The sequence below is a fragment of the Ranitomeya imitator genome, chromosome 5, assembly GCF_032444005.1.
Source record: "Ranitomeya imitator isolate aRanImi1 chromosome 5, aRanImi1.pri, whole genome shotgun sequence".
Lineage (NCBI taxonomy): Eukaryota > Metazoa > Chordata > Amphibia > Anura > Dendrobatidae > Ranitomeya > Ranitomeya imitator.
This window is the reverse complement of record NC_091286.1, coordinates 22,225,069-22,369,247: the sequence shown is the minus strand read 5'-3', so window position 1 is coordinate 22,369,247 and position 144,179 is coordinate 22,225,069. Positions and strand designations below refer to the sequence as shown.

General features: G+C 43.3%; 1 protein-coding gene across 1 annotated transcript; it reads right to left on the bottom strand.

Moving 5' to 3' along the window:
- Positions 1–41,997: 41,997 nt before the first annotated feature.
- Positions 41,998–136,754, bottom strand: ITPKB (inositol-trisphosphate 3-kinase B). The gene is made up of 8 exons (XM_069768398.1): positions 135,962–136,754; positions 125,341–126,649; positions 65,263–65,362; positions 64,190–64,403; positions 57,643–57,847; positions 51,122–51,223; positions 50,637–50,708; positions 41,998–43,267 (listed from the first exon to the last, which is right to left on the bottom strand). Exons 2-8 carry the CDS (start codon positions 126,481–126,483, stop codon positions 43,052–43,054), a joined length of 2,052 nt encoding a protein of 683 aa, XP_069624499.1. The 5' UTR covers positions 126,484–126,649; positions 135,962–136,754; the 3' UTR covers positions 41,998–43,051.
- Positions 136,755–144,179: the final 7,425 nt, after the last annotated feature.

Below are 144,179 nucleotides of genomic sequence, written 5' to 3'. Positions count from 1 at the left end.
CAGGGTTTCGGTTTAGTTTTAAGCCGCTCACTCCTTCTGGGAAATATCTCCTCAGCTCTGCATCTCAATAGTAGGCACAGTAACAGTGGAGGAGGAAGAAGCAGCAGTGGCGTTTGATTGGGCGACTGATGTCTGCTGGTCCGCATTTTCGCGCAGTGGGATTCCAAAACTAAAGCATGTTGATTGCGCATGTGAAGGTTCATACTTCTCGCCTAAAGTAAAATGCAGGAAACATTTTCTTAAATATATAGCAGGGTTTCGGTTTAGTTTTAAGCCGCTCACTCCTTCTGGGAAATATCTCCTCAGCTCTGCATCTGAATAGTAGGCACAGTAACAGTGGAGGAGGAAGAAGCAGCAGTGGCGTTTGATTGGGCGACTGATGTCTGCTGGTCCGCATTTTCGCGCAGTGGGATTCCAAAACTAAAGCATGTTGATTGCGCATGTGAAGGTTCATACTTCTCGCCTAAAGTAAAATGCAGGAAACATTTTCTTAAATAAATAGCAGGGTTTCGGTTTAGTTTTAAACCGCTCACTCCTTCTGGGAAATATCTCCTCAGCTCTGCATCTCAATAGTAGGCACAGTAACAGTGGAGGAGGAAGAAGCAGCAGTGGCGTTTGATTGGGCGACTGATGTCTGCTGGTCCGCATTTTCACGCAGTGGGATTCCAAAACTAAAGCATGTTGATTGCGCATGTGAAGGTTCATACTTCTCGCCTAAAGTAAAATGCAGTAAACATTTTCTTAAATATATAGCAGGGTTTCGGTTTAGTTTTAAGCCGCTCACTCCTTCTGGGAAATATCTCCTCAGCTCTGCATCTCAATAGTAGGCACAGTAACAGTGGAGGAGGAAGAAGCAGCAGTGGCGTTTGATTGGGCGACTGATGTCTGCTGGTCCGCATTTTCGCGCAGTGGGATTCCAAAACTAAAGCATGTTGATTGCGCATGTGAAGGTTCATACTTCTCGCCTAAAGTAAAATGCAGGGAACATTTTCTTAAATATATAGCAGGGTTTCGGTTTAGTTTTAAGCCGCTCACTCCTTCTGGGAAATATCTCCTCAGCTCTGCATCTCAATAGTAGGCACAGTAACAGTGGAGGAGGAAGAAGCAGCAGTGGCGTTTGGGTGACTGATGTCTGCTGGTCCGCATTTTCGCGCAGTGGGATTCCAAAACTAAAGCATGTTGATTGCGCATGTGAAGGTTCATACTTCTCGCCTAAAGTAAAATGCAGGAAACATTTTCTTAAATATATAGCAGGGTTTCGGTTTAGTTTTAAGCCGCTCACTCCTTCTGGGAAATATCTCCTCAGCTCTGCATCTCAATAGTAGGCACAGTAACAGTGGAGGAGGAAAAAGCAGCAGTGGCGTTTGATTGGGCGACTGATGTCTGCTGGTCCGCATTTTCGCGCAGTGGGATTCCAAAACTAAAGCATGTTGATTGCGCATGTGAAGGTTCATACTTCTCGCCTAAAGTAAAATGCAGGAAACATTTTCTTAAATATATAGCAGGGTTTCGGTTTAGTTTTAAGCCGCTCACTCCTTCTGGGAAATATCTCCTCAGCTCTGCATCTCAATAGTAGGCACAGTAACAGTGGAGGAGGAAAAAGCAGCAGTGGCGTTTGATTGGGCGACTGATGTCTGCTGGTCCGCATTTTCGCGCAGTGGGATTCCAAAACTAAAGCATGTTGATTGCGCATGTGAAGGTTCATACTTCTCGCCTAAAGTAAAATGCAGGAAACATTTTCTTAAATATATAGCAGGGTTTCGGTTTAGTTTTAAGCCGCTCACTCCTTCTGGGAAATATCTCCTCAGCTCTGCATCTCAATAGTAGGCACAGTAACAGTGGAGGAGGAAGAAGCAGCAGTGGCGTTTGATTGGGCGACTGATGTCTGCTGGTCCGCATTTTCGCGCAGTGGGATTCCAAAACTAAAGCATGTTGATTGCGCATGTGAAGGTTCATACTTCTCGCCTAAAGTAAAATGCAGGAAACATTTTCTTAAATATATAGCAGGGTTTCGGTTTAGTTTTAAGCCGCTCACTCCTTCTGGGAAATATCTCCAGCTCTGCATCTCAATAGTAGGCACAGTAACAGTGGAGGAGGAAGAAGCAGCAGTGGCGTTTGATTGGGCGATTGATGTCTGCTGGTCCGCATTTTCGCGCAGTGGGATTCCAAAACTAAAGCATGTTGATTGCGCATGTGAAGGTTCATACTTCTCGCCTAAAGTAAAATGCAGGAAACATTTTCTTAAATATATAGCAGGGTTTCGGTTTAGTTTTAAGCCGCTCACTCCTTCTGGGAAATATCTCCTCAGCTCTGCATCTGAATAGTAGGCACAGTAACAGTGGAGGAGGAAGAAGCAGCAGTGGCGTTTGATTGGGCGACTGATGTCTGCTGGTCCGCATTTTCGCGCAGTGGGATTCCAAAACTAAAGCATGTTGATTGCGCATGTGAAGGTTCATACTTCTCGCCTAAAGTAAAATGCAGGAAACATTTTCTTAAATAAATAGCAGGGTTTCGGTTTAGTTTTAAACCGCTCACTCCTTCTGGGAAATATCTCCTCAGCTCTGCATCTCAATAGTAGGCACAGTAACAGTGGAGGAGGAAGAAGCAGCAGTGGCGTTTGATTGGGCGACTGATGTCTGCTGGTCCGCATTTTCACGCAGTGGGATTCCAAAACTAAAGCATGTTGATTGCGCATGTGAAGGTTCATACTTCTCGCCTAAAGTAAAATGCAGTAAACATTTTCTTAAATATATAGCAGGGTTTCGGTTTAGTTTTAAGCCGCTCACTCCTTCTGGGAAATATCTCCTCAGCTCTGCATCTCAATAGTAGGCACAGTAACAGTGGAGGAGGAAGAAGCAGCAGTGGCGTTTGATTGGGCGACTGATGTCTGCTGGTCCGCATTTTCGCGCAGTGGGATTCCAAAACTAAAGCATGTTGATTGCGCATGTGAAGGTTCATACTTCTCGCCTAAAGTAAAATGCAGGGAACATTTTCTTAAATATATAGCAGGGTTTCGGTTTAGTTTTAAGCCGCTCACTCCTTCTGGGAAATATCTCCTCAGCTCTGCATCTCAATAGTAGGCACAGTGACAGTGGAGGAGGAAGAAGCAGCAGTGGCGTTTGGGTGACTGATGTCTGCTGGTCCGCATTTTCGCGCAGTGGGATTCCAAAACTAAAGCATGTTGATTGCGCATGTGAAGGTTCATACTTCTCGCCTAAAGTAAAATGCAGGAAACATTTTCTTAAATATATAGCAGGGTTTCGGTTTAGTTTTAAGCCGCTCACTCCTTCTGGGAAATATCTCCTCAGCTCTGCATCTGAATAGTAGGCACAGTAACAGTGGAGGAGGAAGAAGCAGCAGTGGCGTTTGATTGGGCGACTGATGTCCGCTGGTCCGCATTTTCGCGCAGTGGGATTCCAAAACTAAAGCATGTTGATTGCGCATGTGAATGTTCATACTTCTCGCCTAAAGTAAAATGCAGGAAACATTTTCTTAAATATATAGCAGGGTTTCGGTTTAGTTTTAAGCCGCTCACTCCTTCTGGGAAATATCTCCTCAGCTCTGCATCTCAATAGTAGGCACAGTAACAGTGGAGGAGGAAGAAGCAGCAGTGGCGTTTGATTGGGCGACTGATGTCTGCTGGTCCGCATTTTCGCGCAGTGGGATTCCAAAACTAAAGCATGTTGATTGCGCATGTGAAGGTTCATACTTCTCGCCTAAAGTAAAATGCAGGAAACATTTTCTTAAATATATAGCAGGGTTTCGGTTTAGTTTTAAGCCGCTCACTCCTTCTGGGAAATATCTCCTCAGCTCTGCATCTGAATAGTAGGCACAGTAACAGTGGAGGAGGAAGAAGCAGCAGTGGCGTTTGATTGGGCGACTGATGTCTGCTGGTCCGCATTTTCGCGCAGTGGGATTCCAAAACTAAAGCATGTTGATTGCGCATGTGAAGGTTCATACTTCTCGCCTAAAGTAAAATGCAGGAAACATTTTCTTAAATAAATAGCAGGGTTTCGGTTTAGTTTTAAACCGCTCACTCCTTCTGGGAAATATCTCCTCAGCTCTGCATCTCAATAGTAGGCACAGTAACAGTGGAGGAGGAAGAAGCAGCAGTGGCGTTTGATTGGGCGACTGATGTCTGCTGGTCCGCATTTTCACGCAGTGGGATTCCAAAACTAAAGCATGTTGATTGCGCATGTGAAGGTTCATACTTCTCGCCTAAAGTAAAATGCAGTAAACATTTTCTTAAATATATAGCAGGGTTTCGGTTTAGTTTTAAGCCGCTCACTCCTTCTGGGAAATATCTCCTCAGCTCTGCATCTCAATAGTAGGCACAGTAACAGTGTAGGAGGAAGAAGCAGCAGTGGCGTTTGATTGGGCGACTGATGTCTGCTGGTCCGCATTTTCGCGCAGTGGGATTCCAAAACTAAAGCATGTTGATTGCGCATGTGAAGGTTCATACTTCTCGCCTAAAGTAAAATGCAGGAAACATTTTCTTAAATATATAGCAGGGTTTCGGTTTAGTTTTAAGCCGCTCACTCCTTCTGGGAAATATCTCCTCAGCTCTGCATCTGAATAGTAGGCACAGTAACAGTGGAGGAGGAAGAAGCAGCAGTGGCGTTTGATTGGGCGACTGATGTCCGCTGGTCCGCATTTTCGCGCAGTGGGATTCCAAAACTAAAGCATGTTGATTGCGCATGTGAAGGTTCATACTTCTCGCCTAAAGTAAAATGCAGGAAACATTTTCTTAAATATATAGCAGGGTTTCGGTTTAGTTTTAATCCGCTCACTCCTTCTGGGAAATATCTCCTCAGCTCTGCATCTCAATAGTAGGCACAGTAACAGTGGAGGAGGAAGAAGCAGCAGTGGCGTTTGATTGGGCGACTGATGTCTGCTGGTCCGCATTTTCGCGCAGTGGGATTCCAAAACTAAAGCATGTTGATTGCGCATGTGAAGGTTCATACTTCTCGCCTAAAGTAAAATGCAGGAAACATTTTCTTAAATATATAGCAGGGTTTCGGTTTAGTTTTAAGCCGCTCACTCCTTCTGGGAAATATCTCCTCAGCTCTGCATCTGAATAGTAGGCACAGTAACAGTGGAGGAGGAAGAAGCAGCAGTGGCGTTTGATTGGGCGACTGATGTCTGCTGGTCCGCATTTTCGCGCAGCGGGATTCCAAAACTAAAGCATGTTGATTGCGCATGTGAAGGTTCATACTTCTCGCCTAAAGTAAAATGCAGGAAACATTTTCTTAAATATATAGCAGGGTTTCGGTTTAGTTTTAAACCGCTCACTCCTTCTGGGAAATATCTCCTCAGCTCTGCATCTCAATAGTAGGCACAGTAACAGTGGAGGAGGAAGAAGCAGCAGTGGCGTTTGATTGGGCGACTGATGTCTGCTGGTCCGCATTTTCACGCAGTGGGATTCCAAAACTAAAGCATGTTGATTGCGCATGTGAAGGTTCATACTTCTCGCCTAAAGTAAAATGCAGTAAACATTTTCTTAAATATATAGCAGGGTTTCGGTTTAGTTTTAAGCCGCTCACTCCTTCTGGGAAATATCTCCTCAGCTCTGCATCTCAATAGTAGGCACAGTAACAGTGGAGGAGGAAGAAGCAGCAGTGGCGTTTGATTGGGCGACTGATGTCTGCTGGTCCGCATTTTCGCGCAGTGGGATTCCAAAACTAAAGCATGTTGATTGCGCATGTGAAGGTTCATACTTCTCGCCTAAAGTAAAATGCAGGGAACATTTTCTTAAATATATAGCAGGGTTTCGGTTTAGTTTTAAGCCGCTCACTCCTTCTGGGAAATATCTCCTCAGCTCTGCATCTCAATAGTAGGCACAGTAACAGTGGAGGAGGAAGAAGCAGCAGTGGCGTTTGGGCGACTGATGTCTGCTGGTCCGCATTTTCGCGCAGTGGGATTCCAAAACTAAAGCATGTTGATTGCGCATGTGAAGGTTCATACTTCTCGCCTAAAGTAAAATGCAGGAAACATTTTCTTAAATATATAGCAGGGTTTCGGTTTAGTTTTAAGCCGCTCACTCCTTCTGGGAAATATCTCCTCAGCTCTGCATCTGAATAGTAGGCACAGTAACAGTGGAGGAGGAAGAAGCAGCAGTGGCGTTTGATTGGGCGACTGATGTCCGCTGGTCCGCATTTTCGCGCAGTGGGATTCCAAAACTAAAGCATGTTGATTGCGCATGTGAAGGTTCATACTTCTCGCCTAAAGTAAAATGCAGGAAACATTTTCTTAAATATATAGCAGGGTTTCGGTTTAGTTTTAAGCCGCTCACTCCTTCTGGGAAATATCTCCTCAGCTCTGCATCTCAATAGTAGGCACAGTAACAGTGGAGGAGGAAGAAGCAGCAGTGGCGTTTGATTGGGCGACTGATGTCTACTGGTCCGCATTTTCACGCAGTGGGATTCGAAAACTAAAGCATGTTGATTGCGCATGTGAAGGTTCATACTTCTCGCCTAAAGTAAAATGCAGGAAGCATTTTCTTAAATATATAGCAGGGTTTCGGTTTAGTTTTAAGCCGCTCACTCCTTCTGGGAAATATCTCCTCAGCTCTGCATCTCAAAAGTAGGCAGAGTAACAGTGGAGGAGGAAGAAGCAGCAGTGGCGTTTGATTGGGCGACTGATGTCTGCTGGTCCGCATTTTCGCGCAGTGGGATTCCAAAACTAAAGCATGTTGATTGCGCATGTGAAGGTTCATACTTCTCGCCTAAAGTAAAATGCAGGAAACATTTTCTTAAATATATAGCAGGGTTTCGGTTTAGTTTTAAGCCGCTCACTCCTTCTGGGAAATATCTCCTCAGCTCTGCATCTCAATAGTAGGCACAGTAACAGTGGAGGAGGAAGAAGCAGCAGTGGCGTTTGATTGGGCGACTGATGTCTGCTGGTCCGCATTTTCGCGCAGTGGGATTCCAAAACTAAAGCATGTTGATTGCGCATGTGAAGGTTCATACTTCTCGCCTAAAGTAAAATGCAGGAAACATTTTCTTAAATATATAGCAGGGTTTCGGTTAGTTTTAAGCCGCTCACTCCTTCTGGGAAATATCTCCTCAGCTCTGCATCTCAATAGTAGGCACAGTAACAGTGGAGGAGGAAGAAGCAGCAGTGTCGTTTGATTGGGCGACTGATGTCCGCTGGTCCGCATTTTCGCGCAGTGGGATTCCAAAACTAAAGCATGTTGATTGCGCATGTGAAGGTTCATACTTCTCGACTAAAGTAAAATGCAGGAAACATTTTCTTAAATATATAGCAGGGTTTCCGTTTAGTTTTAAGCCGCTCACTCCTTCTGGGAAATATCTCCTCAGCTCTGCATCTGAATAGTAGGAACAGTAACAGTGGAGGAGAAAGAAGCAGCAGTGGCGTTTGATTGGGCGACTGATGTCTGCTGGTCCGCATTTTCGCGCAGTGGGATTCCAAAACTAAAGCATGTTGATTGCGCATGTGAAGGTTCATACTTCTCGCCTAAAGTAAAATGCAGGAAACATTTTCTTAAATATATAGCAGGGTTTCGGTTTAGTTTTAAGCCGCTCACTCCTTCTGGGAAATATCTCCTCAGCTCTGCATCTCAATAGTAGGCACAGTAACAGTGGAGGAGGAAGAAGCAGCAGTGGCGTTTGATTGGGCGACTGATGTCTGCTGGTCCGCATTTTCGCGCAGTGGGATTCCAAAACTAAAGCATGTTGATTGCGCATGTGAAGGTTCATACTTCTCGCCTAAAGTAAAATGCAGGAAACATTTTCTTAAATATATAGCAGGGTTTCGGTTTAGTTTTAAGCCGCTCACTCCTTCTGGGAAATATCTCCAGCTCTGCATCTCAATAGTAGGCACAGTAACAGTGGAGGAGGAAGAAGCAGCAGTGGCGTTTGATTGGGCGATTGATGTCTGCTGGTCCGCATTTTCGCGCAGTGGGATTCCAAAACTAAAGCATGTTGATTGCGCATGTGAAGGTTCATACTTCTCGCCTAAAGTAAAATGCAGGAAACATTTTCTTAAATATATAGCAGGGTTTCGGTTTAGTTTTAAGCCGCTCACTCCTTCTGGGAAATATCTCCTCAGCTCTGCATCTCAATAGTAGGCACAGTAACAGTGGAGGAGGAAGAAGCAGCAGTGGCGTTTGATTGGGCGACTGATGTCTGCTGGTCCGCATTTTCGCGCAGTGGGATTCCAAAACTAAAGCATGTTGATTGCGCATGTGAAGGTTCATACTTCTCGCCTAAAGTAAAATGCAGGAAACATTTTCTTAAATATATAGCAGGGTTTCGGTTTAGTTTTAAGCCGCTCACTCCTTCTGGGAAATATCTCCTCAGCTCTGCATCTCAATAGTAGGCACAGTAACAGTGGAGGAGGAAGAAGCAGCAGTGGCGTTTGATTGGGCGACTGATGTCTGCTGGTCCGCATTTTCGCGCAGTGGGATTCCAAAACTAAAGCATGTTGATTGCGCATGTGAAGGTTCATACTTCTCGCCTAAAGTAAAATGCAGGAAACATTTTCTTAAATATATAGCAGGGTTTCGGTTTAGTTTTAAGCCGCTCACTCCTTCTGGGAAATATCTCCTCAGCTCTGCATCTCAATAGTAGGCACAGTAACAGTGGAGGAGGAAGAAGCAGCAGTGGCGTTTGATTGGGCGACTGATGTCTGCTGGTCCGCATTTTCGCGCAGTGGGATTCCAAAACTAAAGCATGTTGATTGCGCATGTGAAGGTTCATACTTCTCGCCTAAAGTAAAATGCAGGGAACATTTTCTTAAATATATAGCAGGATTTCGGTTTAGTTTTAAGCCGCTCACTCCTTCTGGGAAATATCTCCTCAGCTCTGCATCTCAATAGTAGGCACAGTAACAGTGGAGGAGGAAGAAGCAGCAGTGGCGTTTGGGCGACTGATGTCTGCTGGTCCGCATTTTCGCGCAGTGGGATTCCAAAACTAAAGCATGTTGATTGCGCATGTGAAGGTTCATACTTCTCGCCTAAAGTAAAATGCAGGAAACATTTTCTTAAATATATAGCAGGGTTTCGGTTTAGTTTTAAGCCGCTCACTCCTTCTGGGAAATATCTCCTCAGCTCTGCATCTCAATAGTAGGCACAGTAACAGTGGAGGAGGAAGAAGCAGCAGTGGCGTTTGATTGGGCGACTGATGTCCGCTGGTCCGCATTTTCGCGCAGTGGGATTCCAAAACTAAAGCATGTTGATTGCGCATGTGAAGGTTCATACTTCTCGCCTAAAGTAAAATGCAGGAAACATTTTCTTAAATATATAGCAGGGTTTCGGTTTAGTTTTAAGCCGCTCACTCCTTCTGGGAAATATCTCCTCAGCTCTGCATCTCAATAGTAGGAACAGTAACAGTGGAGGAGGAAGAAGCAGCAGTGGCGTTTGATTGGGCGACTGATGTCTGCTGGTCCGCATTTTCGCGCAGTGGGATTCCAAAACTAAAGCATGTTGATTGCGCATGTGAAGGTTCATACTTCTCGCCTAAAGTAAAATGCAGGAAACATTTTCTTAAATATATAGCAGGGTTTCGGTTTAGTTTTAAGCCGCTCACTCCTTCTGGGAAATATCTCCTCAGCTCTGCATCTGAATAGTAGGCACAGTAACAGTGGAGGAGGAAGAAGCAGCAGTGGCGTTTGATTGGGCGACTGATGTCTGCTGGTCCGCATTTTCGCGCAGTGGGATTCCAAAACTAAAGCATGTTGATTGCGCATGTGAAGGTTCATACTTCTCGCCTAAAGTAAAATGCAGGAAACATTTTCTTAAATATATAGCAGGGTTTCGGTTTAGTTTTAAACCGCTCACTCCTTCTGGGAAATATCTCCTCAGCTCTGCATCTCAATAGTAGGCACAGTAACAGTGGAGGAGGAAGAAGCAGCAGTGGCGTTTGATTGGGCGACTGATGTCTGCTGGTCCGCATTTTCACGCAGTGGGATTCCAAAACTAAAGCATGTTGATTGCGCATGTGAAGGTTCATACTTCTCGCCTAAAGTAAAATGCAGTAAACATTTTCTTAAATATATAGCAGGGTTTCGGTTTAGTTTTAAGCCGCTCACTCCTTCTGGGAAATATCTCCTCAGCTCTGCATCTCAATAGTAGGCACAGTAACAGTGGAGGAGGAAGAAGCAGCAGTGGCGTTTGATTGGGCGACTGATGTCTGCTGGTCCGCATTTTGGCGCAGTGGGATTCCAAAACTAAAGCATGTTGATTGCGCATGTGAAGGTTCATACTTCTCGCCTAAAGTAAAATGCAGGGAACATTTTCTTAAATATATAGCAGGGTTTCGGTTTAGTTTTAAGCCGCTCACTCCTTCTGGGAAATATCTCCTCAGCTCTGCATCTCAATAGTAGGCACAGTAACAGTGGAGGAGGAAGAAGCAGCAGTGGCGTTTGGGCGACTGATGTCTGCTGGTCCGCATTTTCGCGCAGTGGGATTCCAAAACTAAAGCATGTTGATTGCGCATGTGAAGGTTCATACTTCTCGCCTAAAGTAAAATGCAGGAAACATTTTCTTAAATATATAGCAGGGTTTCGGTTTAGTTTTAAGCCGCTCACTCCTTCTGGGAAATATCTCCTCAGCTCTGCATCTGAATAGTAGGCACAGTAACAGTGGAGGAGGAAGAAGCAGCAGTGGCGTTTGATTGGGCGACTGATGTCCGCTGGTCCGCATTTTCGCGCAGTGGGATTCCAAAACTAAAGCATGTTGATTGCGCATGTGAAGGTTCATACTTCTCGCCTAAAGTAAAATGCAGGAAACATTTTCTTAAATATATAGCAGGGTTTCGGTTTAGTTTTAAGCCGCTCACTCCTTCTGGGAAATATCTCCTCAGCTCTGCATCTCAATAGTAGGCACAGTAACAGTGGAGGAGGAAGAAGCAGCAGTGGCGTTTGATTGGGCGACTGATGTCTACTGGTCCGCATTTTCACGCAGTGGGATTCGAAAACTAAAGCATGTTGATTGCGCATGTGAAGGTTCATACTTCTCGCCTAAAGTAAAATGCAGGAAGCATTTTCTTAAATATATAGCAGGGTTTCGGTTTAGTTTTAAGCCGCTCACTCCTTCTGGGAAATATCTCCTCAGCTCTGCATCTCAATAGTAGGCACAGTAACAGTGGAGGAGGAAGAAGCAGCAGTGGCGTTTGATTGGGCGACTGATGTCTGCTGGTCCGCATTTTCGCGCAGTGGGATTCCAAAACTAAAGCATGTTGATTGCGCATGTGAAGGTTCATACTTCTCGCCTAAAGTAAAATGCAGGGAACATTTTCTTAAATATATAGCAGGGTTTCGGTTTAGTTTTAAGCCGCTCACTCCTTCTGGGAAATATCTCCTCAGCTCTGCATCTCAATAGTAGGCACAGTAACAGTGGAGGAGGAAGAAGCAGCAGTGGCGTTTGGGCGACTGATGTCTGCTGGTCCGCATTTTCGCGCAGTGGGATTCCAAAACTAAAGCATGTTGATTGCGCATGTGAAGGTTCATACTTCTCGCCTAAAGTAAAATGCAGGAAACATTTTCTTAAATATATAGCAGGGTTTCGGTTTAGTTTTAAGCCGCTCACTCCTTCTGGGAAATATCTCCTCAGCTCTGCATCTGAATAGTAGGCACAGTAACAGTGGAGGAGGAAGAAGCAGCAGTGGCGTTTGATTGGGCGACTGATGTCCGCTGGTCCGCATTTTCGCGCAGTGGGATTCCAAAACTAAAGCATGTTGATTGCGCATGTGAAGGTTCATACTTCTCGCCTAAAGTAAAATGCAGGAAACATTTTCTTAAATATATAGCAGGGTTTCGGTTTAGTTTTAAGCCGCTCACTCCTTCTGGGAAATATCTCCTCAGCTCTGCATCTCAATAGTAGGCACAGTAACAGTGGAGGAGGAAGAAGCAGCAGTGGCGTTTGATTGGGCGACTGATGTCTACTGGTCCGCATTTTCACGCAGTGGGATTCGAAAACTAAAGCATGTTGATTGCGCATGTGAAGGTTCATACTTCTCGCCTAAAGTAAAATGCAGGAAGCATTTTCTTAAATATATAGCAGGGTTTCGGTTTAGTTTTAAGCCGCTCACTCCTTCTGGGAAATATCTCCTCAGCTCTGCATCTGAATAGTAGGAACAGTAACAGTGGAGGAGAAAGAAGCAGCAGTGGCGTTTGATTGGGCGACTGATGTCTGCTGGTCCGCATTTTCGCGCAGTGGGATTCCAAAACTAAAGCATGTTGATTGCGCATGTGAAGGTTCATACTTCTCGCCTAAAGTAAAATGCAGGAAACATTTTCTTAAATATATAGCAGGGTTTCGGTTTAATTTTAAGCCGCTCACTCCTTCTGGGAAATATCTCCTCAGCTCTGCATCTCAATAGTAGGCACAGTAACAGTGGAGGAGGAAGAAGCAGCAGTGGCGTTTGATTGGGCGACTGATGTCTGCTGGTCCGCATTTTCGCGCAATGGGATTCCAAAACTAAAGCATGTTGATTACGCATGTGAAGGTTCATACTTCTCGCCTAAAGTAAAATGCAGGAAGCATTTTCTTAAATATATAGCAGGGTTTCGGTTTAGTTTTAAGCCGCTCACTCCTTCTGGGAAATATCTCCTCAGCTCTGCATCGCAATAGTAGGCACAGTAACAGTGGAGGAGGAAGAAGCAACAGTGGCGTTTGATTGGGCGACTGATGTCTGCTGGTCCGCATTTTCACGCAGTGGGATTCAAAAACTAAAGCATGTTGATTGCGCATGTGAAGGTTCATACTTCTTGCCTAAAGTAAAATGCAGGAAACATTTTCTTAAATATATAGCAGGGTTTCGGTTTAGTTTTAAGCCGCTCACTCCTTCTGGGAAATATCTCCTCAGCTCTGCATCTCAATAGTAGGCACAGTAACAGTGGAGGAGGAAGAAGCAGCAGTGGCGTTTGATTGGGCGACTGATGTCTGCTGGTCCGCATTTTCGCGCAGTGGGATTCCAAAACTAAAGCATGTTGATTGCGCATGTGAAGGTTCATACTTCTCGCCTAAAGTAAAATGCAGGAAACATTTTCTTAAATATATAGCAGGGTTTCGGTTTAGTTTTAAGCCGCTCACTCCTTCTGGGAAATATTTCCTCAGCTCTGCATCTGAATAGTAGGCACAATAACAGTGGAGGAGGAAGAAGCAGCAGTGGCGTTTGATTGGGCGACTGATGTCTGCTGGTCCGCATTTTCGCGCAGTGGGATTCCAAAACTAAAGCATGTTGATTGCGCATGTGAAGGTTCATACTTCTCGCCTAAAGTAAAATGCAGGAAACATTTTCATAAATATAAAGCAGGGTTTCGGTTTAGTTTTAAGCCGCTCACTCCTTCTGGGAAATATCTCCTCAGCTCTGCATCTCAATAGTAGGCACAGTAACAGTGGAGGAGGAAGAAGCAGCAGTGGCGTTTGATTGGGCGACTGATGTCTGCTGGTCCGCATTTTCGCGCAGTGGGATTCCAAAACTAAAGCATGTTGATTGCGCATGTGAAGGTTCATACTTCTCGCCTAAAGTAAAATGCAGGAAACATTTTCTTAAATATATAGCAGGGTTTCGGTTTAGTTTTAAGCCGCTCACTCCTTCTGGGAAATATCTCCTCAGCTCTACATCTCAATAGTAGGCACAGTAACAGTGGAGGAGGAAGAAGCAGCAGTGGCGTTTGATTGGGCGACTGATGTCTGCTGGTCCGCATTTTCGCGCAGTGGGATTCCAAAACTAAAGCATGTTGATTGCGCATGTGAAGGTTCATACTTCTCGCCTAAAGTAAAATGCAGGAAACATTTTCTTAAATATATAGCAGGGTTTCGGTTTAGTTTTAAGCCGCTCACTCCTTCTGGGAAATATCTCCTCAGCTCTGCATCTCAATAGTAGGCACAGTAACAGTGGAGGAGGAAGAAGCAGCAGTGGCGTTTGATTGGGCGATTGATGTCTGCTGGTCCGCATTTTCGCGCAGTGGGATTCCAAAACTAAAGCATGTTGATTGAGCATGTGAAGGTTCATACTTCTCGCCTAAAGTAAAATGCAGGAAACAATTTCTTAAATATATAGCAGGGTTTAGGTTTAGTTTTAAGCCGCTCACTCCTTCTGGGAAATATCTCCTCAGCTCTGCATCTCAATAGTAGGCACAGTAACAGTGGAGGAGGAAGAAGCAGCAGTGGCGTTTGATTGGGCGACTGATGTCTGCTGGTCCGCAGTTTCACACAGTGGGATTCCAAAACTAAAGCATGTTGATTGCGCATGTGAAGGTTCATACTTCTCGCCTAAAGTAAAATGCAGGAAACATTTTCTTAAATATATAGCAGGGTTTCGGTTTAGTTTTAAGCCACTCACTCCTTCTGGGAAATATCTCCTCAGCTCTGCATCTCAATAGTAGGCACAGTAACAGTGGAGGAGGAAGCAGCAGTGGCGTTTGATTGGGCGACTGATGTCTGCTGGTCCGCATTTTCGCGCAGTGGGATTCCAAAACTAAAGCATGTTGATTGCGCATGTGAAGGTTCATACTTCTCGCCTAAAGTAAAATGCAGGAAACATTTTCTTAAATATATAGCAGGGTTTCGGTTTAGTTTTAAGCCGCTCACTCCTTCTGGGAAATATCTCCTCAGCTCTGCATCTCAATAGTAGGCACAGTAACAGTGGAGGAGGAAGAAGCAGCAGTGGCGTTTGATTGGGCGACTGATGTCTGCTGGTCCGCATTTTCGCACAGTGGGATTCCAAAACTAAAGCATGTTGATTGCGCATGTGAAGGTTCATACTTCTCGCCTAAAGTATAATGCAGGAAACATTTTCTTAAATATATAGCAGGGTTTCGGTTTAGTTTTAAGCCGCTCACTCCTTCTGCGAAATATCTCCTCAGCTCTGCATCTCAATAGTAGGCACAGTAACAGTGGAGGAGGAAGAAGCAGCAGTGGCGTTTGATTGGGCGACTGATGTCTGCTGGTCCGCATTTTCGCGCAGTGGGATTCCAAAACTAAAGCATGTTGATTGCGCATGTGAAGGTTCATACTTCTCGCCTAAAGTAAAATGCAGGAAACATTTTCTTAAATATATAGCAGGGTTTCGGTTTAGTTTTAAGCCGCTCACTCCTTCTGGGAAATATCTCCTCAGCTCTGCATCACAATAGTAGGCACAGTAACAGTGGAGGAGGAAGAAGCAGCAGTGGCGTTTGATTGGGCGACTGATGTCTGCTGGTCCGCATTTTCGCGCAGTGGGATTCCAAAACTAAAGCATGTTGATTGCGCATGTGAAGGTTCATACTTCTCGCCTAAAGTAAAATGCAGGAAACATTTTCTTAAATATATAGCAGGGTTTCGGTTTAGTTTTAAGCCGCTCACTCCTTCTGGGAAATATCTCCAGCTCTGCATCTCAATAGTAGGCACAGTAACAGTGGAGGAGGAAGAAGCAGCAGTGGCGTTTGATTGGGCGATTGATGTCTGCTGGTCCGCATTTTCGCGCAGTGGGATTCCAAAACTAAAGCATGTTGATTGCGCATGTGAAGGTTCATACTTCTCGCCTAAAGTAAAATGCAGGAAACATTTTCTTAAATATATAGCAGGGTTTCGGTTTAGTTTTAAGCCGCTCACTCCTTCTGGGAAATATCTCCTCAGCTCTGCATCTCAATAGTAGGCACAGTAACAGTGGAGGAGGAAGAAGCAGCAGTGGCGTTTGATTGGGCGACTGATGTCTGCTGGTCCGCATTTTCGCGCAGTGGGATTCCAAAACTAAAGCATGTTGATTGCGCATGTGAAGGTTCATACTTCTCGCCTAAAGTAAAATGCAGGAAACATTTTCTTAAATATATAGCAGGGTTTCGGTTTAGTTTTAAGCCGCTCACTCCTTCTGGGAAATATCTCCTCAGCTCTGCATCTCAATAGTAGGCACAGTAACAGTGGAGGAGGAAGAAGCAGCAGTGGCGTTTGATTGGGCGACTGATGTCTGCTGGTCCGCATTTTCGCGCAGTGGGATTCCAAAACTAAAGCATGTTGATTGCGCATGTGAAGGTTCATACTTCTCGCCTAAAGTAAAATGCAGGAAACATTTTCTTAAATATATAGCAGGGTTTCGGTTTAGTTTTAAGCCGCTCACTCCTTCTGGGAAATATCTCCTCAGCTCTGCATCTCAATAGTAGGCACAGTAACAGTGGAGGAGGAAGAAGCAGCAGTGGCGTTTGATTGGGCGACTGATGTCTGCTGGTCCGCATTTTCGCGCAGTGGGATTCCAAAACTAAAGCATGTTGATTGCGCATGTGAAGGTTCATACTTCTCGCCTAAAGTAAAATGCAGGGAACATTTTCTTAAATATATAGCAGGGTTTCGGTTTAGTTTTAAGCCGCTCACTCCTTCTGGGAAATATCTCCTCAGCTCTGCATCTCAATAGTAGGCACAGTAACAGTGGAGGAGGAAGAAGCAGCAGTGGCGTTTGGGCGACTGATGTCTGCTGGTCCGCATTTTCGCGCAGTGGGATTCCAAAACTAAAGCATGTTGATTGCGCATGTGAAGGTTCATACTTCTCGCCTAAAGTAAAATGCAGGAAACATTTTCTTAAATATATAGCAGGGTTTCGGTTTAGTTTTAAGCCGCTCACTCCTTCTGGGAAATATCTCCTCAGCTCTGCATCTCAATAGTAGGCACAGTAACAGTGGAGGAGGAAGAAGCAGCAGTGGCGTTTGATTGGGCGACTGATGTCCGCTGGTCCGCATTTTCGCGCAGTGGGATTCCAAAACTAAAGCATGTTGATTGCGCATGTGAAGGTTCATACTTCTCGCCTAAAGTAAAATGCAGGAAACATTTTCTTAAATATATAGCAGGGTTTCGGTTTAGTTTTAAGCCGCTCACTCCTTCTGGGAAATATCTCCTCAGCTCTGCATCTCAATAGTAGGCACAGTAACAGTGGAGGAGGAAGAAGCAGCAGTGGCGTTTGATTGGGCGACTGATGTCTGCTGGTCCGCATTTTCGCGCAGTGGGATTCCAAAACTAAAGCATGTTGATTGCGCATGTGAAGGTTCATACTTCTCGCCTAAAGTAAAATGCAGGAAACATTTTCTTAAATATATAGCAGGGTTTCGGTTTAGTTTTAAGCCGCTCACTCCTTCTGGGAAATATCTCCTCAGCTCTGCATCTCAATAGTAGGAACAGTAACAGTGGAGGAGGAAGAAGCAGCAGTGGCGTTTGATTGGGCGACTGATGTCTGCTGGTCCGCATTTTCGCGCAGTGGGATTCCAAAACTAAAGCATGTTGATTGCGCATGTGAAGGTTCATACTTCTCGCCTAAAGTAAAATGCAGGAAACATTTTCTTAAATATATAGCAGGGTTTCGGTTTAGTTTTAAGCCGCTCACTCCTTCTGGGAAATATCTCCTCAGCTCTGCATCTGAATAGTAGGCACAGTAACAGTGGAGGAGGAAGAAGCAGCAGTGGCGTTTGATTGGGCGACTGATGTCTGCTGGTCCGCATTTTCGCGCAGTGGGATTCCAAAACTAAAGCATGTTGATTGCGCATGTGAAGGTTCATACTTCTCGCCTAAAGTAAAATGCAGGAAACATTTTCTTAAATATATAGCAGGGTTTCGGTTTAGTTTTAAACCGCTCACTCCTTCTGGGAAATATCTCCTCAGCTCTGCATCTCAATAGTAGGCACAGTAACAGTGGAGGAGGAAGAAGCAGCAGTGGCGTTTGATTGGGCGACTGATGTCTGCTGGTCCGCATTTTCACGCAGTGGGATTCCAAAACTAAAGCATGTTGATTGCGCATGTGAAGGTTCATACTTCTCGCCTAAAGTAAAATGCAGTAAACATTTTCTTAAATATATAGCAGGGTTTCGGTTTAGTTTTAAGCCGCTCACTCCTTCTGGGAAATATCTCCTCAGCTCTGCATCTCAATAGTAGGCACAGTAACAGTGGAGGAGGAAGAAGCAGCAGTGGCGTTTGATTGGGCGACTGATGTCTGCTGGTCCGCATTTTGGCGCAGTGGGATTCCAAAACTAAAGCATGTTGATTGCGCATGTGAAGGTTCATACTTCTCGCCTAAAGTAAAATGCAGGGAACATTTTCTTAAATATATAGCAGGGTTTCGGTTTAGTTTTAAGCCGCTCACTCCTTCTGGGAAATATCTCCTCAGCTCTGCATCTCAATAGTAGGCACAGTAACAGTGGAGGAGGAAGAAGCAGCAGTGGCGTTTGGGCGACTGATGTCTGCTGGTCCGCATTTTCGCGCAGTGGGATTCCAAAACTAAAGCATGTTGATTGCGCATGTGAAGGTTCATACTTCTCGCCTAAAGTAAAATGCAGGAAACATTTTCTTAAATATATAGCAGGGTTTCGGTTTAGTTTTAAGCCGCTCACTCCTTCTGGGAAATATCTCCTCAGCTCTGCATCTGAATAGTAGGCACAGTAACAGTGGAGGAGGAAGAAGCAGCAGTGGCGTTTGATTGGGCGACTGATGTCCGCTGGTCCGCATTTTCGCGCAGTGGGATTCCAAAACTAAAGCATGTTGATTGCGCATGTGAAGGTTCATACTTCTCGCCTAAAGTAAAATGCAGGAAACATTTTCTTAAATATATAGCAGGGTTTCGGTTTAGTTTTAAGCCGCTCACTCCTTCTGGGAAATATCTCCTCAGCTCTGCATCTCAATAGTAGGCACAGTAACAGTGGAGGAGGAAGAAGCAGCAGTGGCGTTTGATTGGGCGACTGATGTCTACTGGTCCGCATTTTCACGCAGTGGGATTCGAAAACTAAAGCATGTTGATTGCGCATGTGAAGGTTCATACTTCTCGCCTAAAGTAAAATGCAGGAAGCATTTTCTTAAATATATAGCAGGGTTTCGGTTTAGTTTTAAGCCGCTCACTCCTTCTGGGAAATATCTCCTCAGCTCTGCATCTCAATAGTAGGCACAGTAACAGTGGAGGAGGAAGAAGCAGCAGTGGCGTTTGATTGGGCGACTGATGTCTGCTGGTCCGCATTTTCGCGCAGTGGGATTCCAAAACTAAAGCATGTTGATTGCGCATGTGAAGGTTCATACTTCTCGCCTAAAGTAAAATGCAGGGAACATTTTCTTAAATATATAGCAGGGTTTCGGTTTAGTTTTAAGCCGCTCACTCCTTCTGGGAAATATCTCCTCAGCTCTGCATCTCAATAGTAGGCACAGTAACAGTGGAGGAGGAAGAAGCAGCAGTGGCGTTTGGGCGACTGATGTCTGCTGGTCCGCATTTTCGCGCAGTGGGATTCCAAAACTAAAGCATGTTGATTGCGCATGTGAAGGTTCATACTTCTCGCCTAAAGTAAAATGCAGGAAACATTTTCTTAAATATATAGCAGGGTTTCGGTTTAGTTTTAAGCCGCTCACTCCTTCTGGGAAATATCTCCTCAGCTCTGCATCTGAATAGTAGGCACAGTAACAGTGGAGGAGGAAGAAGCAGCAGTGGCGTTTGATTGGGCGACTGATGTCCGCTGGTCCGCATTTTCGCGCAGTGGGATTCCAAAACTAAAGCATGTTGATTGCGCATGTGAAGGTTCATACTTCTCGCCTAAAGTAAAATGCAGGAAACATTTTCTTAAATATATAGCAGGGTTTCGGTTTAGTTTTAAGCCGCTCACTCCTTCTGGGAAATATCTCCTCAGCTCTGCATCTCAATAGTAGGCACAGTAACAGTGGAGGAGGAAGAAGCAGCAGTGGCGTTTGATTGGGCGACTGATGTCTACTGGTCCGCATTTTCACGCAGTGGGATTCGAAAACTAAAGCATGTTGATTGCGCATGTGAAGGTTCATACTTCTCGCCTAAAGTAAAATGCAGGAAGCATTTTCTTAAATATATAGCAGGGTTTCGGTTTAGTTTTAAGCCGCTCACTCCTTCTGGGAAATATCTCCTCAGCTCTGCATCTGAATAGTAGGAACAGTAACAGTGGAGGAGAAAGAAGCAGCAGTGGCGTTTGATTGGGCGACTGATGTCTGCTGGTCCGCATTTTCGCGCAGTGGGATTCCAAAACTAAAGCATGTTGATTGCGCATGTGAAGGTTCATACTTCTCGCCTAAAGTAAAATGCAGGAAACATTTTCTTAAATATATAGCAGGGTTTCGGTTTAATTTTAAGCCGCTCACTCCTTCTGGGAAATATCTCCTCAGCTCTGCATCTCAATAGTAGGCACAGTAACAGTGGAGGAGGAAGAAGCAGCAGTGGCGTTTGATTGGGCGACTGATGTCTGCTGGTCCGCATTTTCGCGCAATGGGATTCCAAAACTAAAGCATGTTGATTACGCATGTGAAGGTTCATACTTCTCGCCTAAAGTAAAATGCAGGAAGCATTTTCTTAAATATATAGCAGGGTTTCGGTTTAGTTTTAAGCCGCTCACTCCTTCTGGGAAATATCTCCTCAGCTCTGCATCGCAATAGTAGGCACAGTAACAGTGGAGGAGGAAGAAGCAACAGTGGCGTTTGATTGGGCGACTGATGTCTGCTGGTCCGCATTTTCACGCAGTGGGATTCAAAAACTAAAGCATGTTGATTGCGCATGTGAAGGTTCATACTTCTTGCCTAAAGTAAAATGCAGGAAACATTTTCTTAAATATATAGCAGGGTTTCGGTTTAGTTTTAAGCCGCTCACTCCTTCTGGGAAATATCTCCTCAGCTCTGCATCTCAATAGTAGGCACAGTAACAGTGGAGGAGGAAGAAGCAGCAGTGGCGTTTGATTGGGCGACTGATGTCTGCTGGTCCGCATTTTCGCGCAGTGGGATTCCAAAACTAAAGCATGTTGATTGCGCATGTGAAGGTTCATACTTCTCGCCTAAAGTAAAATGCAGGAAACATTTTCTTAAATATATAGCAGGGTTTCGGTTTAGTTTTAAGCCGCTCACTCCTTCTGGGAAATATTTCCTCAGCTCTGCATCTGAATAGTAGGCACAATAACAGTGGAGGAGGAAGAAGCAGCAGTGGCGTTTGATTGGGCGACTGATGTCTGCTGGTCCGCATTTTCGCGCAGTGGGATTCCAAAACTAAAGCATGTTGATTGCGCATGTGAAGGTTCATACTTCTCGCCTAAAGTAAAATGCAGGAAACATTTTCATAAATATAAAGCAGGGTTTCGGTTTAGTTTTAAGCCGCTCACTCCTTCTGGGAAATATCTCCTCAGCTCTGCATCTCAATAGTAGGCACAGTAACAGTGGAGGAGGAAGAAGCAGCAGTGGCGTTTGATTGGGCGACTGATGTCTGCTGGTCCGCATTTTCGCGCAGTGGGATTCCAAAACTAAAGCATGTTGATTGCGCATGTGAAGGTTCATACTTCTCGCCTAAAGTAAAATGCAGGAAACATTTTCTTAAATATATAGCAGGGTTTCGGTTTAGTTTTAAGCCGCTCACTCCTTCTGGGAAATATCTCCTCAGCTCTACATCTCAATAGTAGGCACAGTAACAGTGGAGGAGGAAGAAGCAGCAGTGGCGTTTGATTGGGCGACTGATGTCTGCTGGTCCGCATTTTCGCGCAGTGGGATTCCAAAACTAAAGCATGTTGATTGCGCATGTGAAGGTTCATACTTCTCGCCTAAAGTAAAATGCAGGAAACATTTTCTTAAATATATAGCAGGGTTTCGGTTTAGTTTTAAGCCGCTCACTCCTTCTGGGAAATATCTCCTCAGCTCTGCATCTCAATAGTAGGCACAGTAACAGTGGAGGAGGAAGAAGCAGCAGTGGCGTTTGATTGGGCGATTGATGTCTGCTGGTCCGCATTTTCGCGCAGTGGGATTCCAAAACTAAAGCATGTTGATTGAGCATGTGAAGGTTCATACTTCTCGCCTAAAGTAAAATGCAGGAAACAATTTCTTAAATATATAGCAGGGTTTCGGTTTAGTTTTAAGCCGCTCACTCCTTCTGGGAAATATCTCCTCAGCTCTGCATCTCAATAGTAGGCACAGTAACAGTGGAGGAGGAAGAAGCAGCAGTGGCGTTTGATTGGGCGACTGATGTCTGCTGGTCCGCAGTTTCACACAGTGGGATTCCAAAACTAAAGCATGTTGATTGCGCATGTGAAGGTTCATACTTCTCGCCTAAAGTAAAATGCAGGAAACATTTTCTTAAATATATAGCAGGGTTTCGGTTTAGTTTTAAGCCACTCACTCCTTCTGGGAAATATCTCCTCAGCTCTGCATCTCAATAGTAGGCACAGTAACAGTGGAGGAGGAAGCAGCAGTGGCGTTTGATTGGGCGACTGATGTCTGCTGGTCCGCATTTTCGCGCAGTGGGATTCCAAAACTAAAGCATGTTGATTGCGCATGTGAAGGTTCATACTTCTCGCCTAAAGTAAAATGCAGGAAACATTTTCTTAAATATATAGCAGGGTTTCGGTTTAGTTTTAAGCCGCTCACTCCTTCTGGGAAATATCTCCTCAGCTCTGCATCTCAATAGTAGGCACAGTAACAGTGGAGGAGGAAGAAGCAGCAGTGGCGTTTGATTGGGCGACTGATGTCTGCTGGTCCGCATTTTCGCACAGTGGGATTCCAAAACTAAAGCATGTTGATTGCGCATGTGAAGGTTCATACTTCTCGCCTAAAGTATAATGCAGGAAACATTTTCTTAAATATATAGCAGGGTTTCGGTTTAGTTTTAAGCCGCTCACTCCTTCTGCGAAATATCTCCTCAGCTCTGCATCTCAATAGTAGGCACAGTAACAGTGGAGGAGGAAGAAGCAGCAGTGGCGTTTGATTGGGCGACTGATGTCTGCTGGTCCGCATTTTCGCGCAGTGGGATTCCAAAACTAAAGCATGTTGATTGCGCATGTGAAGGTTCATACTTCTCGCCTAAAGTAAAATGCAGGAAACATTTTCTTAAATATATAGCAGGGTTTCGGTTTAGTTTTAAGCCGCTCACTCCTTCTGGGAAATATCTCCTCAGCTCTGCATCACAATAGTAGGCACAGTAACAGTGGAGGAGGAAGAAGCAGCAGTGGCGTTTGATTGGGCGACTGATGTCTGCTGGTCCGCATTTTCGCGCAGTGGGATTCCAAAACTAAAGCATGTTGATTGCGCATGTGAAGGTTCATACTTCTCGCCTAAAGTAAAATGCAGGAAACATTTTCTTAAATATATAGCAGGGTTTCGGTTTAGTTTTAAGCCGCTCACTCCTTCTGGGAAATATCTCCAGCTCTGCATCTCAATAGTAGGCACAGTAACAGTGGAGGAGGAAGAAGCAGCAGTGGCGTTTGATTGGGCGATTGATGTCTGCTGGTCCGCATTTTCGCGCAGTGGGATTCCAAAACTAAAGCATGTTGATTGCGCATGTGAAGGTTCATACTTCTCGCCTAAAGTAAAATGCAGGAAACATTTTCTTAAATATATAGCAGGGTTTCGGTTTAGTTTTAAGCCGCTCACTCCTTCTGGGAAATATCTCCTCAGCTCTGCATCTCAATAGTAGGCACAGTAACAGTGGAGGAGGAAGAAGCAGCAGTGGCGTTTGATTGGGCGACTGATGTCTGCTGGTCCGCATTTTCGCGCAGTGGGATTCCAAAACTAAAGCATGTTGATTGCGCATGTGAAGGTTCATACTTCTCGCCTAAAGTAAAATGCAGGAAACATTTTCTTAAATATATAGCAGGGTTTCGGTTTAGTTTTAAGCCGCTCACTCCTTCTGGGAAATATCTCCTCAGCTCTGCATCTCAATAGTAGGCACAGTAACAGTGGAGGAGGAAGAAGCAGCAGTGGCGTTTGATTGGGCGACTGATGTCTGCTGGTCCGCATTTTCGCGCAGTGGGATTCCAAAACTAAAGCATGTTGATTGCGCATGTGAAGGTTCATACTTCTCGCCTAAAGTAAAATGCAGGAAACATTTTCTTAAATATATAGCAGGGTTTCGGTTTAGTTTTAAGCCGCTCACTCCTTCTGGGAAATATCTCCTCAGCTCTGCATCTCAATAGTAGGCACAGTAACAGTGGAGGAGGAAGAAGCAGCAGTGGCGTTTGATTGGGCGACTGATGTCTGCTGGTCCGCATTTTCGCGCAGTGGGATTCCAAAACTAAAGCATGTTGATTGCGCATGTGAAGGTTCATACTTCTCGCCTAAAGTAAAATGCAGGGAACATTTTCTTAAATATATAGCAGGGTTTCGGTTTAGTTTTAAGCCGCTCACTCCTTCTGGGAAATATCTCCTCAGCTCTGCATCTCAATAGTAGGCACAGTAACAGTGGAGGAGGAAGAAGCAGCAGTGGCGTTTGGGCGACTGATGTCTGCTGGTCCGCATTTTCGCGCAGTGGGATTCCAAAACTAAAGCATGTTGATTGCGCATGTGAAGGTTCATACTTCTCGCCTAAAGTAAAATGCAGGAAACATTTTCTTAAATATATAGCAGGGTTTCGGTTTAGTTTTAAGCCGCTCACTCCTTCTGGGAAATATCTCCTCAGCTCTGCATCTCAATAGTAGGCACAGTAACAGTGGAGGAGGAAGAAGCAGCAGTGGCGTTTGATTGGGCGACTGATGTCCGCTGGTCCGCATTTTCGCGCAGTGGGATTCCAAAACTAAAGCATGTTGATTGCGCATGTGAAGGTTCATACTTCTCGCCTAAAGTAAAATGCAGGAAACATTTTCTTAAATATATAGCAGGGTTTCGGTTTAGTTTTAAGCCGCTCACTCCTTCTGGGAAATATCTCCTCAGCTCTGCATCTCAATAGTAGGCACAGTAACAGTGGAGGAGGAAGAAGCAGCAGTGGCGTTTGATTGGGCGACTGATGTCTGCTGGTCCGCATTTTCGCGCAGTGGGATTCCAAAACTAAAGCATGTTGATTGCGCATGTGAAGGTTCATACTTCTCGCCTAAAGTAAAATGCAGGAAACATTTTCTTAAATATATAGCAGGGTTTCGGTTTAGTTTTAAGCCGCTCACTCCTTCTGGGAAATATCTCCTCAGCTCTGCATCTGAATAGTAGGCACAGTAACAGTGGAGGAGGAAGAAGCAGCAGTGGCGTTTGATTGGGCGACTGATGTCTGCTGGTCCGCATTTTCGCGCAGTGGGATTCCAAAACTAAAGCATGTTGATTGCGCATGTGAAGGTTCATACTTCTCGCCTAAAGTAAAATGCAGGAAACATTTTCTTAAATATATAGCAGGGTTTCGGTTTAGTTTTAAACCGCTCACTCCTTCTGGGAAATATCTCCTCAGCTCTGCATCTCAATAGTAGGCACAGTAACAGTGGAGGAGGAAGAAGCAGCAGTGGCGTTTGATTGGGCGACTGATGTCTGCTGGTCCGCATTTTCACGCAGTGGGATTCCAAAACTAAAGCATGTTGATTGCGCATGTGAAGGTTCATACTTCTCGCCTAAAGTAAAATGCAGTAAACATTTTCTTAAATATATAGCAGGGTTTCGGTTTAGTTTTAAGCCGCTCACTCCTTCTGGGAAATATCTCCTCAGCTCTGCATCTCAATAGTAGGCACAGTAACAGTGGAGGAGGAAGAAGCAGCAGTGGCGTTTGATTGGGCGACTGATGTCTGCTGGTCCGCATTTTGGCGCAGTGGGATTCCAAAACTAAAGCATGTTGATTGCGCATGTGAAGGTTCATACTTCTCGCCTAAAGTAAAATGCAGGGAACATTTTCTTAAATATATAGCAGGGTTTCGGTTTAGTTTTAAGCCGCTCACTCCTTCTGGGAAATATCTCCTCAGCTCTGCATCTCAATAGTAGGCACAGTAACAGTGGAGGAGGAAGAAGCAGCAGTGGCGTTTGGGCGACTGATGTCTGCTGGTCCGCATTTTCGCGCAGTGGGATTCCAAAACTAAAGCATGTTGATTGCGCATGTGAAGGTTCATACTTCTCGCCTAAAGTAAAATGCAGGAAACATTTTCTTAAATATATAGCAGGGTTTCGGTTTAGTTTTAAGCCGCTCACTCCTTCTGGGAAATATCTCCTCAGCTCTGCATCTGAATAGTAGGCACAGTAACAGTGGAGGAGGAAGAAGCAGCAGTGGCGTTTGATTGGGCGACTGATGTCCGCTGGTCCGCATTTTCGCGCAGTGGGATTCCAAAACTAAAGCATGTTGATTGCGCATGTGAAGGTTCATACTTCTCGCCTAAAGTAAAATGCAGGAAACATTTTCTTAAATATATAGCAGGGTTTCGGTTTAGTTTTAAGCCGCTCACTCCTTCTGGGAAATATCTCCTCAGCTCTGCATCTCAATAGTAGGCACAGTAACAGTGGAGGAGGAAGAAGCAGCAGTGGCGTTTGATTGGGCGACTGATGTCTACTGGTCCGCATTTTCACGCAGTGGGATTCGAAAACTAAAGCATGTTGATTGCGCATGTGAAGGTTCATACTTCTCGCCTAAAGTAAAATGCAGGAAGCATTTTCTTAAATATATAGCAGGGTTTCGGTTTAGTTTTAAGCCGCTCACTCCTTCTGGGAAATATCTCCTCAGCTCTGCATCTCAATAGTAGGCACAGTAACAGTGGAGGAGGAAGAAGCAGCAGTGGCGTTTGGGCGACTGATGTCTGCTGGTCCGCATTTTCGCGCAGTGGGATTCCAAAACTAAAGCATGTTGATTGCGCATGTGAAGGTTCATACTTCTCGCCTAAAGTAAAATGCAGGAAACATTTTCTTAAATATATAGCAGGGTTTCGGTTTAGTTTTAAGCCGCTCACTCCTTCTGGGAAATATCTCCTCAGCTCTGCATCTGAATAGTAGGCACAGTAACAGTGGAGGAGGAAGAAGCAGCAGTGGCGTTTGATTGGGCGACTGATGTCCGCTGGTCCGCATTTTCGCGCAGTGGGATTCCAAAACTAAAGCATGTTGATTGCGCATGTGAAGGTTCATACTTCTCGCCTAAAGTAAAATGCAGGAAACATTTTCTTAAATATATAGCAGGGTTTCGGTTTAGTTTTAAGCCGCTCACTCCTTCTGGGAAATATCTCCTCAGCTCTGCATCTCAATAGTAGGCACAGTAACAGTGGAGGAGGAAGAAGCAGCAGTGGCGTTTGATTGGGCGACTGATGTCTGCTGGTCCGCATTTTCGCGCAGTGGGATTCCAAAACTAAAGCATGTTGATTGCGCATGTGAAGGTTCATACTTCTCGCCTAAAGTAAAATGCTGGAAACATTTTCTTAAATATATAGCAGGGTTTCGGTTTAATTTTAAGCCGCTCACTCCTTCTGGGAAATATCTCCTCAGCTCTGCATCTCAATAGTAGGCACAGTAACAGTGGAGGAGGAAGAAGCAGCAGTGGCGTTTGATTGGGCGACTGATGTCTGCTGGTCCGCATTTTCGCGCAATGGGATTCCAAAACTAAAGCATGTTGATTACGCATGTGAAGGTTCATACTTCTCGCCTAAAGTAAAATGCAGGAAGCATTTTCTTAAATATATAGCAGGGTTTCGGTTTAGTTTTAAGCCGCTCACTCCTTCTGGGAAATATCTCCTCAGCTCTGCATCTCAATAGTAGGCACAGTAACAGTGGAGGAGGAAGAAGCAACAGTGGCGTTTGATTGGGCGACTGATGTCTGCTGGTCCGCATTTTCACGCAGTGGGATTCAAAAACTAAAGCATGTTGATTGCGCATGTGAAGGTTCATACTTCTTGCCTAAAGTAAAATGCAGGAAACATTTTCTTAAATATATAGCAGGGTTTCGGTTTAGTTTTAAGCCGCTCACTCCTTCTGGGAAATATCTCCTCAGCTCTGCATCTCAATAGTAGGCACAGTAACAGTGGAGGAGGAAGAAGCAGCAGTGGCGTTTGATTGGGCGACTGATGTCTGCTGGTCCGCATTTTCGCGCAGTGGGATTCCAAAACTAAAGCATGTTGATTGCGCATGTGAAGGTTCATACTTCTCGCCTAAAGTAAAATGCAGGAAACATTTTCTTAAATATATAGCAGGGTTTCGGTTTAGTTTTAAGCCGCTCACTCCTTCTGGGAAATATTTCCTCAGCTCTGCATCTGAATAGTAGGCACAATAACAGTGGAGGAGGAAGAAGCAGCAGTGGCGTTTGATTGCGCGACTGATGTCTGCTGGTCCGCATTTTCGCGCAGTGGGATTCCAAAACTAAAGCATGTTGATTGCGCATGTGAAGGTTCATACTTCTCGCCTAAAGTAAAATGCAGGAAACATTTTCATAAATATAAAGCAGGGTTTCGGTTTAGTTTTAAGCCGCTCACTCCTTCTGGGAAATATCTCCTCAGCTCTGCATCTCAATAGTAGGCACAGTAACAGTGGAGGAGGAAGAAGCAGCAGTGGCGTTTGATTGGGCGACTGATGTCTGCTGGTCCGCATTTTCGCGCAGTGGGATTCCAAAACTAAAGCATGTTGATTGCGCATGTGAAGGTTCATACTTCTCGCCTAAAGTAAAATGCAGGAAACATTTTCTTAAATATATAGCAGGGTTTCGGTTTAGTTTTAAGCCGCTCACTCCTTCTGGGAAATATCTCCTCAGCTCTACATCTCAATAGTAGGCACAGTAACAGTGGAGGAGGAAGAAGCAGCAGTGGCGTTTGATTGGGCGACTGATGTCTGCTGGTCCGCATTTTCGCGCAGTGGGATTCCAAAACTAAAGCATGTTGATTGCGCATGTGAAGGTTCATACTTCTCGCCTAAAGTAAAATGCAGGAAACATTTTCTTAAATATATAGCAGGGTTTCGGTTTAGTTTTAAGCCGCTCACTCCTTCTGGGAAATATCTCCTCAGCTCTGCATCTCAATAGTAGGCACAGTAACAGTGGAGGAGGAAGAAGCAGCAGTGGCGTTTGATTGGGCGACTGATGTCTGCTGGTCCGCATTTTCGCGCAGTGGGATTCCAAAACTAAAGCATGTTGATTGAGCATGTGAAGGTTCATACTTCTCGCCTAAAGTAAAATGCAGGAAACAATTTCTTAAATATATAGCAGGGTTTCGGTTTAGTTTTAAGCCGCTCACTCCTTCTGGGAAATATCTCCTCAGCTCTGCATCTCAATAGTAGGCACAGTAACAGTGGAGGAGGAAGAAGCAGCAGTGGCGTTTGATTGGGCGACTGATGTCTGCTGGTCCGCAGTTTCACGCAGTGGGATTCCAAAACTAAAGCATGTTGATTGCGCATGTGAAGGTTCATACTTCTCGCCTAAAGTAAAATGCAGGAAACATTTTCTTAAATATATAGCAGGGTTTCGGTTTAGTTTTAAGCCACTCACTCCTTCTGGGAAATATCTCCTCAGCTCTGCATCTCAATAGTAGGCACAGTAACAGTGGAGGAGGAAGCAGCAGTGGCGTTTGATTGGGCGACTGATGTCTGCTGGTCCGCATTTTCGCGCAGTGGGATTCCAAAACTAAAGCATGTTGATTGCGCATGTGAAGGTTCATACTTCTCGCCTAAAGTAAAATGCAGGAAACATTTTCTTAAATATATAGCAGGGTTTCGGTTTAGTTTTAAGCCGCTCACTCCTTCTGGGAAATATCTCCTCAGCTCTGCATCTCAATAGTAGGCACAGTAACAGTGGAGGAGGAAGAAGCAGCAGTGGCGTTTGATTGGGCGACTGATGTCTGCTGGTCCGCATTTTCGCACAGTGGGATTCCAAAACTAAAGCATGTTGATTGCGCATGTGAAGGTTCATACTTCTCGCCTAAAGTATAATGCAGGAAACATTTTCTTAAATATATAGCAGGGTTTCGGTTTAGTTTTAAGCCGCTCACTCCTTCTGCGAAATATCTCCTCAGCTCTGCATCTCAATAGTAGGCACAGTAACAGTGGAGGAGGAAGAAGCAGCAGTGGCGTTTGATTGGGCGACTGATGTCTGCTGGTCCGCATTTTCGCACAGTGGGATTCCAAAACTAAAGCATGTTGATTGCGCATGTGAAGGTTCATACTTCTCGCCTAAAGTAAAATGCAGGAAACATTTTCTTAAATATATAGCAGGGTTTCGGTTTAGTTTTAAGCCGCTCACTCCTTCTGGGAAATATCTCCTCAGCTCTGCATCTCAATAGTAGGCACAGTAACAGTGGAGGAGGAAGAAGCAGCAGTGGCGTTTGATTGGGCGACTGATGTCTGTTGGTCCGCATTTTCGCGCAGTGGGATTCCAAAACTAAAGCATGTTGATTGCGCATGTGAAGGTTCATACTTCTCGCCTAAAGTAAAATGCAGGAAACATTTTCTTAAATATATAGCAGGGTTTCGGTTTAGTTTTAAGCCGCTCACTCCTTCTGGGAAATATCTCCTCAGCTCTGCATCTCAATAGTAGGCACAGTAACAGTGGAGGAGGAAGAAGCAGCAGTGGCGTTTGATTGGGCGACTGATGTCTGCTTGTCCGCATTTTCGCGCAGTGGGATTCCAAAACTAAAGCATGTTGATTGCGCATGTGAAGGTTCATACTTCTCGCCTAAAGTAAAATGCAGGAAACATTTTCTTAAATATATAGCAGGGTTTCGGTTTAGTTTTAAGCCGCTCACTCCTTCTGGGAAATATCTCCTCAGCTCTGCATCTCAATAGTAGGCACAGTAACAGTGGAGGAGGAAGAAGCAGCAGTGGCGTTTGATTGGGCGACTGATGTCTGCTGGTCCGCATTTTCGCGCAGTGGGATTCCAAAACTAAAGCATGTTGATTGCGCATGTGAAGGTTCATACTTCTCGCCTAAAGTAAAATGCAGGAAACATTTTCTTAAATATATAGCAGGGTTTCGTTTTAGTTTTAAGCCGCTCACTCCTTCTGGGAAATATCTCCTCAGCTCTGCATCTCTGGCTGGTCATCCGGGAATCTTTGGAACCAGAGATTTGGTGGCTAGATCCTTCTGGTGGCCGTCTTTGTCGCCGGATGTGCGTTCTTTTGTGCAGTCCTGTGGGACTTGTGCTCGGGCTAAGCCTTGCTGTTCTTGTGCCAGTGGGTTGCTTTTGCCCTTGCCGGTCCCGAAGAGGCCCTGGACGCATATCTCTATGGATTTTATTTCGGATCTCCCTGTCTCTCAAAAGATGTCGGTCATTTGGGTGGTTTGTGATCGCTTCTCTAAGATGGTCCATTTGGTACCCTTGTCTAAATTGCCTTCCTCCTCTGATTTGGTGCCATTGTTTTTCCAGCATGTGGTTCGTTTGCATGGCATTCCGGAGAACATCATTTCGGACAGAGGTTCCCAGTTTGTTTCGAGGTTTTGGCGATCCTTTTGTGCTAGGATGGGCATTGATTTGTCTTTTTCCTCGGCTTTCCATCCTCAGACAAATGGTCAAACCGAACGAACTAATCAGACTTTGGAAACATATCTGAGATGCTTTGTTTCTGCTGATCAGGATGATTGGGTGTCCTTTTTGCCTTTGGCTGAGTTCGCCCTTAATAATCGGGCCAGCTCGGCTACTTTGGTTTCGCCGTTTTTCTGCAATTCTGGTCTCCATCCTCGTTTCTCTTCAGGGCAGGTTGAGTCTTCGGACTGTCCTGGTGTAGATACTGTGGTGGATAGGTTGCAGCAGATTTGGACTCATGTGGTGGACAATTTGACATTGTCCCAGGAGAAGGCTCAACGTTTCGCTAACCGCCGGCGCTGTGTGGGTCCCCGACTTCGTGTTGGGGATTTGGTTTGGTTGTCGTCTCGTTATGTTCCTATGAAGGTTTCCTCTCCTAAGTTTAAGCCTCGTTTCATTGGTCCGTACAAGATTTCTGAGGTTCTCAATCCTGTGTCGTTTCGTTTGACCCTTCCAGCTTCTTTTGCCATCCATAATGTATTCCATAGGTCATTGTTGCGGAGATACGTGGCGCCTGTGGTTCCATCCGTTGATCCTCCTGTCCCGGTGTTGGTTGAGGGGGAGTTGGAGTATGTGGTGGAGAAGATTTTGGATTCTCGTATTTCGAGACGGAAACTCCAGTACCTGGTCAAGTGGAAGGGTTATGGTCAGGAAGATAATTCTTGGGTCTTTGCCTCCGATGTTCATGCTGCCGATCTGGTTCGTGCCTTTCATTTGGCTCGTCCTGGTCGGCCTGGGGGCTCTGGTGAGGGTTCGGTGACCCCTCCTCAAGGGGGGGGTACTGTTGTGAATTCTGTTGTCAAGCTCCCTCCTGTGGTCATGAATGGTACTTCGGCTGGTTCTGTCCATGGGCTTCCTCTGGTGGCTGTGAGTGGAGCTGCTGCTTCTGAGTTTCCTTCCACAGGTGACGAGGTTAATTCGTTAGCTGGCTGCTCTATTTAACTCCACTTAGATCATTGCTCCATGCCACCTGTCAATGTTCCAGTATTGGTATAGTTCACTCCTGGATCGTTCTTGTGACCTGTCTTCCCAGCAGAAGCTAAGTTCCTGCTTGTTTTTCTTTGGTTTGCTATTTTTCTGTCCAGCTTGCTATGTTGATTGTTGTCTTGCTTGTTGGAAGCTCTGGGACGCAGAGGGAGCGCCTCCGCACCGTGAGTCGGTGCGGAGGGTCTTTTTGCGCCCTCTGCGTGGTCTTTTTGTAGTTTTTTGTGCTGACCGCAAAGCTGCCTTTCCTATCCTCTGTCTGTTCAGTAAGTCGGGCCTCACTTTGCTAAATCTATTTCATCTCTGTGTTTGTAATTTTCATCTTTACTCACAGTCATTATATGTGGGGGCTGCCTGTTCCTTTGGGGAATTTCTCTGAGGCAAGGTAGGCTTTATTTTTCTATCTTTAGGGCTAGCTAGTTCCTTAGGCTGTGACGAGGCGCCTAGGGAGCGTCAGGAGCGCTCCACGGCTATTTCTAGTGTGTGTGATAGGATTAGGGATTGCGGTCAGCAGAGTTCCCACGTCTCAGAGCTCGTCCTATATTATTAGTAACTATCAGGTCATTCCGTGTGCTCTTAACCACCAGGTCCATTATTGTCCTGACCACCAGGTCATAACAGGCACCGCTACATAAGGCTAAGGTAATTAATTCCTTACTATTGGGTTAAATACACTTTATTTGCAAAGCTTGTGCTTGCCCCATGGTGTATGTGAATCTCCTTAGGTATATCAGCTGTTAGCTGCTGTTTTAGACTGTACTATTCAATCATTTACTATTGATTACCTATCGGTTCTGTAGCTACTGTACCTGCTGATGCCCTTCATTGTATTTTATTATATACTTTGCCTTGCACTTTGTATTATATATGATATAATGAACCTTGCATAATTGCATCTTTGGCCACTTTCTTTGTCAAGGTAGACGCTTCTGCCATTGGAATGGGAGCTGTTCTTTCACAGAAAAAAAGTGGGCATCTACATCCTCGTGATTTTATTTTTTCCAGAAGTCCAATTATGATATAGCTGACCGAGAGCTTCTGGAGGTTAAAAGAGCCTTTGAGAAATGGAGACATTAGTTGAAGAGGGCAAGACATTTGTCTTTACCGATCATAAGGACCCGTTGTATCTTGACACTGCTAAGTGCTTAACAACCAGACAGGCTTGGAGGGACCTTTTTTTTTGCCCTGTTTGATTTTGTCGTTACTTATCGCCTAGGATTTAAGAATGTTAAGACTGACGCTTTGTCGCGCAGCTTTATCCCAGAGTTGAGGAATGAAAATCTGGGCATCCAGGTTCTAGTGCCACTTGGAGATCTCTTTCTAGGTCCCCTTGGTGTAAGAATGCTTATGATGATATTGAAGAGTATGTGCATAAATGCAGAGTCTGTGCCAGGGCTGAGACCTCTTGTCAACCTCCAATCTCCTACCGAGGTTCCGTAGCAGCCCTGGACCCATTTGTCCATGGACTTCGTCACCAATGTGCTTAAGTCTGGTGGTGATACTGTCGTGTGCTTGGTGGTGGACAGTTTTAGCAAAATGGTTCATTTAGTCCCACTTCAAAAGTTGCCAACTGCCAAGAGCCTAGAAACTTTGTTCTTTTCTCATATTGGTAAATTGCATGACGTTCCCGAAAACATTATTTCATATAGAGGGGTTCTGTCACGCTCACACCCTGACTGGTGAGCGTGAGCCAGGGGTTTTGTGGCCCCACTGTGCCACGAACCAGACTACCCTGGAAGGGGCGTGACTATGACAGCTGCCTTGGTCTTCTCTGGAGCCTCTGATGGTGAGGTCAGGCTTGTGCAGCAGGCAGCTGCCAGGTGCTACTCCAGGGTGGTGTCTGGCTGTGGCTGCTGATCCCACTTGGAGAACAGGAACACTAGGACAGGTGCGGGCATCAGGCAGGACTAGCAGATGAGCACGGATGAAACTCAGACGAGAGGGCTGGCAGGAACGGCACAGACAGGACTGGCAGGAACGGCAGAGACACAGGGCTGGCAGGAACGGCAGAGATACAGGGCTGGCATGAACGGCAGAGACATAGGGCTAGCAGGAACGGCAGAGACACAGGGCTGGAAGGAATGGAAGAGACACAGGGCTGGCAGGAACGGCAGAGACACAGGGCAGGTTGGTGTGGTGTATGAGGAAACAGGAAGAGATCTGTTCACACAGATTCTAGTACCGGAACAGACAGGAAAGAGTGGTGTATGACGGAACAGGTTTGGACCTGTTCACACAAGAGGTGCAGGTACGGATGCAAGCAGGAAGGAACAGGTTGGAACCTGTTCACACAGGAGATGCAGGTACGGAAACAAGCAGGAAGGAAAGAAGTATGAAGGAACGGGTCGGGACCTGTTCACACAGTAAGAGAACCGCAAGGCTGCTGATAGGAGCAGTAGAGCAGCAAGAGATAGAGCAGCAACAGAAGCTAGCAGAGCGGAACCGCAAGGAATGCGGAGAGAAGCTGCAGCAAGAGATTCCTGCAGCAGGAGAAGCTAAGCAGAGCAGAACCACAAGGAATGCAGAGAGGAGCTGCAGCAAGAGTTTTCTGCAGCAGCAGGAGCAGAGCAGAGTAGAAAGGAGCAGAACCGCAGGAGTGCGGAGCAGAGGTAAAGCTGCAAGAGAGCAGAGCACAGGCAAAGTCACAAGGGTACAGAGCAGGCAGAGCCGCAAGAGTGCGGAGCATAAGCAAACAGAGAGGACAAAAGGAAAGACACAACAGGGAAAGGAGCCACATCCAGAAGAGAACTCGGTGCCCTTATGGAACCCATCATACAAATGTCTAAATCCAGGATCAATCCTCATAATCCAAAAGTGTGGGAAAAAATAGTCCTATTCTGGATTAAACATATTATATTACCCTCAAATTGACGCCTTTTCCTCACTTATTTGAGATGTAGGATTTCAACAAAAATTGTGCTTTACTTTCATTTTGGCCATTACGATTTTTTTGGGGGGAAGGTAACATCTTTGTTTTTGATTAGATTTTTTTAATTGTGATTATATCATTTTTTATTTTTATTTTTTGCGATTTTGCATTTTTAATGTTTGTGAACATGCCGTTTTATTTTTTGTGATTGTCTTTTTGATTTGTGATTTTTTTATCTTCAGTGATTGTTACTTTATTTGTTGTGATTATGCTTTTTTGTTCTTGTGAATGCCTTTTTTTACTTCTTTTGTGATTGTTTTAATTTTGATTGTCTTTTTTTATTATGTCTTGTTTATATTCTGTGATTATGATTTTTTATTTTTTGAGTTTTTTTAATTTAGCGATTGTCTTTTTTATTTTTTGGGATGTAGCTTTTGGATTATTTTGTGATTATGTCGTTTTATGTTTTACATTTTTTTATTGTGGCTTTTTTTTATTTTTATGATTTCTTTTGTGATTTTTTTTTTAAATTATGTATTTTTTCTTCTTTTTTTTTTATAGATAAGGAATTTGGGCACTTCTAGGCTTCCTGGGTCCAACCCCATAGTAAAACGATATCCGGCACTCCAAAATATCAATGAAAGTAAAATGTATTCAATGCAAACGGTCCAATATGGTGCAATGTCATGTTTTGGTCGACACCATCTTTATCTAACAAGCCCCAAGAGACTTAAGACCGCCATTCTAAAATAAGATCAGTGGCGAAGTGTAATAAAGGTGCTTTTTATTTTTTTGATTATGGGTTTATTTTGCGACTTTCTTTTTCATTTTTGTAATTGTATTTAATTTATGAGATTGTTTTGGTTTTTTGTGATTTTTTTTTTTCGTGTCTATGTTTCTTTTTTTATGATTATTTTTCTTTTATTTTTAGTGAATATATCTCTTTTATTTGTATTATTTTTTGTTATAATTCCTTGCACTCAGGCACACTGACAATCAGCTATCTAATACGTTCACATTTGCGTTGCGTCGGGCGCTGGTTCGGCGACGCATAGCAACGCATGCGTCATGAGCCCCTATATTTAACATGGGGGCGCATGGACATGCGTTGTCTTGCGTTTTGTGACGCATGCGTCATTTTTGGCGCAAGCGTCAGGGCGCAGAGGACGCAGCTAGTTGCATTTTTTTTGCGTCCAAAAGCATGCCAAAAAAGGATGCATGCGTCACAAAACAATGCGTTTTGCATGCGTTGTTTGCGTTGTGCGTTGCGTCGCCGACGCAGCACCGCACAACGCAAATGTGAACGTAGCCTTATATACATATTTGGGTATTGCCTTTGCTGATGAACCTTATGGATTTCTGTTTTTTTTTTTCATGAGATTTTCATCTTCTTACTCACGCAGTCTTACCTCTTCCTGGGCTGGACACCTATAGAAATGGGGAAAGTGCGGCCCCTGGGGTCCAGGTCCAGAAACTGGTGGCTTTTTGTAATTCGGGAGACAGTAGGTAGCGACATGGGGAACCGTAGGTGGAGTGAGAATAGAGACGTACCGGTAAGTTCTGGTGCCATCCCTGGCAGGCATATATCCACTTTTCCCATATATATGTGTGTGTGTGTATATATATATATATATATATATATATATATATATCTAGCAGGAGTATGGAGGATTTATATGGCATGTGTTCTTGCGAAAGAAGCAACCAACCTTAGGCAGCCATTGATGATTTCCATTGGAGTTAGCTCTGGTCACCCCCTTAGATGCCGTGGTGAGGTGTGAACAGCGACCATAGCATCTAAGTGGTTAGAACCTCTAGTGGTCCTCTTTCCTTATTAGACTACTATGTCACGATGGGTGGAACCCAAATGATACCACTGGCTGTGACCTATGACCGGCCGAGGTGCTGTGCCGTTTGCCAATCCCAGATGGGCGTCCATCTGATAGATGTTGTGTATGTGCAAGAGGGAAGTGCAGGGAGAAAAAGATGCGAGAGTGTCGAAATGAGGGGGACCCACCATAGCCAACCAGTCAGCTATGGTGAGAAGTACTGAAGCTCCTGGACCCCAATGTAAACTCGAAGCAGGACCACCTATATACCACGCATGATTTAGGACATTGGTGTCTTATGTAGCAGAAGGACATCATGTCCCCCCAGTATCAGACCCTGGATATGACCGCTACCTCTGCACCCTGCTATCGCGACACCCTGTATATAGCCATCTCTGAGGGAATGATGGCTGCACCTGTCACTCCGACCTCATAAAAAACCCACAAACACCAGAGAAGTCTCATATACATGCCTTTATTGGATAAACGGGGCTAGAGGCACCGGAGGAGGTGCGTCCTCTACATCCAAACTAAAGCATGCGCCAGGTAATATTCACAGCAAAGAAACACGTTCCAGAAAATCCTCCCACCCGCCGCCCGCCATGAGAAAACAACCCCCGCAAACCGTATGTACAGCGAGACATGCCGCAATATAGGACTAACCAAGCCGGAATAACACACGCGCCGCCATGCTGTTAGTGTCCCGTGCAATAAAAAAAAATAAAATAAATATAAATTAAAAACATGACAGGAAAAAAAGCAAGTTATTAAGGCACTTTATAATATACGGATGATATAAATATATACTCTAAATGTAACAATGTAAACGTGCCGGCAAACGGGGGAGGAAAATATACAACATGGAGCCCCCAGAGGACAAAAAAAAATCCGTTCTGCCTTTTCTGATTTTACGAAACCAAAATGTCCACCGTTTCATCACAGTCACAAATCTGTCTAGTCAGCGGCCTACTGCATCCTAACTACACAGGTTTGTGAATGTTGGCACGGCGGCCATTTTGGTTGCCCCCATCTTCCCCAGAAACTTATAAGGAAATGACTGAAGAGACAGCTAACGACAGAAAAGGTCAATGGGTAGAAAGAAGACCGATAAAACAAATGTACAGCTTTGATTATTGGGAATGTATTAATTAAAAATGGTTCCAACTGCATAGAAACCAGTGTGGACATAGGCATTGCCCGTAGCAACCAATCACATTGAGGCTCTTATTTTCCTTGTGGTGTAAGCTGTGATCTGATTGGTTGCTATGAATAAGGTCCACTATGCTTTCACCGTTAACTGCCAATCATGTGCCAGGAATATTTGTAAGCTTAATTCTGATTGGCCGATATGGTACACAGCAAAAATAAAATGGCCCCCGCCTGCTCTGTGATATGATAATGTTTACGGGGGCTAGTAATTTAATCTTTTATGCAAAATGGGGACTGTATTGAAGTTTTGGGCCCTCACTGCGCCTACACTGCACTTTACGAGCCATACAATCAGTTTCTAAAAAATCATATTAGAAACTCTCTCTTAAATAAGGCGCACCCGTGCCTCCAGCCTCACTAGTGCAATGCTCCACTATTAAGGCGACGTGCCCTGTTACTCTACTCCGAGGCCTACTATGTGCTAATGGCCTTGTGCAGTTCGCTGTTCTGACCAACGGGGGGCACTGCTGACCGCTGTTCTGCGTCCTGTTTACTAGGACGTAAGTTATGGCGGCTTATATATTTACATTTGGGGGTAGAATATTAGCTTATTGACTTGCTAAATTAATTAGACCATGTGCACGGTAAGATTAAATATTATCTGTGGACATATCCCATCCTCCAGTACGATATGTTCTGTTCTAGGCTACAACATTGAACATTAAAGATGAAATAATTACCATTAAGGACTACAACCAATGTTCACATCCTCCAGTACAATATGTACTGTTGTAGACTAGAACATCACACATTAAAGATGCAAAAATTACCATGGAGGATTACAACCAGTGTTCACATCCTCCAGTACAATATGTACCATTCTAGACTAGACCATTGCACATTAGAGATGAAAAAAATTACCATGGAGGATTACAACCAACCTACAGATCCTCCAGTACAATATGTACTGTTTTAGACTGGAATATTACAAATTAAAGATGAAAACTTTGCCATGAATGACTACAATGAATGCTCACAACTTTCGGCACAATAAGTACTGTCCTAGACTAGAACATTACACATTAAAGATTAAACATGGAGGATTACAACCAATGTTTAATAAGGGGTACATGCTGTAATTTTCATTATATATTTGCAAATTGAGGCTTGCATAGCGACATAGTTTTTGTTATGTGACCCCCATCTTCCTCATTACAAACACGTGACCCCTTAAGACCACTGCGGATATTGAGGAACATGCTTTGTTCAGCTCTTGGAAATTGACAGGAAACTTGTTTAAATATTTTTTCGCTTATTTTTGTAGAAACAAAATGGCATTAGTGGAGTAAACAGCATCACTGGATGCAGAGTCACAAAGGTGACCCGGATATCTGCTAATGAGTAAAGGTGGGATAATCCAGTGACCGCAGTCCCTGGGGAGGATATCCTGAAAAGACAAATTGTTCAGGAAAATACAACCATAAAATGAAATTAACAGAAAAAACATTGGAAAATGCAGTTCCCTATGTTGCCACTAGGTGGCAGTCAGCACCACAGTTATTAATGGGGATTTAACTAAATTTTGCAATTTATATTGTAAATATTTTCGGTTGGAAATAATTCTACACGGAAAGGTTCACCATGTAAATATCCAGAATAATTCTCTAAAATACGGTGAATTAGTATGTAACTGGCGCTGCCATGATTTCAGTACTTAAAGCCGCTGGAATTTTTATATTGTAAATTTAGAATTTAATTTTTTTTTTTCAATCTATTTTAGAGGTGTATTGTATTTGATGTGCTTCATATTCTAATTATCTACATCCTGCAACAGAAAGGCTTTTATGGAAATGATCATCATTGCATAGCTTTACTGTGTCCCAGTCAGAGGATCCATGAAATTATATATATATATATATATATATATATATATATATATATATATATGTATATATTTATGAAAGCAAGCATAATATATACACACACATATGTATATGTACTGTATACAATGTACATACATCAAAAACGTACATTGCATGCCCACTATTGCTAGACTGCAACAGTGTATGGATTCTGGATGCATAAAACATCCACCTTTTAAGTACATGTCGTCTTTAGAGCCATTATATTCTATGCAGCGTCATTTTTTATAAATCTGTCTGGCGGCCAGAGCTTCATTTTCTCTGATACAGTGCACCAAAACCTCTGCTTATAGAGAAATGACAAAACTGTGCCTACCTGCAGCGGCCACTAGAGGGAGCACAGAAGTTTAGAAACTTAAAAATAAAACAGTATGCAGTAAGCTCCCCCTGGTGGTGGTTAGAGGTAACCACAGTTTGTCAATATCCATAATTATGGCGTTAGCCATGACGGCAGATTACCCAAAAGCCTTTTAGTAGGTGTAATGATGGCGCCTTACTATCTGGCCGTATGTAAGTTGGTTGGTCAATATGGAGGCATTATTATATGAAAAGTGCACTTTAACTTCACTGATTGCTGATTTTAACATGAATTAGACTGTAATCCTTCCCGAGTTATAATGTATTAAAAATGTACAGTATTCTCACTTAAAAATGTTTTAATCAATTATGATCTTTCCTTCCGCCGACTCTCAGGGTGGGGCACAGTCACTGGGGCGTATTTATCAAATCTGTCTTTGCTGTTCATAACAACCAATCAGAACTCAGCTTTCATTTATTAACCCCTTACTGACATAGGACGTAATATTCATACGTAGGGTGCCGGTGTATGGAGTGGGAGCAGCGCTCCAACAACTGTAGTTAACCATTTACATGCTGCCGGTAATCTCTGACAGTGTCATATAGATAACTGTGGTTAACCATTTACATGCTGCCGGTAATCTCTGACAGTGTCATATAGATAACTCTGGTTAACCATTTACATGCTGCCGGTAATCTCTGACAGTGTCATATAGATAACTGTGGTTAACCATTTACATGCTGCCGGTAATCTCTGACAGTGTCATATAGATAACTGTGGTTAACCATTTACATGCTGGCAGTAATCTCTGACAGTGTCATTTAGATAACTGTGGTTAACCATTTACATGCTGGCGGTAATCTCTGACAGTGTCATATAGATAACTGTGGTTAACCATTTACATGCTGCCGGTAATCTCTGACAGTGTCATATAGATCTCTGGGTGTCGACTGCTAACATTGGCAACTAGGGGGTCTACCATAGGCCCAGGTCAAGACAGGTTTGTACCCTCCGTGGCCACACTTTATAGCAGATTGTTAAACAATCAGAGTTTCAAGTGAAAAAAAATAAAGTAAAAATTTACTAAAAAAAGTTTTAAAAAATCTAAAAGTTTGAATCATCCCACTTCTTTTCCGCCAAAAAATAAATAAAAAAAACAACAAAAAAAAACATATTTGATATCACCAGAAATGTCCAATCTATGAAATTATAAATGTATTAACCCGTACGTTAAATGCCATAAAAAAAAAAGAAAAGACAATGGTGACACAAATACAATTTTTTTTACAAAGTTCTGAATTTTTAAATAAAATCTGTTTTTAAGAAAAAAAATTATACACAAATTTGGTATCGCCGTACTGACCCAGGTAATTTTTACTACTATAAAAACAAAATATCCCCCAAAAAATGTCGGAATGGGATTTTTTTTTTCAACTTTTCATCGCACTTTGAATTTTTTTTCTTCACGTTTTTCAATACATTATATGGTAAATTGAATGATGTCGTGCCGCAAAAAAAAAAAAAAGACGTCATAAAATTAAAAAGTATGCCTTTTGGAAGAAGGGGGAAAAATGGTCATGACAAAGAGGGGTTAAAGTGCTCTGAAAAAAAAAAAATTAGGAAAAATTAAAGCTGCTCTCTGATTGGTTGCGTTGGGTTATAGTATTAATTTTTGAGGCCCGTAATCTATAAATTAGTGCTCATCGTCGCCCCCTGCAGTGCAGACTGGGGAAGGGATGTGACAACGGCTTTGAGTGTATTACTGTCTGACAACCGGTGTTCAATAGATCAGTACTGCCCCCTATGGATAAAAATATGGAACTGAACAGGTGGGAAAGTTCACATTGGACTGGAACTGCTTTATGAGTTGCGCTGTCAATCATTATGCAAGCACCTTTTATATCAAAGCGACTAAACCAAAGAGCTTACAGTCTACTGAGGATATTGGAAATAGACATGGCAGGCAATGTGGGCACAACGTGGTATGAAACACAAACCTTTCATTGAACTCAGGCTTGAAAATGTTACTGTGAACCGACAGACAATGGGAGCAGCCATTTTCTGGGCCATATAACTATTCTTTAAAGAGGACCTGTCAACAGGTTAAAAGTTTCCAGTTTTCGCTCTTACTTTATTCCCACCACTCCCCTGAGCATTCCAGTTTTTGTTTTTTCTAAATCCGCCATACGGTTCAAAAAATATGGGACTTTTTATTTAGTGCCAATTTTTATGGTCTTCATGAAGTGGGCGTGTCTCATAGATCATGCTAGAGCCACGCCCCTCAAAGCATCCTGCGAGCCACGCCCCTTGTAAACACGCTAAAAAAATTAGCACTAAATAAAAAGGCTCATATCTCTTGGACCGTATGGCGGATTTAGAAAAAACAAAAAACGTATTATTCAGAAGAGCAGCAGGAATAAAACAGTAGCAAAGACTGGCCACTTTTGATCTGGTGACGAGTGCCCTTTAAGAAGAAGCCATGAATAGAGTTTTGGACATCTTAATTATCAGGCTGCACCATCTGGGGGTGGAGAGAAAAATGGCAGCCTCCATTGTGTATCACTGGCAAGTGTACGAGTTAATAGGATATTAGGATATAAAGGATAAAAAGACGACGAGACTCAGGATAAAGAAATAGTCGCCCACAAGTCTATAGAATATTCTGGTTAAAAAAAAAGAAAAAGTCTCTTTGTTCTGGCGAATATTTACAAAAAAAAAAAAATCACCGATCACGGCATTAATATAAAAAAAGGTCTTCATCCACCCTATTACGGTCAGAGGGTCACTGCAGGGTTTCCAGTACCCGTAGGTGGGTGACCCCTATAAGTGTCCTGTAGTGCATTCATGGAGTGTCTGTCGGGAGAAGGATGACCCCGCCCCGACCCCGTTAATTAATATTTTTCTCGTCTGCCATCTCTTTGAGGATGTCTATCAGATTATCGAGTCCGTACAGGTAGCCGTCCTCGCGGTTGCCCTCCACCCAGGCTATCCTGTGGTTCAGCTCTTCGCTTTCCGGTAACGCCGTGGTTTTTCCGAAGTCGATCATCCAGACTTTGGCTTGATCCCTCTTGTCGTGGATGAAAAGTAAAGAGCTTCCAATGACCTGAAGGAGGAACACAAAAAAAAAAAGTTTAACGACCTAATCAAGCTCGTTAGTTCAGTTATAGGGGTTTTTACAGGACTAAAAAAAACATTTTCAAAAACAGCCCCACACCTGCCCACAGGTTATGTCTGGTACTGCAGCTCAGCCAAAGCTATTTCGGCGGAGCTCCTTTACCAGACAGAACCTGTGGAGCTGTTTGTAGAAGAAAGTAGCCATGATTTTCTAACCTCTTTAAATGACATCCTCACTTTTAAAGGGGCTTCCACACAAAAAGTAAAGGCAATCTATCACTGTGATGGACCAATAAAAATAATGATATTGTCATAGAAATACATTTGTGGGTACAACATTACACGAAGTAAACAGACCCCCAAAAGGACCAAAAACAGCACTTCCTGTTTACATGTGCCCACATGGTGTATCACATGATCTCTTTCAGCCAATCAGTAGTCCCGAAGTGCATCATATGATGCAGAGTGTGACTGCAGGACACTGCGAGCGTATAGGTGATAAGTTACTGATCGATGGGGGTCCGATTGTTGGAACCCTCGCTGATCGGGGAATTTTTATCACTGATGGGACATTTTTATCCCCATTACAATATTGATGTCCTGACTGCTACTACATTCATTCTCCATGAGGCTGCCAGAAATAGCGGAGCACAATAGGCAATGAATGGAGCGGTGACCTCACATGCGCACTAAAAATAAAAATGCCCCATTCAGCTGATTGGTGTGTGTTCATTCGGTCAAACCCCTACTGATCAATACGTTACCATATATCCTGCGGACAGGTAATCATTTTTTTTCACCAGACAACCCCTTTAAGTCCCGCCCCCATTTTTTTTCACGGAATGCCCACCTTTGTGCCGGGTTTATGTAAAACCCGCTTTCTTTTTTGGGATATTCCCAAATTTTCTTGGATTGTGAATTGGAGGCAAAGTCACGTGATGCCAGAAAGCATACAGAAACCGTCAGGTGCTCAGAAGAATTATGAATGCAGCTCTGGATGTGAATTCTAAAAAACATCCCAAATAATAACAAACTAATAATTACATATTCAAAATGCGATTATTATCACCACCTGCACGCTTGACCCGCTCCCATCCCACCTCATCCCTAACCTTTCCATGGTCTTCATCCCAACCCTAACGCACCTCTTCAACCTCTCACTCACAACAGGTGTCTTCCCCTCATCCTTCAAGCATGCCAAGATCACACCCATCCTCAAAAAGCCCTCCCTCGACCCATCCTCTGTGTCTAGCTATTGCCCGATATCTATTCTCCCTTATGCCAAATTGCTGGAGCAACACGTCCATCTTGAACTGTCCTCCCACCTCTCCTCCTGCTCCCTCTTTGATCGGTTACAATCAGGCTCCGTTCCCATCACTCAACTGAAACTGCCCTAACTAAAGTCACCAATGACCTACTAATTGCCAGGAGCAAGCGACACTACTCTGTCCTCCTTCTCCTGGACTTGTCTTCTGCCTTTGACACTGTAGACCACTCCCTTTTGCTACAAATTCTCTCATCTCTTGGCATCACAGACTTGGCCCTATCCTGGATCTCATTATATCTAACGGACCGGACATTCAGTGTCTCCCTCCCCCACACCACCTCCTCACTTCGCCCCTTGTCAGTCGGTGTTCCTCAAGGCTCAGTTCTAGCGCCCCTACTCTTCTCCATCTACACTTTCGGCCTGGGACAGCTCATAGAATCCCACGGTATGCAGTACCATCTCTACGCCGACGACACGCAGATCTACCTCTCCGTACCTGACCTCACCTCCTTACTGACCAAAATCCCGCACTGTCTGTCTGCCATTTCAGCCTTCTTTTCTGCTCGCTTTCTACAACTGAACATGGACAAAACAGAATTCATCATCTTTCCCCCATCTCACTCTACCCCTGCACCCGACCTATCCATCAATGTCAATGGCTGCTCACTATCCCCAGTCCCACACACCCGGTGCCTCGGGGTGATCCTCGACTCTGCCCTCTCTTTCAAGCCACATATCCAAGTCCTTGCCTCCTCCTGCCATCTCAAACTCAAAAATATTTCCCGGATCCGTGCTTTCCTTGACCGCGACACCGCAAAAACGCTAGTGCATGCCCTTATCATCTCCCGCCTCGACTACTGCAACCTCCTACTCTCTGGACTCCCCTCTAGCACTCTGGCACCACTCCAATCCATCCTACACTCTGCTGCCCGACTAATCCACCTGTCCCCCCGCTATTCCCCAGCCTCTCCCCTGTGCCAAGCCCTTCACTGGCTTCCTATCGCCCAGAGACTCCAGTTCAAAACCCTCACAATGACATACAAAGCCATCCACAACCTGTCTCCTCCATACATCTGTGACATGGTCTCCCGGTACCTACCTACACACAACCTCCGATCCTCTCAAGATCTCCTTCTCTACTCCCCTCTCATCTCTTCTTCCCACAACCGCATCCAAGACTTCTCCCGTGCTTCCCCATACTCTGGAACTCTCTACCCCAACACATCAGACTCTCGCCTAACATAGAAACCTTCAAAAAGAACCTGAAGACCCATCTCTTCCGACAAGCCTACAGCCTGCAGTGATCCTCAACCTACTGAACCGCCACACAACCTGCCCTACCCTCTCCTAGTGTTTCATCACCCACCCCCTGCAGACTGTGAGCCCTCGCGGGCAGGGTTCTCCCTCCTTATGTACCCGTGTGCCTGTTATCTGCTCATGTTTAATGTATTTGTCTATATTTGCCTCGTATTCACATGTAAATCGCCATGGAATAAATGGCGCTATAAAAATGTATAATAATAATAATAATTACCCCTGATAGTCTCACAATGCACGCAAAACGTAGCTAAGTCCGATATTGGTCCCTATCATTTTGTACTAGGGCAGCCCAAAGTTTTTAGAGCAGCTCTGGATGTGAATGGAGGATAAAGACTAAAGCAAAAACAAAAAAGTAAAGTAAAACCTCTACAGTTACTGAACTTTTTATGAAGACACAAACGCATTCTCGGGATGTAACCAATTAAGCCATTGTTGCTGGTGTCACTTGCACACGTCAGTTCCGAATTCTGCTATCCCCTAAGCCAATGTACTTGGCTCCGCGCTCGCTCTCGTGTGCAGGCAGCCGGCATAAAACTATTAACGCTTCTAAGGAGATAATAAGAGCTTTGTTGTACGGTAAATGAGTCATAAAAAAAAGATTAAGATATATTGTGTTTCACAAGGAGCCATATTTAGCAGCTCGCTGTAGCCTATAAAAAGCTCCGCAATGGAAGCTCTGTGCACCGAAAACCCGCACCAAGTCTATCATGATGGCAGCTGAACGGCCAAACTAGAGAACAAGAGACTTCTAGACGCAAGATAACCCGGGGATCATGAAACTGAAATTCATTTCTACCAGCATTTAATGGGTTAAATCTGCATCAAAACTTATAGCGGAAGGTTCCATTACTGTCCAGAACCCGACCACAGAAATGTTCTAGGACACCAAGAAATGTTCTTGAACCCCAAGAGCACAATTCATTATTGCATTTTATGTTGATTTTTTTTTGGGTGTTTGCAACTTTTTTTTTTTGCACCTAATTAGTTTTTCCATTTTTGCCTTTTTATATGAGTTCATCGGTTTTTATGTTTCAGTTCCCCACTGTGGTCGTACTTTAAGTTTTCCAGAAGTTCTCACCTGATTAACTCGTTGCAAAATTTGTGGCACATTTGCTCTATCTAGTCCTTTCCCAAAGTCATTTCATATACCCCAGATTTTTTTTGAGCATTTTTGTTTTTTAGGGTTTTTTTTTTGCAAAACCTGTGACTCTATGCTTTAAATTATTGCAAAAAACTGGCCAAAGAAAGAAAAAAAGGACTGTTATTAAAGGAAAATTCATGAACCTGAGATCCGTTTTTTTTACGGCGTTGGCACAAAAAAAGTCAGTGAATATTAGAAGATAAAAAAGGAAAGTGACTTAAAAAAAATGTGAGTGATGAATTGGGCCCCGGTGTCAGTAAGAATTTCACATGTCAGTAAATCTCCAGCTCTGTGGCTCAGTTTTGCTCAGGAACCCTAAATATCAAGAATGCTTTCTGAACCCCTAATTCGTGCTTTGTAGGAACCTCTGGTATTAGTAATGTTCTTGAATTACACTCTTCTAGATCGAATTGTTAGTATTGTTCTAGAACCCAAAATATCAGCAATGTTCTATAACTACAAGTATCAGTATTGTTCTAGAACTCCGAGCTCCAGTAATGCTCCAGAACCACAAGTTTCATCAGTGCTCCAGACCCCCAATTACCAGTAAAGTTTCATTAATGTTCCAGAATCCCAATTGTCAGTAATATTATAGATCCCCAAGTATCAGTAAGGCTGAAGAGCACCTATAAATAAAGTTCTAGAGCAGTAAGCATCAATAATGTTCTTGAACACTAAATACTAATAATCTTCCAGAACCTCAAGTCTCAGCAATACTTTGGGACATCAAGAATCAGTGATACTCTGGACCTCCAAGTGTCAGTAGGATCCCAAGCACCTCAGGTATCAGTAAGGCACCAAAAACAACAAGTTTCATTAATGTTCCTAAACTCCAATTCTCCAAAATACCAATTACAGGTAATGTTAGAGATCTCCAAGTATCAGTAGTGCTCCACAGACCCAAACATCTATAATGTTCCAGAATCCCAAGTATTATTAATGCTTCAGTACCGCACCTCTCAATAATGCTCCAGAACCCAAAGATTGGTAATGCTTCAAAATCCCAAGTACCAGTAATGTTGTAGAACCTCATATATAAAAATTTGTCACAACTCCAATTATCAGGAATGCTCTAGAAATCCAGGCAAGTATCCAAGTATCAGTAGGGGACTAAGTATCAGTAATATTCTAGAATCCTGAGTATCAGTAGTTCTCCAGAACCACAAGTATCAGCAATGCTCTAGAAATCCAGGCATTAATAATGCTCCAGAACCTCAAATATCAGCTGTGTCTCAAAAAGTATCAGAAATGTTCTAGAAACTCATATATAAATGTTTCAAAACTCCAAGTATCAGTAGAGGACTAAGTATCAGTAATATTCTAGAATCTTGAGTATCAGTAGTTCTCCAGAACCACACGTATCAGTAATATTCTAGAATCCTGAGTATCAGTAGTTCTCCAGATCCACAAGGATCAGTAATGCTCTAGAATCCTGAGTATCAGTAGTTCTCCAGATCCACAAGGATCAGTAGTGCTCTAGAACCCTGTAGTTTCTGTAATGTTACAGTAATACAGGCGCAATGACACTCCAGATGGCAGAGACCACACAGTGTCCTATCACAGGGCAGAGAGCACACACACCTTGTCATTGAGCCATGCCTCTGGGGCTGAGGACTGCATGCCAGGGCGCGGTGCCCTCCACCGAATATTTACCTTTCCAGGTACATGTTATACGAGCAAACAGATGGCACAGAGCGGATATCGCATCATAAAGAGGCAAATATCTGCTGCTCCCTGCAGCAAAGCCACAATGAAGTCACCTCTCCAGCAAACAGCGACCGAGACGTGTCCATAAAGGGAAGAGGACGGAGCACGAAGGAGGCCGCTGCCATCAGCTCCGAGGAGGAGATTCCGGGGGGATATTTATACAATGGCCTTACAATTATGCATCCTACTGCATAAAATGCTGAATAATGGGAAAGCTAGGTGATAGGAATGCTGGATGATGGAAAAGCTGGATGGTGGGAAAGCTGGGTGATAAGAAATCTAGGTGATAGGAAAGCTGGGTGACAGGAAAGCTGGGTGATAGGAATGCTGGATGATGGAAAAGCTGAATGGTGGGAAAGCTGGGTGATAAGAAATCTAGGTGATAGGAAAGCTGGGTGACAGGAATGCTGGATGATGGAAAAGCTGGATGGTGGGAAAGCTGGGTGATAGGAAAGCTGATTGCGAGGAAAGCTGGGTAACATGAAAGCTGGAAAATGGGAAAACTAAGTTATGGGAAAGCTGGATGAGTGAAAAGCTGAGTGATAAGAAATCTGAGTGACAGGAAAGTTAGGTGACGGGGAAAAATGGATGACGGAAAATCTGAGTGATGGGAAAATCGGTGATAGAAAAGGTGGGTGATGGGAAAGCTGGGCTATAAAAAAGCTGGGTGACAGGAATGATGGGTGACGTGATGGGAAAACTGGGCCGTGGTAAAGTTGTGTGATGTGAAATCTGGGTGCTCGGAATGCTGGAAAATAATAAAACTGGGTAATGAGAAAGCTGGACGAGTGGAAAGCTGGGTGAGGGGAAAGCTGGGCAATGGGAAAGCTGGCTGAGGGGAAAACTGAGTGACTGGAAATCTGGATGACTGAAAATCTGAGTGACGGGAAAACATGATGACAGGAAAGTTGGGTGGCAGAAAAGCTGAGTGATGGGAAAGTTGGGTGACCACACCTATGGATGCTGCACAGACAGCCATATTGAGAGTCACCCAGCTTTTCTAGAGAGATGCAGAGACACAGAACTCTTGTCCTACCAGGACTTCTTCTCATTTACTATTCAGTATTGGATTTCTCTCTCCGCAATGTTCATTCTATGCCAAATTTGTCAATGAAACCAGCGATTGTTTCCCGCGCCTGCGGTGGCCTCCATGGAATATTCCGTCTTCGGGGGTCTCAGTGTCTTGCAGAATTCCTCTCCACGGGAGATTCTGACTTTCGATGACCCCCTGTAAAGTCCTGTGAAGGGACAAGTGTCCTGGCAGAAGTCAGAGAAAACGTCCCACATGGCGGAGACACTGGGGAATATTCATCTCCTCGTCCATATAAATAAACATCGGGTCGGGGCAGAATTCTCATTTTAATCGGCTCAAACAATATTTGCTCTTGTTGCTAAGTGAGCGGAGTGAGACCCCATAAATACAGGTGACGCTATGTCGGGGGGCTGACGCAGCGCGCATTCCAACAGCGAGCGGCAGGGTCCTCGGCCAAGAGGTCCCTGATCTGAGGATCGGCTGTGGGGTCGGGGCAGCGTAGTATAATAATCTTTGTGGTCATATATATTACATACATGTTGGCCATTCTCATCAATATCAATGGGACCGTCCAGCCGGCTAATGTTTATGGCGTTGTATAAATTCTCCTCCATGATAATAATCCCGTGATTGGGCATGTTGAAACTTAACATGTCCGATCTTTTTTCTCATAGGCGGGAGAATTGTCTGGAGGGGACAGAGCTGTCAGGCGGCGGCGTACTCCTCTTTCCCCAGTGAGAAAACAGGAGCGCTCTTTTAGAGTTCATTTTTTCCCCCCTTTTATGACTACAGGGTGGTCTTCTGTCATCCAAATACAGCGCCATCTGGTGGCCACACAGGAAAATCAATGAGTTTCAATTGGAAAGTCACGGCCCGGAATTCTAACTCACCTCGTGGGTCTTGAAGAAGTGAGACTGTTCCAATATGGTGCGGATATCTTCTAAACGGGTCAGGTAAGACTTCTGCAAAGATAAACGTATGGTGTATTCGGATGGCAAGAAGACAAAAGTTTCCATTCAAAGCCCCTATCAGAGATCTTATGACTTTTTGGGTGGTCCTTTGTGGGATTGTATATTTTTTTTCAGACTATCACGCAATGTCTGCTGAGAACATTACATCTCTCACAAAGCACCGCGGCATAGCAGGTTCTGTACAGACCATGAACCAGCAGAACTATGAATGCAGCTCTGGAAGAGAGAAGAATAGCAAAATAAGGACCTCCATTTCCCTATTTCAGACAGGCTGAATCTGTGAATGTGGGTGCTAATAGAGGAAGGTCTTATATGTCCTACCCTGCGGACATACCAAGGACCATTAAATCGAGACTACCCCTTTAAATCAATCAAGCAGCCGTAACGAGACTCGCAGCACTTACTAAAATAGTAGCATTGGCTTTTGTAAACTCTCGGAAGGCGGCCATGACTTGATCTCGGCTTTTGGTCTTTTTAAAGTCTTTGTTCACAGATCCGTCTTCCTTCTGCAAAAAGAAACAAAACACAAAAAAATGAGCTCGATTTACAATGGACAATCAGAGCTGCAGTGTAAAGCATGGAGGAGAGGCAAAGAAGCAACGGAAGCTTCCGGTGTGACTTAAGTAGGAAGGAGGGTTTCAGAAAACCTCGGTCTCCAATAAACAGTGGATATATATATATATACTAGATGGTGTCCCGATTCTAACGCATCGGGTATTCTAGAATATGCATGTCCACGTAGTATATTGCCCAGCGACGTAGTATATTGCCCAGTCACGTAGTATATTGCCCAGCGACGTAGTATATTGCCCAGTCACGTGGTATATTGCCCAGCCACGTAGTATATTGCCCAGCCACGTAGTATATTGCCCAGCCACGTAGTAGATTGCCCAGCCAAGTAGTATATTGTCCAGCCACGTAGTATATTGCCCAGTGACGTAGTATATTGCCCAGCCACGTAGTATATTGCCCAGCGACGTAGTATATTGCCCAGTCACGTAGTATATTGCCCAGCCACGTAGTAGATTGCCCAGCCACGTAGTATATTGCCCAGCCACGTAGTATATTGCCCAGCGACGTAGTATATTGCCCAGTCACGTAGTATATTGCCCAGCCATGTAGTATATTGCCCAGTCACGTAGTATATTGCCCAGCCAAGTAGTATATTGTCCAGCCACGTAGTATATTGCCCACTCACGTAGTATATTGCCCAGTCACGTAGTATATTGCCCAGCGACGTAGTATATTGCCCAGTCACGTAGTAGATTGCCCAGCCAAGTAGTATATTGTCCAGCCACGTAGTATATTGCCCACTCACGTAGTATATTGCCCAGTCACGTAGTATATTGCCCAGCCACGTAGTATATTGCCCAGTCACGTAGTATACTGCCCAGTCACGTAGTATATTGCCCAGTCACGTAGTATATTGCCCAGCCACGTAGTATATTGCCCAGTCACGTAGTATATTGCCCAGTCACGTAGTATATTGCCCAGTCACGTAGTATACTGCCCAGTCACGTAGTATATTGCCCAGCGACGTAGTATATTGCCCAGCGACGTAGTATATTGCCCAGTCACGTAGTATATTGCCCAGTCACGTCGTATATTGCCCAGTCACGTAGTATATTGACCAGCCACGTAGTATATTGCCCATTGCCCAGTCACGTAGTATATTGCCCATTGCCCAGTCACGTAGTATATTGCATAGCCACGTAGTATATTGCCCAGTCACGTAGTATATTGCCCAGCCACGTAGTATATTGACCATTGCCCAGTCACGTAGTATATTGCCCAGTCACGTAGTATATTGCACAGCCACGTAGTATATTGACCAGCCACGTAGTATATTGCCCATTGCCCAGTCACGTAGTAGATTGCACAGCCACGTAGTATATTGCCCGGCCACGTAGTTTATTGCCCAGCCACGTAGTATATTGCCCAGCCACGTAGTATATTGCCCAGCCACGTAGTAGATCGGCCAGCCACATAGTATATTGCCCAGCCACGTAGTATATTGCCCAGCCACGTAGTATATTGTCCAGCCACGTAGTATATTGCCCAGTCACGTAGTATATTGCCCAGCCACGTAGTATATTGACCATTGCCCAGTCACGTAGTATATTGCCCAGCCACGTAGTATATTGCACAGCCACGTAGTATATTGACCAGCCACGTAGTATATTGCCCATTGCCCAGTCACGTAGTAGATTGCACAGCCACGTAGTATATTGCCCAGCCACGTAGTATATTGCCCGGCCACGTAGTTTATTGCCCAGCCACGTAGTATATTGCCCAGCCACGTAGTAGATCGGCCAGCCACATAGTATATTGCCCAGCCACGTAGTATATTGCCCAGCCACGTAGTATATTGCCCAGCCACGTAGTATATTGCCCAGCCACGTAGTATATTGCCCAGTCATGTAGTATATTGCCCAGTGACGTATATTATATATATAATGGAGTTAATTGCAGTTTCACTATTTTTTGTAACAGTTGTGGAAAGTAGACACCAAAAGTTTGTACTGTTTATTACAAAAAAAAAAAGAAAATGAGATGATTTATAGTGCAGAAATTCGAGATTAAGATAAGGAGTGGAATTTCCAAATTCTGCAGCCTCCAATATACAGTGTATCTAAGCTGGAGTCTGACTTTATAGCTGTATCGCTATTTTCTTGGGGCAGCCATGAAACCTAACCACAAAAAAATAAAACTAATAATAAATATATATATATTTTTTTTTTAGGCAATGAGTTACAGACTGGGGGATTAAATGTCAGGTGATTTGCGATTTTAAGGATGTTAGTTACACATGCAGCATCCAGATTATCTGGTTTGGCAAGAAAAAAAAAGTTAAGAAATACATATCTAAATATAAAAAAAAATCACAAAAATAATTGCAACACGAAAATAAAAGGTCAAGGTTAGTTTCTTAAATATCGCTGACATTTCTCCGCAGCTACAGAGGGAATTTAATTTAACGCAAACTAACAAACAAAAAATATTATTTTAGTCTTTTCCTGCATCGCGCTGCCGGCACATTTTAAAGGTTATCAGTGGTTTTGTGGTCAGCGTCCAAGTCCCGGACGTAAAAATAAATAAATGTTCATGGCAGAAGCGTCTCCTGCGACCGAGAAAGAATGTATTTATTCATTTTACTCGCTTATATAGCGTCTTACAGACATCATCACTGTCCCCATCGGCGCTCACAGGCTAGATTCTCTATCAGTCTTTGGAGTGTGGGAGGAAACCGGAGAAACCGGAGGAAACCCATGAAAACACGGGGAGAATATAGAGGGAAAAAATAAAGCAAAAAGTGTAAAAGGTAAATAAAACTCGAATGTAAATATTTGTGAAAAAAATTGATTTTTTTCTATCCCATTATCCTATATTACGGCTAATACAAAATGACATGATGGGATACAATGTCGCCATAGAGCAATATCACATGCAGAATTGTACGTAGTGCCACCATCGCGAGAGCAATGGACACCTGTGGCTGTAAAAAGCTGCACCTGCTGTGAATACCCAAAGAGGGATACTACACAGGTGCTTCTCACAAAATTAGAATATAATCAAAAAGTGAATTTATTTCAGTTCTTCAATACAAAAAGTGAAACTCATATTCTATATAGTCATTACACACAGAGTGATCTATTTCAAGTCTTTATTTCTGTTAATGTTGATGATTATGGCTTACAGCCAATGGAAACCCAAAAGTCATTATCTCAGTAAATTAGAATACTTTATAACACCAGCTTGAAATATGATTGTAAAATCCGGAATGTGGTCCTACTGAAATGTATGTTCAGTAAATGCACTTGATACTTGGGCTCCTTTTGCATCAATTACTGCATCAATACGGCGTGGCATGGCGGCGATCAGCCTGTGGCGCTGCTGAGGGGTTATGGAAGCCCAGGTCGCTTTGATAGCAGCCTTCAGCTCGTCTGCATTGTTGGGTCTGGTGTCTCTCATCTTCCTCTTGACAATACTCCATAGATTCTCTATGGGGTTAAGGTTAGGTGAGTTTGCTGCCAGTCAAGCCCAGTGATACTGTTGTTTTTACACCAGGTGTTGGTGCTTTTGGCAGTGAGGACAGATGCCAAGTCCTGCTGGAGAATGACATTTCCATCTCCAAAAAGCTTGTCGGCAGAGGGAAGCATGAAGTGCTCTAAAATGTCCTGGTAGACGGCTGCGCTGACTTTGGTTTTGATAAAACCCAGTGGACCTACACCAGCAGATGACATGGCCCCCAAACCATCCCTGATTGTGGAGACTTCACACCAGACCTCCAGCAGCTTGGATTGTGGCCTCTCCACTCTTCCTCCAGACTCTGGGACATTGATTTCCAAATGAAATGAAAAATTTACTTTCATCTGAACACAACACCTTGGACCACTGACAACAGTCCAGTTCTGTTTCTCCTTGGCCCAGGTAAGACACTTCTGGCATTGTCTATTGGTCATGAGTGGCCGGAGACAAGGAATGTGACACTTGTAGCCCATGTCCTGGACACGTCTGTGTGTGGTGAAGCAATGACCCCAGCAGCAGTCCACTCCTTGTGAATCTCCCCCACATTACTGAATGGCCTTTTCTTAACAATCCTTTCAAGGCTGTGGTTATCCCGGTTGCTTGTGCACCTATTTCTTCCATACTTTTTCCTTCCACTCCACTCTCCATTAAGCTGCTTGGATACAGCACTCTGCGAACAGCCGGCTTCTTTAGCAATGACCTTTTGTGGCTTCCCCTCCTTGTGGAGTGTGTCAGTGATGCCTTCTGGTCATCTGTCAGGTCAGCAGTCTTCCCCATGATTGTGGAGCTACTGAAACAGACTAAGGGACCTTTATAAACACTTAGGAGCCTTTACAGGCGTTTCTTGTTAATTATTCTAATCTACTGAGATAATGACCTCGAGTTTTCATTGGCTGTAAGCCATAATCATCAACATTACCAGAAATAAACACGTGAAATAGATCACTTTGTGTGTAATGACTCTATATAATATACGAGTTTCACTTTTTGTATTAAAGAACTAAAATAAATTCACTTTTTGATGATATTCTAATTTTGTGAGAAGCCCCTGCACGTTGAGTTTCATTAAAAATCGATCACTATTTATTTTCTATTGTTGGCTGCAGAATCAACGGAGAATCTGTCACCGAGCTCATTCTAACAGGTTTGACGGGAGAGTTTGTAACTCTTTTATCCGCTTTTCTGAACTCCTGCAAACAAAAAGCCTGTAAAAGCCAAATAATGCAACATTTTTTAATGAATCCCAATGGCAAATTTGGGAAATAGGTAAAATTATAACTAATTTGGGGAGAGGGGGAGGGGAGATCCTGTCAGTTTGCAGCCGGGGGCCATGAAATCTCCGTAATGAAGTGATTTACAAAAGTGTCACGACAATTTAAAAAAAAAAGAGAAATAAGTCCATATTCCAGAGCTATGGTCTCAGAGAGTCATATTTCGGTTTTGGCACTGGGCTCCAGGTATTTCTTTATTAAATCTCCACGTATTTCGCTTCTGGCAGCATTCACACGATGCTCCATGTAAGGGAACTTTCCAGACATCGCTTTTATTTCATATTGAATCCAACTCTCCCTGCAGCCACCTAGACTTTTATATGAATCCATTTCTGGCATGTCCCCTACAATATTGCTCATCCGCAGGTCAGTCGTTCTATTCATATACTGAGTCATTAGTGCTTGATTTTATGGTCCAAGCTGTAGTTTGTATTGCTACAATTTTGGGATCTACATGACTTTTTGATTATCAAACCGAAAACAGAGATTCACAATTTTTTATAATTTTTTTTTGCATTTTTTGGGATAATTTTTTTTTATATATTTTATTAGTTTGGATAATTATGCATATTTCTATAGAAGAAAAAGGTGCATTATTTAAACTTTTATATATTTTGATTTTTTTTCATGCTTATTTTGGAAAAATATTTTTTATTTACATTTTTTATTAGTCTCCATACCTGCTTAAAAATACAACTGGTCCTGTCAAACATAAAAACAAACAAAAAAAATGCTTATTTTAAACTTAAAGGGGACTTTCTATTCATTTTATAAATTAAAACTGAGGATCTCCTCCAATTGCCACTGTTCCACTGATTCCGGAACCGTTTTTCTTTTTTCTCTATGCCCCTCTGTTCCAAAGTTATGCCCAATGATAGTAATGGTGCAAATTTTCCTTTCCGCTAACTGGGCGTATACCACAGAATTTCTCTGTGGGCGTTTGCTGTTTACTCCTATGGTGGTGACCAATCAAAACACGGCCACGCCCACAGAGAAGTTTGGTGGTACACGCCCAGTTAGTCGAAAGAAAAATATGCACCATTATTAGCAGGGGCGTAACTTTGGAACAGGAAAGCACAGAAGAAAAAGGAAAACTGTTCTAGAATCAGCGAAATAGCAGCAAATAGTCTAAGTACTCAAATTAATTTTATAAAGGTCCCCTTTTAGATATATTATTTTTAAATAGAGCGATGGAAAAGCATAAAAACAGTTTTTTGATCAAAATAGTATTAATACAACTGAAAAAAACGTCAGTCACCACTACAGGCGACAGCAAACCTCACGTCAAGTGTGAAGTCACTTAAATACTCCAGGCTCATTTCCTTTAAAGGAAGGCGCTGACATGATGGAAGGAAAATACACATCCTGTATGATCCCATTAGTGAACCTACAGCGGTATACATCCTTCCTGAGACACGGCGGCCGGTCACGTATGGGACACAGCTGTTATATAACAATGTCCTGAGTGATATAACAATGGCCAGCTGATAAGCGGACATTCTTGTTTATATGTGAACACTGTAACCCTGTATGGACCTAAATTGGGGTCCGTACATGGAAAGTTCACCAGAGGTCAGAGGTGCTTTTAAATGAAGATGGAGTACCCCTTTAATTCTGTTCTGTACCTTTATGCCTTCGATTCTGAAGCCCAGGGTGGCGGTGGAGCTGATGGTTTCCCTCCATGTCATGTATCGTGGTTTGGTGACCGCCCTCTGCTGGTTTTCTTCTTCAGTTGGGGCGCTGGGATCGACCTCGATCATCTTGACGTACATGTCCTTCCGTAGACTTGGCTTTTTCCTGGCTTTGGTCAGCTCTTCCTCTAAGTAGGTCCTGCAGACAGTGACACATCAGTAGATATCAGAGGAGAAGGAGGAAAGAAGCGTCTCAGCTGTCACATCATTATCATCTCTGCTTTAAAATTTAGGAATAAACAGATGTTAAGATCAATAAAAAAAAACTCTTCAGGGTGGTCTCATCCGGACAACCCCTTCTCTAAACAAAGGTCTGCTAATTTTATCTGAAATCCCCAGTGATCACCTATGATCGCCAGCTGTAAAGAGCTGCACGTTATTCCTACAGCGGCCACTGCAGGAGAAGAGTGGTATCACATGGCCCTCATTCAAATGAATGGTCAACCATGCAATACATGACTGTCGGGTCCTCCAGAGTGGCGGACAGTTTTCATACTTATCAGCCTTTTTTTATTATAAGGTGACGGATTAAATATGATATGATTAGATATGCATTTTTAATGCCATGGCCGAGCTGAGAAGGTCGGTCTGACGTTGAAGGCCTCTGGACCCCTTCTCCCAGTCCCTGTGGTGGGCTGTACGGAAGGACAGGGTGTGCGCCTTATTGTCCATTTATTTTGGATCCGTTCGCTTTTCGCTCTGCTTCGGGTCTTGTCGACAATGGAAACTTGTGCGCTGATATGTATAACAATAGCCTGTGTAATTATTACACTGACGAGGGAAGAGTTTCCAGAGAGCAAACAGGAAGAGGAGCCGAGGAGATAAGGAGGAACCGCGAGAAAAGCCAATGCCGCAGTGTAGCACTGAAGAGCAAAGGTGAAGGTCTTATGGAATTATAGAACAGCCTTCACCTGGGCGACCGGATCCACGGAAATGTCCCCGACATGTGCGAAATACATCAACACTGCATGAAAATGCCACAAACAGGAGCTCCGGGATCTGCGCTGGTCTCTGTTATGGGGGCTCTGTCTCTGATGGACATGGACTGTGGATGATGCTAGCGCAGTATAGCTAGCACTGTCATGGGGGCACTATGGCTGCTTTGTTATGGGGGTACTATGGCTGGATCTTTAATGAGAGCACCATGGTTGGACCTCTTGTGGGGTACTGTAGCTGGCTTTGTTACAGCCAATGCACCTGGTCCTGCTATGTAGGGATGGTTTTTGGGACACTGTGTCTAGTAAGGGGGCACCGTGGCTGGAACTGTTATGGGGGCACTATGGCAGGATCTGTTATGGGGGCACTATGGCAGGATCTGTTATGGGGGCACTATGGCTGGATCTGTTATGGGGGCACTATGGCAGGATCTGTTATGGGGGCACTATGGCTGGATCTGTTATGGGGGCACTATGGCAGGATCTGTTATGGGGGCACTATGGCTGGATCTGTTATGGGGCACTGTGGTTGGATCTGTTACGGGGGTACAATGGGTGGATCTGTTATAGGGGTACTATGGCTGGATCTGTTATGGGGACACTATAGAAGGATATGTTATCGGGACACTGGCAGGATGTGTTATGGGGGCACTATGGATGAATCTATTCTGGGAGCACTGTGGCAGGATCTGTTATGAGGGCATTATGGCTGGATTTGTTATGGGGGCACTATGGCTGGAACTGTTATGCGACACTATGGCAGGATCTGTTATGGGGCACTATGGCTGGAACTGTATTGGGGGCACTATGGAAGGAACTGTTATGGGGTACTATGGCTGGAACTGTTATGGGGGTACTATGGCTGGAACTGTGATGGGGGCACTATGGCTGGATATGTTATGCGGCACTATGGCAGGATCTGTTATGGGTTTACTATCGCTGGATCTGTTCTGGGGCACTATGGCTGGAACTGTTGTGGGGGCACTATGGCTGGATATGTTATGGGGGTACTATGGCTGGATCTGTTATGGGGTTACTATGGAAGGATCTGTTCTGGGGACACTATGGCTGTATCTCTTATGGGGAATTATGGCTGGATCAGTTATGGGGGCACTATGGCTGGAAATGTTGTGGGGGCACTATGGCTGGAAATGTTGTGGGGGCACTATGGCTGGATCTGTTATGGAGTAACTATGGCTGGATCTTATGAGGACATTATGGCTGGATCTGTATTGGGTTACTATGGCTGGATCTGTTATGGGGCACTGTGGCTGGATCTGTTATGGGGCACTGTGGCTGGAACTGTTATGGGGGCACTGTGGCTGGTACTGTTATGGGGACACTGTGGCTGGATCTGTTATGGGACACTGTGGCTGGAACTGTTATGGGACACTGTGGCTGGTACTGTTATGGGGCACTGTGGCAGGATCTGTTATGGGGCACTGTGGCTGGTACTGTTATGGGGCACTGTGGCTGGATCTGTTATGGGGCACTGTGGCTGGTACTGTTATGGGGCACTGTGGCTGGATCTGTTATGGGGCACTGTGGCTGGAACTGTTATGGGGGCACTGTGGCTGGTACTGTTATGGGGACACTGTGGCTGGATCTGTTATGGGACACTGTGGCTGGTACTGTTATGGGGCACTGTGGCTGGATCTGTTATGGGGCACTGTGGCTGGAACTGTTATGGGGGCACTGTGGCTGGTACTGTTATGGGGCACTGTGGCTGGATCTGTTATGGGGCACTGTGGCTGGTACTGTTATGGGGCACTGTGGCTGGATCTGTTATGGGGCACTGTGGCTGGAACTGTTATGGGGGCACTGTGGCTGGTACTGTTATGGGGCACTGTGGCTGGATCTGTTATGGGGCACTGTGGCTGGTACTGTTATGGGGCACTGTGGCTGGATCTGTTATGGGGCACTGTGGCTGGAACTGTTATGGGGGCACTGTGGCTGGATCTGTTATGGGGCACTGTGGCTGGTACTGTTATGGGGCACTGTGGCTGGATCTGTTATGGGGCACTGTGGCTGGTACTGTTATGGGGACACTGTGGCTGGATCTGTTATGGGGCACTGTGGCTGGAACTGTTATGGGGCACTGTGGCTGGAACTGTTATGGGGGCACTGTGGCTGGTACTGTTATGGGGCACTGTGGCTGGATCTGTTATGGGGCACTGTGGCTGGAACTGTTATGGGGGCACTGTGGCTGGTACTGTTATGGGGCACTGTGGCTGGATCTGTTATGGGGCACTGTGGCTGGTACTGTTATGGGGACACTGTGGCTGGATCTGTTATGGGGCACTGTGGCTGGAACTGTTATCGGGGCACTGTGGCTGGTACTGTTATGGGGCACTGTGGCTGGATCTGTTATGGGGCACTGTGGCTGGTACTGTTATGGGGCACTGTGGCTGGATCTGTTATGGGGCACTGTGGCTGGAACTGTTATGGGGGCACTGTGGCTGGATCTGTTATGGGGCACTGTGGCTGGTACTGTTATGGGGCACTGTGGCTGGATCTGTTATGGGGCACTGTGGCTGGTACTGTTATGGGGCACTGTGGCTGGATCTGTTATGGGGCACTGTGGCTGGTACTGTTATGGGGACACTGTGGCTGGATCTGTTATGGGGACACTGTGGCTGGATCTGTTATGGGACACTGTGGCTGGAACTGTTATGGGACACTGTGGCTGGTACTGTTATGGGGCACTGTGGCAGGATCTGTTATGGGGCACTGTGGCTGGTACTGTTATGGGGCACTGTGGCTGGTACTGTTATGGGGCACTGTGGCTGGATCTGTTATGGGGCACTGTGGCTGGTACTGTTATGGGGCACTGTGGCTGGATCTGTTATGGGGCACTGTGGCTGGTACTGTTATGGGGCACTGTGGCTGGTACTGTTATGGGGCACTGTGGCTGGATCTGTTATGGGGCACTGTGGCTGGTACTGTTATGGGGCACTGTGGCTGGATCTGTTATGGGGCACTGTGGCTGGAACTGTTATGGGGACACTGGCTGGAACTGTTATGGGGACACTGTGGCTGGAACTGTTATGGGGCGCTGTGGCAGGATATGTTATGGGACACTGTGGCTGGAACTGTTATGGGGCACTGTGGCTGGATATGTTATGGGGGCACTATGGCTGTATGGGGGCTGTTATGGGGGCACTGTGGCTGGTAATGTTATGGGGCAGTGTGGCTAGTACCGGTATCCCTATGTGAATCCAAATATTAATTCTTAGCCCTCATATGAACAAATATGCCAGGAATAATGTCCTTTTCTAGCACCAGCGTCTCCCTCCGTCCCTGCCTCGGGTGGGGTATTTCGGGGGCTCTGTGGCTGTGGGGCAGAGCTCCGGCTGCACTTATCACTGTCAGCATACACACATGTAGCAGGGCTTCCTTCCATCTATATACAGCGTACACCCACGCACTATCTGGCTTTAGGCAGCTCCTTTAACCCCTCGGATGCTGGAAGGCTGCATCTCTGCGGTCATGAGCTATCATATCCATGTGTCTCTGTTCTCCTTTGACTCTGACCGACCGCTGACTCAATTATCCCTCATTGCTATTATTTTTCCCAGCATCTGATTTTCAGACCCGAAAACAAGTCCTGAAAATATATTATTATTAAATTTATTATTATTACTGACCAAGAGGGGGCAGCGGAGCTCGAAGGAGGGGTCTATAGAAGGTCTGACACTTGGGTTACTTGTAGGGGTCTGATCTGGGGGCTGCATTGATTTAACGCTCTGGTCTGGCATCTATTTATTTAAGGGGTCTGGTTTTGGGTCCAAATTTATCTAGGGGGTCAGTATGTATTTAGGAGTGGGGTCCAGGGACGATATCTATTTAGCGGATCTGGGAATTGAATTTAGGGGTCTGGTCTGGAGTCTACATTTATTTAAGGGTTCTGGTCTTGGCTACAGGGAGTCTGTGTACATTCAGGGCTCTGGTGTCTATTTGTTTAGGGATCTGGTCTTGGGTCTGTAATTATTTAGGGGTCTACTTATTTAGGGGTTTGTTCTGGGGTCTGTATTTGTTTATGGGTCTGGTCTGGGGTCTGTATTTGAATAGGGGTCTGGTCTGGGGTCTGTAATTGTTTAGGGGTCTAGTCTACAGTCTTTGTCTATTTAGGGGTCTTATTTGGGATCTGTATTTATTTTGGTGTCAGATATGGTGTCTGTATTTGTTTGGTCTGGTTTGGGGTCTGTATTTGTTTAGGGGTCTGGTCTGGGGTCTGTAATGGTTTAGGGGTCTCATCTAGAGTCTTTATTTAGGGGTCTGATTTGGGGTTTGTATTTATTTAGGGGTCTGTATTTGTCTGCCGGTCTGGTCTAGCGTCTGTATCTATTTAGGGGTCTTGTTTGGGGTCTGTATCATACTCAATCTTATTTAAGAGCGTATGAGAGTATGTATGGGGGTCTGGTGTATAGTCCATAAGTATTCAGAGGGCAGGTTTACATAGTAACATAGTAACATAGTTAGTAAGGCCGAAAATAGACATTTGTCCATCCAGTTCAGCCTATATTCCATCAAAATAAATCCCCAGATCTACGTCCTTCTACAGAACCTAATAATTGTATGATACAATATTGTTCTGCTCCAGGAAGACATCCAGGCCTCTCTTGAACCCCTCGACTGAGTTCGCCATCACCACCTCCTCAGGCAAGCAATTCCAGATTCTCACTGCCCTAACAGTAAAGAATCCTCTTCTATGTTGGTGGAAAAACCTTCTCTCCTCCAGACGCAAAGAATGCCCCCTTGTGCCCGTCACCTTCCTTGGTATAAACAGATCCTCAGCGAGATATTTGTATTGTCCCCTTATATACTTATACATGGTTATTAGATCGCCCCTCAGTCGTCTTTTTTCTAGACTAAATAATCCTAATTTCGCTAATCTATCTGGGTATTGTAGTTCTCCCATCCCCTTTATTAATTTTGTTGCCCTCCTTTGTACTCTCTCTAGTTCCATTATATCCTTCCTGAGCACCGGTGCCCAAAACTGGACACAGTACTCCATGTGCGGTCTAACTAGGGATTTGTACAGAGGCAGTATAATGCTCTCATCATGTGTATCCAGACCTCTTTTCAGGTTTAAAATCTGCATTTGTTTAGGGGGTCTGGCTTGGGGTCTGTATTAGTTTAGGGAGTGTTATCTGGCATCTATATTTTTTAGGTTGTCTGTATATATTTAGAGGATCTGGTCTCCACTTTGTATTTAGAGAATCTGGGATCTATATTAGTTTTGGTGGTCCAGTCTTGGGTATGCATACATTTATTTAGGGGGTGCAGTCTGGGGTCTGCATGAGTTTAAGAGGTCTGAGTTTAGACGTCAGAGGAGACCCATTTCCCAAGAGCTCTGACTAGTAAGGAGGGGTTGAGGTGGCGATACCTTATTCATCCCCTTATTTTTGAAGGATCACTTACATTTTCCAGGTTTGCCCCCCTGTTCCACTTAGATAGGACATTGTACAGACCCCCTCATGTCCTGGTGACTGCTCTCCTCCACGTATCACTCATTATGGGTCCCTCATGGACATAAATCTCACCTCACGCCCATCTTGCAATCCATGACACAGGGGCTGTCGAACTCGGAGAGCAGATCTTCCATCTGGTTGTATTTCTCCCCGTCTTTCAGCACGTCCCCGTGATAAGTGGGTACATACGGCCTCAGGACGTCGCTCATCAGCTGGCTCAGGCACCGCTGCTCACAGTCACAGTGCTTCTTCAGGATTTTACCATTGGCTGCTGCCTTAAAACTACCTGTAGATTCAAGGACAAGAAGCCTCTCAGCTTATGGGTAAACAGGGGGCAACCAGCTTTTAGCATGCAATTGTTTGTCCTGACCTAATAGAAGCCTCCTCACTGAAAGATCTACAGACTAGAGGAGCCTCCTCACTGAAAGATCTACAGACTAGAGGAGCCTCCTCACTGAAAGATCTACATACTAGAGGAGCCTCCTCACTAAAAGATCTACAGACTACAGGAGCCTCCTCACTGAAAGATCTACAGACTAGAGGAGCCTCCTCACTGAAAGATCTACAGACTAGAGGAGCCTCCTCACTGAAAGATCTACAGACTAGAGGAGCCTCCTCACTGAAAGATCTACAGACTAGAGGAGCCTCCTCACTGAAAGATCTACGGACTAGAGGAGCCTCCTCACTGAAAGATCTACAGACTAGAGGAGCCTCCTCACTGAAAGATCTACAGACTAGAGGAGCCTTCTCACTGAAAGATCTACAGACTAGAGGAGCCTCCTCACTGAAAGATCTACAGACTAGAGGAGCCTCCTCACTGAAAGATCTACAGACTAGAGGAGCCTCCTCACTGAAAGATCTACAGACTAGAGGAGCCTCCTCACTGAAAGATCTACGGACTAGAGGAGCCTCCTCACTGAAAGATCTACGGACTAGAGGAGCCTCCTCACTGAAAGATCTACAGACTAGAGGAGCCTCCTCACGGAAAGATCTACAGACTAGAGGAGCCTCCTCACTGAAAGATCTACAGACTAGAGGTGGCAATAAATGCCACCGGCCAAAACACCAACAATTGCATTCTCATATAGGTGCTAACTTCACCAGATCCAGGCCACTAGGTGGCAGCCACAGCATCTGTCTGGTACCTGCATGTCCCGCCAGCTGGACCCACGGATATTTCTTCTTGAATGACATAACGAAGGGCGACCAATGGACCATGTTCTTGATTTTTCTCCATGATTTGCTCTGAAAATTAAAGAATATCAGAAATCAAGTTAGTGGTCTGAGTCTGATGCTTCTCTTTATTATTAATATTGTTTATTTTTTGTATATTTTTAGAATATGTTATAACATCTGGCAACCATCGTGTAAAAATATCCTCCGTCCTTGCACCTATCCTCTAATAATGTCCCTCGTCCTATAATAACGTCCTTCGTCCTGGCACCTATTCCATAGTAATGTCCTTTGTCCTGTAATAATGTCCCCTGTCTTGGAACACATTCCGTAATAATGTCCCCATCCTGTAATAATGTCCCCATCCTGTAATAATGTCCCAATCTTAATCACTTCCTGTAATAATGTCCCCATCCTGTAATAATGTCCCCATCCTAATCCTTTCCTGTAATAATGTCCCCCATCCTGACCAATTCCTGCAATAATGTCCCGTATCCTGAAATATCTTAAATACAGTAGATACAGTGCCTTGAAAAAGTCTTCATACCCCGTGCGACCTTTTCTAAATTTTTTCATATTACACGCACAAACTTACCATAAATGTATTTTATTGGGATTGTCTGTGATAACAACACTGAGTAACAAGTATTTGTGACATGTAAAGGAAATCATACATGATTTTCTAAATATTGAAAAATATAAATCTGACAATTGTGAGGTGCATTTAAATTCATTCCCGAATCAATAATTTGAAGGACCACCCTTCGCTGTATTTGCTGTTGTAGTCTCTCTGGGTCTGTCTTACCAGCTTTGCACATGTAGAGGTGACATTTTGCCCCTTCTTTGCACCCTCGCTCTCGCTCAGTGAGATTGGATGGAGACGTCTATGATCAGTAATTTTCACATCTTGTCACAGATTCTCAATGGGATTCAGGTCTGGACTGTGACTGCGCCGTTCACACACATGAATATGCTTTGATCTAAACCATCCATTGTAGTTCTGGCAGGTTGTTTAGGGTCGTTGAAAACAAGAGGAGAAATTATCCAGCTGATCGCGGAGGCGGCTCAAACTTTGTAAAGCTTTATTGGACAACTATAAAAGTATAAGGTTCTTCCAAAAAATCTGCATAGCAAACATATGGCACACCAGTGAGGACGATCAACGCGTTTCAACTATGGAGTCTTACTCATGATCTTAGGGTCGTTGCCCTGCTGAAAGGTGAATATACGTCCCAGTCTCAAGTCTTTTGCAGCCTCTATCAGGTGTCCCTCCAGGATTGCCGTATATTTAGAGCCATCCATCTTCCCATCAAATCTGACCTGCTTCCCTGCCCCTGCTGAAGAAAAGCCTCCCCACAGCAGATGCTGCCGCCACCATGTATGACAGTGGGGATGGTGTTTTCAGGGTGATGTGCAGTGTTAGGTTTCCGCCACACATAGCGTTTTGTATTTAGCCCAAAAAGTTCTCCTTTGGTCTCATCTGAGCAGAGCACCTTCTTCCACATGCTCGCTGTGTCCCCTGCATGGCTTTTTGCCAACTTCCCATGGGATTTCTTATGGCTTGCTTTAAAAAATGGCTTTCTTCTTGCCACTCTTCCATAAAGGCCAGATTTGTGGCATGTATGACTAATAGTTGTCCTGTGGACATATTCTCCCCCCCCAGAGCTGTGTATCTCTGCAACTCCTCCAGAGTGACCATGGGCTTCTTCGCTGCTTCGCTGATTAGTGCTCTCCTTTCTTGGGATGTCAGTGTAGGTGGACAACCATGTCTTGGTAGGTTTGCAGTTGTGCCATACTCATTTCATTTTTGGGTGATGTATTGAACAGTGCTCCATGAGATGGGCTACTAATTTATAACCTAACCCTGCTTTACTCTTCTCCACAACTTTATCCCTGACCTGTCTGGTGGGCTCCTTGGTTTTCCTGATGCTGTTTGATCCCTGATGTTCTCACACAAACCTCTGAGGCCTTCACAGAACAGCTGTAGTTATACTGAGAAGAAATCACACCCAGGTGGACTCAGCTTACTAATTACGGTATGTGATTTCCGGAGGAAATTGGTCACTCAGGATTTTATCTAGGGGTATCAGACTACAGGGGGATGAATGCAAATGCACAACACAATTTTCAGATCAATATTTTTTTAATTATTAGAAAACCTTGTATAATTTCCTTAACACTTCACAAATACTTGTTACTTAGCATTGTTATCACACAAAGTCCCAATAAAATACATTTAAGCTTGTGGGTGTAACGTAAATAAATGGGAGAACATTTAATGGGGTATGAATACTTTTGGAATGCATTGTAGATAAATATATAGATAGACAATCATCATATTACTTATGACTTAAATTAAATTTGTGTGTTTTGCGGGTGCTTTAAACAAATTACAGAGGAATTATTAGGGCTCTGCGATCGCCCTCCGCCATGTACAGAATATCTGTACATGAAGTCACAAAATGTCAACAACGTGGACTGAAAATCACGACTGAAGATGTCACCACAGAGATGAAGATACTCAAAGGGGATTCCAGTACTATGGTTGATCCTTTGATGGGCTGTCAATATTTGTTGGGGATTCTATCTTCCGCACTCAGCACAAATAAAGGGCCCATCACTGTATTTGACAATCACTTTTGACCAGAAGCTGATCACAGAATGTCCTCGGCTGCTAGAATCCCCAGTGATCGGCTGTAAATCTGTGGTAAGTAGGCAAATCCCCTGCAGTGCCACCACAGGAGGTATGAGGTATTACACAGTGGCCATTGTAATCAATGAGTATTGGGTCCTCCAGGCCGGCCCTAACTAATAATTTACAGAGTACCTAAAATAAAAAGTAACACTAAGCGCTCCCTGTTACCCTCACGTACGATTTCGTAAGTGTAAAAAGAAGAAAACTTGAACGGGAGAAAAAACACAAAAATGACACTGATGTCGCACGTAAAAAAGAAAGAAAGAAACCTTCCAGCTTTCTTTATTCAAAGTTCAACATCAGCGAAACAAAAGTCTGCATCTTGTAGGAGGACATGATGGGAATACTGAACTCTCCCCCATTCCCCTCCGGCCTGCAGGAAGCGAGCGGCCGGCACAGTCGTATGGGATATACAGTATCATGGTATCGATGATCCACAGCTGTGGATAGAGTATCGGTCACGAAAAGCTCAGAATTCAATAAAACCGCCTCATATACAGTAGAAAATGGCCATATTTACAGTATAAAGATCGATCTCTAAATATATAATATAGCACAACATGAAACAAAAATGGCCTAATACACAGTGATGAGCGAAAGTGCTCGCTAGTCGAGTTGGCGTCGAGTACTCGGCTTCGCACCGAGTATCGCGGGTGCTCAATCGACATGCTCGACATGCCCTGAGACAGCCACAAAATCTGAGAGGATAGCCCATGTATGGCACTACTAATATATAGTATAAATGCTATAGCATAAAGGAAAATTTGCCTAATATACAGTATAAACGCCACAACATAAAGGAAAAATGGCCTAATATAGAGCATACATGCCAGAACATAAAAGATAAATGGCCTAATATATAGTATAAATGGCTCAACATAAAGGAAAAATGGCCTAATATACAGAATAAATGCCACAACATAAAGGAAAAATGGGCCAATATATACGGTAATATAAATGCAATAACATAAAGGAAAAATGGTCTAATATACAGAATAAATGCCACAACATGAAAGAAAAATGGCCTAATATAAAGTACTAGATGGTGGCCCGATTCTAACGCATCAGGTATTCTAGAATATGTATGTATATAGCAGCCACACACGTAGTATATAGGAGCCATGTAGTATATAGCAGACAAATACTACGTGGCCTGTGCTATACACTATGTGGCTGCTATATACATACATACATACATATTGTAGAATACCCGATGCGTTAATACAGGCCACGCAGTATATAACACAGCCCAAATAGTATATAACACAACCCACGCAGTATATAGCAGGCACGCAGTATATAACACAGGCGACGTAGTATACACAGGCCATGCAGTATATAACAGTGGCCACATAATATATAGCACAGACTACGCAGTACATAATACAGCCCACATAGTATCTAACACTGGCCACGTAGTATATAGCAGTCACGCGGTATATAACGCAGCCCACGCGGTATATAACACTGCCCACGCGGTATAGCCATGACAGGCAGCTGGCGAGACCAATCAGCGACGTGGGATTTCCGTGACCGAAGTTGCCGACAGACAGACGGAAGTACCCCTTAGACAATTATATATATATATAGATAAATGCCACAACATAAAGGAAAATGGCCTAATATATAGTATAAATGCCACTACATAAAGTAAAAATGGCCTAATATACAGCATAAATGCCACAACATAAAGGAAAAATGGCCTAATATATAGTATAAATGCCACTACATCAAGGAAAAATGGCCTAATATATAGTATAAATGCCACAACATAAAGGAAAAATGGCCTAATATATAGTATAAATGCCACAACATAAAGGAAAAATGGCCTAATATATAGTATAAATGCCACAACATAAAGGAAAAATGGCCTAATATATAGTACTAGATTGTGGCCCGATTCTAACGCATCGGATATTCTAGAATATGCATGTCCCCGTAGTATATGTACAATGATGATTCCAGAATTCGCGGCAGACTGTGCCCGTCGCTGATTGGTCGAGGCAACCTTTATGACATCATCGTCGCCATGGCAACCATTATGACATCTACGTCGATACTGTGCCCGTCGCTGAATCAGAGATGTCTACGTCCTTTATGACATCATCGTCGCTGTGCCCGTTGCTGATTGGTCGAGGCCTGGCGGGATTTCTACGTCGATGCTGTGCCCATCTCTGATTGGTCGAGGCCTGTTGGCCTCGACCAATCAGAGAGCCAGGATTTCCAGGACAGACAGACAGACAGACAGACAGACAGACAGACGGAAAAACCCTTAGACAATTATATATATAGATAAATGGCACACCATACAGGAACATAAATGCTACAGCAAACAGAAAAATAACGTAATAAGCATAATACCAAAGTATACAGTACAAATGACCTAATATATAATATTGAAGTCTTAACGTCCAGTCGAAAGTCCATAAAATACAGTATTAATGAAGTAAAATAAAATATAAACAGCCTAATGTACCAAAATGCCTGAATACAAAGCACAAATAGCCTAATATGCAGGGCTGTATTTGCCACTAGGCACTTTTATAAATTTAAGTCCTGGGTCACCTCCCGACCGACCGCCCCCCAGCCCCCTCCCTGCCTCCCACCCTCCCTCCTTGAAGACGTCATACTCATGAGCCATGCATACAGGAGGGGGGGAATATGAGCCATGCATACTGGACGGAGGGAGATGAGCCATGCATACAAGATGGGAGGGGGCATTATACAGTATTGAGCATCATGTGGGGTCATTATACAGTATGGAGCATCATGTGTGGCCATTATACAGTATTGAGCATAATGTGGGGTCATTATACAGTATGGAGAACTGTGTGCAGGCATTATACAGTATGGAGCATCATGTGTGGCCATTATACAGTATGGAGCATCATGTGTGGCCATTATATAGTATGGAGCATCATGTGGGGTCATTATACAGTATGGAGAACTGTGTGCGGCCATTATACAGTATGGAGCATTATGTGTGGTCATTATACAGTATTGAGCATCATGTGTGGCCATTATACAGTATTGAGCATCATGTGGGGTCATTATACACTATGGAGCATCATGTGTGGCCATTATACAGTATGGAGCATCATGTGTGGTCATTATACAGTATGGAGCATCATGTGTGGCCATTATACAGTATTGAGCATCATGTGGGGTCATTATACACTATGGAGCATCATGTGTGGCCATTATACAGTATGGAGAACTGTGTGTGGCCATTATACAGTATGGAGCATCATGTGGGGTCATTATACAGTATGGAGCATCATGTGGGATCATTATACAGTATGGAGAACTGTGTGCAGCCATTATACAGTATGGAACATCATGTGTGGCCATTATACAGTATGGAGCATCATGTGGGGTCATTATAAAGTATGGAGAACTGTGTGTGGCCATTATACAGTATAGAGCATCATGTGTGGCCATTATACAGTATAGAGCATCATGTGTGGCCATTATACAGTATTGAGCATCATGTGGGGTCATTATACACTATGGAGCATCATGTGTGGCCATTATACAGTATGGAGCACTGTGTGGCCATTATACAGTATTGAGCATCATGTGAGGTCATTATACAGTATAGAGCATCATGTAGGGCTATTATACAGTATGGAGCATCATGTGTGGCCATTATACAGTATGGAGCATCATGTAGGGTCATTATACAGTATGGAGCATCATGTAGGGTCATTATATAGTATGTGGAGCACTGCATAGCCATTATACAGTATGGAGCACTGTGTGGCCATTATACAGTATTGAGCATCATGTGTGGCCATTATACAGTATTGAGCATCATGTGTGGCCATTATACAGTATTGAGCATCATGTGTGGCCATTATACAGTATGGAGCACTGTGTGGCCATATTTTTTTGTTTATAATTATTGTTTATGAAACAGTGCGATCAGCAGTGCTAAATGGGTGTGGTTGGGACGTGGATATGGGTGTGACTAGTTGTGAAATGGGTGTGGTCAGAGGCGTGGCCTAAAATTTGCCACGGCGCACTACGCGCGCCACAAACTTTACACCTCTTTCCCTTCTTCAAAAGTTGGGAGGTATGATACCGCATTTGCCAGATCACAGCAAGTGCCGCAAATCCCATAGGGAATGAATGAGGCCGAACGCAGTGTTGCTGTAAGTGATCCGTTACACGGCAGATGCAGAAAAGCTGCCGGATCTGCTGCAAAAGGCGACTTTCACATCAGCGATTCTTGCCAAAGTCACTGCGGATAGTGTCATACTCACCAATGGGGGAGGCAGCACTAAAAGTGCCTAGGGCAGCAGAAACTCTAAATACGGCCCTGCTAATATGCAATATAAATGTTATAGTATACAGTAAAAAAATACCTAAAATACAGCATAAATGCACTATTATGTCATATGCAGCCTTTAAGTACGAAAACCATTGCCTAATATAAAGTATAAATAGTCTAAAACACAGTATAACACCTGCCTGTAAAGTATAAATGCCCTAATATACAGTAGAAACGTCTACTATACAGCATAAAAAAGCCTAAACCTTCTATGACATTCATTTGTTAGGTAAAACGACTTAATATACGGCATTATTTTCCTAATATACAATGAGCATAGTCTAATATGGAGCAGAATAAGCAGAAACGTCATTCCCTTTGTACTGCAAAATTTCACAGGAGAAAATATCTACTTTATCATGGATGTCACTATGGGGGAGAGGACACCCTTTTTCTTGGAGCACCCCCTTTAAATGGGGGCATACCCCTTTAAATAGCTCACAAACCCTTAAAATGGAAAAGAAACGTGGTGAATACAGAAACGTTGACCTTAAAATCTGATATTTACGCACAATGGGCAAATTTTCAGCTATTGTTGTCCATGGGTGTTGTTTAAACATTTTGTTTAGCGGCCACACCTTTTGTTTCCAGGGCCGGGATTCCTGGAAGATGTTTAGCCTCATGCTGAAAAACATCGTTTATGGGAGTGTAAAGTCCTTGTTTTTGCCTGTTATGTACCAAGGTCTAGTTTAACCCCTTGAACACCATACAAAGAGTATACAAAATGCTTCAGGCAACCCCTTGAAGAATTAATTAAAGGGAGTGTTGGCACCCAGAAGCGAGCCATTGGAAACGGAACAGCTGCAGGATGGCGATGCGCTACGCTTACACTGCATCATCAACTTCTCCAGATGACCACGGATGGAGATATTTAAAGTGCCTGTAAAAGAGGATCAGTCGGTTGCAGGGATCTGCTGAGAGAGGACGACGAGAAGATGGGAAGGCTTCACAAACAATGTAAGAGAGCAATCAACAAGTATCCTCAGATGCCAAAATATGGAAAAATGAAGATCCTATAAATGTAACATGACGTCGAGTGGAGCACTATATTGTGGCACAAGTAGAACATATCATATATATTCAAACTATCTACTACATACCGTATTTTTCGGACTATAAATTTGAAAGGAAAATGAGAGCGAGTCTTATAATCCGAATGTAGCTTACCGTGGGCGGGCGCGGCGGCGGTGGAGCGGGATCACAGGAGGCAGCGTTTCTGCTACAGGAAAGATGGCAGTGGCGACAGGAGCTAAGCGATGCTGCGCCTCAAGCGGCCATTTTCCTAAAGCCCACCGCCGGGAAATCAGTGGGGAGAGCGGGCACTCCGCTTACCACCGACTTTTCCTAAAAGATATGGGCCAGCAGCTTTGCACCGCCGGGACATCCCATCCTCCCAGCCCGGGGCCCACAGCAACGACCCAACTCTGGCACCGCCGACTTCCTGCAGCAGCGACCCTACCTCCTGGAACCCCGCTCCAATGCCCCCAGTAAGCTATCGTAAATTCGAATTACAAGACGGACCATCATTTTCTTAACAACATTTTTTTTAATTTTCCTCCCCTATGTACAAGAATATAACTACTATAATACTGCTCCCTATGTACAAGAATATAACTACTATAATACTGCTCCTATGTACAAGAATATAACTACTATAATACTGCTCCTATGTACAAGAATATAACTACTATAATACTGCCCCCTATGTGCAAGAATATAACTACTATAATACTGCCTCCTACGTACAAGAATATAACTACTATAATACTGCCCCCTATGTGCAAGAATATAACTACTATAATACTGCCTCCTACGTACAAGAATATAACTACTATAATACTGCCCCCTATGTGCAAGAATATAACTACTATAATACTGCCCCTATGTACAAGAATATAACTACTATAATACTGCCTCCTACGTACAAGAATATAACTACTATAATACGGCTCCTATGTACAAGAATATAACTACTATAATACTGCCCCTATAAACAAGAATATAACTACTATAATACTGCCCCTATGAACAAGAATATAACTACTATAATACTGCCCCTGTGTACAAGAATATAACTACTATAATACTGCCTCCTACGTACAAGAATATAACTACTATAATACGGCTCCTATGTACAAGAATATAACTACTATAATACTGCTCCTATGTACAAGAATATAACTACTATAATACTGCCTCCTACGTACAACAATATAACTACTATAATACGGCTCCTATGTACAAGAATATAACTACTATAATACTGCCCCTATGTACAAGAATATAACTACTATAATACTGCTCCCTATGTACAAGAATATAACTACTATAATACTGCCCCCTATGTGCAAGAATATAACTACTATAATACTGCCTCCTACGTACAAGAATATAACTACTATAATACTGCCTCCTATGTGCAAGAATATAACTACTATAATACTGCCCCTATGTACAAGAATATAACTACTATAATACTGCCTCCTACGTACAAGAATATAACTACTATAATACGGCTCCTATGTACAAGAATATTACTATAATACTGCCCCTATGTACAAGAATATAACTACTATAATACTGCTCCCTATGTACAAGAATATAACTACTATAATACTGCTCCCTATGTACAAGAATATAACTACTATCTATAATACTGCCCCCTATGTGCAAGAATATAACTACTATAATACTGCCTCCTACGTACAAGAATATAACTACTATAATACTGCCCCCTATGTACAAGAATATAACTACTATAATACTGCCCCTATGTGCAAGAATATAACTACTATAATACTGCCTCCTACGTACAAGAATATAACTACTATAATACTGCCTCCTATGTGCAAGAATATAACTACTATAATACTGCCCCTATGTACAAGAATATAACTATAATACTGCCCCTATGTACAAGAATATAACTACTATAATACTGCTCCCTATGTACAAGAATATAACTACTATAATACTGCTCCTATGTACAAGAATATAACTACTATAATACTGCTCCTATGTACAAGAATATAACTACTATAATACTGCTCCTATGTACAAGAATATAACTACTATAATACTGCTCCTATGTACAAGAATATAACTACTATAATACTGCCCCTATGTACAAGAATATAACTACTATAATACTGCCCCTATGTACAAGAATATAACTACTATAATACTGCTCCTATGTACAAGAATATAACTACTATAATACTGCTCCTATGTACAAGAATATAACTACTATAATACTGCCGCTATGTACAAGAATATAACTACTATAATACTGCCCCTATATACAAGAATATAACTACTATAATACTGCCACTATGTACAAGAATATAACTACTATAATACTGCCCCAATATACAAGAATATAACTACTATAATACTGCTCCCTATGTACAAGAATATAACTACTATAATACTGCTCCTATGTACAAGAATATAACTACTATAATACTGCTCCTATGTACAAGAATATAACTACTATAATACTGCTCCTATGTACAAGAATATAACTACTATAATACTGCTCCTATGTACAAGAATATAACTACTATAATACTGCCCCTATGTACAAGAATATAACTACTATAATACTGCCCCTATGTACAAGAATATAACTACTATAATACTGCTCCTATGTACAAGAATATAACTACTATAATACTGCTCCTATGTACAAGAATATAACTACTATAATACTGCCCCTATGTACAAGAATATAACTACTATAATACTGCCCCTATGTACAAGAATATAACTACTATAATACTGCCCCTATGTACAAGAATATAACTACTATAATACTGCTCCTATGTACAAGAATATAACTACTATAATACTGCTCCTATGTACAAGAATATTACTATAATACTGCCCCTATGTACAAGAATATAACTACTATAATACTGCCTCCTATGTGCAAGAATATAACTACTATAATACTGCCCCTATGTACAAGAATATAACTACTATAATACTGCCTCCTACGTACAAGAATATAACTACTATAATACGGCTCCTATGTACAAGAATATTACTATAATACTGCCCCTATGTACAAGAATATAACTACTATAATACTGCCTCCTATGTGCAAGAATATAACTACTATAATACTGCCCCTATGTACAAGAATATAACTACTATAATACTGCCTCCTACGTACAAGAATATAACTACTATAATACGGCTCCTATGTACAAGAATATTACTATAATACTGCCCCTATGTACAAGAATATAACTACTATAATACTGCCCCTATGTACAAGAATATAACTACTATAATACTGCCCCTATGTACAAGAATATAACTACTATAATACTGCTCCTATGTACAAGAATATAACTACTATAATACTGCTCCTATGTACAAGAATATAACTACTATAATACTGCCCCTATGTACAAGAATATAACTACTATAATACTGCCCCTATGTACAAGAATATAACTACTATAATACTGCCCCTATGTACAAGAATATAACTGCTATAATACTGCCCCTATTACCAATATATTATAAATAAGTTGTGGTTGCTGATATATAAATCCGCCTTCTATTCTGTTCCGTCTGATATTCTGAGTTGTGTGTTTGATAACAGATGCCGCACTCCGGTGCCAGGACATGGAAGGAGCAGAACAAATGTTCTCCGGTTGGATTTGCCACCTGGCCTAAGTCCGGTTATTTATCATGAATCTCAGTTGTAATGTGAATCCTTAAATGATTGTAGCGAAAACTAGAGAAGTTCTGTTCTGTGGCTTCTTAGGCTACTTTCACACTAGCGTTTTTTTAAATCCGTCACAATGCGTCGTTTTGCAGAAAAAACGCATCCTGCAAAAGTGCTTGCAGGATGCGTTTTTTCCCCATACACTTCTATTGACGACGCATTTGCGACGGATTTGCACACTTCGCATCCGTCTTGCGACGAATGCGTCGTGCTTTGGCGGACCGTCGGGAGAAAAAAACCCTACATGTAACGTTTTTTTCTCCCGACTGACCGCTTTTTCTGACCGCGCATGCGCGGCCGGAACTCCGCCCCCACCTCCCCGCACCTTACAGTGGGGCAGCAGATGCGCCGGAAAAATGCATCCGCTGCCTCCATTGTGCAATGCAGCAAACGCTAGCGTCGGAATCTCTCACCGACGCATTGCGACGGGGAGATTCCAACGCTAGTGTGAAAGAAGCCTTAGTGAGCTAAATAATGCTGCAATATTTACAACAATGAGGATAAACGGTAAATAATCTGAAATCATGTGGACTGCAAGATGCCGGACTACTGGATATTCTAGGTGTTTGCATAACACTTATCAATGTTATTTTTGTGAATGTCTAGCCTGTGCAAAAAACTTTTTCTGCACTTTGACGCTTTAGAGCATATTATAGCTCTGTAGAACCTCAGAGTTGTATGGCGCCATTATAGGACATTCATAGACATCTGTTGGACTTTACTGAACATTTTGGGGGAGCAAACGTCAAAATCACGGCAACTACCATCAGACACCATTGTACAAGCGATTGCTCTTAGAGGAGAACATCACTATTATGTGGTGTCATATGGAGCACCATGTGGCGGCACATGTAGTTCAGTGCCCCAGGGACGGTTTTAGGTTACTTTCTGATAATTCAGCATTACGATTATATTATCAGGTCTATAATTATCAGGAATTGTGCATTGTGTTAATTCATCGTGATTGAAGAATGGTACATGGAACATGGACGGTACAAGAAAATAAAAAAGACAGATTGGACCAGCAGGACGCAGGAAACTAAGGAGAAGAACGGAGATACGATTGGATTATTATTTGTAAGATAAAACATTGAGCGAGTATTCAGAAAAAAAGTGAAAAACAAAAGAAAAATGTGAAAAATATAAAAAAATAAATATTTTTTTTAACGTGCATCATTTAATGCTATATCCACATTGGCGTCTTGCAGAGAAGTTTCTTGAAGAACTGTCCTGACCCCATGTCATAAATCCCCGCATATACCAATATATACTCTTACATAATAGTTTACAATCCAGAAACCTTACAGGACTGGTTAAGCATTGGCTGATATTTTTGATGATGAAACAAGAAAAAAAATGGGAGCTTCTAAAAAAAAATGTGAAAAAGTTAAGGATAACTATGCCTGTTTTTTCTTTTTTTAAAAATATTTTCATAACTTAATGCTGTATCTATATGCTTCATGCAGAGAACAGTTCCTCCAAGAACTCCCTGAACTTTTTAATAATCTGCATAAGACAAAAATGTAAAAAAAAAAAAAGTGAAAAATGTAAAGATAATTATTCCTGTTTTTTTTTTTAACACTTACGGTACATCATTTAATGCTATATCTACCGGTATGTTTCTTGCAGAGAACGGCTCCTCGAAGGACTCCCTGAATTTTTTCAATAATCCGCATAAAAAAAAAAAAAGTGAACTTTTAAAAAAATAAATGTGAAAAATATAATGAAAAAATCATGCCTGGTTTTTTATTCATTTTATTTGCGTCATTTAACGCTATATCCACTATCCACATATGCTTCATATGCAGAGAACAGTTCCTCAAAGAACTCCTTGTCCCCTTGTCAATAATCCACATATAATAGTTTTCTATCCGCAATGCGTAGGACTGGCAAAGCATTAAGCATTTTTCAAGACAAATTAAGAAAAAAAATGGAAGCTATTTTTTTTTTTTTAGAAAAATGCCAAAAAAAATAAAAAAAAAATGTAAATACAATAATAAAAAAAGATGTCTGTATTTTTGTAATTTTCATCATTTAATGCTATATCCACATAGGCCCCTTACAGAGAACAGTTCCTCGTATAACTCCCTATCCCTTGTCCCCTTATCTGCTTACATAATGGATTCTTATCCATAAACCCTACAGGTTTTCAAGATGAAACGAGAAAAAAATTGAAGATTGTAAAAAAAAAAAAAAAAAAAAGTGAAAAATTTACGGATGTAATCATGGCGGCTTTTTCCATTTTTTTTTAATTTTTCATCATTTATTGGTGTATACACCTTTTGCAGAGAACGGTTCCTCGAAGAACTCGGTGTCGTTTGTCGTTAATCCACATACGTAACGGCTTACATAACAGCTTCCTATCCACAAACTCTACAAGCAGCGGAGAGGCCATTGTGTAATTTTGCTTTTGTAAAGTGTTAATTTAATAAACATCTCAGCCATCACCCCGGCGGAGAGGAACCCTGCGAGCCGCGCGCTACAGGCCCCAGTCTATTTACTCTGGCCTTTACATAGCAGAACAAATGCTTGTTGAATTTTCCATTGCTGCCAGCGATCGCTTAATCTCCTGCAGGGTTTCCCTGAGAGACCATTCTGCTCGGGCGCAGGTGAAGAACGAGAACAGAGAAGAACGACTTCACCATTATCATCAGCGTAATTATTGCCCTTTTTGCCCTTCCCCTCCTCCGTTGGACACACACGACACGTGTATTACATGAGTTATTCGGTGCAAGCCTGGACAGGCCGTGACTACGCTCATGGGCTCCATCCCAGAACACAATGTAACATGCAGAAAAAGGAATTAACCCTACACGGCATCTGAAAAAAAATGTAAAAGGGCGCCATTATTTTTGAAAAAAAAACTTTTGTGGCATTTTCCAGGGCTGTGGAGTCAGAGTTGGAGCCCATTTTGGTGGAGTTGTGTGTCATGGAAATTGAGGAGTCGGAGGTTTGGTTTACCGACTCCACAGCCCTGATAGTGCTGTGGAGTTGGGTCGGAGTCGTGGAGTCGGGTCGGAGTCGGAGCCCTTTTTGGTGGAGTCAAAGTCGGTGTTATGGAAATTAAGGAGTGGAGTTGGGTCGGAGTCGTGGAGTCGGGTCGGAGTCGTGGAGTCGGGTCGGAGTCAGAGCCCTTTTTGGTGGAGTCAGAGTCGGTGTTATGGAAATTAAGGAGTCGGAGTCAGAGGTTTGGCTTACGGACTCCACAGCCCTGATAGCGCTGTGGAGTTGGGTCGGAGTCGTTGAGTCGGGTCGGAGTCAGAGCCCTTTTTGGTGGAGTCAGAGTCGGTGTTATGGAAATTAAGGAGTCGGAGTCAGAGGTTTGGCTTACCGACTCCACAGCCCTGATAGTGCTGTGGAGTTGGGTCGGAGTCGTGGAGTCGGGTCGGAGTCAAAGCCCTTTTTGGTGGAGTCAAAGTCGGTGTTATGGAAATTAAGGAGTCGGAGTCAGAGGTTTGGCTTACCGACTCCACAGCCCTGATAGTGCTGTGGAGTTGGGTCGGAGTCGTGGAGTCGGGTCGGAGTCGGAGCCCATTTTGGTGGAGTCAAAGTCGGTGTTATGGAAATTAAGGAGTCGGAGTCGGAGGTTTGGCTTACCGCCTCCACAGCCCCGGCATTTTCACCACCCATGATGTGGCATGAGCAAGAAGAAGTAGGGAGCATTTATCATCGGGATGACGGCAGGGACTGCAAAAATGGCAGCAATGGATCTTGATGATTTGCCTGAATGCATTGAGCGGCAGAATCTTCGTCAGACGACCATTATTGACCTCAGTGACAGCAGCCGAGGCTGGAGGTGTCGGGATTTCTCGACGTGACGCCTATACTCTATATGAAAATTTTGTTTCCCCTTTTCATTATTCGCAGATCGGCGACGTCTTCATCCTGAGATTTCCACTTTTCCTTCCTGGCGAGGAGTGGATTTATATAAAACATAATTACACCTTTAGACATAATGTATTGCATTTTGGTTTTTTTTTCGTTATACCCCATGTTGAGTGTTTTGGGGTAGGGGGTCACTTTTATATGACATACGGCTCCTTTCATAACTAATAATGAATCCTAATTTTCTCCTTTTTATTTTCCACAATGACGAAGGAGTGAGCGCGGCTGCTGCGAGCCATTGTCCCCGTCCTGTGTCACCGCGGTCGGCGTCTCGTACGGCGTCTCATAATTGGGAACTCCCATTGGTCATCGCACTCTCGCCAACAGCGTTTGCTTTGTGTCAGGGCCCTGATTTTATAAATAGCAGCAATGTTTGCCAGCCTCGTACAAAGCACACTTGTTTAGCTGAGCCTCAGTTTACTTTTCCATCCTATGCTACATCTGTCAACACATCCATATTTCATCAGATTCGGAGGGGAGCTCACAGCGGACTCCCAACAATGGGGATTTCTACATTGCATGTGATAAATGACAATTCTCCAAAAATTGGGAAAGATGGGTGGCCTCCATTACAGGACTGTGCAGAAGTTTTAGGCAGGTGTGTAAAAAATCCCCCAAGAAGCTTTGAAAAATAGAAGGGATAATAGTTTATTTTTTAACAATTAACAAAATGCAAAATCAATGAACAAAAGAGAAATGTAAATCCCATCAATGTTTGGAGACCGCCCGTCGCCTCCATCAATTCTTCTTCTAGCTACTCTTGCACAAAGTCAGGGATTTTGTAGGATTATAGGCAGGTGTATGAGCAACCAGTTATACAATATGTGTGATAATGATCATCATTGTCATATGTAGGTTCTAAGACGATCGTTAACTGGAACAGAAACGGCTTCAAATTGGGTGAAAAAGGTGAATTGGTGGAAGACAGTTTCATGTCACAGCAAGGTGAGCACAGCAACAAGACACCAGGTAGTTATACTGCATCGTCCAGGAATCTCCCAGGAAAAGATTTCAATGCAGATTGCGGTTTGGTGATTTGCCGTTCCAGCTATTTTGAAGAATCAGCAGGAATTAGGCAACATTGAGGACCGTAGACGCAGAGTTGGATGCCCGGCATGTGCCGCCATATGACGTCTCTGTAGTTTATCATATTATAAGAGATTGCAGCATAATATGGTGCACTATGTGGCATGTCTCCTCGATTCTAGGCTCACGGCCATCCTATTAGATAGCACACAGGCTTATGGGGGTGACTGCTACCTCCACACCCCCTACAGCCACGCTCTAGACTTTACTGCGTGTGTAGACAGTTCTCCCCTTTCAGGTGTCTCAGAAAGCTGGATCACGACCATTTCAGCCCCAAGAACCGTGACACCTTTATACATCCTGTAGAACAGGAAAACTACAGTGTGAGTGTTACTTGTTGCAGCAATTGTAGCAGCAGAGCTGGGAAATGTTTAGATTTGCTGAGTTTGATAAAAAAAAAAAAAATTGTTGATTTTATGTCAAACGTGTTCATTTTTGGTTAATGTCATATTTCCCATCCATCTCGGAGCCGTCAGATGGAACTTTCTGCCAGATGAAACGTTGTTTTATTGAGTCAGAGATGTCAGGACGTCTCCGAGGTCGGGATTTTCACCAGGAATTTCGAAGCCAAATGTTTAATAAAATGACAACTTTACTGACCGCAGAAATGGAGTTTCCATCTACATGAAAGTGAAGGCTAATATTTATCTTCTCTGAGAATTTCCAATAACATATAACAGGTTTGAGTGATGGCGGACAACTGTGCTCTTTATCATCCCTTCTGTGTAACATTCCAGTAATAAGAAATCTGATAATCCAGGGAGTTTGATAAATGGGCACAGAATTCTGATGCTTGTTAGTAATTTTTTTTTCTTCCCCAAACCTGAATTCACAGCTAGGGTGCTTAGTATTGGTGTATAATGTCCTTAATGCTTCTACTTTCTAGCAAGTGTGTATCTCACCCTAGACCTGTATTCACACCTACACCGCTCAGTACTCCTATAAAATGTCCTCCATTCTTCTGCTTTCTATTAGATTTTATATCTCGTCCCAGAAAGCAGTGAAGCTAAGCATTGATATGTAATTTCCTCCATGCTTCTGATTTAATGTAAGTGCTTATCTCACCCTCGATTTGTATTCACAGTTACACCGCTCAGTACTGCTATTCTTTGGATCTCTACTAGGTCTTGTATATTACCCCAGACAGCAGTACTGCTTAAAATTTCTGTTTAGCATCTTCCATGCGTCTGCTTTCTTGTAAGGGTTTATGTCACCCTACACTTAGATTCACAGCCACAATGCTCAGTACTGCCATATAATGTTTTCTGCTTTCCTGTGTTTTAGCTGACTCAAGTGCTGGATCCACAGGTACACTGCTCAGTACTTCACTATAATGTCCTATACAGCTGGAGTCACAGCTATACCACTCAAATTCCCTCTATGCTGCTGATTCTGAATGCACAGTGGCATGTAAGCATTTGGGCACCCTTGATCAAAATTAAATTAAACGAAGCTCAAGATGAAATGATTTCTAAAAGGGTTAAAGTTAAAGAAGACACATTTCCTTTGTACGTTAATAATATATAATCTTTTATTTTTATATAGCGCTAACATATTCTGCAGCGCTTTACACACATTATCATTGCTGTCCCCGTTGGAGCTCACAATCTAAATTCCCTATCAGTATGTCTTTGGAATGTGGGAGGAAATCGGACAAAACTCACGCAAACACGGGGAGAACATACAAACTCCTTGCAGATGTTGTCCTTGATGGGATTTGAAAAGACAGATAGATAGATAGATAGATAGATAGATAGATAGATAGATAGATAGATGATAGATAGATAGACAGATAGATAATAGATAGATAGATAATTGATAGATAGATAATAGATAGATAGATAGACAGACAGATAGATAGATAATAGATAGATAGATAGATAGATAGATAGATAGATAGATAGATAGATAGATAGATAGATAATAGATAGATAATAGATAGATAGACAGACAGACAGACAGACAGACAGATAGATAGATAGATAGATAGATAGATAGATAGATAGATAATAGATGACAAGACTACTCCGACAGTCCAAAGCTGCCTCTATTTATGCCATCTTGTAATATATTTTTATCTGCTGGGAGTAAAGTAGACAAAAGAGGAAAAACCTCTGTACAATGTAAACTGTAAGGCCGACATTTCCTTTATTTTAATCTCTGGTCAGAATTAATGTCAACAGTCTGCTGGACAGAGTACAAGTAACGGGAGGGATCCTGACTTCCTCTGACTATTTGTAGATATCAGTGTAATCTCAGAAAAGTAGGTACAAAAGTACCTGTCTACGGTATCTATCTATCTATTATCTATCTATTATCTATCTATTATCTATCTATCTATTATCTATTATTATCTATCTATTATTTATCTATCATCTATTATCTATCTATCAATTATCTATTATCTATCTATCTATCTATTATCTGACTATTAGGGCTTGTTTTCACTTGCAAGGAACACGTCCGTGTCTCGCATGTGGAAACGAAGCTCTGGCGCCGGCACTCCGGAGCGGAGCGTGCGGCTCCATGTGTTGCTATGCGGCCGCACGCTCCGCTCCACAGTGCCGGCGCCAGAGCTTCGTTTCCACATGCGAGACACGGACGTGTTCCTCGCAAGTGAAAACAAGCCCTTAAAGTGGGTACGGAAAGTATTCAGACCCCTTTATCTTTTCACTCTTTTTTTCATTGCAGCCAATTGGTAAAATCAAAAAAGTTCATTTATTTCACATTAATGTACACTCTGCACCCCATCTTGACTGCAAAAAAAAAACAGAAATGTAGTAATTTTTGTAAATTTATTAAAAAAGAAAAACTGAAATATCACATGGTCATAAGTATTCAGACCCTTTGCTCAGACACTCATATTTCAGTCCCATGCCGTCCATTTCCTTGTGATCCTCCTTGAGATGGTTCTACTCCTTCTTTGGAGTCCAGCTGTGCGTAATTAAACTGATAGGACTTGATTTGGAAAGGCGCACACCTGTCTATATAAGACCTCACAGCTCACAGTGTATGTCAGACCAAATGAGGATCATGAGGTCAAAATAACTGGTCAAGGAGCTCAGAGACAGAATTGTGGCAAGGCACAGATCTGGCCAAGGTTACAACAGAATTTCTGCAGTACTCAAGGTTCCTAAGAGCACAGTGGCCTCCATAATCCTTACATGGAAGAAGTTTGGGACCACCAGAAGTCTTCCTAGACCTGGCCGTCCAGCCAAACTGAGCAATCATGGGAGAAGAGTCTAACCTAGCTATTTTTAGAAAGGTGATCAAATGGATCGATACGCTGTCATTATGGGCGATTAAATATCACCTATTAACTAGAGTCTAATGGACCCGCTGCAAAATTTGAACATGGGCTCCCACACACACACAGCCCATACACCGCTGTAACGGGGTCTACCAAGCTGGGGTACCTCTTTCAGTACCACCCCGTGTTTCAGGAGGTCCAATCTGCTTTTCCTAGATTCTGAATGAAGGGCGCTGGCAGGAATTTCTTGATTACATGAGAGCATATAAAAGCTGACTGCTTCTCTACGTATTTCCAGTCTAAGAACACCCTTTATTTACAGCACACAGAATATAAAACACAGATACACAGGGCAGGCCAATAGGAAAACAGCTGGCCAGACATACATAATAATAATATAATAATTTTTATTTATATAGCGCCAACATATTCCGTAGCGCTTTACAAATTATAGAGGGGACTTGTACAGACAATAGACATTACAGCATCACAGAAATACAGTTCAAAACAAGATACCAGGAGGAATGAGGGCCCTGCTCGCAAGCTTACAAACTATGAGGAAAAGGGGAGACACGAGAGGTGGATGGTAACAATTGCTTTAGTTATTCGGACCGGCCATAGTGTAAGGCTCGGGTGTTCATGTAAAGCTGCATGAACCAGTTAATTGCCTAAGTATGTAGCAGTACAGACACAGAGGGCTAATACTGCATAAAGTGTATGAGAACATGATGCGAGGAACCTGATGTTTTTTTTTTTTTATAAATAGGCCACACAGGGATCGTTAGGTTAATGCATTGAGGCGGTAGGCCAGTCTGAACAAATGAGTTTTTAGGGTACGCTTAAAACTGTGGGGATTGGGGATTAATCGTATTAACCTAGGTAGTGCATTCCAAAGAATCGGCGCAGCACGTGTAAAGTCTTGGAGACGAGAGTGGGAGGTTCTGATTATTGAGGATGCTAACCTGAGGTCATTAGCGGAGCGGAGGGCACGGGTAGGGTGGTAGACTGATACCAGGGAGGAGATGTAGGGTGGTGCTGAGCCATGGAGTGCTTTGTGGATGAGGGTAGTAGTTTTGTACTGGATTCTGGAGTGGATGGGTAACCAGTGTAATGACTGGCACAGGGTAGAGGCATCGGTGTAACGGTTGGTGAGGAATATGATCCTGGCAGCAGCATTCAGGACAGATTGGAATGGGGAAAGTTTGGTAAGAGGGAGGCCGATTAGTAGAGAGTTACAATAGTCCAGACGAGAATGAATAAGTGAAACAGTAAGAGTTTTTGCAGAGTCGAAAGTAAGAAAAGGGCGAATTCTAGAAATGTTTTTGAGATGCAGGTAAGAAGAGCGAGCCAGTGATCGGATGTGGGGGGTGAATGAAAGGTCAGAATCAAGGATGACCCCAAGGCAGCGGGCATGTTGCTTTGGAGTAATGGTGGAACCGCACACGGAGATGGCAATGTCAGGCAAAGGTAGGTTAGTAGAGGGAGAGAACACGAGGAGTTCAGTTTTTGACAGGTTTAGTTTCAGATAGAGGGAGGACATGATGTTAGAGACAGCGGTAAGACAATCACTGGTGTTTTCTAAAAAGGTCGGTGTGATATCAGGAGAAGAAGTGTATAATTGGGTGTCATCAGCATAGAGATGGTACTGGAAACCAAATCTACTGATTGTTTGTCCAATAGGGGCAGTATACAACGAGAAGAGGAGGGGGCCTAGGACTGATCCTTGAGGAACCCCAACAGTAAGGGGAAGGTGAGAGGAGGAGGAACCAGCAAAACATACAGTGAAGGATCGGTCAGAGAGATAGGAGGAGAACCAGGAGAGAACGGTGTCCTTGAGGCCGATGGAGCGGAGCATAGTGAGGAGGAGCTGATGATCCACAGTATCGAATGCTGCAGAGAGATCCAAGAGAATTAGCATGGAGTAGTGACCATTAGATTTAGCTGTTAGTAGGTCATTAGAGACTTTAGTGAGGGCAGTTTCAGTAGAGTGTAAAGAGCGGAAGCCAGATTGAAGAGGGTCGAGAAGAGAGTTATCTGAGAGATAGCGGGTAAGACGGGAGTGGACCAGGCGTTCGAGGAGTTTAGAGATGAAGGGAAGATTAGAGACAGGTCTATAATTAGCGGCACAGTTTTGATCGAGGGATGGTTTTTTAAGTAATGGATGTATGATGGCATGCTTAAATGAGGAGGGAAAAATACCGGAAGTGAGGGAAAGGTTGAATATTTTTGTTAGGTGAGAGGTGACAGCCGGGGAAAGGGACTGGAGGAGATGTGACGGAATGGGGTCACTGGTGCAAGTGGTCGGGCGAGAAGATGCAAGGAGCTTGCTTACTTCTTCTACTGTAACTGCTTCAAAGTCAGAGAGTGAACTAGATGCAGTGGGGGAGGGAGGACAGTGCATGGTATGAAGAGATTGGGAGATGATTTCCTGTCGAATGTGGTCAAGTTTTTCTTTGAAGTAATTGGCCAGATCGTCAGCACGGAGATCCGTGGTTGGGGCCTGCTCTCTTGGGTTGAGTAGGGACTGGAACGTGTCAAAGAGACGTTTAGGGTTATTGGACAGGGAGGTGATGAGGGTGTTGAATTGTATGTCTTTAGCATGAACTTATAATGGATGAAATCTTCGGGCAGATTAGATTTTCTCCACAGACGTTCTGCGCACCTGGAGCACCGCTGCAGGAAACGTGTTTGCAGCGTGTGCCACGGTTGTTGCCGTCTGTGCCGAGTTGTTTTATGTACAGGAGGAGCAGCTTCATCCAGAGCACTTTGCAGGGTTTCATTGTAATGCTTCAGAGCAGAATCAGGACATGAGATGGAGAAGATTGGGGCCAATGAGGACTTACAATAGCCGCAGGGGGCCGGAGCCTGCTGGTATTTACTGTGGGAATTACAAAGGTGGGGGGAGGTCAGAAAGAGAATATCTTGTTCAGGGGTGCAGCCTGTGGACTGATACATTTCACATGGAAACTATTATACATACATATACTGCATAACATTCTTGGTGCTGGGGGGTTCTGTAACAACCGCTCCCCGTGTTGCTCAGATGTATGGTCCCTTGTAGCATTCTAAATCCTATAATAACATATGAGTTGCCCACCCCTCCGCATTATGTAATAATGTCCTCCATCCTGGTATATATGTTCCCCATTGTCATGGATCCCTTCTCCGTGGTGTGACTTATTCGTCACGTGCCTGCTCTCACACGTGACTTGGGGTTGTGCCTGCAAGGGTTGATCTATCTCCCCACTCTCAGTCCAGCATTCAACCTCTGTCCTATGCTGTAATGGGAGCATAAATCACACACCGACCCCGGCCACACACCCACTGCCACCACCCACTCACGGGCGATGAGTCCCGGAACTAATAATAATAATAATGTCTATCACTCATAATGCTCACACACCTTAGGCTATGGATTCTTTTAGAACATTCAAGGTTCAACTTGTTAAAGTATTATACTTTAATAATAAAAGGTTCAATGCTTACAATAAGAAAAAGGTATAAAAATATGATAATAAAAAGACATACAACTTATGAAAAACAGTATCAAAATAAACAGGAGAAACTTACAGAAATTATCTAACTGGTAGTTGCTTTCTGCTCCCTGAGGGTAGGAAGAATGTAGATTGGATCACACCAGCTTCTCAGGCTGCCCCCATCATGTGAACACAATTCTCTGTCTGCAGCCTAAATTTATAACTTTGGTCTGGAGGTCAGGTTTCTAGACCGGCCCCTCAGGTTAATATCATAATTGCTGGCTTCCTGATTGGCCACGGCCGCGCTACTAATGAATACATTATTTTTCTCTTAAGACACTTGTGAAAAAGTTCTCAGTAATAGATACCCTCAGCCACAATTAACATCTCCCCTCCAAGACCTAGGAGGTGGCAAATGTTCCCTTTCTTCTTGGCCCTAGCTATACCTCTTGGTGAGATATGGAGACACAATTTCTACTAGTCCCAAGGAAGTCGGTTCATTCCTCAACCAAGAATCTGCAAAAACCCTAGTCCATGCCCTCATCATCTCTCGCCTTGACTACTGCAACCTTCTGCTCTGTGGCCTCCCCTCTAACACTCTCGCACCCCTCCAGTCTATTCTAAACTCTGCTGCCCGACTAATCCACCTGTCCCCCCGCTATTCCCCGGCCTCTCCCCTCTGTCAATCCCTTCACTGGTTCCCCATTGCCCAGAGACTCCACTACAAAACCCTAACCATGACGTACAAAGCCATCCACAACCTGTGTCCTCCATACATCTGTGACCTCGTCTCCCGGTACTTACCTGCACGCAACCTCCGATCCTCACAAGATCTCCTTCTCTACTCCCCTCTTATCTCCTCTTCCCACAATCGTATACAAGATTTCTCTCGCGTATCACCCCTACTCTGGAACCCTCTACCACAATAATAATAATAATAATTTTTATTTATATAGCGCCAACATATTCCGCAGCGCTTTACAAATTATAGAGGGGACTTGTACAGACAATAGACATTACAGCATAACAGAAATACAGTTCAAAACAGATACCAGGAGGAATGAGGGCCCTGCTCGCAAGCTTACAGACTATGAGGAAAAGGGGAGACACAACACATCAGACTCTCGCCTACCATCGAAACCTTCAAAAAGAACCTGAAGACCCACCTCTTCCAACAAGCCTACAACCTGCAGTAACCACAGATCGACCAAACCGCTGCATGACCAGCTCTATCCTCACCTACTGTATTCTCACCCATCCCTTGTAGATTGTGAGCCCTCGTGGGCAGGGTCCTCTCTCCTCCTGTACCAGTTATGACTTGTATTGTTTAAGATTATTGTACTTGTTTTTATTATGTATACCCCTCCTCACATGTAAAGCGCCATGGAATAAATGGCGCTATAACAATAAATAATAATAATAATAAGTACTTATTAACACCTAAGTGCTAACTGCCTCTGTACAAATCCCTAGTTAGACCGCACATGGAGTACTGTGTCCAGTTTTGGGCACCGGTGCTCAGGAAGGATATAATGGAACTAGAGAGAGTACAAAGGAGGGCAACAAAATTAATAAAGGGGATGGGAGAACTACAATACCCAGATAGATTCGCGAAATTAGGATTATTTAGTCTAGAAAAAAGACGACTGAGGGGCGATCTAATAACCATGTATAAGTATATAAGGGGACAATACAAATATCTCGCTGAGGATCTGTTTATACCAAGGAAGGTGACGGGCACAAGGGGGCATTCTTTGCGTCTGGAGGAGAGAAGGTTTTTCCACCAACATAGAAGAGGATTCTTTACTGTTAGGGCAGTGAGAATCTGGAATTGCTTGCCTGAGGAGGTGGTGATGGCGAACTCAGTCGAGGGGTTCAAGAGAGGCCTGGATGTCTTCCTGGAGCAGAACAATATTGTATCATACAATTATTAGGTTCTGTAGAAGGACGTAGATCTGGGGATTTATTATGATGGAATATAGGCTGAACTGGATGGACAAATGTCTTTTTTCGGCCTTACTAACTATGTTACTATGTTACCTAGGTGCGACTTGCCTTCAGGACAGATGTTACATTATTACTAGTCACACATATAACCCTAGACATATGTCCCTACACACATATAGATATATATACACATATTTCACCACACCAATGTTGTTATAAATTATATCCATCCGGGTATACAGCATATGTTCCCAAACCTGGGCCCAATCCTGTTATATATGTTCCCCATCCTGGTTCTATATTTCCCATTCTGGTATATGTTTCCCATCCAGTTATATACTGTATATTCCCCATATTGGGCCCATCCTGGTATATATGTTCCCCGTCCTGTTATATATGTTCCCCATCTTGGGTCCATCCTGGTATATATATGTTCCCCATCCCGGTATATATGTTCCTCATCCTGTTATATATGTTCCCCATCTTGGGCCCATCCTGGTATATATGTTCCCCATCCTGGTATATATGTTCCCCATCCCGGTATATATGTCCCCCCATCTTGATATATATATGTCCCCGATCCTGTTATATATGTTCCCCATCTTGGGCCCATCCTGGTATATAAGTTCCCCATCCCGGTATATATTTTTCTCTTCCTGGTATATATGTCCCCCATCCTGGTATATAAGTTCCCCATCCCGGTATATATGTTCCTCATCCTGGTATATATGTTCCCCATCCTGTTATATAAGTTCCCCATCCCGGTATATATATTCCCCATCCCGGAATATATGTTCCTCATCCTGTAATATATGTTCCCCATCTTGGGCCCATCCTGGTATATATGTTCCTCATCCTGTTATATATGTTCCCCATCTTGGGCCCATCCTGGTATATATGTTCCCCATCCTGGTATATAAGTTCCCCATCCCGGTATATATGTTCCTCATCCTGGTATATATGTTCCCCATCTTGGGCCCATCCTGGTATATATGTCCCCCATCCTGGTATAAGTTCCCCATCCCGGTATATACGTTCCTCATCCTGGTATATATGTTCCCCATCCCGGTATATGTGTTCCTCATCCTGGTATATATGTTCCCCATCCTGGTATATGTTCCCCATCCCGGTATATATGTTCCTCATCCTGTTATATATGTTCCCCATCTTGGGTCCATCCTGGTATATATGTTCCCCATCCCAGCATATATGTCCCCCATCCCGGTATATATGTTCCTCATCCTGTTATATATGTTCCCCATCTTGGGCCCATCCTGGTATATATGTTCCCCATCCTGGTATATATGTTCCCCATCCTTGTATATAAGTTCCCCATCCCGGTATATATATTCCCCAACCCGGTATATATGTTCCTCATCCTGTAATATATATTCCCCATCTTGGGCCCATCCTGGTATATATGTTCCTCATCCTGGTATATGTAATATATATAGCCCCCATCCTGGGCACACCCTGGTATATATATCTCCCTTCTTAGTACATATGTCCCTTATCCTGGGCCTCTTTCCTGGTATATACCCCCCGCTTTGCCGCTGTTTAATGCATAGAAAAAAATAAGTGATTCTACTCACCTTCTCCCTGCTCTCCAGCCGTACAGTGTCCTCTTCCCTCTTCTGAAGCCGGCAGCTGAGGTCAGCATATAAGCGGCGGTAGCGCATGATGTCGCTGCCATGAGCCCCCAATCCCGTGTGCGCTAATGTCAGCTGCTGGCTTCTGATTGGCCATCAGCATGTATGGCAGCTCACGGATCTCTGCGCTGCAATACACTTCAAGCAATGTACAGTATGCCAGTGGATGCACATCCAGTTGAAGTTTGCGCTGGCTTCTGCGGGGCCTTCACTGGCATAGGCCCGGGCTGACCTGTGTTACGCCCCGGTCTATTATTCTTATTTCGGAGTGCTGCTTTCCTTTTTTTGTTTATCCATCCGTCTATTTTAGACAACTAATAAACAGAATTATCTAAGTACTTGTATGAGAATTTAATTTTGTAATTCATTCTTTGTACTTTTGTTTCTTACAATGGAATTATCCGCTGAGGCTGAATGGAAACACTGCAATGCTCCAAGTGTCAATGCAGAGTCACGTCATGGGACGATGGCTGCAGTTAGCGCTAAACCTTGCAGACTTTCCATGCAAGTAATGAAAAGATCGCCTCGTATTCTGCAGATCAGCGTCTGCCGTGGGAAAGGGACTAAGGATGAGCACGTACATATAGAAATATTTATCTGTATATATACATACACTACATATGTCCCATTATTTATACACTGCTCAAAAAAATAAAGGGAACACTTAAACAACAGAATATAACTCCAAGTAAATCAGACTTCTGTGAAATCAAACTGTCCACTTAGGTACCAACACTGATTGACAATCAATTTCACATGCTGTTGTGCAAATGGAATAGACAACAGATGGATATTATTGCCAATTATCAAGACACACTCAATAAAGGAGTGGTTCTGCAGGTGGGGACCACAGACTAGATCTCAGTACCAATGCTTTCTGGCTGATGTTTTGGTCACTTTTGAATGTTGGTTGTGCTTTCACACTCGTGGTAGCATGAGACGGACTCTACAATCCACAAAAGTGGCTCAGGTAGTGCAGCTCATCCAGGATGGCACATCAATGCGAGCTGTGGCAAGAAGGTTTGCTGTGTCTGTCAGCATAGTGTCCAGAGGCTGGAGGCGCTACCAGGAGACAGGCCAGTACACCAGGAGACGTGGAGGGGGCCGTAGGAGGGCAAGAACCCAGCAGCAGGACCGCTGCCTCAGCCTTTGTGCAAGGAGGAACAGGAGGACCACTGCCAGAGCCCTGCAAAATGACCTCTAGCGGGCCACAAATGTGCATGTGCCTGCACAAACGGTTAGAAACCAACTCCATGAGGATGGTCTGAGTGCCCGACGTCCACAGATGGGAGTTGTACTCACAGCCCAAGACCGTGCAGGGGGTTGGCATTTGCCACAGAACACCAGGATTGGCAAATTCGCGACTGGCGCCCTGTGCTCTTCCCAGATGAAAGCAGGTTCACACTGAGCACATGTGACAGACGTGACAGAATCTGGAGACGCCATGGAGAGCGATCTGCTGCCTGCAACATCCTTCAGCATGACCGGTTTGGCAGTGGGTCAGTAATGGTGTGGGGTGGCATTTCTTTGGAGGGCCACACAGCCCTCCATGTGCTCACCAGAGGTAGCCTGACTGCCATTATGTACCGAGATGAGATCCTCAGACCCCTTGTGAGACCATATGCTGGTGCGGTTGGTCCTGGGTTCCTCCTAATGCAGGACAATGCCAGACCTCATGTGGCTGGGGTGTGTCAGAAGTTCCTGCAAGATATGAAGGCATTGAAGCTATGGACTGGCCCGCCCGTTCCCCAGACCTGAATCCGATTGAACACATCTGGGATATCATGTCTCGCACCATCCACCGTCACGTTGCACCACAGACTGTCCAGGAGTTGTCAGATGCTTCATTCCAAGTCTGGGAGGAGATCCCTCAGGAGACCATCCACCGCCTAATCAGGAGCATGCCCAGGCATTGTACAGTAGGGAGGTCATACAGGCACGTGGAGGCCACACACACTACTGAGCATCATTTCCTTATCTTGAGGCATTTCCACTGAAGTTGGAACAGCTTGTAATTTGATTTTCCACTTTGATTCTGAGTATCATTCCAAATCCAGACCTCCGTTGGATATTCATTTTGATTTACATTGATCATTTTTATGTTTTATTGTTCTCAACGAATTCCACTATGTAATGAACAAAGATTTGCAAAATAAATATTTAATTCAGTGATATCTAGGATGTGGTATTTTAGTGTTCCCTTTATTTTTTTGAGCAGTGTATATATATATATATATATATATATATATATATATATATATAAAACATTTATACTTCCTCTCAGCCCCGAGAAATTGTCATTCCTTATAGTGAAGTAATTTTCCCAAACGTCTTCCCCTGCACGTAGCTACAGGGAGCAAAGGAAATCTGTCCGACAGAGGTCAGCGGGGGTCCTGCATTATTGCTGTTACCACATTTGTTTTAAGCAAAACGCAACGTTTTGCGATTTATTTATTTATTTTTTTTGCATTAGCAAAATTTATTATAGTCTAGCCTCAAATTTCAATTACTTTACACTACATTCAAGAGTAACAAGAAAATTATTTCAATAGGGCAGTGGTGTAAAAACCTGATGCACCAAAGTTTACAAGTATAGGTGCAATATTTTATGAATATGGTGAAATACCTGATGACTTTGAATATATCTCTTGGTAAAAAAAAAAAAGATTTTCTTCATCTAAAGTATAACTGTGTCATGTGCATGAAAGCGCGGCAAACATCACTTCTGATCGGCAGTGAGAATCCTCCCCGCTGGTCAGAGAGCCGCTGTTCCCATGCTGTCAAAAGACAGCTGGAGCGCTCAGCTGTGACTGGAGGTAAAAAGTTCACCTCTGGTCACTGGTGTCAGCGGATGGGACTACTGCTCCCATCATCTGACACCTGCTGCCACTAAAAACAGCGAGAGCAGGAGCGGCGGATGGGAGTATTCATCAGCCATCCTGTGCTGTAAATAAATAAATAAATAAAAAAACGGTGTGGGTTCCCCTGTATGTAACAAAAACTCACAGCTGGTAGCTGCAACCCTCAGCTGTCAGTTTCAGCAAGGGTAGTTATCAAGAATATAGGGGTCCCCACACCGTATTTTTTAATTATTTAAATAAATAATTAAAAAACGGCATGGGGTCCCCACACATTTTTTGACAACCAGCCTGGCTAAAGCAGATAGCTGGGAGCTGTTATTCTCACCCTCGTAAGGGGCCATGGATATTGCCCCCCAGCCTAAAAATAGCAGCCCAGAAAAGGTACATCTATTAGATGCGCCAATGCTGGTGCTTTGCACCAGCTCTTCCCACTTGCCCTGTAGTGGAGGCAAGTGGGGTTCATATTTGTGGGGTTGATGTCACCTTTGTATTGTCAGGTGACATCAAGCCCACGGTTTAGTAATGAAGAGGCGTCTTTAAGACACCTAGCCATTACTAATCCTGCAGTTATATGGTAAAGACACAGCCAGAATAAAGTCCTTTATTAGAAATAAAACAAAACACAGTTTTCCTTTTTATATAAAAATAACAAACGCAGTCATACTCGCCAAACTCCCAATCCCATCGAAGCCCTCGTCTCCTATAACAAAACTAAAATAATAAAACAACAATATCCCTCCCCTCTCCATCGTTCTGTCCCACGTCGTAATCCATGTCTGGGGGAAAAACAGTTTTCAACCTGGACGGTGCCAAAATGCGACCGACCACGCTGAGAACCACTGGTGACTGAACTGCTGCAAGCACAGCCTCAGTGACAGGCGGTGACGTCGAGGTTACCTCTGGTCACTGAGGCTACGTTCCCAGCAGGGCTGAATTGTCATGACCTCGGTGACATCCCCGTTAGCACCGTGAGAAAAACTCTCACAGTGCTAGCGGGGGTCGCCCGTCTCTAATTGTAGGTTTTGCTTGTTATTGGCGATAGCATACAAGAGCACCCACAAATCACAAAGTTGTAGATTGTAAGCTGCTACTGGTAGGAACGTCATTATTTTTGCTTTACTTATTGTATTATCTTTAACGTTCTTACTTATGACTCGTGTATGAACTGTTGAATTGTAAAGCACTGCAGAATATTTTGGCGCTATATAAATAAAGATTATATTATTATTAAATTACACTTATGCCCAGTTTTTTGCTTTTCCAAAAGCAACAATTTATGTTATGATTTTTTTTTAGATTTTTTTTGTTTTATTATATTATTATTTTTCTATTTTTGGTTAGAAAACAACATGGAGGAAAATATACAGCAGCAACGTATTTATACCTTGAAAACCTTGTCTTCATACTGAGATTATTAAAAGATTACAGTAAAAAAAAAAAATTAAAAAGTTATCACTTTACGTACAAGCAAAACACTTTACACCTACACAATTAAAATAAAAGGAAATAAGAAAATTTCACTTAAAGCGATAACATGTCCGTTGATACATAACATGACAAATTGCTTTAGAATGTTTTCAGTGTAAAAAACAAGATAATCTTGTAGTTATGAAACCTTTTAAGGGCTAACAAAAAAAATAAAATAAATGATGTTACAAAGCAAGCTTTCGGCACTTCTTACGTCCCTTACTCAGGCATGTATAACAAAGTTTCTTAAGAAACCCAAATATATGCACAAACAAACAGCAATAAAAAAGGGGCAAGGTATGAAAAATGAACCTTTAAATAAAAAAACAAACCGAGCTCAGAGACTGAATCCTTAATTGGATTAGATAAGTGATGTGAAAGTTTTATAGTCCCAATATCCCAGTAAGATGAGATTCCCGGTGCCCTCACTGTCTCTGGAGCAGGTTTCTGGTGCCCTCACTGTCTCTGGAGCAGATTCCTGGTGCCCTCACTGTCTCTGGAGAAGATTCCTGGTGCCCTCACTGTCTCTGGAGCAGATTCCTGGTGCCCTCACTGTCTCTGGAGCAGATTCCCGGTGCCCTCGCTGTCTCTGGAGCAGATTCCTGGTGCCCTCACTGTCTCTGGAGCAGATTCCTGGTGCCCTCACTGTCTCTGGAGCAGATTCCTGGTGCCCTCACTGTCTCTGGAGCAGATTCCTGGTGCCCTCACTGTCCCTGGAGCAGATTCCCAGTGCCCTCACTGTCTCTGGAGCAGATTCCCGGTGTCCTCACTGTCTCTGGAGCAGATTCCCGGTGTCCTCACTGTCTCTGGAGCAGATTCCCGGTGCCCTCACTGTCTCTGGAGCAGATTCCTGGTGCCCTCACTGTCTGGAACAGATTCATGGTGCCCTCACTTTCTCTGGAGCAGATTCCTGGTGCCCTCACTGTCTGGAACAGATTCATGGTGCCCTCACTTTCTCTGGAGCAGATTCCTGGTGCTCTCACTGTCTCTGGAACAGATTCATGGTGTCCTCACTTTCTCTGGAGCAGATTCCTGGTGCCCTCACTGTCTGGAACAGATTCATGGTGCCCTCACTTTCTCTGGAGCAGATTCCTGGTGCTCTCACTGTCTCTGGAGCAGATTCCTGGTGCCCTCACTGTCTCTGGAGCAGATTCCCAATGCCCTCACTGTCTCTGGAGCAGATTCCTGGTGCCCTCACTGTCTCTGGAGAAGATTCCTGGTGCCCTCACTGTCTCTGGAGCAGATTAATGGTGCTCTCACTGTCTCTGGAGCAGATTCCTGGTGCTCTCACTGTCTCTGGAGCAGATTCCTGGTGCTCTCACTGTCTCTGGAGCAGATTCCTGGTGCTCTCACTGTCTCTGGAGCAGATTCCTGGTGCTCTCACTGTCTCTGGAGCAGATTCCTGGTGCTCTCACTGTCTCTGGAGCAGATTCCTGGAGCCTTCACTGTCTCTGGAGCAGATTCCTGGTGCCCTCACTGTCTCTGGAGCAGATTCCTGGTGCTCTCACTGTCTCTGGAGCAGATTCCTGGTGCCCTCACTGTCTCTGGAGCAGATTCCTGGTGCCCTCACTGTCTCTGGAGCAGATTCCTGGTGCCCTCACTGTCTGGAACAGATTTATGGTGCCCTCACTGTCTCTGGAGCAGATTCCCGGTGCCCTCACAGTCTCTGGAGCAGATTCCCGGTGCCCTCACTGTCTCTGGAGCAGATTCCCGGTGCCCTCACTGTCTCTGGAGCACATTCCTGGTGCCCTCACTGTCTCTGGAGCAGATTCCTGGTGCCCTCACTGTCTCTGGAGCAGATTCCCGGTGCCCTCACTGTCTCTGGAGCAGATTCCTGGAACCTTCACTGTCTCTGGAGCAGATTCCTGGTGCCCTCACTGTCTCTGGAGCAGATTCCTGGTGCTCTCACTGTCTCTGGAGCAGATTCCTGGTGCCCTCACTGTCTCTGGAGCAGATTCCTGGTGCCCTCACTGTCTCTGGAGCAGATTCCTGGTGCCCTCACTGTCTGGAACAGATTCATGGTGCCCTCACTGTCTCTGGAACAGATTCCTGGTGCCCTCACTGTCTCTGGAGCAGATTCCTGGTGCTCTCACTGTCTCTGGAGCAGATTCCTGGTGCCCTCACTGTCTCTGGAGCAGATTCCTGGTGCCCTCACTGTCTCTGGAGCAGATTCCTGGTGCCCTCACTGTCTGGAACAGATTCATGGTGCCCTCACTGTCTCTGTAGCAGATTCCTGGTGCCCTCACTGTCTGGAACAGATTCCTGGTGCCCTCACTGTCTCTGGAGCAGATTCCCGATGCCCTCACTGTCTCTGGAGCAGATTCCTTGTGCTCTCACTGTCTCTGGAGCAGATTCCCGATGCCCTCACTGTCTCTGGAGCAGATTCCCGGTGCCATCAATGTCTCTGGAGCAGATTCCTGGTGCCCTCACTGTCTGGAACAGATTCCTGGTGCCCTCACTGTCTCTGGAGCAGATTCCCGATGCCCTCACTGTCTCTGGAGCAGATTCCTGGTGCCCTCACTGTCTCTGGAGCAGAGGCCTGGTGCCCTCACTGTCTCTGGAGCAGATTCCCAGTGCCCTCACTGTCTCTGGAGCAGATTCCCGGTGCCCTCACTGTCTCTGGAGCAGATTCCTGGTGCCCTCACTGTCTCTGGAGCAGATTCCTGGTGCCCTCACTGTCTCTGGAGAACATTCCCGATGCCCTCACTGTCTCTGGAGCAGATTCCTGGTGCCCTCACTGTCTCTGGAGCAGATTCCTGGTGCCCTCACTGTCTCTGGAGAACATTCCCGGTGCCCTCACTGTCTCTGGAGCAGATTCCTGGTGCCCTCACTGTCTCTGGAGCAGATTCCTGATGCCATCACTGTCTCTGGAGAAGATTCCCGATGCCCTCACTGTCTCTGGAGCAGATGCCTGGTGCTCTCACTGTCTCTGGAGCAGATTCCTGGTGCCCTCACTGTCTCTGGAGCAGATTCCTGGTGCTCTCACTGTCTCTGGAGCAGATTCCTGGTGCCCTCACTGTCTCTGGAGCAGATTCCTGGTGCCCTCACTGTCTCTGGAGCAGATTCCTGGTGCCCTCACTGTCTCTGGAGAACATTCCTGGTGCCCTCACTGTCTCTGGAGCAGATTCCTGGTGCCCTCACTGTCTCTGGAGCAGATTCCCGATGCCCTCACTGTCTCTGGAGCAGATTCCTGGTGCCCTCACTGTCTCTGGAGAACATTCCTGGTGCCCTCACTGTCTCTGGAGCAGATTCCTGGTGCCCTCACTGTCTCTGGAGCAGATTCCTGATGCCATCACTGTCTCTGGAGAAGATTCCCGATGCCCTCACTGTCTCTGGAGCAGATGCCTGGTGCTCTCACTGTCTCTGGAGCAGATTCCTGGTGCCCTCACTGTCTCTGGAGCAGATTCCTGGTGCCCTCACTGTCTCTGGAGCAGATTCCTGGTGCCCTCACTGTCTCTGGAGCAGATTCCTGGTGCCTTCACTGTCTCTGGAGCAGATTCCTGGTGCCCTCACTGTCTCTGGAGCAGATTCTTCAGATTCTGCAGTGAGTCCTAAATCCTTCTGACAGATTTGGAAGTTGCCTACATAAAGGCTCCACTCTTGCCTCCTCCAGCATCGACCCCGGGACTCTGCTCCACCGCGGACGGTAAGGTACGGTATATTTGAATTTAAAGACACATCTCCATTTTCCCCAAAAATTTTTGGGGAAAAAGGTGCATCTTATAATCCGAAAAATGCTGTAAATAAGTTTATGTTCCCAATCCCTGCAATGTTTTTGTGATTTAAAATTGCCCTTTAAGATGACAACTTTCATATTGTTTATGCTATGCAAAATTATTTTTTGGGTTTTTGTTTTTACAGTGTTCATTATACAGTAATATCAGCTGGAAATGTGACTCTGCAGGTCAGTACGATTACGGCGATACCAAACATACTTAGTTTTTTTGTTCTTTTTTTAAATTCGGAAATTTGTAAAGAAAGTAAATTGCTTGTGTTGTCATATTTCTGAGCCTGTAATGTTTTCAATTGTCCGTCAATGGGGCTGTGTGAGGGCTTGTGTCTCGTGTTTTGTACTCTGAGCCGATTTTTTTCTTGATATCATCTTGACATAGATACAATATTTTGATCGCCTTTTATTACATTTTTTCTTTTCTTGCAGCGGTCCAAAAATTGCAATTTCTACGTTTTTATTTTTTATAATTATGCGGCTTAACGATCAAGTTAATTATTTCTATATGCTGATAACTTGGATAAATGTAGCGATATCACATGTGTGTTTTTTATTTATTTTTAAAGAGGGCAACAGGAGGCGATTCGAACTTTAAAATTTTTTTTATTTTTTTTATATTTTATTTAATTTATTTTATTACTTTTCACTGTATTTTGTAATCCTCTCTGGGGTATAGACTGAACCTGCGATCATCTGATCGTTTGCATTTTGCACAGTAATTCCACAGTAGTGCTGTGTATACAGTATATGGCACTTGGGTGAAAGTTCAGGCATTTGGGAAAGCCAAATTATATTTATTTTGAATGTTTGCTTTTCTATTTGATTTTCCCTAACTACAGACCCCAGCGTTGCTCTGTCACTTTACTCAGCAAGCACCGATTATAAAGGGAAATACTCGGTAAGTGTTTCTAGTTACCGCGGCACTTGTTGCTCGGGGGGGAAGTGGTTTTTGACCCAGAGGGGAAACACTCGTTTGAAACAGGAAAATGGAACCCTTAATTTTCCATTGTAGCGGTGCACGTATAATCCACCGATAAACCAGCACAGTAACAGTATCACCGTGTATTGTGACTGCACCATACAGAATGTGACGCCGTCACGAATACAGGACCACCTACAATGTAGCTGGTAAACTCGTGGCAAAACGTTTTGAGATTGACACAAATGTTGTTTTTCACATTTTTTGCTGTTTCGGCATTTTTTGATCTTTTAGTCGGATGTTTCTCTGGTTACTAAAGGACAATTAGAAACTTTTCAGAAGGTTTTTTTAAACTTTTGTTGACAAATAATGCAAAGCCTCAAAATTGACAATGAAGCAGTATCGTGTATCTAATCCCAACGCATGATACTCGCCGCATATCTAACCCCAGCACATGATACAATCTATGTATCTAACCCCAGTGTGTGATACTCACCGCATATCTTAACCCAACACATGAATACTGTCTGTGTATCTAACCATTAGTGGATGTTACTCGCTTCATATCTAATCCCGGCGCATGATACTCGTTGCATATCTAACCCCAGCGCATGATACAATCCACGTTTCTAACCCCAGTGGATGATATTCGCTGCATATCTAATCCCAGCGCATGATACTCGTTGCATATCTAATCCCAGTACATGATACAATCCACGTATCTAACCCCAGTGGATGATATTCGCTGCATATCTAATCTCAGCGCATGATACAATCCATGTATCTAACCCCAGTGGATGATATTCGCTGCATATCTAATCCCAGCGCATGATACTCGTTGCATATCTAACCCCAGTGCATGATACAATCCATGTATCTAACCCCAGTGTGTGATACTCACCGCATATCTTAACCCAACACATGAATACTGTCTGTGTATCTAACCATTAGTGGATGTTACTCGCTTCATATCTAATCCCGGCGCATGATACTCGTTGCATATCTAACCCCAACACATGATACAATCCATGTATCTAACCCCAGTGGATGATATTCGCTGCATATCTAACCCCAGCGCATGATACAATCCACGTTTCTAACCCCAGTGGATGATATTCGCTGCATATCTAATCCCAGCGCATGATACTCGTTGCATATCTAATCCCAGTACACGATACAATCCACGTATCTAACCCCAGTGGATGATATTCGCTGCATATCTAATCTCAGCGCATGATACAATCCATGTATCTAACCCCAGTGGATGATATTCGCTGCATATCTAATCCCAGCGCATGATACTCGTTGCATATCTAACCCCAGTGCATGATACAATCCATGTATCTAACCCCAGTGCATGATACAATCCATGTATCTAACCCCAGTGGATGATACTCGTTGCATATCTAACCCCAGCGCATGATACAATCCACGTATCTAACCCCAGTGGATGATATTCGCTGCATATCTAATCCCAGCGCATGATACTCGTTGCATATCTAACCCCAGCGCATGATACAATCCACGTATCTAACCCCAGTGGATGATATTCGCTGCATATCTAATCCCAGTGGATGATACTCGTTGCATATCTAACCCCAGCGCATGATACAATCCACGTATCTAACCCCAGTGGATGATATTCGCTGCATATCTAATCCCAGCGCATGATACTCGTTGCATATCTAACCCCAGCGCATGATACAATCCACGTTTCTAACCCCAGTGGATGATATTCGCTGCATATCTAATCCCAGCGCATGATACTCGTTGCATATCTAACCCCAGTACATGATACAATCCACGTATCTAACCCCAGTGGATGATATTCGCTGCATATCTAATCTCAGCGCATGATACAATCCATGTATCTAACCCCAGTGGATGATATTCGCTGCATATCTAATCCCAGTGGATGATACTCGTTGCATATCTAACCCCAGCGCATGATACAATCCACGTATCTAACCCCAGTGGATGATATTCGCTGCATATCTAATCCCAGCGCATGATACTCGTTGCATATCTAACCCCAGCGCATGATACAATCCACGTTTCTAACCCCAGTGGATGATATTCGCTGCATATCTAATCCCAGCGCATGATACTCGTTGCATATCTAACCCCAGCACATGATACAATCCACGTATCTAACCCCAGTGGATGATATTCGCTGCATATCTAATCCCAGCGCATGATACTCGTTGCATATCTAACCCCAGCACATGATACAATCCATGTATCTAACCCCAGTGGATGATACATGAAGCATATTTAACCTCATAGCGTGATATAGTCCTCATATCCAATTCTAGAGCGGGATACAGTCTATGTATCTAATCCCTGATCATTATACAGCGATCAGCACCAACTTTCAGAATCAGCGCTGCCGGACGTCCTCGGTGACACTTTCCAAATCTCAGCATCACTTTGCCGTCACCAGTAATGGCTCTGCACTGTGATCCTAAACTTCATCCGCCCTTATACTTTTGCACACGCCCAGAAGAGGAGGAGAGTAGTGACATAACAGACATGTGATCAGATCCCGCCCACATTTACAGCAGTCATAAAGCGAGCTAGCACTACACTAGGTTTTCATGACAAATTCCAGCAGCTGCTCCCCTAGTATTTAAAAGTGGAAAATATCAAACCTTTTTAACTTATTTTTCAGATTTTATACCATTAAAAAAAATGAATATATATTTTTATAATTAAAACAATTAAAACATTTTATTTCTTCAATTGCTGAAAAAAATGTGGGGATGATGCTAAATCAAATAGTCATATGGTATAGTATTGTATATTCTTTGTACAGCTCCAGGGGATCATGGGTTAACGGCATATGTTTCACATTCCAGCTTCTGATCTTATATATGGCATTTTTGGGGATTTATTGGCTGCTTAGAGGTTGTCCGCATCAATGTCTGGAGACATTAAGGGTTTTTTTTGAGGAGACCTCGGGCACATTTTGAACTGAGCGGTTGATCATCTGAAATATTTGCTGCTGGGATCCTGTGAACGGTGAGACGTTGTGTCACGCTGCACATAGTGTCATGGCTCCCTACTATACACAGCAATAAGAACCAACCTATAGCTAAAAATACTCCATAGAGAGCTAATCGGATCTGCTGTGCAGGAGGGCGTAAAATTAGCTGTATGCAAATCTCATCATTCATAGTATAGGTTACAGAAAAAATAAAGGGATGAGCAGCGATACCAAACACAGAATTTATATAGTAGCAATTTATACAGTATATTAAAACCCTACAGTGCAATATTATATTACTCAATAATGGTGTGTGAAGGCTCCTCCGCCCTCATATCACACACAGCTCCGCAGCTCTGCTCTGTTCATGGCCGTTTTGACAAATCCATGTTTCATGGTCCATGAAAGGACCAAGATTTCTGGTTAAAAATGCCTATAATGCTGTTGAGCTCGGGTCAGGAGAAACACAAACAATACAGAAATCCCAATCATAGTCATGTGGAAACAATTAATATAACAAGCAGGTTCTCCAACTTCAGCACAAAATACCAATTTTACTGACTACTGCAGTCTTGGAAATATTCAGTATTCATTGAAAGCTTCTTAACTATTTAGTAAAGGTCCTCTGGCTGTTATGACCTGCTGCCCCTCTGGCTGTTGTAACCTGCTGCCCCTCTGGCTGTTATGGCCTGCTGCCCCTCTCTCTGTTATAACCTGCTGCCTTTCTGGCTGTTATAACCTGCAGCCCCTCTGTTATAACCTGCAGCCCCTTTGGTTGCCATGACCTGCTGCCCCTCTGGCTGTTATAACCTGCAGCCCCTCTGGCTGTTATAACCTGCAGCCCCTCTGGCTGTTATAACCTGCAGCCCCTCTGGTTGTTATAACCTGCTGCCCCTCTGGCTGTTATAACCTGCAGCCCCTCTGGCTGTTATAACGTGCAGCCCCTCTGGTTGTTATGACCTGCTGCCCCTCTCTCTGTTATAACCTGCTGTCCCTCGCTCTGTTATAACCTGCTGCCCCTCTGGCTGTTAAAAACTGCAGGCCCTTTGGTTGCTATGACCTGCTGCCCCTCTGGCTGTTATAACCTGCTGCCCCTCAGGCTATTATAACCTGCAGCCCCTCAGGTTGTTATGGCCTGCAGCCCCTCTGGCTGTTATAACCTACAGCCCCTCTGGATGTTAAAAACTGCAGCCCCTTTGGTTGCTATGACCTGCTGCCCTTCTGGCTATTAAACCTGCTTCCCCTCTGGCTACTATAACCTGCAGCCCCTCTGGTTGTTATGGCCTGCAGCACCTCTGGCTGTTATAACCTGCAGCCCCTCTGGCTGTTAAAAACTGGTCTCGGCCGCGACCAATCAGCGACAGGCACAGTCTGACGGCGAATTGGCCCCTTCCTACTCCCCTCCAGTCAGTGCCCACATAGCAGACGGAAGCCTTTTCATATAAAGAAAAACATCCAAGCTTGGCTATGTTTTGCTAAAATCTACATATGGTAAATTTTTCCAAAAGGATGTGGGAAATGTGTTATGCCTGATGAGAACAAGGTGGAACTTTTTGACCATAATCCTAAAAGGTGCAAAACCATCACTGAGCATTATCAAAAGAACACCATCCCCACAGTGAGACATGGTGGGGGCAGCATTATGCTTTGGGGCAGTTTTTCAGCAGCTGGAACTGGGGCTAGGTGGAGGGAATTATGAACAGTTCCAAATATCAATCAATTCAGTCTATTTTTCAATGGATTTGTTAAGATTATGGACAAAAGTAAAAATGGGAAAAGTTCTGAAATGATTGTTCTTGGTGTCATTTTTTTTACAAAACCTGACAAAAACCTGGTATTTTAGACTTTTTACATCCCTTTACATCCCCTGTAGGCAGGGAAATATATAGATACTGGCTTTGTAGCGTCTGCTGTCATATTTTACAATATTCCCCCTAGGTCAGGACTAAGAACATGAGACCTGACTTGTGACACTCTCCATGTGCGGCGGCGGCCCGGCCAGTAATGATAATAATTACCACCGGCTGCATCTTTTTGCGCCTTTCTATCGTCCAAACCCGAGGCTGTGAAATGTCCGGCTGCCAGGAAAATATTCAACAGGAAAGAAGTCATGTCGACCGCGCGCTCCGCACCACAAACACTCTTTTGTCTAAGGAGAACACAGCGGATTTTTCTAATCAGGGATGTATAGGATGATGTAAAGCTCGGAGACAATGGGAAGGAAGCGAACGGATTCAGAGAGATAACGCAGATCCGCGCATGTGATCCGTCTCTCTGATACAAGGCGAAAATATTTACCGGAAATGTAACATCAAGGGTGAAAAATGAGGAAAGCCTTAAAGTAAGTGTGAATAAATATGTCAGAACATCTCTCCAGCATCTAGTCCACTATTGCACGCCGACATCCCTCTGTTATTCCTCAGGGGCGTTACCACGGCCCGGCCAATAGGACGAGTCTCCGCCTACTCTAACAATATTAGCACTGATTGGACAGTAAGGACAAATACAACTGAATGGAAATACAAACGTACCTTTCCAAGAGGAACAACAGAGGAGCGACACAAAAGAAAAGATGGCGCCATCGCAGCAATCAGGAGAACTGGCAGACCGCAACATTAAATTGGGGAATTGCAATAAGCGATTGTCTCACAAACTGAAAATCAGTAAAGGTCAGATCTTACGGTGACTGCTGCTTGTGGATAATTTTCACCATGACGTTCCCTCCACGCAAAGTTAGTGTCACGCTGGACAAGAAGACGTGAAAAAAAAAAAACTGTTATTGGAAAACTTCAAGGAGATTTGACTCTTGAACAAATTACAAGTGTCAGATTTTGTCAGCTGTGAAGTCCTCAAGAAAGGTCACAGCTTTCCATGGAGAATCCTGTCCCTGAGCACACAACACGACAAGGCGTATCACTGTGTCAACAAACCAGGCAGAGCGACGTTACAAGGGATGCCCTGTACACGACGGGTCCGAGCAACGCGGGCTCCTGTACAGCACTGCACTGCGGGGAGCCACAGGTCAAGGACAAGCCAGAGGATACACACAGGACATCCATCTAGTATCTATAATATATCTATATCTATCTATTATCTATCATCTATTATATATATTATCCATCATCTATTGTATATCTATTATCTATAATATATCTATCATCTATCTATCATCTATTATCTATCTATCTATCTATTATCTATAATATATCTATCATCTATCTATCATCTATCTATCCATCTATTATCTATCTATCTATCTATCTATTATCTATAATATATCTATCATCTATCTATTATCTATCATCTATTATCTATCTATCTATCTATCTATCTATCATATATGTATTATCTATCTATCTATCTATCATCTATCTATTATCTATATGTCTATCTTGTTGTGTACATACACTACATTACTGATTCTGAGTTACATCCTGTATTATAACCCAGAGCTGCACTCACTATTCTGCTGGTGCATTCACTGTGTACATACATTACATTACTGATCCTGAGTTACCTCGTGTATTATACCCCAGAGCTGCACACACTATTCTGCTGGTGCAGTCACTGTGTACATACATTACATTACTGATCCTGAGTTACATCCTGTATTATACCCCAGAGCTGCACTCACTATTCTGCTGGTGCAGTCACTGTGTACATACATTACATTACTGATCCTGAGTTACATCCTGTATTATACCCCAGAGCTGCACTCACTATTCTGCTGGTGCAGTCACTGTGTACATACATTACATTACTGATCCTGAGTTACATCCTACATTATACTCCAGAGCTGCACTCACTATTCTGCTGGTGCAGTCACTGTGTGCATACATTAAATTACTGATCCTGAGTTACCTCGTGTATTATACCCCAGAGCTGCACTCACTATTCTCCTGGTGCAGTCACTGTGTACATACATTACATTACTGGTCCTGAGTTACATCCTGTATTATACTCCAGAGCTGTACTCCCTATTCTGCTGGTGCAGTCACTGTGTACATACATTACATTACTGATCCTGAGTTACCTCCTGTATTATACTCCAGAGCTGCACTCACTATTCTGCTGGTGCAGTCACTGTGTACATACATTACATTACTGATCCTGAGTTACATCCTGTATTATACTCCAGAGCTGCACTCACTATTCTGCTGGTGCAGTCACTGTGTACATACATTACATTACTGATCCTGAGTTACATCCTACATTATACTCCAGAGCTGCACTCACTATTCTGCTGGTGCAGTCACTGTGTACATACATTACATTACTGATCCTGAGTTACCTCCTGTATTATACCCCAGAGCTGCACTCACTATTCTGCTGGTGCAGTCACTGTGTACATACATTACATTACTGATCCTGAGTTACATCCTACATTATACTCCAGAGCTGCACTCACTATTCTGCTGGTGCAGTCACTGTGTACATACATTACATTACTGATCCTGAGTTACATCCTGTATTATACCCCAGAGCTGCACTCACTATTCTGCTGGTGCAGTCACTGTGTACATACATTACATTACTGATCCTGAGTTACATCCTGTATTATACTCCAGAGCTGCACTCACTATTCTGCTTGTGCAGTCACTGTGTACATACATTACATTACTGATCCTATGTTACATCATGTATTATACCCCAGAGCTGCACTCACTATTCTGCTGGAGTTACCTCCTGTATTATGCTCACTAGAGTGAACCTGTCTAGCCTGGGAAACAAGCAGGGAATGCTGGGAGATTTCAGCTCCTGCCTTGTGTAGGGACACTGGTATCGGCACAATCCACCAATCAGACGCCGTCGGTCACTGGATGTTTGGGCCGCTCTTCAGCTAATGAGATCTTCTGTTTAAATCTAATGAAAAGTGTAAAACCTTTCAGAGAGACGTCATCCGGGAGGAAATAACGATGCGGCGTTCATGTTGTCTGTGTAGTGACAGCAGTAATTAGGCGTCCATTCAACCGTCAACAGAAAAATTATGAAAATGAAATCACGCGAGCGCCCACTCACTACCCGTCTGAAACAGAAAATCAGATCTTTCTGAGAACAAATTTAAAGGGAATCTTTTTTTATTCATCATCAAGATTTTTCTTTAGGACTCTAATCTTGTGCCGATTAATTACATAATGTATCTTTATAAACATATTCCCTGCATAGACATAGAGATGGCTGATAAAATCCTGCCAGCCTGCAGTCACCACCAGGGGGAGCTCAGGAGCAAACCGCATACTGATCACGCACTGAACTCTATAGAAAATAGTATACAATGTGCTCCCTCTAGTGGCGGGAGCAGGCAGCACAGCATGGGGCCAGGCAGTGATGTGCAAGCATTTGCTGTACTTACCTGTCCACATCCTAGGTCCTCTCTGCTATTTTGCGCCCGGTAGCAAGAAAGTAGCCAAAATCTGTTTAAAACTTTGTTTAGAAGTTCAGTATTTTGCACGGATTTTCCGTAAAATCTATTTTAAAGTACCAGCAAAGAGAGCCCTATGCAAATGCCTAGTTGGCCATTCCCTAGAGGTGACAAGAATTTAAAGCTTCCCGGCCTATTGTAAGAAAATTCCTGCAAATCTAATAATTAGGGAATTACTAGTTGAGCGATTCTCCGATTCATTCATGACTCCCCCAGGAAAGGCTGACATTCTACAATTTGCAGTAAATACTGAATTTGCTTCGCTCACCCTTCCCCCCTCCGTAAAACTTTGAGACAGTCTCAGCTTATTTTCCATTATAGAGCAGGAAATTCTTATGAGGTCAACTTTTTTCTTTCTTTTTCGTATGAAAGTTCCCATTTTAAGCACAAAAATGCATTAAAAAAAAGCGCAACAAAGAAAACCCTCTGCCTTCTTCCAAGTACTTGTGCTATCTCTATCCATAAGCCCTATGTATGAAATCTTGTAAATGGGACTGAGCCGCAGTACCAGATGCAGCCAATGGCCAAGAGTGGCGCTATTTCTGAAAGCAGCCATGTATTACATCAGAGTGTATCAGGGGTTTTGTTGGATCACCTGACACAGAGTGGACATATCATCATAACGAGATGTAAGATTAAAAGCATTCACCCCTTAAAAGAGAACCTGTCACTTATAAATATTACATTTCTTTTTACCTGGGGTAAATGCCGCTGATCTCCTGAATCCGGCGATGTTTATCTTTTGATCCTGCGCCTCTCTGTTCCTGAGATATGGCCTCCTTTTCCCTGTATACAAATCGAGTTTTGTAAGCCAAGAGGGTGTGGTCCTCAACTCCTTTTATGGGCATGTTAATAAGGACCTCTCCTCCTTGGCTAACAAGAGAAAATTTATATACAAGGAAGATGGGGCCGTATCTCAGGAACGGAGAGGCTCAGGAACAAAAGAAAAACATCGCCGGATTCAGGAGAACAGCGGCATTTACACCAGGTTAAAATAAATATTTATGGGTGATCCCCTTTAAATTCAGAGTTCTAGTATAACATGAGAAATGGGTGGAGGAATAGATCATTGCAAAACTAAACAGATTTGTCTATGAAAACTGGGTGGAAACCATACTTGTCAACTCTCCCAGAAAGTGGGGGAGATGTCCCGGACTCCCGAAAGAGTCGGCAACCTTTTTTGTGCCCTGAGGACTTCAAATCCCAGCTAGTAAAGGCAGGCCGGGCTCTGACAACCTCTCAGTCTTATAAAAGTCACTGGTTGTCACTATGAGATGAAGCAGTCAAGTAGAATTTGTCTTTTTCAGAAATTTTATGTTTGGATCTCACGCTCGGATAATGAGGAATATTGTAGCTAAGCAACAGAGAATTATTTACATATTTATTAGTGATGGCGTTAAAGGCAAAATCTGTAATTGGAACCATAACGAGCGTGGACGGATAAAGAGTTAAAGGAAGGGGTTCTACTTCTAGGACGATCCGTCAATAATAAGCTTATTACAGAGTGTGCGATTCGCCAGTGATCGTCTGATCACCCGCCTGAGGAGCAGAGATAGAAGTGTAACGTTTTCCTGCAGCGCCCCCACTGGGGAAATGAGGGATTACATGGTTCCTATTAAAGTAAATGGGCCGATCTCGTAATGGGTCCTCCAGGAAGAAAAATGCTCTAGATAGCCTCTGGAAAAAAAAGTACAGAATTCACTAATAAAGTGGGCCAATTAAAAAAAAAGATGCAAATGATAATGAAGTGACCCCCTTCCTTTGCTGAAACATACACATCCCCCAGTGCTTCGAGTTTTTTTCTGCATCTGTGCAGCACAAAGTTTTCTGCAAAGCTGGTAACCACATGCAACGTGAAGTTTCCACTCGGTAGTAAGTGTGCCGCGCCCACGCCCTGCCCACCAAACCCAGGCGGCCGCGTTGTAGTATGACATAACGTGGCAGGGTACACGGCCAGGCACAAAGCGACACGCGTTTAACCCTTTCATTAAAAGGAGCACTTGCGCACTCTCAAAATACATGGGTGGGGAAAAGGTGGTGGTGGGGGGGGGGGGCGTTTAAAACATTTTTAGGAGAATTTTAGCATTTGCAGGTAAACATGGTCTTGTGATGTTTAGTGCCTAACAGGATAACGGAACAACAGTAAAACCAAATTATAGCCAGAATAAATGTATTAAAACAAAAATAATAATTTTCCTCCCTTTTATCCTTTGTTGATAATTTTTTTTTGCAATTTAACCCCTTATTCTTTTTATATCTGGTACTTTGGTCCCTGACATATAAATGCAAAACACAATGAAAAAAAAAAATGAGATTAACCCCTTAAGCCCCGAGGGTGGTTTGCACGTTAATGACCGGGCCAATTTTTACAATTCTGACCACTGTCCCTTTATGAGGTTATAACTCTGGAACGCTTCAACGGATCTTGGCGATTCTGACATTGTTTTCTCGTGACATATTGTACTTCATTTTAGTAGTAACATTTATTCGATATAACTTGCGTTTATTTGTGAAAAAAACGGAAATTTGGCGAAAATTTAGAAAGTTTCGCAATTTTCCAACTTTAAATTTTTATGCCCTTAAATCACAGAGATATCTCACGCAAAATACTTAATAAGTAACATTTCCCACATGTCTACTTTACATCAGCACAATTTTGGAACCAAAATTTTTTTTTGTTAGGGAGTTATAAGGGTTAAAAGTTGACCAGCAATTTCTCATTTTTACAACACCATTTTTTTTTAGGGACCACATCTCATTTGATGTCATTTTGAGGGGTCTATATGATAGAAAATACCCAAGTGTGAGACCATTCTAAAAACTGCACCCCTCAAGGTGCTCAAAACCACATTCAAGAAGTTTATTAACCCTTCAGGGGTTTCACAGGAATTTTTGGAATGTTTAAATAAGAATGAATATTTAACTTTTTTTCACACAAAATTTATTTCAGCTCCAATTTGTTTTATTTTACCAAGGGTAACAGGATAAAATGGATGCCAAACATTGTTGTACAATCTGTACTGAGTACGCTGATAGCCCATATGTGGGAGTAAACCACTGTTTGGGCGCATGGCAGAGCTAGGAAGGGAAGGAGCGCCATTTGACTTTTAAATGCAAAATTGACAGGAATTGAGATGGGACGCCATGTTGCGTTTGGAGAGCCACTGATGTGCCTAAACATTGAAACCCCCCACAAGTGACACCATTTTGGAAAGTAGACACCCTAAGGAACTTATCTAGATGTGTGGTGACCACTTTGACCCACCAATTGCTTCACAGAAGTTTATAATGCAGAGCCGTAAAAATAAAAAATCATATTTTTTCACAAAAATGATCTTTTCGCCCCCAATTTTTTATTTTCCCAAGAGTAAGAGAAGAAATTGGACCTCAAAAATTGTTGGCCAATTTGTCCTGAGTACGCTGATACCCCATATATGGGTGTAAACCACTGTTTGGGCGCATGGCAGAGCTCGGAAGCGAAGGAGCGCCATTTGACTTTTCAATGCAAAATTGACTGGAATTGAGATGGGACGCCATGTTGCGTTTGGAGAGCCCCTGATGTGCCTAAACATTGGAACCCCTCACAAGTGACACCATTTTGAAAAGTAGACCCCTTAAGGAACTTATCTAGATGTGTGGTGAGCACTTTGACCCAACAAGTGCTTCACAGAAGTTTATAATGCAGAGCCGTAAAAATAAAAAATCTTATTTTTTCACAAAAATGATCTTTTCGCCCCCAATTTTTTATTTTCCCAAGGGTAAGAGAAGAAATTAGACCACAAAAGTTGTTGTGCAATTTGTCCTGAGTGCGACGATACCCCATATGTGGGGGGTAAACCACTTTTTGGGTGCATAGCAGAGCTCGGAAGGGAAGGAGCGCCATTTGACTTTTCAATGCAAAATTGACTGGAATTAAGTTGGGACGCCATGTTGGTTTGGAGAGCCCCTGATGTGCCTAAACATTAAAACCCCCCACAAGTGACACCATTTTGGAAACTAGACCCCATAAGGAACTTATCTAGATGTGTTTTGAGAGCTTTGAACCCCCAAATGTTTCACTACAGTTTATAACGCAGAGCCGTTAAAATAATTTTTTTTTTTTTTTCGCAAAAATTATTTTTTAGCCCCCAGTTTTGTATTTTCACAAGGGTAACATAATAAATTGGACCCCAAAAGTTGTTGTCCAATTTGTCCTGAGTACGCTGATACCCCATATGTGGGGGGGAACCACTGTTTGGGCACATGGCAGAGCTCGGAAGGGAAGGAGCGCCATTTGGAATGCAGACTTAGATGGATTGGTCTGCAGGAGTCACGTTGCATTTGCAGAGCCCCTGATGTACCCAAACAGTACAAACCCCCCACAAGTGACCCCATATTAGAAACTAGACCTCCCAAGGAACTTATCTAGATGTGTTGTGAGAACTTTGAACCCCTAAGTGTTTCACTACAGTTTATAACGCAGAGCCGTGAAAATAAAAATTATTTTTTTTTTTCACAAAAATGATTTTTTAGCCCCCAGCTTTGTATTTTTACAAGGGTAACAGAATAAATTGGACCCCAAAAGTTGTTGTTCAATTTGTCCTGAGTACGCTGATACCCCATATGTGGGGGGGAACCACTGTTTGGGCGCATGGCAGAGCTCGGAAGGGAAGGAGCGCCATTTGGAATGCAGACTTAGATGGATTGGTCTGCAGGCGTCACGTTGCATTTGCAGAGCCCCTGATGTACCCAAACAGTAGAAACCACCCACAAGTGACCCCATATTGAAACTAGACCTCCCATGGAACTTATCTAGATGTGTTGTGAAAACTTTGAACCCCCAAGTGTTTCACTACAGTTTACAACGCAGAGCCGTGAAAATAAAAAATCCTTTTTTTTCCCACAAAAATGATTTTTAGCCCCCCAAATTTTTATTTTCCCAAGGATAACAAGAGAACTTGGACCCAAAAAGTTGTTGTCCAATTTGTCTCGAGTACGATGATACCCCATATGTTGGGGTAAACCCCTGTTTGGGCGCACGGGAGAGCTCGGAAGTGAAGGAGCACTGTTTTACTTTTTCAATGCAGAATTGGCTGGAATTGAGATCGGACGCCATGTCGCGTTTGGAGAGCCCCTGATGTGCCTAAACAGTGGAAACCCCCCAATTATAACTGAAACCCTAATCCAAACGCACCCCTAACCCTAATCCCAACTGTAACCCTAACCACACACCTAACCCTGACACACCCCTAATTCTAATCCCAACCCTAATCCCAACCGTAAATGTAATACAAACCCTAACCCTAGCCCTAACCCTAGCCCTAACCCTAACCCTAACCCTAACCCTAATGGGAAAATGGAAATAAATACATTTTTTTTAATTTTATTATTTTTCCCTAAGGCTAGGTTCACATTGCATTAGGGAAATCCGTTTAGCACTAGCGGATTGCGCTAACGCAATGTCTTTTTAGGTGTCGTGTTTAGTGGTCGCGTTAACGTCCCCGCTCTGGAAGATCGGGGATCGGACCTCGGGCGCGCCGCGGACGCTGCAAGCAGCGTCTGAGGCGCGCCACAAAAGAACGGCACCTTGCTAGCGCGAGCCGAAAATGGCACGCTCTAGCGATGCGCTACACCCGAAAATCACATTGCTGTCAATGGTTGTGCTAACGGACCCGTTGCACGGCGTTAATTGTGACATTTTCGCCGTGCAACGCTGTCCGTTAGCGTTAACCCATTAACGCAATGTGAACCTAGCCTAACTAAGGGGGTGATGAAGGGGGGTTTGATTTACTTTTATAGCGAGTTTTTTATATCGGATTTTTATGATTGGCAGCCGTCACACACTAAAAGACGCTTTTTATAGCAAAAAAGTTTTTGCGTCTCCACATTTTGAGACCTATAATTTTTCCATATTTTGGTCCACAGAGTCATGTGAGGTCTTGTTTTTTGCGGGACGAGTTGACGTTTTTATCGGTTACATTTTCGGACATGTGACAGTTTTTGATCGCTTTTTATTCCGATTTTTTGTGAGGCAGAATGACCAAAAACCAGCTATTCATGAATTTCTTTTGGGGGAGGCTTTTATACCGTTCCGCGTTTGGTAAAATTGATGAAGCAGTTTTATTCTTCGGGTGAGTACGATTACAGCGATACCTCATTTATATCATTTTTTTTATGTTTTGGCGCTTTTATACGATAAAAGCTATTTTATAGAAAAAATAATTATTTTGGCATCGCTTTATTCTCAGGACTATAACTTTTTTATTTTTTTGGTTATGATGCTATATGGCGGGTCGTTTTTTGCGGGACAAGATGACGTTTTCAGAGGTACCATGGTTATTTATATCCGTCTTTTTGATCGCGTGTTATTCCACTTTTTGTTCAGCGTTATGATAATAAAGCGTTGTTTTTTGGCTCGTTTTTTTTTTTTTTTTCTTACGGTGTTCACTGAAGGGGTTAACTAGTGGGCCAGTTTTATAGGTCGGGTCGTTACGGACGCGGCGATACTAAATATGTGTACTTTTATTGTTTTTTTTGTTTTTTTTTTATGTAAAGAAATGTATTTATGGGAATAATATTTTTTTTTTTCTGCTTTATTTAGGAATTTTTTTTTTATTTTTTTTTACAAGTGTGGAAATTTTTTTTTTTACTTTTTCACTTTGTCCCAGGGGGGGACATCACAGATCACCGATCTGACAGTGTGCACAGCACTCTATCAGATCGGTGATCTGACATACAGCCGGGCAGGGTTAGAGCTGCAGCTGCAGCCTGATCCTGACCCGGAAGTGCTCCCTGCAGGACCCGGATGCAGCCCGGCGGCCATTTTGGATCCGGGGACTGCAGGGAGAAGACGCTCGGTACACGGTGAGCACATCACCGTGTACCGATCGTCTCAGGGAAGCCCGCAGGGAGCCCTCTCCCTGCGCGATGCTTCGCTGCACCGCCGGCACACCGCGATCATCTTTGATCGCGGTGTGCCGGGGGTTAATGTGCCGGGAGCGGTCCGTGACCGCTCCTGGCACATAGTGCCGGATGTCAGCTGCGATAGGCAGCTGACACCCGGCCGCGATCGGCCGCGCTCCCCCCGTGAGCGCGGCCGATCGCATATGACGTACTATCCCGTCCATGGGAATTAAGTCCCAGGTCACCTGGACGGGATAGTACGTCATATGGGATTAAGGGGTTAAGAACTGATAAAGCATACATATATAAGTAATAATTAATAATAAATATATATATATAATATATATACAAATTTATGAAATATTATATTCATGTATAATATATACATATATATATATATATAAATATATATATAATTATTATTATTTATTGTTATAGCGACATTTATTCCATGGCGCTTTACATATATAGAGTTAAATATGTATCTACAGTATATATATATATTTTTTTATACACACAATGTATAGTATTTATAATGTTAAATATATAATGACACAAACATATCATTATATAAACTATACTAATAAACACTAGTAATATATATATGAACTGGTTGGGGTTGTTCAGGATCCTCATCATCTCTCTGGAGGACCCAGAATGTTCTTGATTTCAAGGAGAACTGTGTAATACCTCATGCCACCTGTGGTGGTGCTGTAGGGAAATTGAGCTCTTTCTCCAGGGATCCACCAAAGTCGATCGCTGGAGGTTCAAGCAGTAGGACATCAGGTCAACAACTTATAGCTGGGGAACTCCCTTTGATTAAAAAAAAAACTCATTAACATCCCCTTTAACAAGCGGTAGGTGTGGCTAGATTTAAAGCTTCACCAGAAGCTGGCTTTTTGTGCTGAGTTTCACCCTTTCCCATCCGGTAGGATCCTGTCCTGGGAATCTCGGATTCCTAGACAGAATTGAGCGTCGTCGGCCACGCCTCTTTGTCTATTAGGACGGCATCAGACACTGTCTTGATTTGCATTCTGTGAGTAGTATACAGTATACGCTCCGCTGTAGCGTCTGATTCATAGCAAGACGATTGGTTCCTGAAATCAGGAACATCTGGGGGGAAAAAAAAAGAGACCTCCCAGACTCCTGACAAAGTCGACAAACCTTCAGGCTCTGGCCAAAACCTTCTAGATGTCAGTGATTCTGGAAGGCTTATCGTGATAGTGCTTATAAATCCAGGCACTTTAGCAATTTACTACTTATTAAAATTAGCAGCCGTTCTTGAGATATCAACATTTTTCTTTTGTTTTGTTTACAGCTGGTTGCCTTGGCGGCCGACCACCACTGCTGGACAGTAGACTATGTGATTATCACTTTGTTTCTATTGAGCTTGTAAGCACTATTATAAAGCTGGCCAGGATCGATGGCGCTCGCTGTTACATCCTAATCCTAGCCAGGTTCAGCGCAACGCTTACAAGCTAGACAACGGAGGTGGTCGGTCTCCTAGGTAACCGGCAATAAACAAGCTATAGACAAAAGAAAAGTGTGAACATCTCAAGAACAGCTGCAAATTTTAACAAGCGGTAAATTGCAAAAGTTCTTGTTTCGACAGTGTCCGACAGTGTCCGTGTATGACGATGGGGATTAACCTTTAGTTCTAAGAATAAGAATGCCTATACAGTGCACGGATCACAAGTGTTTACAATGTATCTTTTTTGTGTGTTTGTCATTTGCAAAAAAAGATACATTGTATCCAGAAAAATAAAAGATATGGTCACTCAATCTGGAAAAGAAAATGTGCAGTGCAGCAGCCTGTTACATAAAGTGATTTATTCCTCCCTCCATTCTACATTCTAATCCAACAATCGGCTGGAAAATATTTCCCAGCTCCACCAGTGCAGTTTTATAAATCTGCTGGGATAAGATTGCAGGTCCGGAAAGTACCGTAATGCTACAGGCATATCTTGTACTTTTCATCAAGAAACAGAGTAGTGCGACTGTGAGATATGGAAAAAAGGGCACTCCGACTGCTATGTCCATGAAAGGACTGGACGGATGGTGCGAGGACTGCACCCGGTACACCTCTCATACGCAGGACAAGGGGTCAGGACAACAGGAACCTCCACTAATATCTCCAGGAATGGAAATTCAACTTAAAGGGCAACTCCACCTATTATATAGTTACGCACAGATGAAATCAGAATCCATTGTTAGGTATAGTGAGTGGGTTCGTTTAAGGTACAATTCCCCCTTTTTTGCCGTTTTCAAGGGACTGAAATCAGGAACCAAGATGCTTTGCAGACGAGCTGAAGTTTGCTATCAAAGCGACCTGGGTTTCCATAACCTCTCAGCAGCGCCACAGCCTGATCGCCTCCATGCCACGCCGCATTGATGCAGTAATTGATGCAAAAGGAGCCCCGACCAAGTATTGAGGGCATTTACTGAAGAACTGAAATAAATTAACTTTTTGATGATATTCTAGTTTTGTGAGGAGCACCTAAGTGTAAGTTGATTATCTTGATAAAAGAGGTATTTTCATAAAATCGGCTTTTGGCAGGTAATACAGACTGCAGCTTTGGAGGTGGCTAGAGAAACTAAACATAGTATTTGGATCTCTAGGACACTAGATAGGCAAAAAAACTGATTCCAGATCCATTAAACTGTATGAAAATTAAGATTCTTGGTAGGAATTTTCAAATGCTGAATTTTGAATGCAGCTGTGGAAGTGACTAGAGTAAAACAACGTATTTGGATTCCTTAGGACGTTATGACTGGAAACAAATGCAGATCTATGTAAGCCCGTTGCACGGGTAAGGCAAGTATTTTCATAAGAATAAGTACTCTTGGCGGGTATTTTAGAGAAACTGAATAATGAATGCAGCTCTGGATGTGACTAGAAAAATAAAGCAAAGTGCTTGAATTTTTCAGGATGCTCAAACTGGCAAAATCGTATCCTGATCTATCTATGCCTGTAACAGTGTTATTTTCATAAAAATGTGGACCCCTGGCAGGTAATTCATACACTGAACTTCGAATGCAGCTTTAGAGGTATCCAGAGGACTCGGTAGGTATTTCACTCATTGAATTTTGATACCAGCTCTGGAGGTGACTATTTGGACTTCCAAGATGCTAAAACAGCCAAACCTGATCCGGATCAAACTCCATAGAGATTATTACTGTTTGCATTTGTTTCAGAAACACTCAGAATTCTGAATGCAGCTCTGGATGTGACTAGAGAAGTAAAACAAAGTATTTATTTTACATTTCAAGCATGCTACAACTGGCAAAACTTTATATAAAACTCTTTCCGCGTTTTCATAAAAACTAGGACTCCTCAAACATTTTAGATACACTGAAATTTGAATGCAGCTCTGGAGGTGACTAGAGGACTAAATCAAAGTATTTGGTCTTCCAGGATGCTAAAACCGCCAAAAACCTGATCCAGGTCTATCCACGGCTTAGAAATTAGGACTGTTTGCATTTATTTCAGACACACTGAATTCGGAAAGCAGCTCTGGATGCGAATAGAGTTGTAAAACAAAGGTTGTTTTTTTTTTTTTCTTAATTTCCAGGATGCTACATCTGGCAAAACGTTACTGAATTCTATATAAATCTGTTGGCGTTTATTCATAAAAGCTATGAGTCATCAAACACTTCAGATGTGCTGAATTTTGAATGCAGCTTTGGAGGTGATTAGAGAATTAAAACATAGTATTTGGATTCCTAAGACACGATAACAGACACATCTGTATCCAGATCTAGAAAAGTTTAGGAGTTTTGGCAGGTATTTTAGAACACCCTGAATTGTGAGTGCAGCTCTGGAGGGGTAAAACAACAACAGCTCTGGATGTGACTGGAGTATAAGATGATAGAATCAATTCAAGATGATTTTAACAGTTATTTTCAAAGTGACTCGATACAGATGAGCCGTTGGGTGAGGCGCAATGGCGACCATATTGGTTGTCACCCAGCTTTCCCAGGATCAGATATGACTTGACAGTAGGGATCATCCAGGAAGGCGCAGGCCACATGTACAAAGCGCCACTTCCCCGCAGAGACGCCGCTTCCTGTGACAGCGGCATTCCACAGACCAATATGCATTGAAGTTTATTTTCTTTGGCCACAGCTTCTCCCCCCCCAATCTACCGCCAGCGTTTCCTATAGACGGACGTATAGAGGATCGGGCAGAAATAGCTATTTTTGTTTTTTCTGGATTCCGTCCCGCAGCTTTTGTGCTATTTTTATCGCAATGCTCCATAAAAAGTGAATTTCTGCCATAACTGCGCCCGCTGCGCGCACCCCCCGTCCGATGGATGTTATTTAAATCTGCGCCGCAGCCCGTGGATCCCTGCGGATTACTGCAATCATATGAAAAGTAGAAGACGGTGCCAGACTGTGCACACGATTAATAGGTCACCGTTGTTAGAATGGGCATGCCGCTCTCTGGACATTAGGGCACTACATGATTCAGCATGCCCTGCTAGCTAAAAGGTCACCAGGCTGAATGCCAAGCTGTTCAGAGATTTGAGACTTTTAATTGTTAGCTGCCTTTCTCATCCTATATAAGGTACCGCCATACAGTGCACACATAGTCCTTCCATATTGAGCCTATTAGATGGTGGACAAAAAACTAAACTGCGAGATATGATGCAGAGAGCCACTACAGCAATCCACTGCAAAAATAAGGTGCTTATACTACCATATAGTGCTTACATAAAACCAACATACAGTGCAATGAGCTAATAACACCTCCATATGTAAAGTAACAGCACTTCAATACAATGTTTTGTAGAGTCGCTCCCACCTGAATGTGCAATATATTGTAGCAGATCCACACAATGAAAATACTACCAAGCAACACTTAAATAATACCATCATACAGTGGTCAAATAATACCAACATACAATGATAAGGTAACACCTCCTTACATAGAGTAACAGCACTTCCAAACAATGCTATACGCCAGCAAACAGTTCTTAAATTATACCGCCATTCGGTGATTAGATAGCAGCTGCATATATACGGTAAATTAATAGGACTTCAATATCATGCCAAATAGTGACACCCCCCTCCAAAGACTGTAAAATATACTTTAGAAGTTGCACACAATGTACATATAGCCAAAAAGAGTATAAATAATACCGCCATGTGGTAATTATAGGGCAGCTCCATAGCACTTCAATACGATGCTATGTAATGTAACTCCCACCATAGACTGTAAAATCAACTATCAGCGCACTTGTCGAATAAACCATTGTGCACTGTATAAATAAAACTGCCCTACAGTGATTAAATAATACCACTATATAGTGATTAAATAACAGCTCCATGCACAAGGTAATTGCACTTCGATACGATGCTACATAGTACCGCCCCATACCATAGACTATAAGATACCACACGATGTAGCTACTGATACAGAGGGTTCAAATAATACCGTCACACAGTGATCAAATCAGTAAAACATCTTTATTAAGCCATTTTCAGCCTTTCAGGGACTCAAAGGGGTCTTCTCTGACATAGTGGAAAATACCTTTAAGTGCAGTATTATTATAGTGATGAGTGGCGGCATGTGTTTAATACACGACCGGGGGAAACATCTGAACGGCATTTGCATGTTTTCCGTGATTGTGCACCATATCCTCAGGGCGCTTCTATCCACAAACCAGACATATACCGGTAGATCAATCCCCTCCATAATGATGACTTCCAGTCCGTGCGTGTCTATGGCTTAAGGGAATTAGATTGTAAGCTCTTCTGTAACAGATCCGACACAAATGAACACACTGTGTGTAAGCGCTGCAGTATAGGTCGCTGATATACTGCATATGTGTTACTCTTCATTAGATGGGGAGAGGAATTGAGGATTGTATTGTGGAGGGGCAGGGTGGGGGGGTATGTAATGTGGAGGCAGCTGATCTTGCTCAGCATACCGGATCACAATATAGCTGCATTTATCCCTTGTCTACGGTCTCTAAGCCGGAGGCTACATACATCTATAAATCTGTAGACAATCAGACAGGGCAGGATTACATCCAACAAACCTGCCTCATAATACAGCCATACAGTGCCCAAAATCTAATAGAACCATACAGTTCCTAAACCTTACATCATACTGTGCTCCAATAATACACCCATACAGTGCCCAAATAATACAGCCATATGTGCCAATACAGTTGAACCATACAATGCCTAAACCTTACATCATACTGCACTCCAATAATACTTCCATACAGTGCAGATGCAGTAGAAGTATACAGTGCCTAAACCTTACATCATACTGCACTCCAATAATACTTCCATACAGTGCAGATACAGTAGAAGTATACAGTGCCTAAACCTTACATCATACTGCACTCCAATAATACTTCCATACAGTGCAGATACAGTAGAAGTATACAGTGCCTAAATCTTACATCATACTGCACTCCAATAATACAGCCATACAGTGCTGATACAATAGAAACATACAGTGCTTAAACTTTACATCATATTGTGCTCCAATAATACAGCCATACAGTGCAGATACAGTAGAAGTATACAGTGCCTAAACCTTACATCATACTGCACTCCAATAATACTTCCATACAGTGCAGATACAGTAGAAGTATAAAGTGCCTAAATCTTACATCATACTGCACTCCAATAATACAGCCATACAGTGCTGATACAATAGAAACATACAGTGCTTAAACTTTACATCATATTGTGCTCCAATAATACAGCCATACAGTATACAGTGCAGATACAGTAGAACTATACAGTGCCTAAACCTTACATCATACTGTGCTCTAATAATACAGCCATACAGTGCCCAAATAATACATCCATACAGTGCCGATACACTAGAACTATACAGTTCCTAAACCTTACATCATACTGTGCTCTACTAATAATACAGCCATACAGTGCCCAAATAATACAGCCATATGTGCCAATACCGTAGAACCATACAGTGCCTAAACCTTACATCATACTGCACTCCAATAATACTGTACATCCATACAGTGCCCAAATACCGGTAATACATCCGTACAGTGCCGATACACTAGAACTATACAGTGCCTAAACCTTACATCATACTGTGATCCAATAATACTTCCATACAGTGTAGATACAGTAGAACTATACAGTGCCTAAACCGTACATCATACTGCACTGCAATAATACAGCCATACAGTGCCCAAATAATACATCCATACAGTGCCGATACGCTAGAACTATACAGTGCCTAAACCTTACATCATACTGTGCTCTAATAATACAGCCATACAGTGCAGATACAGTAGAACTATACAGTGCCTAAACCTTACATCATACTGCACTCCAATAATACAGCCATACAGTGCAGATACAGTGGAAACATACAGTGCTTAAACTTTACATTACACTGTGCACCAATAATACGACCATAAAGTGCCCAAATAATAGAACCATACAGTGCCTAAACCTTACATCACACTGTGCTTCAATGATATGGCCATACAGTGCCCAAATAATAGAACCATACAGTGCCTATTCCTTTAGAGGTTGTAATCTTTTGCAACCTTTTGCTAATAACGTAAGGGTCTAATGTATGTGACCCGAAAAAATTATTGTGACACTGAAACTAGGTGAAAACCGCCATATAGATCACATGACCCACCAAGTCTACGCGCTATAAGCGCGTATAGTAAATGTTTAGCATTGCCAGTGATTTTATTATAACTTCTGCAAAAAAAAAAAAAAAAAAGTATCTACAGGCAGGTTCTGTTTTCTTGGTGAAGGTCGCGGGTACCACGTGAAGTTCATGCAGCAGGGTGTGGTGGAATTAATGCAAGGGCTGGGCGCCACATTTTATGCCATGTTCCCGCTGCTTTGCTTGATTGAAACACATGAAAAATACTCCAAATATACAGAAGACTGTGACTAAGAATGTTTCACATATCGGACAGGCATACAGTGCATAAAATAAGTCTTCACGCCCTCAATAAATGTATTGATAATCAAAGTGCTTAATATAGGACATCTGGATGGGGTGCAAATACTTTTCTTTAAGCGCTGTACGTTAGAGTTGAGCAAAGATTCTCAGGACGCTCGTCCAGCAGCCACATCGATAGTCCATGGCTGCCAGATCAGAGCCACGCGATCCTTCTCCTAACTGCCGGCATCCCCGGCGCCTCTTCTGGCTAGTAGGCCCCAGCAATGTCAATCAACAACGCAATAATGACACAACATCTACTAATCACAAGATTCCGGAAGGTACGAAGAAGTTCGCAGGAGTCTTATATGTTGTCCCCTGACTACCAATGTGCCCGCTGGACCAGGGTCCTGAGAATTTCTTTGCTCAACTCTACTGTACATATACGATACATCATTTATACTCATCTGATGGTTACACAACAAGCAAAAACGAGCATTCTGTTGTTGTTACGGGGTTGAATAATTTTGCAAACCACTGCATTTAGTTATTCTGCACAAAAAAAGCTTCTCACGGTTGCACAGCGATGCAAAACCAACAATCTGTAAAAACACAGACACAGCAATATGGGTTAGGCACAATGCAAAACTCGGAAACTTTGGACAAGAAGGCGCAGAGCTGAGCAAAGATGATGCAGCAGAGCTGAAATTGTCAGATAACATTCCTCATTATCTCAGCTTTGAAAGTTGTCAATACTGAAGCCCCAGCTCAGCTCTGCTACATCCGTGATGAGCTAAGATCATGACAAGTTGACTACTCACCACTCTTGGCTTTTGCTCAATTGTTTGCAGAAATGGGGTGCTGTGTTCTGCGGATTTCTCGGGATCACTGGAAACATCATCCTCAGATTCGTCAAAAGAAGAAGAGAAGCCAGTGGATGATGCTGAAGATGAGGACAATTTCCTAGGAAGATTAGTAGGATTGATGCTTAGGCTATTACTTTCCACCAGACCTTCACAGTCTTCCCCGTGGTCAGTGACTATGACAGAAGGGATAAGTCCTGGAGAAATAACCCTAGATGGGGTGGTCTTGCTTGAGTCTTCAGGGGTGTTGAGGCTTTGCTCAGATTTGGGTCTATTGTAAGTTCTACATTTGTCCATTTCCGAAGACGAGACCACTGATGTTGATAGTGGAACCATCGATGGCGATACTGGGACAACCGATGGTGACAGTGGAACCACCGATAGTGATACTGGGACCACTGATGGTGATATAGGTGATGTAGGGGTTGATGTTCCTTCCAAGCTAGAACATGATGATTTATGTCCTCTATTGTGACTAAAACTAAACACACTGTCCTCCGGTTTACTAAATCGTAAAGGTGAGGGGGATCTGCTGTCCAGCCGAGGACTTCTAAGCACTGGAGAAGTCGATCGGTTTTTAGCTTGAATATGGGCTTCAAAGAGTCCCACAACTTGATTGACCTGAACATTCTGGAGTTCCCGTTGTATCTGAGCAAGACGTCTCTTCTCTTCCGATTCCCCAAGTCCAATTCCTGACCCATTGCCATGCACCAAACCCAACAAAGACCCCGTTCGTGAATCTATTACAGAAACCGCTTCCCCCACATTCCCTCCATGAAGTCGCAAAGGCGATGAACACCTTCTAAACCTTGCCAACCTTGGAGAGTGCTCCTCTTTGCCGTTAAAACTTGGACTTCGACTTCTTGACGTGGATCGTTCTCCAGACTCAGGAAAGACAAAGGAGGATGCGTTGTGGTTCCGTGGAGAGCTACCAGGACTGGTGGCACCAGGGCTGTGGAGAGGCAGCGGTGATCGAACCAACAGTGGACAATACGTGCTACGTCTCTCGGGCACGGGCAGCACGGGTCTCTGGCTCGTCTTCGTCACACCGTTGTTATTCATCATGACCAAGCTATTCAAGGCATAGCAATACACAGCCATAGTCCTGTGATGAGAGGAGCTGCAGATACGGGGCGTGCAGGGCACCACCGGCTCACACACACAAGTCCCAAAGATGTCTTCTCGTCCACAGCAACGACATTGTTAGAAGAGATGAGCAGATGACGACTGAGCCGGGCAAGTGCCCAGACCTCCATAAACAAATCAGCTGTAAATGAGAAGAGAAGAGAGAAATGTAAATGACGCTTCAACCTACGAGATCATAAAAGAAAAGGTCTGTAGCTCGGTAAGTTCACGGCCGTCACTCAGATAAAGGAGGACGTCATTTCCATATACCTGCCCAATACTTACAACCTGTACTGTAAACATGGCGTGATATCAGATGCAAGAACGGGCATGTACAACCATGTAAGAAATGTGAGAGCGCCCTCCCAGAGACACTTCCCTCTCCATTACCTAACCTTGTGTGCCATGTAGAATGTGGAATACAAATGGCAGAGTGTGAGAAAATTGTAAAAAAAAACAACAAAAACAAACAAACCATACACTGACCCCTTAGGACTTAACGCTGGCCTCTAGTACACGTTTTTTTTAATTTTTTTACAGCATACTTTTTCACTATGTTTTACAATGTTATATGAGCATTAATTTGTTTTTAATTTCCGTGATTTTTATCCTGAAGTGATTGAATTATTTTTCAGGGGTGATTGTTTTTCAACACATCATGGATAATAATATAATAATGACATCGGAAAAATGTCAAAGTTTATGGCAAAATTCTCAACATCATATGTTTTTTCTTTTTTTTTTTTATTCCATGATGCAAGGGATAATACACAAAAAAAAGTGAACAGAAAACTACCGTAGAAGGCAAAAAAAAAAATCACTTCTCAAAATAAATGAAAAGGCATCCGCTTAATTATTTTCTAAACTTGGTCGTTCCTTATATACATTCATGTTCTAAAAAAAAAAAAACTTCATATTTTTATTTTATATTTTTATATTACATTTATTACATTTTTTACATATATTTTTATGGCTTTTATTTTACTCTAGATGTAATTTTGTAATTTACCATGGTATTATCTTACATGGGGCTCATCTTCTAGATGTGTGACATCAAGGGCACAAATCTCCAAGGCTGCTCAAACTTTTTGCATTGGCCCATTTTCCTATTTGTAACTTTAAAATGTAAAAAATGACTATATATATATATATTTTTTTTCGGGGGGAGGAGGGAAGGGCTTAAAATATAAAGGAAATTTGTCATGTAATTTTGAGCAGGGGTGCCAAAACTTTTAGGGTATGTGCCCACGTGCCCACGCTGCAGATTTTCCTGCGGATTTTTCCGCAGCGGAATTGGAAAATCCGCAGTGCAAAACCACTGCGGTTTTTACTGCGGATTTTCTTGCAGTTTGTTCTGCGGATTCTTCTGCGGGTTTTCACCAGCACTTTCCTATTGGTTCTGGTTGAAACCCGCTGCGGAATCCGCACAAACAATTGACATGCTGCGGAAAATAATCCGCAGCGTTTCCGCGCGGCTTTTTCCGCAGCATGTGCACAGCGTTTTTTTTTCCCATAGGTTTACATTGTACTGTAAACTTTGGGAAAACTGCTGCGGATCCGCAGCGGCCAAATCCGCTGCGGATCCGCAGCAAAATCCGCAGCGTGTGAACACAGCCTAAGGGTATGTGCACACGTTCTGGATTATTCGGATTTTGCGTGTTTTTTTCGGTAGTATTCCGCAGCAAAAACGCATAAAGAACGCATACATTATGCATCCCATCATTTCCAATGCATTCCGCAATTTTTGTGCACATGTTGCGGATTTTTCCGCAAAAAAAAACGCATGCGGAAAAATACGCAGCATGTTCATTAATTTTGCGGATTTTTTTGCGGAAAATCTCTGGTTTTGCTCAGGGAATTTCCGCAAAAAATCCTGACGTGTGCACATAGCCTTACATGCCACTGAATACAGCAGTGATTGGAGCAGTATTCAGAGGTCAAGACTAAAGAAACGAGAAATGTAAATGTATTTGATATCGACACATCCGTAAAAGTCTGAACTATAAGGCTACGTTCACACATTGCGTTTTTGCATGTGCATGTTTTACCTGTGGATTTTTCCGCATCTAATGCAAATCTATGGAGAAATTCTGCACAGAAAACTCAGCAAGAGAAATTGACATGCTGCGGATTGGAAACACTGCACGTCAGTTTACGCTGAGTAAAATAAAAGCACAGTGGCCATGAAATTTCTATAAATCCCATCCAATTTGCTGGCACTGTAAGACGCTGCTTTATTGAGGCAGCAAAAATACGCAACGTCAAAAATGCACCAAAAGAGCTTATCGTGGGAACATTGCCTCAAATGAAAAATTCATTAACACAGCGAAGAGTTAAAATAAACTGTCAGAATTGCAGTTTTTTGGCCACTGAACCACTTTTTAAAAAATTCAAGAAAAGTAATTAAAACATCTGGCTATGTGCACACGTTGCAGATTTGCCTGCGGATTTTTCCACACTGAATCCGCATCTCTTGGCAGAAATTGCAGGTGCGTTTTTGATGCGGTTTTTGTGCGGATTTTATGTGTTTTTAATGCGTTTTTGAAAGCTAAATAAAGATCATTATTATTATTAAGATTATTGAACAAAAAAAAAAGATTTGTGATGTAATTTCTTGTCCAACCTCCTCTTTTACATTTGTCCAACCCATACTCCATTACACATAGATAGATAGATAGATAGATAGATAGATAGATAGATAGATAGATAGATAGATAGATAGATAGATAGTTAATAGTTAGATATAAATATAGAAAAAGAAAACAAAAAGCAGCACCAAAAGAAGACAAAGGGTGCAAAAAATCCTTCCAGGTATATACCAAACCTCATGCTATTGTCCAGAAAAATGAAGGCAGCACTCCAGTAGAAAAAATAGGTGATTTATTGGCCCATGTGCAACGTTTCAGTCCAAGATGTGGACCTTTCTCAAGCGAACAATAGATAGATAATAGATAGACAGACAGATAAATAGATATCAATATAGTTAGATCGATAATAGATAGATAGACAGACAGATAGATAATAGATAGATATCAATATAGATAGATAGATAATAGATAGATGATAGATAGATAATAGATAGATCTATAGATAGATAGAAGGAATGCGATGGATAGATAGATAGATCTATAGATATATCTATACATAGATCGATAGATATTATCTATCTATAGATCTATCTATCTCTTTCCTTCTATCTATCTATAGATCTATCTTTCATCTATCTATCTATCTATATCATTCCTTCTATCTATCTATCTCATTCCTTCTATCTATCCATCTCATTCCTTATATCTATCTATCTATCTATCTATCTATCTATCTATCTATCTATCTATCTATCTATCTATCTATCTATGTCATTCCTTCTATCGATAGATAGATAGATAGATAGATAGATAGATAGATAGATAGATAGATAGATAGATAGATAGATAGATAGATGATTGATAGATGATTGATAGATAATAGATAGATAGATAGATAGATAGATAGATAGATAGATAGATAGATAGATAGATAGATAGATAGGCATTTAGATAATAGATAGATAGATAGATAGATAGATAGATAGATAGATAGATAGATACCGTAGATAGATAGATAGATAGATAGATACCATAGATAGATAGATAGATAGATAGATAGATAGATAGATAGATAGATAGATAGATAGATATGGGATAGATATGGTCCATGACGATCTCCCCTATAGAACAGTGACATCAGGAAATGTCACCGCTCTATAAGGCCTCCAGAGACACACTGACAGGAGACAATGGCTCCTGCAGTGCATCACTGAATAGGTTACCTTAATTCATTGCTCTCACTATATGGCAATTCTGTGTGGGAATTTTTCCACGCAGCAGTGCCGCAAGTGAGAGTATGAACTATACTCACAGCAGCGGAGGGATACAGTGCGGAAGGATACCTTCTGTCATTGTATCCCGGTGCCCATGGAGAGCGGTCGCATCAGCTGATGTGTATATTGTATATTGTATACTGTTGGTTTATTATTTTAATATTTTTTACAGGTGATCGATGGCTTCGGGATCAAGGTGATTGGTGAGTATGTACTTTATGTTGTATGTAGTGTATGTTGTATGTACTCTATGTACTGTACGTTGTATGTACTGTATATTGTATGTTCTGCATGTACTGTGTTGTATGTACTGTATGTTGTATGTACTGTATATACGGTATGTTGTATGTACTGCATGTTGTATGCACTGTATGTACTGTATTTTGTATGTACTGTATGTTGTATGTACTGCATGTTGTATGCACTGTATGTACTGTATGTTGTATGTATTGTATGTACTGTATGTTGTATGTACTGTATGTTGTATATATTGTATGTACTGTATGTTGTATGTACTGTATGTTGTATGTATTGTATGTACTGTATGTTGTATGTACTGTATGTACTGTATGTTGTATGTATTGTATGTACTGTTTGTAGTATGTACTGTATGTTGCATGTACTCTATGTACTGTATGTTGTAAGTACTGTATATACAGTATGTTGTATGTACTGTATGTTGTATGTACTGTATGTACTGTATGTACATGTACTATATGCTGTATGTACTGTATGTTGTATGTACTGTATGTTGTAAGTACTGTATGTAGTATGTACTGTATGTGCAGTATGTTGTATGTACTGTATGTTGTATGTACTGTATGTTGTATGTAGTGTATGTACAGTATGCTGTATGTACTGTATGCTGTATGTACTGTATGTTGTATGTACTGTATGTTGTATGTACTGTATGCTGTATGTACTGTATGTTGTATGTACTGTATGTTGAATGTACTGTATATGTGTGTATGTGGTTTGTTGTTTTTGTTGTTTTTTTACATTCAACACATTAGCCGGATGATGGGACTACTACTGTCCCATCATTGGCTAATGTGTCAATCACTGTCACTGAAGCAGGCATAGCCGGATGGGACATGTAGTCCCATCGGACGATGCCTGCACACACACACACACACACAGCACTGCAGACCCCCGGACAGCCCCGGTAGACACCGAACACCCACGGACAGCCCGCAGACCCCCGGACACCCACGGACAGCCCGCAGACCCCCGGACACCCACGGACAGCCCACAGACCCCGGACAGCCCCAGCAGACCCTCGCACACCCACGGACAGCCTGCAGACCCCTGGACAGCCCCGGCAGACACCCGCACACCCACAGATAGCGTGCTGACCCCCAGCAGACCCCCGGACAGCCACGGCAGACCCCCAGACAGCCACAGCAGACCCCGGCACACCCACGGACAGCCCCGCTGACCCCACACACACACAGACACGCACATAGCTCCACCCACACTCCGCCCACACACTTCCCTCCTCTCGATCTGCAGCGTTTCATCTGCATCTAAACCGCAGATCTTTTTTACACCTGCGGTTTTGCTGCAGATGTGCCTGACTCAATGCAAGTCAATGGGTGCAGAAACGCTGCAGATCCACACAAAAAATTGACATGCTGCGGAAAAAACACCGTTGCGTTTCCGCGCGTTTTTTCGTTTTTTTCCGCAGCATGTGCACAGCGGATTTGGTTTTCCATAGGTTGACATGCTACTGTAAAATGCATGGAAAACTGCTGCAGATCCACAACGTGTGCACATAACCAATGTACCTCAAAATGCTATCAATAAAACTACAGCTGGCCATGCAACAAAGAAAAAAAAAATCTCATACAACTCAATGGACGGAAAAATAAACATTGCCAGTCTTGGAAAGTGTCGAAAAAAATAATTTCACTTTCTGTTACTAAGTTCTGAATTGTTTTTACCACTAAAATACAAAAAACAACTTTGTACATGTTCAGTATCGCCATACTCGTATGGAGGAGAATCATGTTGCCATGTTAGTCATTTTAACATTACACTGGTGAAACCTAAAGGGCAGGGTTGTGTTTCTTCACAATTTCACCCCATTTTAAATGTTTCTTAGGCTTCGTTTGTCAATATAGGCCTCACTTGTCCTTGTTGCCCATAGCAACCAATTAGAGTTCAGCTTTTACTGTTTAAACTGCTGTGAAGAAATGAAAGCTGAGCTCTGATTGGTTGCTATGGACAACAAGAATAATTGAGGCCTAGTATCATATAACAAACATTGCAGCACAAATCCCATAGTACTCAATGCGATGGATATCAAATATTGGGTCTATTGCAATAGCGACACACAGGCGCCATTACTTTCTGCTTCGTGACCACATAATATAAGGTGAAGAATGAATTTCGTTCCCATGTAAAACCTGTAAACTGTGCAACATGAAGTAGATTATAAGGGATGGCCCATCTTCCAGATCATCAGTAACAGGATGGGAACCTGAAGCCTGGCGCGTTTCCAGCCCTGGTATTATGCAGAACCAGTTTTAGCGACAGGTGATTGCTCTGCACAAGGCAGCAGTGTTTGTACTGCAGAGAATTATCCGCACTGTCCATGGCGGGGATACACAGGGAATTCCCCCGCAGCTGGCATCCATTGCATAAACACAACTCCAATACTACAGGGAAAGATGAATGGCTTGTGAACCAGAATAGAACGATTAGGCGGTAAAATCCTGATGGACATAGGGAAGCCATTATATCTAAGGGGCACAGGGCATCAAAAGGTGGTTACTACGGGGTGGAAGCGAGCAACTGTGGTGAAAAGTGGACCACATGAGAAACTAAGTCATGTCACATTGCCACTCCTTGTCTCTGAATTCAACATTCACATTGTAAAATGATCCACTAGAAGCAAAGGGCCCATGCTGAATATTGAGTGCAGCTCTGGAGTATAATACAGGATGCAACTCGGGATCAGTAATGTATGTACACAGTGACTGCACCAGCAGAATAGTGAGTGCAGCTCTGGGGTATAATACAGGATGCAACTCAGGATCAGTAATGTAATGTATGTACACAGTGACTGCACCAGCAGAATAGTGAGTGCAGCTCTGGGGTATAATACAGGATGTAACTCAGGATCAGTAATGTAATGTATGTACACAGTGACTGCACCAGCAGAATAATGAGTGTAGCTCTGGAGTATAATACATGATGTAACTCAGGATCAGTAATGTAATGTATGTACACAGTGACTGCACCAGCAGAATAGTGAGTGCAGCTCTGGGGTATAATACAGGATGTAACTCAGGATCAGTAATGTAATGTATGTACACAGTGACTGCACCAGCAGAATATTGAGTGCAGCTCTGGAGGATAATACATGATGTAACTCAGGATCAGTAATGTGATGTATGTACACAGTGATTGCACCAGCAGAATAGTGAGTGCAGCTCTGGGGTATAATACAGGAGGTAACTCAGGATCAGTAATGTAATGTACGTGCACAGTGACTGCACCAGCAGAATAGTGAGTGCAGCTCTGGGGGTATAATACAGGATGTAACTCGGGATCAGTAATGTAATGTATGTACACAGTGACTGAACCAGCAGAATAGTGAGTCCAGCTCTGGAGTATAATACAGGATGTAACTCAGGATCAGTAATGTATGTACACAGTGACTGCACCAGCAGAATAGTGAGTGCAGCTCTGGGGTATAATACAGGATGTAACTCAGGATCAGTAATATAATGTATGTACACAGTGACTGCACCAGCAGAATAGTGAGTGCAGCTCTGGGGTATAATACAGGATGTAACTCAGGATCAGTAATGTAATGTAAGTACACAGTGACTGCACCAGCAGAATAGTGAGTGCAGCTCTGGAGTATAATGAAGGAGGTAACTCAGGATCAGTACAGGATCAGTAATGTAATGTATGTACACAGTGACTGCACCAGCAGAATAGTGAGTGCAGCTCTGGGGTATAACGAAGGAGGTAACTCAGGATCAGTAATGTAATTTATGTACACATTGACTGCACCAGCAGAATAGTGAGTGCAGCTCTGGGGTATAATACAGGAGGTAACTCAGGATCAGTACAGGATCAGTAATGCAGAACTTAATTTGATTGTTACTTATTCAATGGCAGCTATATTAGCGGTTATTATATAATGTTAATATGACAAGAAGCTTCAATTATTGGCACTTTAACACTATCACTATATACATATTAAAAGTGGAAGTCCACGACTTCAAGGCGTTGTGACAATTTTTTCATGTGAGGTCAGATTACCGGGTATTCTCACTAACGCCTTATTGACAGAAGTATTAAACCCATTTCACGTCGCTCTGCCTGACCTATCCTTCTACACACCTGCAGGAGTATATCAAGTAGTAACATAACAATATGTCGCCCTGAAACCATTCACCTGACAGGCGACGATCCTCTGCCCATCATTACGGTGTTCACAATTCTCATTGTCCCCGCAGGTGACATAATTCTCATGTTAATGTCGCTGCTTAGTTTATAAATACTCTATGGGTCACCCCCTATTGTAGCACAGACTCCTATACTCTGCAGATCACAAACTGTTAGCAAATTTACCGACAGCTGGTGAGCAATGCAATCTGCTATAAACAGTAACTAATGTTATCTGTAAAATAATGATAAAGCTGCACCATATCATAGGACAATAAAGTGTCAATAACATGTCGGGAAACTGCATAAGAAGCAATTCCCTAATACAAAATCTCCAAAAATAATACGAGATCTCCAAAAAGGGGCAAGAACAGTAAAGAGATTTACAGGTCTATGGAAATCCTGCATCTATATGACTGGCTCACCACTGCATTGTATAGGGAGTAATTGCATATATTTGAGGGAATTGATGTTTTTGCTATTCAATAATGGAGGTGCATTTAAAATATCCATTCATATTGCACAATAACTTGTGATCATATACGCTGCAGCTATTGCAAAAAGGCTACCTACAGCATTGATGGACTACACAATTATAACAGGTGGAGAAATTGCATAAATAGCAATTCCTGCATTCATGTAAACTTTACGCATAAATCATATCATTAAATAATCTGTAGGAAAAACATCTATTATCTGTCTATCTAGTATCTGTCTATTACTGTATCTATCTAGCTGTGTATATGTATATATATATATATGCTACCTTCATCACATGATGGGGGTTGTAATCCCACCAATATGTGTCCAAAAAGTTGTGAACAAAACTTTTCTGCAAATAAATAGTTGTTTAGTCATTTGGATCCTACCCTCATGGCAGCGATCAGCGCTATTCGGGGCGATTATTTCGCTTGATTATCATTTTCCATCGGGGGATCTGTTGGGTAAATTGGGCAAATATCTTCAGGCATTTTACAGTAACTGTTCCTGGCGCAGCAGATGGCTTATTAGTGCTCCCAGAATACAGACAGACACCCACCCACACGGGGCACCCAGCGACAGGCGCCCATGACCCTGAACCCCCCTCACCAGTGAATGTTATAGATACACTGGTGACAGTGTGGTCCCCTTGACCTGTGCAGGGATGACTCCTGATCCCTGGGCTCCAGCCCCCACAGCCCTTCTCACCTTTTCTTCTGCAGGGTCCCTGGAGGAGCAGAGTCCGCCGCTGCGCACTTTGTGCCTCCTCTGCTTGCTTTGTGCCTCCTCTGCTCGCTTGGTGCCTCCTCTGCTCGCTTTGTGCCTCCTCTGCTTGCTTTGTGCCTCCGCTGCTTGCTTGGTGCCTCCTCTGCTCGCTTGGTGCCTCTTCTGCTCGCTTTTGTGCCTCCTCTGCTTGCTTTGTGCCTCCGCTGCTTGCTTGGTGCCTCCTCTGCTCGCTTTGTGCCTCCTCTGCGCGCTTGGTGCCTCCTCTGCTTGCTTTGTGCCTCCTCTGCTCGCTTGTTGCCTCCTCTGCGCGCTTTGTGCCTCCGTTGCTTGCTTTGTGCCTCCTCTGCTTGCTTTGTGCCTCCTCTGCTTGCTTTGTGCCTCCTCTGCTCGCTTTGTGCCTCCTCTGCTCGCTTGGTGCCTCCTCTGCTTGCTTTGTGCCTCCGCTGCTTGCTTTGTGCCTCCTCTGCTTGCTTTGTGCCTCCGCTGCTTGCTTTGTGCCTCCTCTGCTTGCTTTGTGCCTCCTCTTTGTGCGCTGCTCGCTTTGTGCCTCCGCTGCTCGCTTTGTGCCTCCTCTTTGTACCTCTTGTCCTCGCTTTGTGCCTCCTCTGCACTGTTTGCTCCGTGTGTAATGTACAAGTTATGTAGCAGGAAGGAAGTTGTGCAGTTTGTCTGGGGCTGAACGCTACGAGCTTCCTTGTACTGGGGGAACTGAGAAAGTTTCCATTGTCAGGACTCGGCTCTGCTCGCAGCTCAGCTACTTCCAGCAGCACTGCCTGCGCCCGGGAGACAGGAGGCTGCTTATCTGTCCTCTGCCATCCAATCACTGGGTGCAGGAGGAGGACACCATGGCTGAGGAGAAGCCTGGAGAATGGCAGCCTGGCATGGGCACAGCTTGTGGGCGAGGGCTGGAGAGAGCAGCTCCTGAAAGGAAAGCTATAGACTGGGCTACTGGGAGAGTGAGATGGTGTATCTAAGCCGGTCACGTGTGATCCTGTCTGCTGAGCTGTGTATCTAAGCCGGGCAGGTGTGATGCTGTCTGCTGAGCTGTGTATCTAAGCCAGTCAGGTGTGATACTGTCTGCTGAGCTGTGTATCTAAGCCGGTCACGTGTGATCCTGTCTGCTGAGCTGTGTATCTAAGCCGGTCGGGTGTGATGTTGTCTGCTGAGCTGTGTATCTAAGCCAGTCAGGTGTGATACTGTCTCCTGAGCTGTGTATCTAAGCCAGTCAGGTGTGATACTGTCTGCTGAGCTGTGTATCTAAGCCGGTCAGGTGTGATGTCTGCTGAGCTGTGTATCTAAGCCGGTCAGGTGTGATGCTGTCTGCTGAGCTGTGTATCTAAGCCGGTCAGGTGTGATGTTGTCTGCTGAGCTGTGTATCTAAGCCAGTCACGTGTGATACTGTCTCCTGAGCTGTGTATCTAAGCCAGTCACGTGTGATACTGTCTGCTGAGCTGTGTATCTAAGCCGGTCACGTGTGATACTGTCTGCTGAGCTGTGTATCTAAGCCGGTCACGTGTGATACTGTCTGCTGAGCTGTGTATCTAAGCCGGTCACGTGTGATGCTGTCTGCTGAGCTGTGTATCTAAGCCAGTCACGTGTGATGCTGTCTGCTGAGCTGTGTATCTAAGCCGGTCACATGTGATACTGTCTGCTGAGCTGTGTATCTAAGCCGGTCACGTGTGATGCTGTCTGCTGAGCTGTGTATCTAAGCCAGTCATGTGTGATATACTGTCTGCTGAGCTGTGTATCTAAGCCGGTCATGTGTGATATACTGTCTGCTGAGCTGTGTATCTAAGCCGGTCATGTGTGATACTGTCTGCTGAGCTGTGTATCTAAGCCGGTCACGTGTGATACTGTCTGCTGAGCTGTGTATCTAAGCCGGTCATGTGTGATACTGTCTGCTGAGCTGTGTATCTAAGCCGGTCACGTGTGATGCTGTCTGCTGAGCTGTGTATCTAAGCCAGTTACATGTGATACTGTCTGCTGAGCTGTGTATCTAAGCCGGTCAAATTTAGGCTCCATTTGCTCCTCAGGCTTCTGGTTCCGCCTTTTGCTCTCTTCTCCCTCCTTGGACCTTTCTTCGCCCTCCTTTGATCATCCTCTTTGGACTTCTTTCCATCCTTCTTGAATACCCAGCACTTGGGCTCCTCAGGCCACTGTGGGTGTGATCCCTACCACCCGCGGGCATCAGGCCTCGCTCTTTAGGCTACGTTCACACTAGCGTTCAGCCAGTGTGCGTCGCGCTAGCGTCGGGCGACGCAGCGGCGACGCACGCGTCATGCACCCCTATGTTTAACATGGGGGACGCATGCGTTTTTGTGTGTTGCGTTTTCCAACACGTGCGTCTTTTTTGACGCGTCGGACCAAGAAAACGCAACAAGTTGCATTTTTCTTGCGTCCGATTTTCGTCAAAAAACGACGCACGCGTCGCAAAACGCAGCGTTTTTGCGTGCGTTTTGCCGCGTTTTTGCGTGCGTCGTGCGTTGCGTCGCCGACGCAGCGGCGCGCAATGCTAGTGTGAACGTAGCCTACACCCTCTCTGGGCCTTTCTCAGTCTCCATGGTCCATACTCGTGGGTATCACTACTATACTAATATCTCTTATTAAGGTCCTTCACTTGGAGGAGACTGTCATATGTCATCAGGGTACTCTCCACATGAAATTATTCAAGAGTTAGGGCATCTGACACGTGACTCACATGCTCAAAATGCAACATGCACGTATCACACAGATGAACGTTAGGTGCATGTGTTCATGGTCCATGGCGTTGACATTTCTTGGTAGATCCTCAGAGCCACAGACTGAAACCTCTGCTCCCACCAAGGGGATCTATAGTCTCCCACCATAGAAAATCTATAATCTACAACAACACATTTTTTCTTTAGATTTTTCATGAATATTTCAATCACTTTTAGATATTTTTTTTAATGTCTTTATGTTTTGCTCCCACCCAAGGTCAAGGTTATGTGTATGTGGGGGGTTTTGATATTGGGCAATTGCCCAGGTCCCCATCCCCGTAAGGGTCCCCAGCAATTACTAGCGGAAATTGCATTAAATACCAATTCTGCATTATCAGCGCAGCTTTCGATGTTAAAAGGTTCTACAATCTACAGGAGTTTTGAAGAACTGAACAGAAGAAAGACTGGTAATTCCTCTATAGTGTGAATATGTGCTCCGTCTCTACTTATGTGTGTGTATGTATGTGCTCCGTACTTATGTGTGTGTATGTATGTGCTCCGTCTCTACTTATGTGTGTGTATGTATGTGCTCCGTCTCTACTTATGTGTGTGTATGTATGTGCTCTGTGTATACATGTGTGTGTATGTATGTGCTCCGTCTCTACTTATGTGTGTGTATGTATGTGCTCCGTCTCTACTTATGTGTGTGTATGTATGTGCTCTGTGTATACATGTGTGTGTATGTATGTGCTCCGTCTCTACTTATGTGTGTGTATGTATGTGCTCTGTGTATACATATGTGTGTATGTATGTGCTCCGTCTCTACTTATGTGTGTGTATGTATGTGCTCTGTGTATACATGTGTGTATGTATGTGCTCTGTCTCTACTTATGTGTGTGTATGTATGTGCTCTGTGTATACATGTGTGTATGTATGTGCTCTGTCTCTACTTATGTGTGTGTATGTATGTGCTCTGTGTATACATATGTGTGTATGTATGTGCTCCGTCTCTACTTATGTGTGTGTATGTATGTGCTCTGTGTATACATGTGTGTATGTATGTGCTCTGTCTCTACTTATGTGTGTGTATGTATGTGCTCTGTGTATACATATGTGTGTATGTATGTGCTCCGTCTCTACTTATGTGTGTGTATGTATGTGCTCTGTGTATACATGTGTGTGTATGTGTGTGCTCCGTCTCTACTTATGTGTGTGTATGTATGTGCTCTGTGTATACATATGTGTGTATGTATGTGCTCCGTCTCTACTTATGTGTGTGTATGTATGTGCTCTGTGTATACATGTGTGTATGTATGTGCTCTGTCTCTACTTATGTGTGTGTATGTATGTGCTCTGTGTATACATGTGTGTATGTATGTGCTCTGTCTCTACTTATGTGTGTGTATGTATGTGCTCTGTGTATACATATGTGTGTATGTATGTGCTCCGTCTCTACTTATGTGTGTGTATGTATGTGCTCTGTGTATACATATGTGTGTATGTATGTGCTCCGTCTCTACTTATGTGTGTGTATGTATGTGCTCTGTGTATACATGTGTGTATGTATGTGCTCTGTCTCTACTTATGTGTGTGTATGTATGTGCTCTGTCTCTACTTATGTGTGTGTATGTATGTGCTCTGTGTATACATATGTGTGTATGTATGTGCTTCGTCTCTACTTATGTGTGTGTATGTATGTGCTCTGTGTATACATATGTGTGTGTATGTATGTGCTCTGTGTATACATATGTGTGTATGTATGTGCTCCGTCTCTACTTATGTGTGTGTATGTATGTGCTCCGTACTTATGTGTGTGTATGTGCTCCGTCTCTACTTACATGTGTATATGTATGTGCTCTGTGTATACATATGTGTGTATATGTATGTGCTCCGTCTCTACTTATGTGTGTGTCTGTATGTGCTTTGTGTATACATATGTGTGTATGTATGTGCTCCGTCTCTACTTATGTGTGTGTATGTATGTGCTCCGTACTTATGTGTGTGTATGTGCTCCGTCTCTACTTATGTGTGTGTATGTATGTGCTCCGTCTCTACTTATGTGTGTGTATGTATGTGCTCCGAACTTATGTGTGTGTATGTGCTCCGTCTCTACTTATGTGTGTGTATGTATGTGCTCCGTCTCTACTTATGTGTGTGTATGTATGTGCTCCGTACTTATGTGTGTGTATGTGCTCCGTCTCTACTTATGTGTGTGTATGTATGTGCTCCGTACTTATGTGTGTGTATGTGCTCCGTCTCTACTTATGTGTGTGTATGCATGTGCTCCGTACTTATGTGTGTGTATGTGCTCCGTCTCTACTTATGTGTGTGTATGTATGTGCTCTGTGTATACATATGTGTGTGTATGTATGTGCTCCATCTCTACTTATGTGTGTGTATGTATGTGCTCTGTGTATACATATGTGTGTGTATGTATGTGCTCCGTCTCTACTTATGTGTGTGTGTGTGTATGCATATGCTCTGTGTATACATATGTGTGTGTATGTATGTGCTCCATCTCTACTTATGTGTGTGTATGTATGTGCTCTGTGTATACATATGTGTGTATGTATGTGCTCCGTCTCTACTTATGTGTGTGTGTATGCATGTGCTCTGTGTATACATATGTGTGTATATGTATGTGCTCCATCTCTACTTATGTGTGTGTATGTATGTGCTCTGTGTATACATATGTGTGTATGTATGTGCTCTGTGTATACATGTGTGTGTATGTGCTCCATCTCTACTTATGTGTGTGTATGTATGTGCTCTGTGTATACATATGTGTGTGTATGTATGTGCTCTGTGTATACATGTGTGTGTATGTGCTCCGTCTCTACTTATGTGTGTGTATGTATGTGCTCTGTGTATACATATGTGTGTGTATGTATGTGCTCCATCTCTACTTATGTGTGTATGTGCTCTGTGTATACATATGTGTGTGTATGTATGTGCTCCATCTCTACTTATGTGTGTGTATGTGCTCTGTGTATACATATGTGTGAGTATTTATGTGCTCCGTACTTGGGTGTGTATATGTATGTGCTCTGTGTATACATGTGTGTGTATGTATGTGCTCCGTCTCTACTTATGTGTGTATGTATGTGCTCTGTGTATACATATGTGTGTGTGTGTATGTATGTGCTCTGTGTATACATATGTGTGTGTATGTATGTGCTCTGTGTATACATAGGTGTGTGTATGTATGTGCTCCGTCTCTACTTATGTGTGTGTGTATGTGTGTGCTCTGTGTATACATATATGTGTTTGTATGTGGTCTGTGTATATTTTTATGTGTATGTACTGTACATATGTGTGTATATATCTGCTCTGTGTTCCTTTGTATATGTATGTATGTATGTGCTGTGTGCGTAATGCGTATGCATGAATTCTGTGTATACTGTACCTGTTTTAGTATATATGTGATCTATATATATATATATATATATGTGTATGTATGTGCTCTGTGTATACATATATTCGTATGTATGTGCTGTTTACATTTGTATGTGTATGTATGTGCTCTGTGTATACATATGTGTGTATGTATGAGTTCTGTGTATATTTGTATGTGTATGTATGCTTTGTGTATATGTGTGTATGTATGTGCTGTGTGTGTATGCATCAGTTCTGTGTATACCTGTTTTAGTATACATGTGATCTATATATATATATATATATATATATATATATATATATATATATATATATAAATATGTGTGTATGTTGTTATGTTTGCTAATGACAGGTGTTATGAAGGCAATCCAGAAACACAGTGTGCTTAGCAATCAGAGCGCACACAGTGATCTGACAAATACCCAAAAATACAAGAACGAGCTCTGAGACGTGGAAACTCTGTAGACTGCACACCTGATCCTATCCTAAACACAACTAAAAGCGGCTGTGGATTGCGCCTAACAACTACCTAGGCAACTCGGCACAGCCTAAGAAACTAGCTAGCCTGAATATAGAAAAATAGGCCTGACTTGCCCCAGAGAAATTCCCCAAAGGAAAAGGCAGCCCCCCACATATAATGACTGTGAGTAAGATGAAAAGACAAAACGTAGGGATGAAATAGATTCAGCAAAGTGGGGCCCGATATTCTAGGACAGAGCGAGGACAGTAAAGCGAACTTTGCAGTCTACAAAAAACCCTAAAGCAAAACCACGCAAAGGGGGCAAAAAAAACCCACCGTGCCGAACTAACGGCACGGCGGTACACCCTTTGCGTCTCAGAGCTTCCAGCAAAACAAAAGACAAGCTGGACAGAAAAAAAGCAACAAAAAAGCAAAAGGCACTTAGCTATACAGAGCAGCAGGTCACAGGAACAATCAGGAGAAGCTCAGATCCAACACTGAAACATTGACAAGGAGCAAGGATAGCAGCATCAGGCGGAGTTAAGTAATGAAGCAGTTAACGAGCTCACCAGAACACCTGAGGGAGGAAGCTCAGAAGCTGCAGTACCACTTGTGACCACAGGAGTGAATTCAGCCACAGAATTCACAACAGTATGTATGTGCTCTGCGTATATGCATATGTACATGTGCAATGTGTATGTGCTTTGGGACGTTTTATGTATTTGGTAATTCCCCCCCCCCAGTTCTAGTACTATAACTTTACATTATATGATCATATCTTAGTCCATTTATTACAACACTACACACTGGCATCACCTTCTTGTAACTACGGGATGTATGCTTAGGGAAGGGTGTAAAGGTCCTAATTGCAGTCACACCTTCACCCTTTAAAGTTGGAATTAATGCAGTAGTATAATAGTATAACAGAAAATATTCTTTCTGCATGGTTAGAAGGGAATATATTGTGAGCTGCCAGAAGGGGAAGAAGACTGATTCTGCCCAGAGTTACCCCTTACTGCACAAATTAATAGCAGTAATAAGGGGAATACATGAATGCAAAGGATATTTTTTTCCCTTTTTTTACCGTTTCATTTGATTTTATCTATTCTTGCATTCAAAATGATGCTTCTTATGGCCCTTCTTTAAAGCAGACCCTTTAGCTACTCCCCCCCGTCAGACATGAAGCACCAGGGCTTTACTTCTGTTTTGCATCCGAGCTCTGAACATGTCCTTCTCAACTGAAATTCTGTACAAAATTTGTAAAGCAAAATGTTTGCAAAGTTACTGATCATTTGATGCGGATTTTAGCAGTAATGTGTAAATCATTTTTCAAAAGTGGAGTTCCCCTTTAAGTAGCGCAGGATTGCACATGAGGACATTAGTGTTTGCAGTGTGTTTTGCGAATGTCCTCTTTAGGTTGTTTGCTCGGCATGTAGACTATAGGAAGGATTATGGTCATGTTTTACCATAAAATAAAAAAAACAAGGTATCTATAGTAACGCAGGAGGCATTGTCTCGTAAAGTCGGCTGTCTATATAGGGGATGTGTCATAGCGTGTATACGGTATATGGTTACGGCGCCAGCTATTACGCCGTGTGTACTGTACACATATGGTAGTTGCTGTATAAGAAAAACAACAGAAGGGAGAAAACAAACACGACTTGTT

What these genes read in the sequence shown, in the direction of transcription:
- ITPKB (XM_069768398.1), bottom strand. Translation starts at nt 126,483, where the DNA reads ATGGCTGTGTATTGCTATGCCTTGAATAGCTTGGTCATGATGAATAAC. An exon ending in CCAGCTGGCGGGACATGCAG is followed by an intron (nt 64,404 to 65,262) that starts GTACCAGACAGA and finishes TTGAATCTACAG; the next exon opens with GTAGTTTTAAGGCAGCAGCC. An exon ending in AAGCCAATGCTACTATTTTA is followed by an intron (nt 50,709 to 51,121) that starts GTAAGTGCTGCG and finishes TTATCTTTGCAG; the next exon opens with AAGTCTTACCTGACCCGTTT.